This window comes from Eupeodes corollae, chromosome 1, assembly GCF_945859685.1.
Source record: "Eupeodes corollae chromosome 1, idEupCoro1.1, whole genome shotgun sequence".
Classification (NCBI taxonomy): Eukaryota; Metazoa; Arthropoda; class Insecta; order Diptera; family Syrphidae; genus Eupeodes; species Eupeodes corollae.
In genome coordinates this window covers 308598072-308742250 of record NC_079147.1, presented here as the reverse complement: position 1 = coordinate 308742250, position 144179 = coordinate 308598072, and positions in this window count along the sequence as shown.

Genomic DNA, 144179 nt, shown 5'->3' with positions numbered 1-144179 from the left:
CACAAGTCACAACGGCTGAATTATTTTTGTGAAATAGCTTCACTGGCTTCGACCAACGAAGCCAGTTTCTTTTTTTTTTCCTACGAAGAGACTTCTATTTTTTTTTTCTTCGATTTATTTTTTGGAAGTTGAAGTTCATTGCTCGTCTTCATCACTTCTTGCACATCGCCAATAACATCTTCAACATCTTGAGTTTCCGATCCAGAAATGTATTGTTGGAACACATTTGACAAATCCATTTTTTTTTCAATTTTAAATCAAATATAAATCAAAGTAAAAACACCAAAAGTCACGAGTAAACAATTTTTTTTCACTAAAAATATTAAACGTCAAAATTTCGCAAGCAATTAATATGCCGGGCAATTAAATTGAGAACGAAAAGAGTGGAGAATTGTACTAAGAAATCTAGTACAGCTATTCACTCCACTAAAATGACACATTTCGTCGTTCAGCAGCGTACTGAAAATCGAAAAGCAGAGCGAAATTTTTCGTTTATGATTTCGTCATGTCATTTTTGTATGGGAAATTTGGTTTCACTTCACCTGCGTACTAGGCTTAAACGTCACTTTACTATTCCACTAATATTTTTGTTTTATTCATAGAACATTTAAACCCACAGCTTAACGCTTATTCCGTGGTTAAGAAAACTCGCGGAATAAGCGTCTTTTATAAAATCGTTTTTTCTATTCTTTTTTTTATATAAAAATAGAGGTGAATTATTAACAATCGGATCTACATATGAACCTAGATCATTCTGATGGGTACCTGTCGGTGTAAGAAAAGTAATCGAATCTTCTAGAATCTAAACAGGAACCTGTATACCTACGTCTTAAAATTAGTCTCTTACAATAGGGACCAGGGTTAGGTAAATGAAGATATAAAGGTTCATATACCTACCAACATCCGAAAAATATTCTTGATGCAATCCTTTGATTGTTTACTTTTCTTTTATTTTGTTCATACCAACTAAATTATATAATATAAGCATATCTACATATTAAGTACCTAAGTAGCATTAAGAACAAAGAATGTTTTTATGAGCGCGTGGATGAAGGCACAGTGCCAGGGCCGATGCTGTATTCGTTTTGAAGAGTAAAGAAACATTAGGGGAGAGGAAGGGAAGAATTAATTCGTTTGTTCTTTGTGAAAACCAAAAGATTTTCCACTCTGTTTTCATTTTCTTTTTGAGTTTATTATGTTTCTATATAAATACATATCAGCACTACATACGTTACGTATATGGTTATGTTTGTATGTATGAAGCATAATTAAAGCAAAGGTGCTATGTGTCGTTCTTTTATGGTGTGTGTGTGAAATGAAAGTGAAGTGGACTACAAAAAGTATTTCCTTTTGTCAACATATTTACCTAGATTTCTACAGATTTCTATAGATTTCTGGAAAATTCTTATTTGGAAATTAGGAAAATAGAAATAAACAACAAGTTGAGGATAACTGAGCCGATGAAATTTTAAATCTGTTTCCGTTGCGGGTTTTTATTATTAATACACTAGATAGAAATTACTTTTATATATTAATGTATTAGCAGGAAAATGGTTTTTCTATGCTGCTGCTTAACTTCAAGCAAATATGTAGGTAGTTAGATTCAACTCGGAAGTTGAAATTTTAGTTTATTCACGAATTTGTTTCTCAGTTGGGCAGTTGAAAATCTTTACTTGGAAAACTTAATAATACCTATTCAAGTTTTAAAACATAGGTAAGAGATGAAACAAAAAATTGTCATTTTAAACATTGATTTTGTGGCAAATGTCACTGAATTTGTTTAGAAAGGAATATTATACATTTTTGTGTTTTGCAGTTCATCCTAAACCTTAAGACATTTGAATGATTGAAGCTTGAGAGTTAAAAAATACCAAAGAGTTCATGTTTTTTTAATTTTATTTCATAAATTATTGTATAGGTATGGTGTTTTCCAATTAGAGGTCTTATTTTGATATTGAAGAAACGAGTATCTCGAGCCCTTTCTACAATTTTATTTTAAGCTTCATTTTCAATAAAATATCAAAATTTGCTAAAAACATCTGGAGCCTTGATGGCTATTCCCACGTGTTAGCATAATAATATTTCTAATGCTTACTAAGGCCATGTGTGGTTTAATAGACCAGCAACATGCTTCTGATTTGTCATTTACGATACAATTTATTTTGGCGTTTACGATAATTTGGCGGAAACGGCTCGATATTTTAAAAGACACAAATTGAAGCTTATATTATTTTAAAGAATTAGATTATATTAATAACAATCAAAGACGATATCAGTCAAATTCCGTCACGGTAAGGGTTAGAAAATGCAACACCAAATCCTTTGTATAAAGCTTCCACATTTGCGGCTTTGTGTTTGAAATAACTTCCCGAATTTCCATCTTTAAGGTGGTGGAGCATTGTCATAGACGTTATGTTCACGTAGAGTCACAGTGTAGTAAGTTGTAGCGATTTAAATAATGATTGAGGCGTGAATTGTTCCAATTGGTAATAATGGTAGTTCTGACTTGTCAAATGTAAAAAAAAGACAGCTTTATAATAAAGGCTTCGTTATTTAAAAAGCCTATCTAAAAATAGTTTGGGATATAGTCACAAATTCGGAAATAATATATTTTTAGTAAGACTTTTATCTATGGGTACTAACAAAACATCAATCAATTGGATTACAAGAAAATACCAAATCTTACTAGCCATAATTTGGATAAGATTAAACATGTCGGAGATAAAAATATTTCCTTATTCACACATTTAATAATGGGAATTAAACTTTTTGCACTTTTGTATACCTAATTTTTATTTTTGTGAAAGAACTGTGTTAAAATTGTATAATAATTTTTTTGTTGTATACGATTATTTTAAAAATAATGGCGCAAATTTCCAAAAAGTTATCGTTCAAGTAGGTCCCTTACCTACAGTTTTAAGCCGAATCCGAACGGCTAATTTTAGAAAGCACTTTTTCATGACCAGAGTTACTCTTGGCGAATTTGTCAATTCCTCGCAAGAGGCAGAACCCGTGAAAAAAAACTTTAGGTGGCATAGGCAGGGATCGACCTCTGGCACGACAGTCCAACGCAGTAACCATCATGAAACGGGTACTACGAATCTCAAGAGAACTGAAGTGAAAAAAGATTCAGCATATTGTAGTTTGTGAGTGCCACACTAAACATTTTTCCCAACTTTTTTACTTACATTGATTTGTTTTTATTTATTTTTTAGACTATGTGCTTAAATACACCTATTTCCTTAAATTCAAGAACCGACCATTTTCTCTCTACCTTTTGTAAGTTTTGTTGGCTCCTTTAATATTTCCAAAAGATTTACGCAAAATGGTACTTTTTTTATAATTTGGCTTTTAGCATCAGGTCTAATCTTTAAGTAAGCAGACTGATAACAATAGTAATAATAAACTCGAAAAAAATACGTAAAAAAAGGCATAAAATTCATAATATCAGATTCTGTTTTATTTCACGGAAAGAATTCTTAGATCCAGATCCAGATCCAGAAAAATAAGTTACAGATCACGAAAAGTTAATCCAGTTTTGTGACTTTCACTATTTCACTAACTTTCAGTAGCAATAATTCGATCGAGGAAAACAAAAGTTACCAACAGCGAAATCCAATTTGATATTAATTTGTATCAATTTAACGTTTGTTTTTATCGTAAATTTCAGCAGCAGATTGTAGATTGAAATTGTTTACTTGAAGATTATGAATCGTTTTTTTTTTTTAAATCTACGAACAACAGTGGTAAATTTCAACCCTTGTTTTCTTAAACTGCGACCAAATACATTAGTTTGCAATGTAATTTGAAACAGTTTTTTCGGCAATTTGTAGCTTTTTATTGTATTAAACCTGAAATATTCCTTTTGTGCTTCATTCGGGAAAATCAAACAAATATTTAAATGAAGAAAAATTAATTTCTTTTCTGTATAAATTGTTCATATTTTTGTACATTACAAACCACAAACGCAATATAATAACGCACGAGCGACTGTCTTACGAACGTATGATATGGAATTTTCAATTGAAGAAGAATAGGATTGAAAAAGTTTAAATCTTAGTATACATTTCGTAAAACAAGATTAATGAGTAGTCAAATTAAATTATTCCCCTAAAGTAGTAGATTGGGACTCAAAAGTTGCAATTTACTTTGATTTCAACATGCTGGAATTATGACTTCTGATACCAATTACCAAATTATAAAATTTTGTATTTTACGAAGATTTGAATTCTAAATTACAACTTTCGCATTCATTTTATAATAAAATAGTCTTGATTTACTAAAAAAAGGATTAAAATTGCAATCTACGAAAAAAGATCACATTTTTCTGGCACACTATCTCATTGTTTGGGCTCTTAGCATCTATATTTTTATTTTCATGGTAATAGTCCAGACAGCTTTCGTTTTCATTGATTTACAAACTCAAGTCATTTTCTCATCTTCAAAAAACAAATTGAACCACTCCGAAAATCTAAAGTTGTCATACCCAAAAATACTGCAACCAAGACTTTGCTTGTGTAAAGTAGGTACGAAGGAAAACATGCAACTAAAAATTGTCCTATGAGCAAAGATCAGAAAGCAAAATGTGTGAACTGCCAGGGTAATCACCCGGCAAGCTATAGAGGCTGCCCAGTTGGAAAAAAATTCCAAAAGTTCAGAAGCAAAAATACATCTCCTAGAGACAAACCCAGAAACACAGTAAATACCGATTTGACTGCTGAAAACAAGGAACCGTCTAAAAAGGCTGTTCAAAGTATAAGCGATGTAAATAAAGCCTATTCTCAGATTGTTACAAATGTGGGCAAGAATGAAGAGACTTCCATAAAAGAAATGCTACACCTTATTCTTCAAAGAATTGATAAACAGGATTTGAATATCAAACTGCTAAGCGAAAAAGTCGCTCTTAAAAAACAATGATGGACAGAACACTTAAAATCGCTACATGGAATGCAAACGGTCTTATACAACATTCATCCGAATTAAAAATCTTTTTAGATCTAGAACATATCGATATTTGCCTGGTGTCCAAAACTCATTTCTCCAAGTCTAGAGAATGTAATAGAAAACAATTCATGTTAACACGCTCCACATCCAGCTGACAATGCAGAGCTTAAAACATTATGAAGTAACCAAGTTTACTAGTGAAAATATGCAAGTAACAACTATTAGTATTGGTATGAAAAAGAAAGAGTTTAAGATAGCAGCTATATACTGCCCACCAAGGCGCTCATCGACAGAAGATGACTATACAGATCTATTTAATTTTCTTGGGCATAACTTTCTTGTTGGAGGAGACTTCAATGCGGAACACACCCATTGGGGTTCAAGACTATATCAACAAAAGGCAAAAGACATTTCCAAGCAGGCCGTAAATACAATTGCGAATTCTATTCCTCCAGGTCGCCAACTTACTGGCCTTCCGATAATAACAAAATACCAGACCTTATTGACTTTTTCAAATAGATTAATGTCGAAGGTAATTCTGACCTGTCATCAGATCACACTCCAGTGATTCTATCACTAAGTGTATCGGAAGTACTAGAAAAAAGTAATCCAAAGCTTGTAAATAAGAAAACAAACTGGACTGATTTTAGAGAAAGGCTTTTAAGTTTTATAAATTTAAGATCTCCCATGGACACAATCGAACAAATTGACCATGAAGTGGAAAAATTTATTGCTGATGTGCAACAGGCCGCTGAAGAAAGTACTCCTACATTTTCTAATATAGGACAAAATGAAATAAAATGTCCTTAAGAGATAAGAGAGTTGATAATAGAGAAAAAAAGAGCTCGAAGAAAATGGCAGAATACTAGATTTCCAGATGATAAGACAACGATCTTAAAAAAACAAATTTACAAATTAAAAATGATTCACTCAGTACATTCCTAAGGAATTTAACGACTGATGCTTCAACCGATTTTTCGCTATGGAAACCAGCCAAGCGCCTGAAAAGACCGCAGTTACAAAACTCGCCCTTGAAAACTCAAGATGGGAAATGGATCGGTAACCCGAAAGAATGTTGCGAATGTTTTTAAGCCATGCTCATCAAACGCGGCTGAAAATAGCTTACAGTTTGTTGATAAGATAGATGGAAGTGAAATACCAATTATTGTAAGACTTGAAGAAATAAAAAGTATGTGTTTTCATCAACTACCAAAAAAAAATCACCAGGTTACGATCTAATTACTGCTCAGGTTATGAAAGAAATGCCATTGAAAGCCTTAATAAAACTCCAATATATAATAAATGCATGCCTTAATCACCGGTATGTCCCGCACCATTCAAAAATTGCTGAAGTAATTGTCATACCAAAGCACCTACAGAACTGATGGCTTACAGACCAATATCGCTTACACCAATTATCGCACAAGTTTTTGAAAAACTGCTTCTGAAGAGACTTAGCAAAATCATATAAGAAAGAAGGTTAATTCCAAACCATCAATTTAGCTTTAGAAATAAACATTCCATGGTAGACCAAGTTCACAGAATATCGGATGTAATAGAAAAAGCATTAGAAGAAAAACAAGTATCTTCAGTTTTTTTTAGATGTTGTTCATGCTTTTGACAAGGTTTGGCATGAGGGACTTGAGTACAAACTGCAAAAGGCAGTACTTTAAAATATTAAAATCGTTCACCTTAGACCGATTGTTTAGAGTAAGGTACGATCAAGAATACTCGGAACTGAAGAAAATAGAAACCGGTGTACCACAAGGAAGTGTCCTAAGTCCAACCATGTATTTACTATACACAAGGGATATTCCAGTTGGTAATCACACCATAATGGCTACTTTTGCAGATGATACCGCAGTTTTGGTACCCTACAAAAGTGTCTCTAAGGCTGCAGTAAAACAACAAAATGCCGTCGACACAGTGAGAGCTTGGACCGAAAAATGTCTTATCAAACTCAATGAAACAAAATCTTCACGTATAAACTTTATACAAATAAAAAGATAAACAATGTTCCAATATTCATTAATAATCCAGCTGTTCCTTACGCCAATACGGCCAAATACCTTGGAATGACTTTGAATGCAAACCTTAAGTGGAAAGAGCACATCAAAAAGAAAAGGGAAGAACTGAACTTGAAATATAGAAAAATGTACAGGTTGCTTTGTAACAACTCTGATTTATCAAACCAAAACAAAATAATGCTGAATAATTAAGTACTAAAGCCTGTTTGGACCTATGGAATCCAATTATGCGGCTGCCCTTCGTGGAATAGTTAATGCACCTTGGTACATGAGAAATACTGATCTACATCTTGACTTACAAATAGAAATGGTTAAAGAAGTTGTTAAAAAATACGCTGTATCGCACAACCAAAGGCTGCAAAGTCATACTAATTCTGAAATGGAGTCCGTCTTGAATATAAGAAACCATGTTCGAAGATTAAGAAGAACCAAGCCTCATGAGCTTATGGTCTAAAAAAACGTGGGAAAGTATTAAAAGTTTAAACTTCCCCCAAAGTGATTGTACAAAAGTCGATCCTTCAAGATTGGTCCTGATGAAGAGGTGGTTTTAGTGGCTAAGAGTCCCACACTACTTGGTGTCGAATACTGCCTTTTGAAGATTTAATCCTGTCTTTTTCTTGACCTATCACTACTCAATTATGTTATTAGCCAAAGGCATTCCCCTATATTGAGCCCAAGAGCTAAAAACACAGGTCATTATAAATATAAGCTTTAAAACTTATAAATAAAACACAGAATTCCATATTTTACTACTGGCAACCATTTCGTTTGTTTTTTTCTTTAAGCACTATTACAGGATTCCAACAATAAATCACTAAAATGTCACAGTAGGGAAAATTGTGTCATTTGTGAGTTGTGTCATCTCAGCACTCAAAAATCCATTCCGGAACCCGCATTTAATATAAAATTATTTTAAAAAATTGCATATTAAATTTCTAATACTCCGAAATTATTCATTTCAACGACGGAGTTTTCTCTTCGTCTTCTTAAAAAAATTGAAAAATATGAAAAATTCCATTGAGTATGTCAACTGTCAAAAGAAATCATTAATAATTTGCCACAATCTGTCGTTCGTAGTACGTAAATGCAATACATTTGCTTGGCAGATGGAATTCACCCCAGGAACAGAAAATGTACGAGTACCTTACCTACATGCGGCAGCTTTTATATTTTGTTCGTACTCGTATAAAAGGATACGCCACACATTTCTGGCCTAGCAACAGCGCAGCGCAGCGCAAAACGCACCCTGTTTGTGTAAATATATTTGTATATTTTATGTTTTTTCATGTTGTTGTTGTTATATTTTCATTTAAAGTGTAATTTCCATTAACGCAACGTAAGGAAGCAGCAGCAGCGGTGGTGGCTGAAGGCTGAAAGACTGATGGTGGTGTTTTGCAACCCTTATTTCGCCTCATCACCCAGGTGATATTCTATAAAATGGAAGAGATGTTTAAATTGACATCGTCATCAGCGATTGTCCTCATCATCATCTGCTGCCATAGAGTGTGTTGCATTCATCATTTTGTTGTTGTGTGTCGTTGTCGTTGGTATTTTAAGGCATTGTGGGCCGAGGGTTGAGCGAAGAATTGAGATGAGTTACATTTACCTACCTATAGACGCAAAATATTTATCGCGAGCGAGGTTTAGATAAAGGGATCGCATACAATGCGAATAAATAAGGGTTGACACAAAGATGAATTTTGCATTCAAAGAACTCCTGCCCGTCCCATTGCGCAGCAGGAAACGCATACCAAGGGTTGTTTGTATCGTTTGTGGAAGGCTTCTGGCTGCATAAGGGATGTAAGAAACAATTCTTCAGCAATTTTGCGTGTTGCAAGAGGGTCGGAGTCGGCGAGTTGGAGAGTTAGAGATCAGAGTCGTAGCGCATTGCAATTTCTGTGTTTTCGTCTTTGTTTTGAAAAACAGCAGCATCCGGAGTTTTCATTGAATTTTTCTTTTGTGCATGTATTCCATTACCACCCCTCTCTTGTGACCCAATAATTGAATGACACACCACACCACATCACATACTACTTAGCAAAGTGCCAGGGAAGAAACAAGGAGTCGTCGACTTCGACGTCGTCCTCGGCATCCTCATCGTTGTCGGCTGTTCTGATTTCTAGATTGACTTCGGCTTCGGCTAGAATGAGCGTGCTGCTGCGCACACGTTTCCACTCGACAGGAACTCAATGGAATTTTCCTTAAGAGCCCAAGGCTATAGAATAGAACCTATGTGAGGTATACTTCTACGTATGGTTGAATCATATATGATTATGATGACGATGACGAGATGACGACCCCTTGAGAGGACTCAACTTTCGATTTCATTTAGAGGACATAGAGAATGTGCAAATGTTCGTTGATTAGAAACGACACACTCGAGGGTGTCAAATTACAACATCCAGCGGTATAGATGTATGGATTAAGTTGCTGTACCTACGATACACAACGACGACGACGTCGAATTATCAAGGACAAACGGTAACATCATGCAGAATAATAATTATAGAGAATTTCATGTATTTCAGATACTCAATGATTGATAGTGGAATAATTTCGACTGTGATTTTGTTTTGAAGGTCATGACCAAAAATGGTGTTGCATTACATCTGCATTTTGATGAACAATAACGCCTTCATTTAACAATGGAAATATTTGTTGGTTTTTCCTAAGGAAACCCTAAGTTTACCTTCATTATTTGTTTCTCTAATTATTATTTCTTGTCAGATTTGTAAGAGAATGCAATCTTTCGAGAATGCAATCCTTCATGAGTTCTATTTAATAGAATTATAGTTTCATTCATTGAACTTACTTTGAGTTATTAGGAATTTTTGCAAGCAATAATTATTTGAAATAAAAATAGACTGCTGTCGATATTTCTTCCAATATTTGGACTGTTATCATTTGAGCTTTTATGCAGTCATATGCTTTCACTGGAAGTCTCAAATAATTGCAATCTTCTGATTGCAGTCAAACGATTGGAAGAAAAAAATTTGGAAATTTATTTACGGTTGTCAATGATTAATTAATTGACAATTGATACAATTTATTAATCGATTCATGAGATCAATCAATTTTATTAATTACCATTTTGAGTGTCAACTACCAATATTGTTGACCTATTGTGAATATTGTTGGAATATGTTTTTAATGAAAAAAATTAATATTGTGAACAACAGTTTTTTGAATAGCCTTCATTTAATCAAGTTTTACAGTCGATAAGTTGGTTAAAGCTGAAATATAATAACAAATGTGAGTTTTGAATTATTTTGCTTCCAAAGAAATAATAAGGCAGTAACGAACAACGAACCAGCTGTGATGGGTCCAGTAAATAGAAGAGAACTTTGAGCTCACTAAAGGATTTTGTTACTAAATTGTGCTGGTACAAATAGAAAATAGGAAAATAATGCTGAAGAGTATTAAAGGTCAGACCATCCGTTCTAAACCAAATAGAAAAAACCCACTGTTGCTGGCATTAAAAGCCTTCATCAATTCGGCGGTTCCAGCAATTTAATCATTTCCATCATAGTCAACAAAAGTTTAGTTGAACTTATTTTGTTTTTACTCTTATTGATATAAATAATTTTCTTTGCAAATTCATGTTCCTCAAGGAAAGATTCGTATTCACAGTAGAAAAAACTGGAAGTATTCGCAATAGCTTAATATATTTTCAATTCCCTTTCGTAACACCAATTTTATTGATTAATTTTAATAATCTTTAATGGATCTTCGAAATAAAGGTGATTATAAAGCTCAAATGATACATTTTTGATCAATTTTAAATAACAAACGAATATCTATTGTGAATGATACTCTTTGGCGTTAAAATTTCATAAGAAATTTTCCGCCACAAAAAAAAATATTTTGTATACATCAGCCCGCTAAATTGGTAGAGCTGCTGTTGAGCAGACCGACTTTGGCGAAGTATCTGTTGTGCAAAACAAAAGAAGGACCCTGGTTATGACTCTAGCAAACTTCATCAAATCATAATCACAAGAAAAGCGCTATTTGCTGCCTTGAACTGTCAAGTTGCATTGCAGATGAGATCAAAAATGACGTGCAACTTTAAAATCCAAGACAAAAGATCCTAAGAAAGGCAATGGCAATTTTAAGAAAGCTGCAAGTTTTACTAAATTATATTTCGGAATTAACTGATTAAAAACCTAATAACGAAAAATAACTTTGACAGTAATAATACCATTATTGTCAACCTCAATCATTTACAATAGATTCAAAATATAAAGCATGTTCACAATTTATTAAAAACATTGATTGCTGACAACAATAATTTGTAAAAAAACTTGAGGAATTCTTCCTCTTCATCGGTTCCTACGCTCGTTGTCAATGTGTCAATGACACTCCTTTTGTTAGCTCTTTAGAGAAAGCTAATCTCTTTGCTAGACAGATCGCCGCCTATTCTACGCTGCCAGTGAGTGTTATGACTCCGCCTGTACTTGAGCGAGTTAGTGATTCTATCTTGCCAATCTTTTTTCGCACTCGTACTGTGGCAAGAGCCCTTAGAGATCTAAACACCGTAAATCCGCTGGCCCGGATGGTATCCCTGCTATTGTTCTGAAGAGGTGTTCTTCATCTCTGGCAAAACCACTGCGTAAGCTGTTTTCATCTATCCTACTCCTCAAGTCTCGTTTCGAGAGGATGGAAAACCGCATTTGTCCAGCCTATTCCCAAAAAAGGCGAATCTCCTTACCCTCTAATTACCGACCGATTGCACTTACGTCCCTTCTTTCCAAGGTCATGGAAACGCTGATTAATTATCAGCTCATGAAATATCTTTAAGATCGAAATATTCTTAATGACCGGCAGTACGGCTTTCGAAGCAATAGGTCCACTGGTGATCTCATGGTTCATCTCACTGCCAAACCCTATCAAATGCTTTTGAAATGTCAAGTGCAATAATCTTACTCTCGACAGTCGAGCAAATCTTTACAGCGATTTGGAGAAAGTAAGATTATTGCACTTGATGTTTCAAAAGCTTTCATAGGGTTTGGCATCAGGCTCTCTTATCGAAAATGCGTGCTTTCGGTTTTCATGAATTCCTTCTTCATTTTATTAGTAATTACCTTTCGGATCGTTCAATACAAGTAGTATTGGATGGATTCAAGTCTGAAAACCATAAAATAAATGATGGTGTGCCCCAGGGCTCTGTTTTATCTCCAACACTCTTTCTCATTTTTATTAATGATCTCCTGACTGCAACATCTAATCCAATACATTGTTTCGCTGACGATAATACTCTTAGCTTTTCATATTCGTTTTCAGACTCTTATCCCTCTTCTTCGGATGTGGAACTGCATCGACAAAATAATATAAGCTCATTAAATTCCGACCTAAACAGCATTGTTCAGTTTTGGAATGTAGAATTTCAATGTGGATTTTAATGCTTCGAAAACGCAATCCAGTCTTGTATCGTTAAAGCGAGATATACCCCCATTGCTATTATCCATGGATGGCACTTGCATCAATGAGACTGAACATCTCGATGTGTGTCACCAACCACCTCTTGTGGAATGATCACATACGCGATGACGCCAAAAATGCCGCAAGGTGTTTGGGTTTCCTAAGGCGATGCAAGAAATATTTCACCCCTCCTGATCTGGCTGTTATCTACAAGACTTACATACGTCCAAAGCTTGAGTATAACTCCCATCTCTGGGCTGGTTCTCCTGCAACTTACTTAAGCCTCTTGGGTAGTATTGAACGTAGATCATTTAAATAAATAGATGATAATATCATCATAAGGTCATTTACTTCGCTTGAACTTCGTCGTAAGGTCTCTTGTCTGACCCTTTTTTAAAGTTATTTTAACGGCTTAATATCTAGTGAAATAGCCAGGTGCATTTCTCCCCTTAAACAGTTCAACTGTAATACTAGGAATTCTTATCAGTATACCTTTGAGCCCGATTTCGGCCGTACTGTCAAATACAGAGATTCGTTCTCTAGTCGTACTACGCGAATGCCTTAGTACACTCTGTCTTTCCTTCGACATCTCCTTTAAAACCCTCTATCTTCTTTCAAGTGCTCACACTGTGCCTCTGCATAAAAAGGGTAGTAATATCCCCTTGAGTGTGCGCATATTATAAAAAAATTCACTTCAAAATAAAGTATTGATAATTGATAACAGAAATTGGTCTATTTGTGTCTACGTAAATCTTTATCTTTTAGATGTTTGATGTTTGATGTTTGCAGCTTTATTTGTAAACTCTTAAATAACCTTTCACAACTGATTCAATAACGGGGTTTTTCATGGTTAAATTCAGATTCCCTTCAAAAATTATGTTTTTTTTGAGGCGAATGGAACACGATTGGAATTGTTTTTTTTTTTATCATTGTATTAATGTTACTTTGAGTACGTATCCACTATTTCTCTGCCGAGAAGTCCAGATCTGCGGATTTCATCTTAACTCAAAAATCAATCAATTTATTTGCACCCATGGAATGCAAACAAAGGGGAAATTTGTATTTTGACAGATCTAGATCAAGAATAAATTGATTCATTTTACCTATGCAAAACCCCATATGATAACAATGAGTTACCTATCTAATTAAAGTTTCTTATAAATTGAAACAAATTTTCATCATCTAAAGAAACACAAAGAAAATTTCATTATTCTGAAGAAATCAAAATAGTTATTTTACACAATCTTTCACTACATGTCCTTTCTTCAATAAGATAGTTTACAACAACCCACGTCCTTCACACGTCATCAAAAAAGTTAATCCACTTAAATTTGACACTTTTTAAGTATGCAGGAAATCATCGAGTTCAGAATAATTTGTCCCTAATTACAGTTTTTGTATATGCCACCGAAAAAATTAGAACTGGTTGGCTTGAAACTTTATGGAATGAAGTGGCACATATGTAGTTCTTATTATTACTTTCCTTCAACTGCTTGTCCAAACTTTTTCTTACAACCTTCCTTAGTTCCTTTCTTCCCAGATATCATAAACTTTTTCACTAAACCTTTGTCAAGAATTTAATAGAAGCTCAGTGATTAGTGGTGGGGTATAATTTGACATTTGACAAACCCCAAACATTTCTCACTTCTCTTTCTGTTTGTCACTTTCAATTTTACAAGCTTCATTGGTTTAATAATGGAATAACGTGTATAATGAGATGCTCTAGATCTCATCTCACCGTAGAACGCACTACAACCATTAACCACCAATCACAGTGAATCAGTGAATCAGAATATGGAAACGCAAAACGCTTCTTAAAATTCAACCTTCTGTTTAAATAATATGAAAACAGTTAAAACCTCATATCTGCGGTTTCCGTTCTAGACAAAAGTTCCACAAGGTACATTTATATAGTTAACTGTTACTGTCATCATCATCATCATCACCGTCAACATCATCTACATTTCTGACGTTTTATCATTTCGTTTGACTTCCGTAGTTAAGCAAAGAGTTCGTCATGTCACGACGACGACAAACACCGCGCCATGAAGAGACGAACAAATCATCGGCATCGCAATCACAATCGCATCGCAACGTCAAAACGAAACCAAAACGAAACTTTCCAACAATAGCACAAATATATTTTACGTCTAGAAACCTAAGGTACCTTACCTACTTTACGTTTTGCATTGAATTAGGTATAAGGTGAATTGTCAGAGAGAATGAAATGAAAAACGTTGTGCGTGTCAAAGTCAAACTCAAATTCAAACTCGAAATTGGTGAAATGTGTCTTGATGGTTGCTATTGCTAGTTGCTGTTGCTATGCGCGCTTTGGCGAACAAACAACACAATTTTTGCTGCTATAGTTTTGCCTTGCGGTTTAATGTTGTACGACGACGAACGGAACGAGTATAATGGAGCTAATATACGAACGCGGTACGTTTACGTTAAGGTAAAGTAATACAAAACCAGCGAAAGGGGGAAGCGCAAACTGTTTCGCTTGTCAATCAAACGTGAGTGTTGATTTTTTTGCTGTTGTTGTTGTTTTAATTTTTAGTTCGTTTGTTGAGCTATTGTATTGTTATATAGTAACACTTAGAGCTTATATAGCTAAGACAATTAACTACCTAAAACCAACCCCGCATACCATCCGTAAGGCCAAACGCCTTTGGATAAAGTGGAGTTTTGTTTTCCATTTTTCTATATAATCGAAATCGTGTTGCTAGTTAGAGGTTTTGATCAGGATAAGTTTATGGTATTAAGCACTATCGTCCGTCGTCGGTCGGCGGCGGAGGTGAAATCAATTTTATTGGGTTTTGTAGGTGACGAAAAACAAAAATGTGTCATTGACTTTGAGGGCTTGGCAACAAAATAACGGAAATTTTCTCTGTTTTATCAGTTTTGATCAGAAATAATGAATGTTATGTGTTTTTTGTTGTCAATTGATTTTTTGGGAGGTTTTCAGATATCTTCTTCCTATAAGGCAACCCAAATTTGTCAAGTTAATGCTTTGAATCTGATGACTTCAAAAAGAGTGTATTTATCCGAATTCTGTTTAAACATTCCATGCAATTTATTGCAAAGACTTCGAGTAAATGCAAAGGTTGTAAATGAATGCATGAAATATCAAATACATTGGGTGGCGCAACAGTCCATTGAGAACTAGGGCCTAGTCCCTTCCAACTCTTAACCATTCCTGTGTGCTAGTACTGCTGTCAGGGATGGAGGGGACCTACAGTTCAAAGCCTTATCCGAACGGGTTATTTGAGAAAGCACTTTTCATGACAAGAATTAATCTTGGAGAATTTGTCAATTCCTCAAAAGAGGCAGAAACTCATGAAAAAACTTTAGATGGCATAGGCAGCGATCGAACCCAGGACCTCGGGTATGACAGTCCAACGCACCAACCATCATTCCAGGGGTATTACAAACTTATCTGCCAATTAAAAACTTCAAGTTACAAAGTAAAGGGTGGTTTAATTGTTGTCGATGAATGTTCAGAATTTCAAACTGTGTTGACATGTTCAACGATGTTTGGCTACTCATCATGAATCGTTAAGAGACAGAACAATGCTTCGAAATTGTTAAAACTTAATTAAAAAATAATAATTGTGTTTGTCAAGTTCATAGATCACTTCTTTCATTTTTTTTTTTTCGGTTTTTTTCATTACGGTTTACTGATAAAGTTCATTTCTGGTTAAATGTCTTCGTCAATAATCAAAACTAATAAATATGGAGCGACGAAAATTGCTCAAACTTATAGCGAATCACTATTACATCCATAAGAATTGACGGTTGGGTGTGGTTTACTCGCTGACATCATTATCGGTCCTTATTTATTTTGCTAAGAGGAAAAAGCTTCTTTAACAGTGAATGGGGAACGGGAAATTATTAAGCTAAAGATCGATAACGAATCTCTCAGGCGTTCCTTACCATTTGAATATCATTGATAACTTCAACTCCAGACCTTGTCCTTTTATCTGGCTCGCAACCTACTTGTTCGTGGGACTTATGCTTCTCGATTAGTTTATGTATGAGGCTATGTTAAGTCACTGGTTAGCCGACAATCCAGCAAGTCTTGAATCATTGCATGCTAAGCCAAGATTAACTCCATACGGTATGATTCATTGGAAAAAGTTGAACAAAAATTAGACTGATCGAATAAACTTTGTAAATTGTAGTTTCGTGAGATTTATCAACCCCAAGCTTTGATCTTCCTTCTGTTTTAAACTATTTTGTTTTTTTTTTTTCATCCAAAGGAATTTCCAAAAGAAATTCTTTATGAACCAGTAACCAGTAGTATGGGACTCTTACCGCACTAAAACCAACCGTTTATTAGGGTCAATCTACAGTTAGAATTAGTTTAGAATTCATTTTAGGGGAATTTTGCTGTTGTAATACTTTCCCATAGCTCTTAGACCATGAGCTCATGAGTCTTGTTACTCCTTCATCTACGAAAACAGTCTCGTACATTTAGGACGGTACCTCTTCCGAAATGGCAATTGTGTGATTGAGGGTGGTTTTTAACCACGGTTGAGGGTAGAAGAATATGTGTGACACAATAATTGCTAAAAGAAATAAGGTTGGCCCTAGGACACTTCCTTTTGGTACATCAGCTTCAAATTTCTTAAGTTCGGAGTAATTTTTGTTGTACCGTACTTTGAAGAGTCTGTCCGTAAGATGCGGTATACGTATTTTATAATACAGCCTGGGAAGGTATCTTTGTAGTTTGTCCTTAATTTCCAAATGCCGAACCTTTATCAAAGGCTTAAAAAACATCTAAAATTATAGCCAAGAATAGTTATTATTTTTCAAGTGCTTTTTTTTACCAAATCTTTAATCCGATGCATTGAAACTGTTTGTTTAGAATAAGTCTTCCTTCTTTTATTATTTTGCTGAGCCTTTTCAGTAACAGTTTTTCTAAGACTTATCTCTTGATTGTTGAAATTGATTTTGGTCTGTAAGATGTTACAACTTGGTTTTTTGTGCCTTACCTTGTTTATGTACATACAATGAATTTTAAAATCAGTGTAATATTATGATTTAAAAACTGTTGCTGAGCTCAGATGAAACCCCGCATATATGCTTGTTAACTCCTTATTTTGTCAAGTAAGGTTTGCTTCAAGTCTGACAAGTAGAAGTGCCTTTGTAGATTTATTCTACCGCTAAAAGCCTTTTTTAAAAAAAATCATGAAAAAACCCCTCTCAAGTATCCATATCTTATTCTCTTATGGTAAAAATTCAAAATGCACCAATTCTCCTGGGGTTCTTAAGTATATACAAAGAAGGAACATGTAAAAACCTAGCCTCATACAACTGTCTTTTTTTAAACATCATATACGAGTATAGAATGCGCCCAACCCAACGCATGTTACTTCATCACAGAAGAAGAAAAGAAATCCATAACTCATTCATATTAAATCCCTTCAGGGACATGTTTCATATACCTTTCCTAACATTTTGGAATATGTGAGGACAGTGAGAAGTAAGATCCCCTTTAACAGATAGATGTTCATGAAATACTGCTGCCACTTGTTTTTTTGTCTGCATGCATCCACATGCGAGACATGGGACAAGCCATCCATTCCCCAAAGTCTAACAAACCTGATGGGGCGATGGAGTTGGGCCCAAAGTCTAACGATAAGAAATGCAATCCATCCTGGGATTTTGGGTAACGAATGCAAAGTGCACACCAGATATTTTGTTTGTCTCCATCTCTAACTACGTCTCGATCTCGAGTCTCTTCACCAGAAGCCAGAAGAGAGGGTGTACATTTGTACAATAAATAAATAACCACGGGAGGGATATATCTGAACACATCAGGCTTGTCCATGTCGTCCATGCTCAGCTCAGCTCATGTCCATTCACTGTGAAAAGAGACAAACAACTCTTACATCATAAATAAATTTAAGCCTTCTTCTGCAACTGCAACCTGCAACACACTGTATGTCGTAGGTACACAGAGACAGACGGATATTGATTGCAGAGAATGGGCAATGGGCCCCAACAAAACTTAGCATTACAGGACACTTCTTCCTTCTAGAGGACACTCTGATTCTGGAGCTGGCTGAACTAAAGTCCGAAAGCGTAGCCAGCAGCGCTAACTAGGGATTAAAAATGAAAACACTATGAAACTCTGCAGGTGCCCCGAGAATTGTAAATACATTTTCCGCCATGTTGTTAATTCAGCTTTTTTTCTTTCATTCGTCCGTCAGCTAAAATAAAAGTAACGGAATGCAAACAGCCGCTCTCTTAACTAATATCCGTAGTTCCGTCGTCGTCCGTCGTTTGTCGTTTACTTTCGGACTCACAACATTAACACAAAAAAAAGAGGAAAAACACACCAAACGAAAAATTGCTCGTCCTGGATAATGGAAACAATTTGTTTACGAGCAAATCGCATGCATTCCTCTCGCCCGGGGCCAATGGTAGTGGTTAAAAAAATCCTCCAACTTTTCGGACATTCTGCCACAACATTCTCCTGTCCTGCCGTTGCCGTTGCTGTACATCCGCGCAGTAACAATAATGCTAAATGGCCAACACGGTAGCGTAAGCGTAGTGCGAGCAGTAGGTAGGCAGGTATACCTTTACCTTACCTGCTCGAAGTTGATAGTGCTCAATTGAAAGCAAACACAGGACCCAGAGTTAGAGTCAGAGCTAGAGTCGGAGCCAGCAGAGCTCGCCAATGAATGTTTCGGTGGTTCCGTCCGATCGGAATCGTCGTCGTTTCTTGGTTTTTGGTCAGTCATTGTCGTAGTCGTCGTCGTCGTCGTCGCAGTCGCCATCAACATCGCCGTCATCAAATTTTTTTTTTCGAAAAGGAGGAGGAGGTTGTGAGGAAAACACGAAAAACCAACTGACTGACTGACTGACGTCAGTTTGCGTGCTTTGCTGCACTTAGCTGTGGAATGAAATACCCTGCGGACAAACTGGTCGTACCATATTTGGCCTCAGGCAAATGGTGTTCGCGCTTGGTGGGAAAACCTAATTGGAAAATTTAAATTCAGTTTCTGTTTGGAGTCTTTTTTCTCTGTAACCTAAGCTTTGCGTTTGCTTAGTTTTATTTTGTATTTGCTTTTTTTTCTGCTGAGTGTTGGTCGTCGCGCGTAATTGCTTAACAAGGAAGTTGGAAAGTTTTCACTGTGCAACTATGGCACACAGCAACAGTGAACAGTGAGTGGCTGCTCACATAAGGTGGTGTTGTTTTGTTGGCTATAGATATCGCCAGTTTGGATTTGGGTTCGGGGAGCTCCGCTGACGGGTCAATGGATTTTTTTGCTTGTGATTTGCCAAGAAATTTACATTTTAGGTAAATATTGAAGTTTTTAATAAAGAAGGGTGAGGGAGGAAAAGGTTGAGGTAGCCAAGAAGAAATTGGCATGTACTGCTATTGACTTTATCCAGTGCAGGAAGACATTTGCACTCATCTCTCTGCTGTCAAAGTTTTCTACGAGAAGATTCTTAAATGCACAAAACCTTAACTAAAGTGCTTGAAGTTTTGTACTTTGTTGCTCGACTTTTTCAGGACTCAAAGAATTGAAAAGATACAACCCTAATTTTGTCATTAGAAATTCTTAAAAACTTTCGATATTGGTAGGAAGTTAAAGAGCGAGTTTTCAATACTTAAGTAAAATTTCAAGAACCGATTATTAAAATTAATAGATCCTTTTTATTACACATTTCCACAACAGTCTCACAGGCAAGAAAGGTAGAATTTTATTTAAATTTCCATAATGGACAAATATTTGTATTTTCGAGTTGACATTCCTGTTACTTTTTTTTAGGGTCAAATTTCAGGTAAGACTTTATAATAGGCTCTGAAATACACAACTTTTTCCAAATAGTTTTAACTTTTTTTAATTTTTTTCGTCTAAAACTATGAAACAACGCAATGCCATTAAATTGTGTCTGTAGAATGAAATTTTAACTAGTGAACATCAAATATTTTTCAAAATGTATTTGGTTCTATTGAAAACATGAATGGTACAAATGTTTCAAGGTGAATTGAGAAAGCGTTGAAGATAAGACAGAGCCAGGACGACCAATAACATTAATTGACGTCAGCAAAATCAATGAATTGGTGCCCACTTGTTGGAATATTGGAGGGATCAGTGAAAATAAAGGATTTGTAACCATCTATACCCATAAAATTGCGTTTGGTTCACAAAAAGTTTAGCAGCCGTCCTACTTAGCCGTCATATTCCAAATCAATTGGTTAAAAAACTGCCTATCCAAGATGCCATCCTGAAAGAGGAATCTGAAATCTGGAGGATCTGATCGTGCAAGAAAACCTAAGCCCAAATCACCACCTGAAGAATTCAATTGCTACTTCGCCTCTAAACCTGATTCTGTTGAGGATATGGTTCAATGTGATGGCTAGGAAACTGGGTTTCACTGTTTATGTGGTGGCGTTAGCAGTTTTATGGCCGAAACTAATTGGTTTTGTTCTAACTGCACCCAAGGTAAAAATATTTCTTGCGATTCCCATACCAGCTGAGTGTATTGCCATAACCTCAACAAAACACACAACATGTACCAGTGCCGGCTCCTCAAACAGTACAATTATAGGTAAAGTATCGTCTGCAAAACCATCGGAGAAAGACACGTTGTCAGTTGGACAAAAATGCACCCACCCTTAACTTCGTCCGATAATCGTTCACCAAATAGGAGAAAATATAACCGTGGTTCGTCCTTACCACCGACGATTTCACTCACATCATCTGTCAGCCAAGGTGTTCTTACATCACAGCCATCAATCCATATCTCAAACAGTTTCACCTCCAACGTTGTATATCAACCCCGCCGCACCGCTCTACCGTAATGAAATTTGTGCTCCATCGAAGTGTCTGGAAAATTATTTGCCATTGCCCTCCCTGACGACAATTTGTTCAACATCCAGCGCTCCTTCCCCCACTGATGAAAATTTCTAAGGGGCTTTAACGAAATATTTTCCAGTTTCAGGACACCATCAACCAGTTCCAACTGATCAAGACTTAACATCTACAAAGGTACATATCTCAGACGAAACGTCTATCTTTCCATCTAACCGACAATGTCCTAAGAGCTTGAGAGGTTAGAAGAAGCGAAAGAGCTTAAAGACAAACAAGATCAGGAATATTTAACAAAAAATATAAGTTGTTAAGTCAACTCTCAGAGTTCTCATCGGACGATATGAACAAATAGCTAGAATCGCAAAGGCAAAAGCATATGGACGCCCAAGAGACTTTACACATCTACAGTAAAGAGCAAATGTAGTATATGTTGAGTTTAGCCTAGACCTAGACTAATCAGAACTTTAATCTACAAAATGACGTCCCACTTCAACCAACGTTACGTTACATCCAGAATCCCAGACTAGCGTCTGCATTTTTCCGACAGTCTCATTTACAACAAAATACACCAGCAAAATACCCATCGTCAATTTTAGTCTAGTGAGCCTTTTCTTGTATAAGGTGAAAGTTTTAGCTGATGAATCTCGTACATAATTCGTCAATTTGTTTCGTCAAAATGATGCAAGAAGTGCCCATCAAATTTCTCACCAAATGATGAATTAATTCTTCCTATTGACAATTGCGTTTATACACATGATGAATGCATTTTTACAAAAGTGATGAATTCATTATCAATATAATAAAAGATTTCAATTTTATGTTACTTACTTACTTACTTACTTAAGGTGGCTCTACAGTCCGGGGCGGACCTGGGCCTCAACTAACATGCGTCTCGCAGCCAGCTCGGTCCCTAGCTAGCTGTTTCCAGTTTCGCACGCCAAGTTGGTTGAGGTCCTCTTCCACCTAGGCGCGCCACCTGAGTCGCGGTCTACCTATATTGTGCCGCCCGTCCCTCAGGATTGGATTCGAAGACCTTCCGGGCTGGATTGTTGATGTCCATCCGCTCTACATGACCTAGCCATCTAAGCCGTTGGACTATAATTCTGCTAACTAGGTCAGTGTCGCTGTACAGCCCGTACAGTTCGTCGTTATATCTTCTCCTCCATTCTCCATCTATGGGTACGGGAACAAAAATCACCCGAAGAATTTTTCTCTCGAAGCATCCTCATCTTTCTTTGACAGGGTCCAGGCCTCAGTGCCATAAATGAGAACCGGGATGATGAGTGTCTTATAGATGGTGATTTTAGATGCTCGAGAGAGGACTTTACTTCTCAATTGCCTTCTAAGTCGAAAAAAGTAATGATTCCAGTTAGATGCATTAAATGAGATGATGAAAATATTCATAATTATGATTAACGCATTTTTCTCTTTTGATGATCTAAGTCTTATAAAATCATTCATAAATATAATGAACACCTTCGTCAATATGATGAACTAAATTTCAGCAAATAATTCATAAATGTATTGACTTATATATCTAAATCCAAATGTTAAAGAAGATTTCATATATATATGATAACAGCTTTTCATCAGTATTAAAAATGTTAAATAATAAGTCATGAATATGACGTACGCATTCGTTAATTTGATGAATCTTTATGTGAAGAAATCATTCATAAGTATGTTACATGCCCAAAATTTTCATTAATGTGAAGAATTCAGTCGTCAATATGATTAAAAAAAAACGAGGAATTGTTAAATCTTCGACTTTTAGAAATTTCTAGTTGAGTACCGTGGCGTGATGGTTAGTGCGTTAGACTATCATGCCGGAGGGCTTGAGTTCAAACCCTTCCAGTGCCATACAAAAAAACTAGGACCTGTTAAATCTTCCAAGAGCAATTTTTATCATGAAAAGTGTTTTCTCAAATTAGCAGTTCGGAATCGGCTTGAAACTGTAGGTCCCCTCCCTCCCGTTGTTTCCTATAAAGTGATTTCTTATAATTGAAGCAGAAAAGCAAAGCTTATTTTTCTATCACAAAACTGAACATTTTTGTATACCCTTGGGAAAAAAGAACTCTGTTATGAAATTGTTGAAAATGTTCTATGATTATTGTTGACACACGTCAAACTCATGAAGAAAATAGTTTAGCGTGTCTATAGTTGCTCAATACGTGTACTGATGCGTTCTACATTATGAGCAAATAATGGATTTTCAGACATACACCTGGTAAATGATTAATGCATCTTACTTTCTCCCAACAATTTACTGTTATTCAATTCCAAAATGGCTACTTTACTTTTAAAAATTTGCTTAATCCACATGACCTCTCCGTTTCTGACATTTCAAATTAAAAGGTTTTTTTTTACGAACTTTTACAGTAGCAAACGATCGAACAATTGTTATGTCAATAAAACTGCTAGATACTTAAAACTTATAAGATCCTAAACACCTAACGACAGCTTGTTTAAATTTTGCAGCTTTATTTCCAAAGTTGGAAAAACAAACAATTGCGGAACTTAATTCAATACTTAATGCCTTTCAACTACGAGTACATGAATTTCCTATATCAACTTTACTGTCAAGAATTAACGCTTAATCTAATCCTATGCCATCATAAACAATTACATATTGATTTTGCCACTGATAATGCCTCTTTAATGACCATTAGTCAGAACCCTTTTAAATAAAGAATGACAACCAAAGTACAACTTCTTGATTTTCCTTTGTGCTTGGATCTATCTTTAATGTGGTTGCAGTGTGTGTATGTGTGTGTATGTATGTATACTCAAAGATTCATGAATTATAAATCACTCAATCTATTTTCTATAAAAGCTGTGAATTTGACCAGCTGTTGTGGGGGCAATCATTTTATTAAAAGCATGCCTTTACACGTGAGCATATATAGGTACCTACTTGAAGTCTAAAGATCTTAGGTCACTTGCATAAGTGATAGCAAACAACTTGAACAGAATAAAAAAAAAACAATACCAGCAATCAAACTGATTGAGTGTCATGTGTCAACATTTTCCAATGTGGCTTAATCAGAATCGGACTCGACTAAAGTGTATACCTATAGATGATATCTTTTCGAATGACTTATCAATTAAAAATGAGGTGAATATGAAGAAATAGAAATGCACATCACATGAAAATTGCCAGAACAAAAATATAAATCACGTAACATTTTGTGGGCTATTCATAGAGTGGTTTTGGACGTATAACCTATACCAAATTAATCTGTGTTTCGAAATATTGATTATAAAAAAGATTTGACTAGATTTCAGAAGTTCGCACCAATAAGTCAATTAGTCACCATTTAAAATGTGTTATTAATATTCTTTAAAGGAGGCTACACATTTTATCTTGACCTTAAATTTGCACGTTTCAAGGGCTAAGCTGATAACTCTAGTTATTAAATTATCTTAGAACACTGTCTTACTATTTAATTTGAATGACTTCCTACATATGAAAGGATTCCAAGATTCCAACAATGTTAAAGAGCTTTCATATCACTCAAGGGGATATTACTGCCCTTATTATGCAGAGGCACAGAGTGAGCACTAGGAAGAGGAGAGAGGGTTTAAAAGGAGATGTCGGTGTACACTGGTTTTGAATTCCTGAACATTGCAATGACTAGGAAAGACAGAGTGTGTTAAGGCATTCCACATTCGCGTAGTACGGCTAAAGAATGAATATCTGTATTTGACAGTACGACCGAAGTTGAGCTCGAGGGTATAGTGATGAGCGTTCCTATAAGCGGGAGTATTACGGTTAAACAGTTTAAGGGGAGGAATGCAACTGGCTATTTCACTAGAGCATTAGCCATTAAAATAACGATGAAAAAGGGTCAGACAAGAAACCTTACGACGGACTATGAACTTATGATGATATTATCATCTATCAATTTAAATGCTCTACGTTCAATACTATCCAAGAGGCTTAAGTAAGTTGCAGGAGCACCAGCTCAGAGATGGGAGTTATACTCAAGCTTTAGACGTATGTAAGTCTTGTAGATAACAGCCAGATCAGAAGGGGTGAAATATTTCTTGCATTGCCTAGGAAACCCAAATACCTTGCGGCATTTTTGGCGACATCGCGTATCTGATCATTCCACAAGAGGTGGTTGGTGACACACATACCGAGAATATCGAGGTGTTCAGTCTCATTGGTGCAAGTGCCATCCTTGGATAATGGCAATGGGGGTATATCTCGCTTTAACGATACAAGACAGCATTGGGTTTCCGAAGCATTAAATTCTCCACGGGGTTTTTTAATTCCAACTGAACAATGCTGTTTAGGCCGGAAATTATTTTAATTTAAACGACATATTTTGTCGTTGCAGTTCCACCTCCGAAGAAGAGGGACGTGAGTCTGAAAACGAATATGAAAAGGTAAGGGTACTATCCTCAGCGAAACAATGTATTGGATTAGATGTTGCAGACAGCAGATCATTAATAAAAATGAGAAAGAGTGTTGGAGATAAAACAGAGCCCTGGGGCACACCAGCATTTATTTTATGGTTTTCAGACTTGAATTCACCCAATACTACTTGTATTGAACGATCCGAAAGGTAATTACTAATCAAATGAAGCAGGGATTCATGAAAACCAAAAGCACGCATTTTCGATAAGAGAGCAAGATGCCGAACCCTATCAAATGCTTTTGAAATATCAAGTGCAATAATCTTACTTTCTCCAAAACGATGTAAGGATTTGCTATACTGTTCGGAGAGATGAACCATGAGATCACCAGTGGACCTATTGCTACGAAAGCCATATTGTCGGTCATTAAAAAGCTTTCGATCTTCGAGATATTTCCTGAGCTGATAATTAATCAGCGTTTCCATGACCTTGGACGTAAGTGCAAACGGTCGGTAATTAGACGGTGAGGAAGATTCGCCTTTTTTATTCCTCAAAACACCTAGATGAACTTAATTTCTTTTGACCAATTTGATCATTTGATTATCGACAAGAGCTTCCAGAGAAGATTATTGAAATCACTCCATTAGCTCTTGAGAAAACTTGAGCACCCTTAAATCAAAAAACGTTTTTTTTTAAAAAGAATCCAAATTAAGAACAATAAATTCAAAGAATGTTGCAAAAACACATTTCGGTTCATTTTTGACAAAGTTCGCATTTTTAACCAATAAAATTGTTATTTTTCGTATTAAAAAATTAATGAACAAACGCCTTAACGCCTGAAAACTTGTTTAACAATCGGCACAAAGGTTTGAGCTGAAGGGCCCAGGACAAATACACAAATGAAAGAAATCGGAGACCATTTTTAACTTCCCATAGGAAGTTATTGTAATGGGTCCGATTTGTCAAATTGAAAATTTCGACATTTCTCGATGTTTCAAGGTCCGCAGAGTCGAAATAAAAGATATTTAAAAAGATGTCGGTGCTTACGTGTGTACGTATGTACGTTCGGACGTCAGTATGTCCGTGCGCAACGTTTTTCTTCGTCCATAACTCATGAACCAAAAGAGATATCGACTTCAAATAATTTTTGTTATACAGATAGTAAGACAGAGAGATGTAAACAGGGCTCTCAAGAAAATTGCGTCATTGTTTTTTTTTTACCATAACAGTTTCTTTTTACAAAAAATTAAAACTTAAAAGAAAAGTTGGTAAAAATAGATTTTCGGCTCATATAACTTTTCAAAACTTCGAGATATTGGCTTTAAACTTTTTTTATCTGTTAAAAAATTTTGAGAAAAATTTAATGGACAAAAAATAAAATACCAAAACTTTTAAAATTAAAATATTGTCTTCAACTTTTTTATTATATAGAAAATATTGTTTTCGATATTCAGTAGTTTTTTGTTTATGAAAATCCAACAGTCCGTTTGTTTATAAGAAAATAAAATCTACTAGAAAAAGTACGCAAGTTTGGTAAAAATTGATGATCGGTTCTTGATATCTCTCAAATTATTTTCATTCATTTAATTTATAAAAATTAAAGAAACGTTACTAAAATTGGTTAAAATTTGTTTTCGACTAAAAATCTATTTATGAAAACTAGATATTCAAACTGAACTATTTCTTTATATTAAAAATATTGTTGGTTGGTTATTTTAGATTTTTTTAAGAAAAATTCAACTGATTTTTTTTTAACCCAATACAAAATCCTACAAACTTTTAAGCAAGACAAATTGGCAGACGGTGTATGAATATTTCAGTGCCTAGATATGTCTCATTGTCATTCTAGAAGAGGAACTTATCTAACCCCTAATGAACACGCAACCTTGACTGTTAAATGCCTACACGGGCCTTTGTCTCTGCCAGCATTAGTCTATTGTCTGTCCCTAAACATTGGAAATCTGCAAATCCGGCTCGAAGGATTTTATTTTTAACTTGCGGTGATAAATTTCCCCCCACCAGTAGTAAGAAATTTTGAACAGACGGGATGTTAAGTTATCGGTGTGGGTCGCTTTTCAGCCTCTTTTTTGTCAACTTTTCTGCCATCGTAATGTCATGTTTGATTAAAAGCTCAAATTCGAGTTCCTATAAGCAAGCAAAATTCACTTCAATGTTCACTTTTTATATGAGTCAAAAGAAGATATATAAAATTGACGATCTTCTTAAGAACCTGAATATTTGCTTTTTTTCTTGCCAAATACGAACGACTTATTTGAGAAAGCACTTTTCATATCAAGAATTACCTACTCTTTGAGGATTTGTGTATTCCTCGTAAAAGGCAGAACCTCTGAGTAGGTCGAACAAGCTTCAGTTGAATCCAAGAACTAGCATGACGGTCCTATATTCACTTACTATAACGTCACGGGTATTACTGATGACCTTACATTACTCTAAAATGAGTCTCTATCCTTCATTTTGTATAGCGCCGACCAGAAGACGCATTTGCAGTAGCTGCAAGTTAGCCTTCAATAAAAAAAAAACGTTTAAGTCAAAAAATTAAACTTGTGATAATTAAAGCCATTTTAAAATAAACACATAGAAGATGAACATACTTCATATTGAGTTCTACAATCTCATCCCATTTCGGTCAGGTTCTTCCATCGACCTTCGTTAAAACAAATTGTCATTCTGAATGTCAGAATTTGACTTGATTGACGTTTGAGGGAACAACTCAAAAAAATCAAATCTAAAACTCAAACAAAGCACAATAATTTAGAAGTCTTATGGGAGAACTGATACATGGGGGCGAGGGTGGTGTCGGCTCTTAACTCAGGTACCTCCACTTACAACAAATTAAATCGATTATTGTTTTTACCACATTCAAGGTCAAAAGCAAAGCCATAAACAATTTTTCGAACGACAAGCTTATCGTTTCGTTGCTGTTGCTGCTACAGTGCCCCAGTCCCTCTTGTACCTCACTTTTCAAGCCCTCCCCATCGTTAATGTTCTTATTATTGAGACTGAGAATAATATTGTTTTATTTTTGTTTCTATTTTCTTTTGATTCATCGAATAAAATACGGCGATTAGGTAGGTGACTGTTTCATAGGGGAATAAAAGAAAAAAAAATCCATCAGTGCCACTTTGTCTGCGGCGACGGCTTCGCTTGCGTCACCTTTCGAAATAGTCTGCGTTCCTTACCTGCCACCTGCCTGACACTGCCGTTTGCCATAACTCAGTCGAAGTCGGGTGGTTTTTGTCGGCCGAAGAGGGAGGGCTGTAGCTTCGCTCGCTATTCTCTACTAAAACGGTAATTAGAGCTTTATAGAAAACACACGATCGTTCCAATGTGTGCTTTAGCTGAATGGTGCTTCAACCCCCTCGTGTTGACATTGCCCCTTAATCATTTTATACTTTAGAAGACAGTTTGCCGCCATCATGTACATACATAGGTAGGTTCGAGATACAAGTAGGATTAAAGGTATATGAGCTGAGCATGCATAACTACATTATGTAGCTTTTGTGCTGCTATAGAAAGTTTCTCTGGAGGTAAGGTTCGAGTATAATAATTTACTTGAAACTTGTAATTATATCTATCACGCTGTCAATTCAAGAGAATAAAACTTCTAGGTTCATACATATATTCAATTACTTAAATAAGCGTTTTTTGTTTTGTTGTTGTATAGCATCGCATCAGCAGCGTAAGTATCTAAGTATCTATGTTTGTATCTTTTTAGGATAAAAGATAGAAGCAGCAAATTCAAAAATAATTACCCACAAAATATATGTAAGTTGAATTGAAATGTAAGAAAACAATGCCCGTCCCCGTCCCCGTCGTCGTAAATCAGGGTAGTAAATTGCATTAAAATTAACTTAATTACGAGAGAGAAAATTATAAAATTAGCTTCTGGACTTTTTTTTGTTGTTGTTGAAAAGGTTGCATTTTGAGTGGCCTGATTATATACCTATTTGTAGTTTTATAGTGAAGCAAGGTCAATTTCAAATGTACGAGTATTCTCGTAAAGTAAAGTGGTTTAAAGTGGGAATTTTTGATTACCTAATAGGTTATGAACAGAATTAGAGATTGCTATCAGTGAAATTGTAGGGAGGTGTTTGCAGTTCGCTTTGAGACACAAAGAGGTAATTAATCATCAACAAAAACAGATTCGGAGTCACTGTGACTTGCTTTAAATAATACATTGTTAGGTATTAGTCATTTAGTCAGAATTAAGTCATTTTGGATAATTTAGCTTGTAATACAATATTTGCTTATTATGGGTCAATTTGTTTTAGGGACAAAATTGAGAATATTAAACGTTCAAGTTCAAATTAGGGTGTCTATTCTTCTATTTCTCAAGCTTACAAGCAACAAAGTAATGCCTTGAAAATAACTCTTACAAACAAGTTGTTACGGTCCGTAAAATAACCTTTTCTTAATAAAATTCTTGCTTTTCTACTAATATCTCAGGAAATACCAAAAGATTGATATTTTAGGAAATATAAGTGCATACATTTTACATAGCATTGAGTTTCCATTAGTATTCGAACCAATTTAAATGGTTTTATATAGGGCCAAGGCCAATCTTTTTTGCACCCGTCCAGTTGATAGAGTCCTAAAAATATCTCAACATACACAAATCCTTTGGCCCTGATGGCCTTCCAATTTATTTTTTAACGGTGCCAAAACTGCTGAAGCTTTTTTAGCTATCGTACTTTTTAAGGTCTCGTTTTAAATGGATGGAAAACGGCATTTATGCAGCTTATACCCCAAAAAAGCAAATCCCCCTCCCCTTGAGCTGCAGCACTTAGGTTCCTTCTTTCTAAGACCATGGAAACGCTTACTCAGCATTTGATAGCCTTTGCCATCAGACTCTCTTATCGAAAAAGCGTACCTTTGGTTTTGAAGAATCCCTCCTTCCTTGATTTAGAAATTACCTTTTAACCCGTTCAATACAAGAAAATGATTATTAAATACTGATTTAGACAACACTGTTAAATAAGGTATCAAAAAATTGAGTAGAATTAATGCTGCTTAATGTCGTTGAAACACGATTTACGATATTTGCTACTTTCCTACAGGGATCGAACCCAAGACCTCCGGCATAACAGTCCAACGCACTTTTTTTTTTAAATTTGTTCTTAAAACTATCTTAAAGCTAGAAAAAAAAATTATTAAACTAGCCTAACTAACCATTACTTATAACTGACTTACTGGTTCCATACGGACACTGTAAGTAAAAAAATAATACTTAATTCTAATAGATTTCGGCTTCGTTGGAATAGTAATGCACATAAGAAGATTCGGCTGTTCAATTTAAGCCGATACAGCGTCGTAAACACTGCCGCTCGAACACCCGAAAATTCTACATCTGGGAAGGGGCAATGTTGAACCACACAGGACAACCATAAACGATCATCGGCGGTATGAGGGCTATGTAGCAAATTACCTTCACTCTGGGGTTAAGCCGACTGCTGTAAAACAGTCGTTTCGTCAGAGCGAAGGCTCCTCTGGCCCTGGTCAGAGCAGCGTTTATATGTCTGTCGAAATATAAATACTGATCTAACCCGATACCGAGGTACTTCATTACTCTTTCGCTCGCTAATCGCTGTCCCTGAATATTAACCATGACCATCGTGCTCCAATTCTTACACTTAACCCTTCGTGGCCGTAGCCAAAGGAGTCCGTAAAAGAATTGTCTATGACTTCTGGACATTTATTTTCAGTTTCCAGTCGTCGCAATATCGCTAAATCTTGTCGAAATCACGCTGCAAGTGAATTCTAATAACCTCAACCTTTCGGGCCGTTCTGTACGCAATTAGATCGTCGCGTCGGCGTACGTAATTGCCTTTGTAAGACTACCTATCAGATCGCTGGTGTAAATGCTGTAGAGAATCGGCAATTTCACCAATCCCTGTTGAAGACCATTTTTAATTAAGAATGTTGTGGTAGAAGTTACATTGCCACTTTTGACAACAAACTTTCTACAGTCCAATGCACTAACCATCATGCCACGGGTGATACTGATCTGACCGTTATAGACTTATATATGTCCCAGCTTGAGCATAATTCCCGTCTTTTCGACAGTGATGAACTTAGAGCATTTAAATTGATTGGTGATGATATCATCGTCGAATCATTAAATTTGCTTGAAAACCATGGTAAGGTTCCAGGTCTCACAATTATTAACCATTATTTAATCGGTTTTCGCTTAAAAGAAATAGCCTCTTTAGCAATTCAACAGCAAAACTCGCACCTCCAAGAATGCTCATCAGTACCACGATAATTCTGTTAAGTAGAGAGATAAGATCCTAAGCCGTACTACGTGAATGTGGAATGCTCTTGACACACTCTGATTTTCCAGTCATTACAATATGAAGGAGTTAAAAAACAATGTTCACCGACATCTTTTTTAAAACCCTTTTTATTTTCTTATTGCTCAAACTGTGTTTTGGCAATAATGGTAACAAAAAGTTGTGTGCTGGGATCCGACCCACACTGACAACTTCCTATCCCGTCTGTCGATTTGTCTTGCTTAAAAAATTGTATAGGTTTTCGTGTTGTGTTAAAAAACCTTTCAGTTGAATTGTTCTTACAAATTTAAAAACTACCAACAATATTTTGCATATGATGAAATAGGTTGATTTCAAAATCTATTTTTGTTAACGAGATTTTTAGTCGAAAATCAATTTTTATCAATTTTAGCAGCATTTCTTAAGAGTTTGAATTGCTTATATAAACAAATAAAAATTGAATGAAACTAATTTGAAGTATCGAGAACCGAACATCAATTTTTACCGAATTTGCGTACTATTTTTGAAGATTTTATTTTTCATGAAAAAACGGACTGTTGATTTTTTATAAAAAAAACTTATTGAATCTCGAAAAAAATTGTGTGAGATAAAATGTGTAGTTTGAAAATAATATTTTTAAGTTTTGAAAAGATATTTAAGTGGAAGGTTAATTTTTCCAAGTTTTAGTATTTGTTTTTTTTTTCTAAGAAAACTGTCAATTCGATTTTTTTCAAAGTTTTACAGAATGTTAAAAACAATATTTCTTATAAGACAAAATTAGTTTAAAGCCCTAATCTCTTATTTTTAAAAAGATATTTGAGTCGAAAATCAATTTTTACCAACTTTGAGTAATATTTTTTGTAGGGTTTTATTTTTTTTATTAAAAAAATTGTCAATTAGATTTTTCTCAAAATTTTACCAGATGTTGAAAACGTCATTTTTCGTTGCACAAAATTGTTTTGGAGATAAAATTATTTCTTTTCGTAAAATTTCTGAGGTGAAAAATTTTTGTTTCAGCTTTTTTGATTAATAAAAAAACAGTTCATTAAATTTAATTTAAGCCCCTAGCATTAATGGTTCGTGAGATATTTAGGACTAACCAACATTTGTTACCTTTTTTAAAGTGCTATAAGCTATGGGGCTATGGACGATGAAAAAACTTCGCGAACGTAAGTGCACACTCACGCACAAACATCTTTCTAAAAATCAAATATCAAATTTTAAATGCGACAAATCGGACCGATTGCAGTATTTTCCTATGGGAAGTTAAAAATAATAAGAAGAAACCCAAGTTTTGGAATCAATAAATGCAAACGTTTGGGAATGGCATAATTATGCTCAAGAAAAGCCTTTTATTGTTTGGCGCAAATTCTCATAAAACAATGCCTTTAATTTAGCTTTAAATGTTTTTAGCTATAGTCAACATCGAAAACACCAGCTTCGAAGCAGCATAACTTATCATGCCACGTAGATTCACTTAGAATATCATCTCCGTAATCTTTTTGGAGCCCTCGATGCATAACAGCTGCTGTTTATAGTAGGTAAAATTGCTTTTTTTCAAAGCGTTTAACTATTTCTTTACAGCTTATGCCTGCCGTAACTCCTTATATACTCACAGATTCCATTAATTGCACAAAGAATTTCCAGTTTTTTGAGAATCAAACACTTTACATTAGTTTATCTACCTATACTTGAGTAAACATTCCCACATTTCATTACTCAAAAAGGATAACATCAGCCATTAATATGTACGAGTGTATCCCATCGAAAACAGGGACGATCTATTTTCTGCCTCATGAGCAGTTTAACAACTTTTCAAGTGGTAATTTTTAAATAATTTTATGTTCATTGGTATCACTTCAGTAGTTCTTTTTTCTTTCATTTAAAATGGGAACGTAGTCCAGAGCCCATTCTACCAAAGTAAAGCTGTATAATAAATCACGTTAAGTCATTCAAACAACGCATTCAGTCTCTCCCCTTATTTTTAAGTCCCTGCAACGCAGCGTTGACCAAATCGTTCTTTTTATTTCAGTTTCTGTTTTAAACGACCAGTTGACACCATCAATCAAATGTCATTACCCAAAACCACGCCTATGACCTATTTATTCAAATGCAAATTTAAGGAAATAAAAATAAAAATAAGAAAAGAAACCAACACTCGTAGTCTTAATTGATGACTCAATCTAAAAACTTAATAACCAACCCATATTCCTGCTCTCGAATTTCCATAAGTAAGCAATTTTCTATTTTTCATTTTTATTTTTAATTTCTTCCGGCTGCTCAGACTTTTAACCGAGTGTGACGTGATTCAATGAATTACTGCGCCTCTTCGGCGCATAATATCATCTCGTATAGGAGGGCATAGTATTTTAGGCAGGGTTGTAAAAGAGCCACCGTATTAAAAAAGGCAAAATATGATGGAGGAATAAAAAAAAAAAACGTTTTTGCACACCCCCAAATGTCAAGAAAATACCAAAGTGTGTCCATCATCTTCAGCTACAGGATCAATTCGACAAGCAACGGAACAAACAAAAAGAAGGACCAAAGAAGAAGAAGAAGAAGAAAAAAAGAAACATCTAAATTGCCACGGAAATAATACCATTAGACTTTGGAAGGACTTTTTCGTCTACATGAAGAAAAAAGACTGCACCCCCAACCCCAAATATTTATATCAGCTATCCTGTGTGAGGCGCTTGAAGAAATGAACTTCGATAAATTATACCCAAAATATAATGCCACAACGAGAAAAGACCATAATTCCCAATCATAAATTAAGCAACGTAGAAACACATAGAAGCAAGAAGCCCATCAGGGCCCCTTTCTCCCATAAGATGTAATCTAATCAAGTTTCTTAGAAAACGATAGCATAGAGTTTATTGCTGGATTATCGGGAAAAACAAAGCAAACGGAAAAATTTCCATACTTTCATTTCCGAAATTCTCTTCATCCCCTAGAATGAGGTGAGTCGAGTCGTCCCTTCTTATCCCGTCCCAAGATTGAAGTGGGAATTGGGAAGAAATAAAGAAAAGTAAGCCTAACGTACAATTCTGTATTTGTATATGTCGTGTGCTGTATAGTGAAGCTGATAAGGTTTTAACTTCTGCGTCTTAGCGAACATTTTGTTGTTATTTTTGTTTCAGGAATTCATTAGCTACAATTCGATGGTTCAGGCTGGCTTCATTTTCCCAAACAAATCGATAATTTTAAATTCTGTGTTCTTGTGATGTAGGAATTTGAATGTGTTGAATTTCAGGTAATTTTAACTTTGAAACTACAGCAAAATCAGATCACGAAATGTATGCAGGAAAATATTTAACATTCTTGATGTGCGGCTGAAAAAAGAATATAAATACTTTTAGTGCTTTTGACCCTGGTTAAGTATTTCAATCTCAGTACGTTATTGTTTATATGTCACAAATTGGTGTCAAGAGTTGACTGATGGACATTCATAGAAATATTGGAATTTTGGTTGAATTGATTGATGTGAGGAATGCAAATGGCTATTTCCTTAGACCATTGTATTTGGAAGTGTATTGACAGGCATAAAATACTGCGGCGGTGGTACTAAAGACTTGCAACATGATTCAGTTAGACAACTCGTGTCTGTTTATTTCTGGTAATTGTTATGCGCTGCCGTTGGTAATATACATGTTAAGGACTACAATTAAGTGCTATAGAAATTTCAGATACTAGGAAAGGTATCGAAGACAAAACGCAACCCTTGTCAAACCAACAATTATTTTGTGTTCTCCAGACTTAAACCGATCTAATACTTCTTGTAAATTTTATTTTGTATATATATTTAATTGAAGACGGTATTGATTAAACCCCTAAAAATCCACAAATCTATCTGGAATACTTTATATGTTGCACACATTCGAAGTCCAGCATAGGACTTTAGAATGTCCCCAAAGATCCGGTTCGAAGGGCCAAAAATTTAGCGGTGGTTATTTTCTTTTTATAAAAATAAAAATGGATTTCTTGTCGAACATTACAATACTCTTTTTCGGTTTTGGAAATATATGAGTAGTTGCAGAACATTTTTGAAACAATGAGATTTTTAATGTATATCAATGTCAGAGGATGACTCGCAGAATTTTATGGCAGAATATTTCTTGACCACATATCATGAATTAAAAACAATTCTTTTAAAGGGTTCAAACAAATTTTCTTCATAATAAGCGCACGCTGAAGGGGATATTATTATCCTTATTATGTAAACACACAGTGTGAGCACTAGGAAAGGGAGAAAGTTCTTGATTCGCGTAGTACGGCTAGAGAACGAATCTTTGAACTTGACAGTACAACCGAAGTAGGGCTCGAGGGTATACTAATGACCATTCCTAGAAGCGGGAGTATTACGGTGGAACTGTTTAAGGGGAAGAACGCAGCTGGTTCTTTTAATACAGCATAAACCGTTAAAAAACTTTAAAAGATTGTGGGATAAGAAACCTTCCGACCATGTTCGAGCGATGTAAATAATCCTTTGATGGTGTTATCACCAATTAATCTTAATATTCCATGTTCAATACTGTCCAAGAGGCTTAAGTAAGTTGAAGGAGCACCAGCCCAGATATGAGAATTCTACTCAAGGATTGGACGCATATTAGTCTTGTAGATAACAGTCAGAACAGAGAAAACCCAAACATCTTCCCGTATTTTTGGCGACATCGCGTGATCATTCCATAAAACGTAGTTGGTGATATCGAGAATATCAAGATGTTCAGTCTTCTCGATCCAAGTGCCATCCATGGATAATAACAAGGGGGTATATCTTACTTTAACGATACAAAACAGAATTGGGTTTTTAGAAGCATTGTACAATGCAATTTAGGTCGAAATTTAATGACCTTATCATATTTTGTCGTTGCAGTTCCACATCTGAAGAAGATGGATGTGAGTCTGAAAAAAACTAAAAGTACTATTTTCAGCGAAACAATGTATTGGATTAGAAGTTGCCGAAACGAGATCAGCAATAAAAATGAGAAAGAGTGTTGGTGATAGAACAGAGCCCTAAGGTACACCAGCATTTATTTTGTAGTTTTTAGATTTGAAACCATCCAATATTACTTGTTTTGAACCATTCGACAGGTAATTACCAATGAAATGAAGGAGGAATTAATGAAAGCACGCATTTTCGACAAGAGAGCTAAATGCCAGACTTTATCAAATACTTTTGAAAGATCAAGTGCAATAATTTTACTCTCACCAAAATGATGTAATTTTTGCTCCATTGCTCGGTGAGATGAACCATGAGATCAACAGTAAACCTATTGCTTCGAAAGCTGTATTGACGGTCATTAAAAAGCTTTTGATCTCCAAGATATTTCTTGAGCTAATAATTAATAATTAATCAGCGTTTCCATGATCTTGGAAATAAGGGACACAAGTGCAATCGGTCGGTAATTAAATAGTGAGGAAGATTTGCCTATTTTGGAGATAGGGTGGACAAAAGCAGTTTTCCATCTGCTTGGAATGAGACCTGAAAAGGAATAAATCTAATTTGGGCCCTAAGTCCCACTCAAGTAAGACCAAAGCCCCATATAAAAATGTTGGGGCTAATGTCCCACTTAATAAGAATCACCAAATGACAAAACTTGGGGCACTTCAATACCAAAAGACTTTGTTACCTTTGGTCTTTATTACCTCATTTAATTTAGAAGTGCTTTACATTTTAATGACCAGGAGAATCCGCTCCTAATGTGTACAACTGGCTTTGAGCAGAGCCTTCGAAATGTGTAAGGTGTATCCAAATGCTGAAGTTAAAGGCTGCTGGTTCCATTACATAAGAACTCTAAAGAGGAAGGCAACGAAAACTAAAAATTTCTTGTCTCACATAAGAAAGGATAAAGAAATCCGTGAAATTTTTAACAAGTTTCTTGTTCTCCCTTTGCCAAAACCATCTTTGATCCTAATGTGTACAACTGGCTTTGAGCAGAGCCTTCGAAATGTGTAAGGTGTATCCAAATGCCGAAGTTAAAGGCTGCTGGTTCCATTACATAAGAACTCTAAAGAGGAAGGCAACGAAAACTAAAAATTTCTTGTCTCACATAAGAAAGGATAAAGAAATCCGTGAAATTTTTAACAAGTTTCTTGTTCTCCCTTTGCCAAAACCATCTTTGATTGGAGAGGCGTTAAATATATTGGAAATTTCAACTTTGAAAAATAAGTATTTTGAAGATTTTGTCAAGAGCTTTAATAGACAATGGGTATCTAAGGTTCCTTACCTTATACAAAATTTTATAAGAATTTTTAAAATCAATTTTATTTTGTTTAGGATCCATCAAATCAGTTCTTGGTCTGTAAGAGAACTACAAGTTTGCTGGAGTCATACAACCAAAAATTGACTCAAGTTTTACCGAAACATGGCATTTTTTTTTACATTTTGCGACAATTTATTAGACGAAGAATTCAAAACCACTGTTGACCTTGCTTCGTCTCTAGATGGCGACACATGGAATATGTTTGAGTGCCCCAAAGCGAAATTTGAGAAAAGGAACAAGTTCATCGATTGTTTAACGAATAAACTCGACAATAACTATTTCCGAATCTATCATATATATGGTTTTTCTAACCGTAATGTTGGTATATCTTCCGACCTCTCAGATTTATCAATCGACAATGAAGAGGATGTTATGAACGTTGCTGGACAACGTCATCACACTGAAACATTAGCATTTGTTTCGAAAATCTTTGAAATATTTTGCTCTGACCGTGTAACCATTTTAAAATGTGCAATAGCTGTTCTTGAAACTACACGAAGAATCAATTGCACAACATAATGAATTATTATGTCCGTTTTGCAGACAGATAATACAAAATACCTCGTTAAAATTCAAAAACTTTTTATTCTTTTTTCGCTCTACAAAAATGTGGGACAATGTCCTATTTTTAACAAACAAATTTGATTTTTAGGTCATATTTGAGTAGGACTTAAGGCCCAAATTCAATTTCGGTTTTATGTCCCACCGAAGTGAAACATAAGCCTTAAAATAAGTTAGGCGTTATGTTCCTGGGCCCTATGTCCCTGCGCCTTGAAAAAAAACACCTCTTTACAACAATAGCGGGGATACCATCCGGAACATCGGATTTATGTTTGTTAATATCGTTTAGGACTCTCGCCACAGTATGATTGCGAATAAGAATTGGACCCATAGAATAACTAATGTGCTCGATGGCAGGCGGAGTCATAACACTCACTGGCATCGTGAATTGGCGGCTTTGCTGTAAATAGCTAGCAAATGGAGTGTCACTAACAACGAGCCTTGGAAGCAAGGAAGAGGAAGAATTCCTTATATTTTGTACAAATGACCAACAATTTGTACTTTGCAGTATTTTTTGCCGTCATTTTTTGGCCCTGTGTAAATTTGTTCCCTCGAATATGGGCGTTGCAGGCCTTCCTGGCTTGCTTGATACAACGGTAACTGACCCTAATAACCTCTTTACAGCTTTCATCGAACCATGATTTTTCCTTAGGTTTGATGCTTTTAACCCTATTCGGTTTAAAAGTTCTCATTTCCAAGAGAATCAAACTTGTGATCATATCAGCGCCGCCGGTGTCAGCGTCACTATCGAGGAAGATTAATAAATATTATAATATATTCAATTTACAAAAATTTTAAACAATTCAAAAATAGTGCCTTCCTGTGGAAAATTGTATTCTGTTTGTTCCTTCGTATAAAAAGGCAATTAACAAAAAATTTGCAACTTTGTATAGGAACATGATGCAGATACATACATTTTTCTAAGAATGTCCTTTATAAAGCAGCAGGAAATACCCGCAATGCCACGTTGTCCGCTAAATTGCCTTCATTTCTTTCTGTTCCTGCGAAATTAACTTGGTACTCTTGGAATAAAAATAAGACGTGCCGTGTCTCAGATTTCAGTTCATAATCTTCATTTTTATTCCATCTCTAAGTCGATGGATGAATTTCTTATCTTATTTTTTTATTATTGTTGAGAGTCCTTGTGTTGTTGTGTTCTGTTGTAATTTTATGGCAACCTGCTTGTCAATTGGTCCTTAGAGTATTGTATACAAAATAGAGTACTATGAAGGAAAATGCAGTTTTCATATTAAATTTTCATTTACTTTCCCGGTCCTCGTTCACTCACGAAACGATTTTCCATCAAAGTTTATCTTGTCCTTTTTTTTTGGTTTTCTTTATTCGCTTTCACATCCTTGAGGAATCAAACTTTAAGGGATCCCTGCTGTACACTTTGCAGTGTTTGTTTGTTATTAGATCCATCAAAAAGAAGTCGATGTGTTAGAATTGTGTCCACTGTATGTTCATGCATTGGCGACAGGATACTGCTTTGAAAGTAGTTTGATCGATGAGGACGACGATGGCGGCGGAGATGGTGAAGTAGGAGTGTGAGAGTTTAGCCAAAACCTTCAAAAAATTTATCGAAACAAGATTGATGACTCCCAGGGTAGGGTGCAGCTACCGAAGGACCGCTGCTGCTATAGGTCCTGGAAAATGTATTGGTCTGTACTTGTTCCTAGTCTTGTAATCCTTTTTAGCATTTGATTTTCTTGTTTTTCGATTTTAAGTCCTTAGGGATCAATTGGAGATGACATGGGTCCTGTTCGCAGGTAAAGGTGAGTGATTATTTGATGAGAGAGTGTGTCCTGAGTCCTGATAGACAAAAAGGTAATACACTGTTCTTGGAATGCACTCCCAAAGTGTCGATGTCGGTTGGAGGAGGTCCGAGGGGTTGAACTTTGTGTAAACCATATAACTCTATTCTCTCCTATAGTACACCTGTCGTTCTTCCCATAGGTGAAAGAAGTACATATAAAATGTAAATTAAGTGCAACAGGATATGAGTTTTTGATTTGAATTTCCGTGTTGGAAAAAGGGTCATGCATGGTGAAGTTTCGTGATGTATATGGTCGTTCATTTCGAAGTTATGCTGTTTTGAATAATTTAAGGTTGAGGCAATTATAAGGGTCGTATTATCTAGTTTATTGTTTAAAAAGATCTTTTTTTTGTTGTTGTTTTTATTTTAAATGGTTTGTTAATTCGTTAGAAAAATGCAAAGTTTGGTTTTGTGTAATGTGTGGTGTGATGTACGGTTTATCCCACATCACCAACGCCAGTCGAAAACAGAAACGCCTTTTCTTTTCGTAGGTATATGAGTATGCCTGACTGAATTTACGTCGAGTTTTTCACATTAACTGTGAGGTGATGTGATGTGATGCGAGTGCGTGTTGGATTTTCACGCCTAGCCAGTTCGACAATACAATCCATTAGAAGTATAAGACCTATCTTTTCTACTGCCTTAACAATAATAATTTTTCACGCCATTCATCAGTTGGCTGGAAAAGGTTTTCACATACAATCCGGTATGTAATGCGCTGCGCAGTAGCCTTGTACATTTCTACAATTATTTTTATTTTATTTGTCGGATGCGGACATTCACTGTTCTGTCAGAGTCAGACATCAGCTCTGGCAGCTTCGGCATCGGTCTGTCAGTTTGACGGATGGAACTAATTTATGTCAAAAGTGTGCTTTTACGAGTATTTTGACTTCTCAGAATGTGATGGTATTTCTCAGGGAGTATACATTTTAATTAAATAGGTAAAACTAAGTGGCAATAATCTTTTGTGGTTTTTAGTTTGTTTGAATTTTCTATCATTTAAAGTGTTTGCGTGCTAATTACTTCAAATGTCTGAAGGAAGGAAAAGAGTTTAAAGCACGTGAAGATGAATTGAACGTGGCAAGACAATGTTGCACTTTTTTGATGTCCTTAACTTAAAAGTATTAAAACAGACATGTTTTTATTAAGACCGTAACGCTCATGTGGGCATGACACTATTATTTTATGTCATTAGAAAGAGGAGATATTATTGGTATTCTGAATAATTTAAATTAAGTTGAAAAAAAAGTGGCACATTTGAGAAGTTTGCTAAGTAAATGAATGTTGCATTATTTACTTTTAAGTACGTTATTAAATCAAATCATGGAAGAATAGTTTTATATGAGTTCGTATTTTCAAGAGTGCTGCAGTGGCGGTTTCTAAGCTGTGATATAATGTGCGCTTATACTGTGTTACATTAGAATCTAATTTATAAGCTGTATTCGGGAGTTTTTTGATGGTAATCATAAAATTTCATCCGTTGAATTGAAATTCAATGCATTTTATATTCCCTTATATTTGATCAAGTTCTTCTACATATGTACATACAACAAAAACCTTAGTAATACATTTTTGTCTGCAAGGAAGAGCAGTGAGATTTAGAAATATGACAAGTTCAAAATATCAAAGTTTTAATCTTACTTTATTTAGCAGTGCTACATCGAAGCACTTCTAATAATAATAGCTCGCTGGCAAATCCCAATTAATTTTGGATAATAAGTCAGTACAGTTTGCTAAATAAACTAACAACATTTAAGCAAATTTGATTTTTCCACCAAAATCCAAAAATTCCCTAAGAACTGAAACAATTGTACAGAAAGTAAGTACAAACGATACCAAATTCATGAAAAATAGGTGGGTACCACGCCTCCATGCATACACAATTAAAGTGTCTAGACATTTGTTGCTGTGTGCAAACGTTTACCACTTTAATAAATTTCGATAACTGTACAACACATTGAAGTGGCCCTTAATTGATAATTTTATTAAATATCATTCCAAATTTCACGATTTTACGAATAAGCGATGTTTCGTCATTTTGATGATTGGTTTAATTTTTAATTATTACTAATTTACGGTTTTGGTCCCAGATGGCTACCTTGAGGAACTCCTAATGAAGCTTGTAAGATATTAGGGAAGAATTTCCTCAATTTTACACATTGTGTTCTTTTATAAGGGTAGCTGGAAATCCATTTCAGAAGCAATCCGTGAATGCCAAAAGCTTGATGTTTAGCTAGAAGAATTTCATTACAAATAGAATCAAATGCTTTTATAAAGTCTGTGTAGATAGTATCTACCTGATAAGCAGATTCTAATGAATCGACGACATATTTACAATACAGCATGAGATTTGTTGAAGTATACTTGCCTGACATAAACCCATGTTGTTCAACGTAAATATGCTCTTTTATACTAAAATACAAACGGTTTTTTACTATAAGCTCAAATAATTTAGGTATTGCAGAGAGCTTAGTTATAGCGCGGTAATTTGTTACAAGATTTTTTGGACCAGCTTTGTAAATAGGACTTATATATGAGCACTTCCACTCATCAAGAAATTCGCCAGTACAGAGAGATTTAAATTATAAGTAGTGGGAACACTATTGTGAATTGACATTGCATCAGAACCAGTGATGGAATTCTATCTGGACCAGGATTTGAGCTAGATTTTAATTTTGAGATACCATTAAGAATGTCAAATTCAAAGAGATGAAGTTTTGAGATATTTGAATTGTTAATGTATACATTTTCTGTTTGATGAAGCTTTAATTTTGAGAAAAGTTCACATGAACTCTGTAAATCAGAAGAAATATTACCATCAAATTCCATATTTTCTTGAACAGCTAAAGAATGTTTCTTTAGGCTTTGGAATCCGAATAAATACGGCTTTGGATGTTCAATATGTATTGCTTGTGCAAATACTTGTTTAGAAAATCATATTCTTTACGAAATTGGCAGAAAAGCTTTCTGTCAGCTTCGGAATTTGATTTTCTAAATTTGTTAAAAGCTTTATTTTTAACATTTTTTAAATTGTTTTAAATTGACTAAACGTTTATTAGACCAAGATGTTTTAAATGATTGCAAACCTTTCCTTTTTGAAATACATTGTCTAAAGCCAACCGAAAAAAATATCTATAAACTTTTAAAACGCACCTTGAAGTGATAAACCGGAAAGATCAGGCGTCCAGTCAATGGACTGAAGGTAAATTAATGCTAAATGCAATGAAATCTTCTTTGTTGAAATCAAAAAAATCATCATTTGACAAAATATACAGAGTTTTTAACACAGAAATTACATTTCGGACCGTTCAATTCAAGTAGTCTTGGATGGGTTCAAATCTGATATCCACAAAATAAACGCTGGTGTGCCCCAGGGCTCCATTTTGTCTCCGACACTTTTCCTTATTTTTATAAATGATCTTTTGTCTGAAACTTCTAACCCACTTAATTGTTTCGCTGATGACAGTACCCTCAGCTTTTCATATTCGTTTCTAGATTCTCATCCTTGTTCTTCGGATGTGTACTACCAATGGCAGCGTATGATGAGCTCATTAAATTCTGATCTTGACAACATTGTCCAATGGGGAATCAAAAACGATGTAGAATTTAATGCTTCGAAAACTCAATGCTGTCTACTGTCACAAAAGCGTAACTTTTCCCCCATGCCATTATCCATGTGTGGTACTTGCATCGAGGAGACCGAACAGCTTTCAGTCTTAGGTATGTGCATTACAAACCACTTGTTGTGGAGTGATCACATATTTGACATCGCCAAAAATGCTGCTAAGTGTTTAGGCTTTCTTCGAAGGTGCAAGAAGTTCTTTACTCCTACTGATCTGGCTATAATCTATAAAGCCTATATTCGTCCGAAACTCGAGTAAATTCCCATATCTGGGCAGGTGCTCCTATAACCTACTTGAGTCTCCTAGACAGAATTCAAAAGAGAGCTCTAAAGATGATAGGTGACCGTTGTCTAACTGAAACTTTTGTATCTCTCGAGCACCGTGCGTCGTAAGGTTTCATGCCTTTCATTATTTTATTCCTACTTTCATAAACAATGCTCTAATGAAATAGCCAGTTGCATTCCTCCCCTCAAACAATTCAACTGTGATACCCGTTCCTCTAGGAATGCTCGTCAGTTAACCCTTGAGCCCGATTTCGGACGTATTGTAAAGTACAGAGATTCTATCTTCAGTCGCATCACACGAATGTGGAATGCTTTACCAGACTCAATACAAAATGCAGACATTCAAAACCAATGTGCATCGGTGTCTCCTTTCTAATACTTAATCTAATCTAATCTTAATTGCTCACACTTTGATTTATCATGATAAGGGTATTCATATCCCCTTGAGTGCACGTATAATATAAAAAGAAAAGAAAAAAAAGATACCTACCTAACTACACAACCAATAGGCGATCGCTTTACAATTTAATCATACATGTTCTGCCTCTTTCTTATCTTCTGATAATTTATTTCCATCCTGGTTCTTCTTACATGAAATTAAAATAAAGCTATCCAAAGGAAAAAGCTTTGAACGAACTAGTTGAATACACGAACAATTGTTTTCCTTAAGTATGCCTCCAAGTATTTTTCATTTCAGGGATGAGTTGTATTAGCATGCGTTGTGTCTTGGGATGAAACTAGTTTACCGTCAAAAAATGGTGTGTATTCGATAAGTTTATACACAAACCATTTTCCTTAACATATTATTTTCCGAGTATTTCATATTTTTATTATAATAAAAAGTTAAGTTTCTCTTTCCATAAAGAAGCAAGTTACCGCGATCCAGTCGTGTACTTTATTTGATTCAATTTTATGAGTATTTTTTTTGGAAATTTGTTTTAAAAACTGTGCAACCGAATATTTAAGCAATTTAATCACTTATCAATTTCATTACCAATTATCAAAGAAAAACAAAAATCCGCAAGTATCAAAAAACACTTTCTCCCCCAAAAACGTATGACTTAATCCTGATAAAAAGATTATTCATGCCTTTGCTTACTTATTAAACAAAGTGAAATCCGCCATAAGAAAAGATTTGATTAGAAAACTTGTTACGATACATATGGACAAAAAGTTTTTGTTCTTCTGATTTCCACAAAAGAACCTCATAAATTTCTAACCGCACGATTCTTATCTTAAACACTAACGAGCAAAGATACTAATCATACTCTCGGTAAATCTTTAAAACCGACACAAACCGGTGTAACATATGCTTAAAACCCACCATCATTTCATATTCCAGAACCGAAATCTATAAATTTCAGCAGAATTAAAAAAAAAATGTATTTGTCTTCGAATTGCGCAACAAAACTTGTCCTGGAAATATTTAGTGAATAGTTTTTCTGTCATTGTATATGCAAAGTCCCATAAGTTGTCTTATTTTATAACCCCCCAAACAATCAAAATGCAAATGAAAGGATTAGAGCTTCATGATATCCATCCACCCATTTTTTCTTCCTTCAAACTGAAACAAAGTACAAAGGAAGACTTTTCAGAAGTCATGTCCACCGCACCGATGCTAACAAAGACACAAAACAAGACGTAGAAAAAAAAAATCATAATCTACCGGAACCGGAATCTACCAGATTACCCTTACTTGCTCGCGAGGGGGAAGTTCACTTCGTTATCTACGCAGTGTTTCAAAACCCAATATGTCCTTTTTTTTTCTTTACAATATTTTCAAGCAATTGACATTTTGGCTTTATAGCTTGCGATATGATAGTGTGGCATTATGATAAATACAAAATCCACACAGGATAAAGTGATGGGAAAACAAAGGGAGGCGGTACGGTACGGTACGGTAACCCTTTTTTCGGTGTTGCTATTGTTGCCCGATCATCATCAGAGTTAATAGTTTGTTGTAATTACTTGAAAGGCGCCATAGCGTCAAGCCGATTTCTTGTTATTTATGATCTTGTTTTCTTCTTCTATTCTATTCTATCCATTCCAGCACAGCCCTTTGTATCCTTTTTTGGATAGAAATATATACTCGTACAATAAAGGACACTGTTGGGTGTTTGCTGTTCGGGGAGACCCAAACGCACTTACTCGCATTAATGTCCAGGACGACAGCAAAACAACTACGAACGTCGTCGTCGACGACAATGATGGCAAATGGGACACGAGAGGAGATGTTATTTGTCCAAGGATTTAGTAACGCTATTAAGTGATTTCCTTTCACTTTAATTTGCTGAGTTATCAGCAATATATACGAGAGTATACGGATAATACGAAAAGAGTCCTTTTTTGTTTCGTTGTTGTTTGTTTTGTTAATGAAGTTTAGCTTGCAAATATACCCTTCATCGACATTGCTAATTTTTGCCATTTATGAATCTTTAGTTTTGTTTTTCGAAAAAGGACACGAGAAGTTCTGAATAAATATTTAATTTTTTTTGCTGTTTCCAGTTCCAGCTATAAAAAGGTAACATTTCAAATTAAAGGATTATTTTCTAAATGAAGCTTTAAATGATATCTGTTTACATCTTTACCAATGTAAAATATATATACACCTATGGATGGGGTTTTGTTATTCTTAAGGAATAAAGAAGAAAATAAAAGCAAAACAAGTTGTTTTCGTCGTCGTCGTCGTTGGAATACTAGGAATTTGTTTATCTCGCTAGAATGTCCTTTTTGCCTTTTATCGTGCCACACCGTAACATGTGCCATTTTGGCTTAAAGTCACACAGACCCGCATAACTTGGCTTACCTAATCTGTGTCGTCTTATAAAAGGAATCAAAGGATATAGCGAGCATCAGTTTCTTCTTCTTCCTAATCGGACATAATTTACAAAGAGATTTAGAAACAGCGATACAAAACACACACACAAATAGAATCTTATACTTATACATCGGACATTAAAAGTAATAGGAATAATAATAATTCATTTGATAGAACATTCAAAGTGATATCGACCACAAATAAAAGAAATATACAAATAAAGCAAACAAACAGGTCTCATCTTTAATTAGATGCATCAAGCAACAGCTATCCCTTGGGACTCCCTCTCTTTCGGTTTGGATGGATATAATCCTATCTAAATTCCTTTGAAACCATTCGTTTTATTTTATTGTGGGATCGGGATCGGTTTCGGGAGTGGGAGTGGGAGCGGGAGCGGGAGGATGAAACACACAAAATACCAAAATGTACAACTGGGAAGCCTGAGTTATTTATTGCCATTTGGGGAGAAGACGATACTTTTTGTGATTGTTTTGGGCTTTCTTTGAATGTACAGTACGATATATTGATGGCTGGGAGTTATCATTTTTCTTCTAGGATTTTTGTTGTTGTTGGTGGTTGTTTGTTTGTGATGAAAAATAGCAGAAGATGTATTCTTAGTCATTTGTTTTGGTTTGATTTAAGGAGAGTCGTTTTGTTTTTTAAAGGAAGAATATACCTACCTTCTTAAAATCTGTGGTCTTGTATTAAAATGTTGTGTAATTAAAGACTTTGAAGTTGACTATGAGCCTAGGGGGCTTAAGGACTTTACTAACAATGAAATCCAGCAATTTAATAATGAGAAATACTTTTTCATTTGAAATGTTTTATTGTTTAAATACATACGACGAACCTATTTCACTTCTCAAAAGGTGTGAAAATCTGTTTTTAGTTTTGAAACTTGGAGAAATTAATTTAAGGGATCTTATTAAGTAGAATGTCAACCATTATAAGGCGTCAACAAAATCCTGAACTAAAGTGACAAGGAAGATTACCCTAGGACCTATTTTTATGTTATCTAACTTTGGGTGTGTTATGGATAACCTGCCAACGATTATACTGACTTTTGAATATCTGATTTTCGCAGTAAGTACAATATTTGGACCAGGTTAAGGAATTCTACATTCGTTAGGTGCGGTTAAGGAATGAATCTCTTTACCTTATGTATAAACACACATTCGAAATCGGTACTGTCTACAGCACTGTTTGAGTGGATAAATGCAAATGGGTTTATAAACTGTCACTGGATTTGTGAATAATAAATAAAATAATAAATAAATACAGATACCAATAGAGAGCTGGGCTCCAATTTGTGAGGCTTGGGCCTTTCTTTCTTCTTTCAGGAGTACTGGTGTTCAGGTTAATCATTTCATTAATATGCTTAAAATGAGTATTAATGGCTAGAAAAGATTATTCAATTTCAACTGGCTTACTTACTTACTTAAGGTGGCGCCAGTCAACTCGGTCCCTAGCTAGCTGTCCCCAGTTCACACGCCAATTTGGTTGAGGTCCTCTCCCACCTGGGTGCGCCACCTGAGTCGCGGTCTTCCTCTACTGCGCTGCCGTCCCTCGGGATTAGATTCGAAAACCTTCCGGGCTGGAGCGTTTATGTCCATCCGCTCTACATGACCTAGCCATCTAAGCCGTTGGACTTTAATTCTGCTAACTAGGTCAGTGTCGCTGTACAGCCCGTACAGTTCGTTGTTATATCTTCTCCTCCATTCTCCATCTATGCGTACGGGACCAAAAATCACCCGAAGAATTTTTCTCTCGAAGCATCCTAAGACGCTCTCATCTTTCTTTGACAGGGTCCAGGCCTCAGCGCCATAAATGAGAACCGGGATTATGAGTGTCTTATAGATGGTGGTTTTAGATGCTTGAGAGGACCTAACTTCTGAATTGGCTTCTAAGTCCAAAGAAGTAGCGATTTTCAAGAGTTATTCTTCATTTGATTTCAGCGCTGGTGTCGTTGTCTGCATTAATAGCGGTGCCGGTGGTGACGTTTTGTCCAAGACGTCGTCGTTCAGTGTCCTTTTTTGATGACAGCATATACTTGGTCTTGCCCTCATTGACCACTAAACCCATCTTCTTCGCTTCCGTCGCAATGCTCAAAAACGCTCCAATGACATCACGCTTTGATCTTCCAATTATGTCAATATCATCTGCGTATCCGAGTGATTGGATGGACCTTTGGAAGATTGTGGCTGTGGTGTTGACGGTTGAGTTTTGCACAATTCTTTCCAGAACGATGTTGAGGAAATCGCATGACAGTGCATCGCCTTGTCTAAAACCTTTTTTGACATCAAATGCATCGGTAAGATCTTTTCCGACCTTGATAGAGCAGCGTGCATTCTCCATCGTCATTCTGCACAAACGGATAAGTTTGACAGGGAAAAAAAGTAGACATTGCTCGGTAGAGCTCTTCCCTATAGATGCTGTCATACGCGGCTTTAAAATCGATAAAGAGATGGTGGGTATTGATTTGAAGCTCCTGGGCTTTTTCCAAGATCTGCCGTAGTGTGAATATTTGGTCGATAGTGGACTTTCCTGGTCTGAAGCCACACTGATAAGGACCAATCAGGTTGTTGACGAATGGCTTCAGGCATTCACATAATACGGCAGAGAGGATCTTATACGCAATGTTAAGGAGACTGATGCCTCTGTAGTTGGCGCAGTTTAGAGGGTCTCCTTTCTTATGTATCGGGCACACTATGCTGAGATTCCACTCATCGGGCATGCTTTCTTCTGACCATATTTTGCAGATGAGTTGGTGCATGCTCCGTACCAAGTCATCGCCTGCTGCTTTGAATAGTTTGGCAGCGATGCCGTCAGCTCCAGCAGCTTTGTTTGACTTAAGTTAAGATATAGCTATCTTCACTTCGTCAAGGTCGGGTAGGCGGAATTGTTGATCTGCGTCGCCGAGGTTGAGTTGTTCTATCTCCCTTGCATCGGAATTCGGTTCGTTATCGCCGTTATATGATTTGGAGAAGTGATCTTTCCATATTCTCAGCGTCGGCTGCGGTTCTACTACAATGTTCCCCTGATCGTTTTTACAGGCTTCGGTTCGTGGCTGGCACCTTTGGGAGGTTTTTTTTACTTTTTGGTAAAATTTACGGACCTCATTCCTGTTGTGACATCCCTCTATCTCCTCAATCGCGAGCTTCTCATGCTCTCTTTTTTCCATCTAAGAAGCCGGTGTTCCTCTCTCCTCTTTGCTTGTAGAGCTCGCGAGCAGCTCTAGTCCTTTTGTGCAGCGCCGTTTTGTATGCCTCTTGTTTCGCTGCGTGTGCTTGCTGGCATTCGTCGTCAAACCAGGGGTTTCGCTGTGGTGGCCGTGTGAAACCTTACACCTCAGAGGCGGCATATTTAATGGCTGCAAGGCGATGTTGCCACTGCTTTTCAATGATTAATGCAGGCAGCATAGGACTCTTTAAGTTTTGTTAGAGACTCGATCGGAAAAGGACATGGCAGTCTCTTGCTATTGTAGCCGCATAACGTCAAACCTTCTCACAGTACTTCCTTGTTTTGGCTTGGATTAGGATATCCGAAGACGTACCTTGGCTACAATTAGGTAGTGGTCCGAGTCAATTTTGACCTCTCGGCATGTTCGGATATCCTGTATACTAGAGAAGTGTCGTGCGTCGTTCGCAATGTGGTCAATCTGGTTGTCGGTTGATTGATCAGGAGATTTCCCTTGTGGATATTGAGATGTGTGAACTGCGTACTAGCTACCAGAACGTCTGGCCCGCAGCGAAATTGAAACTGAATCCGTTGTCGGAGGTGGTGTCGTGCAGGCTGTATCTCCCGATTATGCCACCAAAGATGTCTTCTCTTCCTAGCTTGTCATTAAAATCTCCTAAGACAATTTTAATGTCAAAAACATATGAGCATTGTTGGCGAATTTAGCCTTGATGCGGATTGTCGTGATGCGCTCGGTCACACTGTTGAAACTCAAGACTTTTTGTCTGAGTCTACTTCCAAAAACAAATCCACACCCAAATAGACGCTGTCTTTGTTCTCGGTAGCAGTCGCCGTAGTATATATCGCAGTCCTTAAGTTTGCGTTTGCCCTGTCCATCCCATCGCACTTCTTGGATGGCGGTTATATTTGCCCTGCAGCAGTTTAGGGCTTTCGCTAATTGTTCGGCTGCACGTGGTCTGTTAAGGGACCTAACATTCCACGTACATATCCGAAGTTCGTTGTCCTTATTTCGTTTGCGTGGGTTGTCAACAGTGAATCCGTCCGTATCCGAGGCTTGTTGGTGCTTCGAAACTTAAGGTATTTTTTGCGTGGCCAGGAAGTCACCCCGACGGCACAACCCCCAAACTGGAGGGCCAGATCCTTAGTATAACTCCAAGGAAGGGGAGCCGGATAAACCGCTCCTTACATCTCTGGGCTCCGAATATGTCGAAGAAGCCCTATAAGGTGTTCACTAAGTAGTTCAACCTTACTGGAACTGTAGACGCCACTGTTGATTTCATCTCGAGAATTCGTCCGCTGCCGTCTGGATAAGGAGAGGTGCCTTAGTGGAAATACCTCTCCCCCCTCTCTCGTTTAAAGCCCCCAACAACTTTCCACTGGGGTTGGAACCCAATCTCCAGTTGAGGTACTAGGCACCCGATGTTCACCGCGGGGAGGTGATTGCAGGAGTTGATAGACAGAGGTGGATATTGAGAAAAACCTGTGGACGCTTGTGTCCTCTTGAATGCACATGTCTACCATTTGAACATCTTTTAACTGGCTTACTAACGATTTTAATCAGTCTTTTACGGGCTTAATACCGATTTATTTCGTCATTTTGCAAAGAAATCATGAGTATCAATGCCACGAGTCAAAAAATTAGATAAGTTTGCCATTTAGGTAGGTTTTTCTTTTGTTAAAGTAGCTGTCATATATTGTAGGAAAATGGTTAATTTAAATTCTATAAAATCATCCAAGGGTGAAAATTGTGGGATTAATATTAATATAAATTTATTGAAGTTTGAGTGTCTTTTAGGGCTGAGCATGTTCAGAAATATGATGTTTTAGTGAACTTTAAGAACTCTGAACATGTCCTGTAACTATCTTAAGAATGTAAAAAATTAATGCGAGAAGCCATAGAGATATGCTCTCCAATTCTGACTAAAAAACAAACTGAATATAAAAATGAAGATTCAAATACTTCATGAGAGCTCATATTAAGCTTCTATAAAACCTACAATGTCTTGGCTTTACTTGCCTCATATTAAGCTTCTATAAAACCTACAATGTCTTGGCTTTACTTGCCTCCTTAGTATCCTGTAGAAAATCCATGTACATATCTCCATTTAAAAGAGTATATGTTGGACCTTATACCATAAACTGTTCCGTTTTCCTTGTTATCAACTTTTGCAACAGTACAAAAATCTTCTTTTTCGAATAAAAAAATTATTTCAAGCTCATTTCCCGGGTGCTAAAGTAAAAGTCCTTTTTCTTCTTTGCAAAATAACTTATAAGAATCAAGGTTTAAGTGGTATTCGTCCCCGTACTGTTTCGATAAGCGTTCAAATGTGGTCAAATTATGAATTACTACTTTCTGGGCTGTCATCTACTCTCAAAGAAACCAATTCGACATTAATTTATTGCCTACTAAATTAAAGACTTGGAAAATTAAGGTAACGGTTTTACATAAAACTTCCATGAGGTGCCTTGGTACACTTTTCATTATTTTCAAAAGCTCGTGTGTGTTCTATCACTTCCCTGAGCAAGACTTATCTACGCTTAAAATTCAAATATTGTGATCCTGTGTTTGTGTCAGAAAGTTCTTCATTTCAAAATAACTCCGAAATTTGAACACGTCTAATTTTTCCTTTGAGAAAGTTCTGAATTTAATTTGTAATTAAACAAATATGTAGCTTACTCTGCATGAGTCCCCTTACTGCTATTTATTTAGTTGGCAAGAAATTCAAGCATCTACTCTTACAATATCTGTTTATTTAAATTTAAGTTAATTGTTAGCTGTGCCCCGCTGCGTTACTCGCATGACTTATTTTTAGCCTAAAAAAGGTTATAGTGATTCAACTTTAAAAGATAAACACATGTCTATTAATTCTGTCCTACATTATTTTAGAAAAACTTTAACTGTTACCACATAACGTATTAGTTTTAGTGTGATGTTTTATAGCAAATTGTTTCTCTCAACAAATGTGTATCCGTTACTGAAAGAATTTTTCAAATATCATATGTAGTTTCTGAGATTATGGCGTTCAAACAAACAAGCACACAAACAAACAAACAAACAAATTCTTCCGAAGTATAGATATGCAACTTTTTATCTATTTAACTAACCTACTAAAATATATTTTCTGCCTTCTTTAAAGTTATTTTTGATGAACAAACAGAGCACCTTTAAAAATGTTACACTGTGCCGAAGAAAGAATCTACGGGGACTTTCCCTACAATGTTTTCCTTCAAACTAAAAATTTCAAAACTCACATGAATGCTATATCCACGAAAAATCAATAGACATTACATATTAAGGATTTAATGTCAGTTCCATGTCCTCTCGCAATCGCTTAAAAATCTTGATCTTTTGCAAAATGTATGAATAAATTCACTCACCCCTCACCCTTCGTCCTCCGTCACCAAAGCGCGTCGCAAGGAGCTTCCATAAAGAAATGAAAATCAATGTTTTTATGATGAACTTCTAAAAAAAAATGAAACACAATTTTCGTTCAGAAACCATCATCTCCATCAAAAATGTCAGTGGCATGCATTGTTCACAATTACCAGATAAGACATTCGTCTCCATTCCATCGTAAAACTCACAAGGAAATAAAAAGAAATGCTACAAAATATTGAGAAGAATCATTTTGAAATTTAGAGGACAAACGACAACGACTACGAAGACGACGACGTCGACAACGTAAACGTAAACGACAACTTAAACGCGCAGAGATACGTACGTTATAATGGTGGAATGTGGAAAAAGATACTTTCAAACAAACATCTCTCCGGGGGCAAAGAAGCAACCAAATCAACTATGAACGAGAACGACGACTCGACTTGAAGCAAGGAAAACGTTGATGATGAGGATGAGGGGGAGGAAGACGATAAGATCCAAGAATGAGGATGTGAAGACCCTCTCTGAGGAATTGCTGAACACTTAAGGAGACCAAATAACTATAACATGTGGCATAAGATTGAGATCGAGCATCAAGCATCAAGCATCAAAAATCGAGATGATACAAGGAGGGGAGTCTTTGTTCCATGCACAAAGATACATTCTACAAAATACGTAAATAAATCAAAATTCGGCACCACATCTCTCGATAAAAACGAGATACAGATATAAATTGAGTCGGGTTCGGGAATCGGGTGTGCCACAGGGACAAAGTAGTGTTTTTTTTTAAAGACTTTTTATCTCCTCTTCAACTCAGCTTAGAGCGGGGTCGTCTTGCGAGCTGATAAGCGGGTACCCTCTCGATTTAAAGAAGAACACTTTGTATCTAAGTCAGGTCAAACTGGAAACGAATTTCAGTTCGATCTTTGGCTAGAGAAGACAAAAAACTCAAAGTTAAGAGTTTCAGAGTCGCCCAAAGAAGAAACAAGAAAAAAAAAGAAGAAAAATCGAACATCAAAACCAGGGCATAAAAAGTAACAAACTCGAAGCCGGTTTCTAGTGCTTCTATTATTTTTTTGTTGTCTTTTTCCTATTCTTCAGGATTTTCTCCATTTAACTTTGGGTCATTTCCTAGAGGAGATGATTGCTCCCGCTCCAAGTCAACCAACCCTGGGGTGTATTACTTCACATTTTATGGGTTTAACTTGCACCTTCCAGATGCCAAGTAACACCACACCACCAAGCTGACAAGATTTATTGGCCAAGAAAACTTAAGAAGAAGAAAAGAAGAAGAACAACACAAAAAAATAAAGAAGAAGCTATTCTATCCAGTTTCTTATCCAATGTTCCTATAACCAAAGCAGCCACTTTGTTTTTTCTTCCCTTCACAAATTTTGCCTTAGAATTTCCAATCCCATCCTCTTCGATTTTGCTGAGTCTAGGAGACACATGAACACCTTCTATTTTACATTCCATACTTTTTGTACGTATATTCCAAAACTGACGACAAGAAGTCAACTATATCCCCAGATAGTTGCGCCTCGCCGACGTTTATTTTTTTCGGTCCTTCGCCAGAAATATTGTAGGTAAGCTATAAGTACCTATACCTACTATTAAAGGCAGCCTCCTTTTATCATCCTGTAATGACATAATAAAGTACTTGGCGCACATAAGAAGCAAGAAGCCGTAGGAGCAAAAAAAAATTCATCCCAGACCCATCTGCCAGGGAAGTTGCTATGACAGCAGCCTTTGACTTAGCGTCTGCCTCGCGCTTTGGAAAATTTTACCAGAGCAAACAAAAAAAATCAGAGAGCCAAGCAAAAGAAAAACAACATCAAAACTTTTTCTTTTCACAAGCCGCGCTAAAGAAAAATGCATCCATGGATCACCACCATGCCCCCTATATGGCTAGGCTAGGCTAGGCTATTTCTGGGACATTTTTTACTCCACACAGCACAGCACAGACAAAAAGGTAGGTAGTATAGTATAGTCTTGAAAGCTTCCACAAGAAAAGTTTTGTCCATAGTATTTTATTCTATTCTTGGGATGTGTCCGCCACCGCTGCCGCTGGCCACCACCCGTCACTACCCGATCCACACGATTTTGTAAGTCGAAGTAATACGAGCTGCCAACTTGGTGTCCGAAAAGTTTTGAATTATGTAAATAATTTATAATGGCCATTGGGATAAGTTTTTTTTTTTTTTTTGCTGAAGAAACGAGGACTGTAGTTTTGGGGAGGCCGGATTTTGCTGAATAGGCTGACAGTTGAACGATCCCTTAGAGGAGTTTGTTGCAGGACCATTATTAGTTTTCGTGTAATAAACAAGCGAAGAAGGCATGAATTGAAATTATTGAAACTGGAAAGCAGGTTTTGACGTTGATTGAATAATGGGTCATTAGGGCTTGAGTTATGTTACGATTGTTGGTTGGTTTAAAACATACAACTTATAGGAATAACCTACCTTCTTTTATTTGTTTCTATGTACGTCTTAGTACTATTATAATAAACTTCTTTACAGAACTAACTAAGTGATGTACCGATTCCGAAAACATACCTATTCGTAAGCTTGACAATGAAATGACTTCATTAGATTTTTTGGAACCATAAAACTTACAAAAAATTAAATCGTGTTTTTTTAAAGTCTTAGAACTTTGAAAATGAATTAACATGAAATTTAGTTTGATTAAAATATGATTTTTGGAATATGAGCGCCATGGCTGATTCACACGTAGGTAGTCTAAGCTCTGCAGGTCCAATTATCGATGACTTTTTCTAACATTTATGGCCGCATTTATCGCAATGACGTGTCGAATGTTGTCCTCGAAATGTTTCATCGTCTCGTGTTTACAGAAAAAAGTCAAGCAGCTTTGAATTACACCATCAAGTGTCCGTAAAGTAAAACTATGCATTTACCATACGTGTGTGCACGAGCTGTGTGGTATGTTTCGTCATCTGCGTATTTTTAAAACCATAACTAGTGCACATTATAGCTGTTCAGTTGATGAACGAAAAAGTCTGAAGTCAAGGATCTATACCGTAGCATTAATTGTATCTTTCTAGTTTCCATCGTTTTTAAAGAAATACGGATCAATTATTCCACCAATCTGTAAAGCTCACGAAAAAGTCAGTTTTTGTGGATTTAAAGGTTTCTCAACATCCACTTGACGATTGACATAACTTCGAAAATGGCAGTTTGGTTTATTGGTTCCACCAAAAGTTCACAATTTAGAAACGTTGTTCAGTCGTGAGACTATTCACGGTGAAATGCCAAAAAAGAGGCTGGGATGCGACCTACACTGATAACTTCCCATCCCGTCTTACTTACTTACTTACTTACTTACTTAAGGTGGCGCTACAGTCCGGGGCGGACCTGGGCCTCAACCAACAAGCGTCTCCAGCCAGCTCGGTCCCTAGCTAGCTGTCTCCAGTTTCGCACGCCAAGTTGGTTGAGGTCCTCTCCCACCTGGGTGCGCCACCTGAGTCGCGGTCTTCCTCTACTGCGCCGTCCCTCGGGATTGGATTCGAAGACCTTCCGGGCTGGAGCGTTGATGTCCATCCGCTCTACATGACCTAGCCATCTAAGCCGTTGGACTTTGATTCTGCTAACTAGGTCAGTGTCGCTGTACAGCCCGTACAGCTCGTCGTTATATCTTCTCCTCCATTCTCCATCTATGCGTACGGGACCAAAAAACGCCCGAAGAATTTTTCTCTCGAAGCATCCTAAGACGCTCTCATCTTTCTTTGACAGGGTCCAGGCCTCAGCGCCATAAATGAGAACCGGGATGATGAGTGTCTTATAGATGGTGATTTTACATGCTCGAGAGAGGACTTTACTTCTCAATTGCCTTCTAAGTCCAAAGAAGCAGCGATTTGCAAGAGTTATTCTTCGTTTGATTTCAGCGCTGGTGTCGTTGTCTGCATTAATAGCGGTGCCTAGGTAGACAAAGTCCTTAACTACCTCAAAGTTATAGCTGTCCATGGTGACGTTTTGTCCAAGACGTCGTCGTTCAGTGTCCTTTTTTGATGACAGCATATACTTGGTCTTGCCCTCATTGACCACTAAACCCATCTTCTTCGCTTCCTTCGCAATGCTCAAAAACGCTCCACTGACATCACGCTTTGATCTTCCAATTATGTCAATATCATCTGCGTATCCGAGTAATTGGATGGATCTTTGGGAGATTGTGCCTCTAGTGTTTACGGTTGAGTTTTGCACAATTCTTTCCAGAACGATGTTGAAGAAGTCGCATGACAGTGCATCGCCTTGTCTAAAACCTTTTTTGACATCAAATGCATCGGTAAGATCTTTTCCGACCTTGATAGAGCAGCGTGCATTCTCCATCGTCATTCTGCACAAACGGATAAGTTTGACAGGGATGCCAAAACTAGACATTGCTCGGTAGAGCTCTTCCCTATAGATGCTGTCATACGCGGCTTTAAAATCGATAAAGAGATGGTAGGTATCGATTTGAAGCTCCTGGGTTTTTTCCAAGATCTGCCGTAGTGTGAATATTTGGTCGATAGTGGACTTTCCTGGTCTGAAGCCACACTGATAAGGACCAATCAGGTTGTTGTCGAATGGCTTCAGACGTTCACATAATACGGCAGAGAGGATCTTATACGCAATGTTAAGGAGACTGATGCCTCTGTAGTTGGCGCAGTTTAGAGGGTCTCCTTTCTTATGTATCGGGCACACTATGCTGAGATTCCACTCATCGGGCATGCTTTCTTCCGACCAAATTTTGCAGATGAGTTGGTGCATGCTCCCTACCAAGTCATCGCCTGCTGCTTTGAATAGTTCGGCGGTGATGCCGTCAGCTCCAGCAGCTTTGTTTGACTTAAGTTTAGATATAGCTATCTTCACTTCGTCAAGGTCGGGTAGGCGGAATTGTTGATCTGCGTCGCCGAGGTTGAGTGGTTCTATCTCCCTTACAGCGGAATTCGGTTCGTCATCGCCGTTATATAATTTGGAGAAGTGATCTTTCCATATTCTCAGCATCGACTGTGGTTCTACTACGATGTTCCCTTGATCGTCTTTACAGGCTTCGGTTCGTGTCTTGCTTAAAGCTTGTAGGGTTTCATGATTTGTTTCAGTTGAATTATTCTTACAAATTTAAAAACTACCAACAATACTTTGCATATAATGAAATAGTTTGATTTCGAAATCTATTTTTGCTAACGAGAAAACCAATTTTTACCAATTTTAGGAGCATTTTTTTAAAATATTTTATTTCTTATGTAAACAAATACAATTTAGATGAATGAAATTAATTTGAAGTCAATATCTTTTATTGTTCACGAGATATCAAGAACCAAACATCAATTTTTACCAAATTTTGCGTACTAATTTTTGTAGATTTTATTTTTTTACGAAAAAACAGACAGTTTGATTTTTATAAAAAGTTTACGGAATATCGAAAACAATATTTTCTGCGAGATAAAATAAGTTTGAAGTCGAAGTTTGAAGATGATATTTCATTTAAAATGAAAATAGCTTGAAGCAAATATTTTTTTAATAAAAATATTTTAGTCGAAAGTAAACTTTTACAAACTTTTAATAATTTTTGATTAGGTTTTTATTTTTTGTAAAAAAAATTGTCAATTCGATTTTTCTCAAAAATTTACTGAATGTTGACAACAATATTTTTTGAAAGATAAAATTAGTTAAAGCTAAGGTTAGGTTAGGTTAAAGTGGCTGTTGGTTGGGAAGTCCAACACATTTAGACCAAAGTATGGTACGTTGTGATACCACATGGATCAGTTGATCAGCTTAACTCGTCGAACCAATTGGAGCTACAAATGAAGCGTAGGAGACAAATATTGCCAGAATTTTTCAGATCGCTGGTATCGTTGAAGTAGTAGTCTCCAAGGTGGATTCTAAGTCTTTGTGATGAGGCAGGAGATGTGGACAAAAGATGAGAGATTGTCTCCTCCCACTCCATGTAACTCCTACAAAAATCATTTGCAGGGGCTCCAAGTCGAATAGCATGCTTTCCTATCAAGCAGTGCCCAGGCAGGACACCAATAACGTAGCTAATGTGCTAATTGTTTTGAGCGCCTGGCTTTGAGATTAGCCCAAATTAGTTTAGTCCTGTTTAGCGACTAAACTAATTTGGCCTTGTGTGTTATTCCACCTGAAGTTTGTTTTCTCTATGGTATCTTGCTTTAGTTTACATGTAGCTAAGGGGATACCTATGCTAGCATTGTGAGCCAGCAAAAGGTAAAGTTGTTCCGCTTTTTACAAGTTCGTCAGCTTTGCAATTTCCTGGATTATTTCTAAGGCCCAGAACCCAGAATGTTGAACTGTGAAGCCATTTCCGTAAGAGATGATCGACAATTTAGGGCTGTTAGTGAGTTAGTGGAGACAGATGCTAGGGACTTTAACGCAGCTTGGCTATCCGAGAAGATGTGTATATCATTAGTTGATATAACGTTTTCTCTAAGCCATGGTAGGACTTATTTTATAGCCAGGATTTCAGCTTGGAACACGCTACAATGATCGAGTAGACGAAAGTAGAGTCTTCAATTTAGTCGATCTGAGTATACGCCTCCATCAACCCCATCCTTCTTGTTTGATCCGTCTGTATAAATGTTTATAGCATCATCGTTCGCTGTATCAGGAGCCGTTTGCTTGCTGAAAATGTCCAGCGGTATTAGATGGAAGAGAACATCAAGTGAGGCGGAGGGGGTAGAGCGAAGTGCTCCCCCCATACACAGTGTGTAAGGCGGGGCTGTAGGCCCCATTTATTACCAATGGCCTTTTTACAGGAGAACAGGGCTACTGTGGTCTTGTTTATTCTCTCTTGAATATTAGGTTCCCAACTTAATTTCTTATCCAAAAAGAGACCCAAGTATTTTGCTTGCTCAGAGAATTTAAGTGGTACACCGTTTATGAGGGGAGGGTCAATGAGTGGTGGTTTGTATTTTCTTGTGAAGAGAACAACGTCGGATTTTTGTGGGTTCACGCCTAGTCCACACCGATTTTCCCATAATAATAATAAGCTCTATTTAAAGCGTTTTGTAAGAGTTCTTTTAGTATATTGGGATGTTTACCCTTTACTGCAATAGCAGCATCGTCCGGAGAGGGGAAAGGACACCACCTTGTGGCTTACCTCTGCTTGCATCCCTTTGTGCAGTAATATCGCCCAAATTTGAATTGATAATCCTGCTTATAAGCATCTGATAAATTAATTCGCTGATCGACTTACTCGTATCTACCTTTAGAGATGTCAATACACTTGCAATTGCAGATGTTTCGACATTGTTAAATGCACCTTCTATGTCTAAGAAGGCAACTAAGGTGTACTCTTTGTGATGGAGGGAATATTCGGTTGTACGTACTATACTGTGTAGAGCCGTTTCAACTGATTTCCTTTTGTTTTAGGCGTGTTGAGCCTATATAAGCTGATAGGTCTTTTCCAGCTTTTGGAATAAAAACGACTTTAACTTGTCTCCAAGACATCGGGATGTATGCCAATTTAAGGCTTCCCTTGAAGATGTTTTCTAGGATGGGTATTAGAAAACATGCATTTTCTTGCAGTTCAGCTGGAATTATACCATCCAGACCTGCAGATTTATATGGCTTAAAGCTGTTAATATCCGATTGGAGTTTTTCCCTAGTCACTTGACCTTGTGGGGGATATAATGTATTGTCACAACTATTTGGTACAATGTTATTAATAATATTAGAGCTACCAGGAAAGTGAACGTCTAGTAGCAAGTTGAGCGATTCTTCGCTTGAATTGGTCCATAGGCCAGAGCCGTTTTTCAAGCAGCTCGGCATGATTGGATTTTTGGAGAGGATTTTGCGCAGCCTGGATGCTTCAGGGCAATCTTCCACGTTGCTACAGAAGTTTCTCCAGGACGATCGTTTGGTTTTCCTCAGTTCTTTTTTATAGATCTTCAGTGGTTCTTTATATGAATCCCAGTCAGACATGTCTCTAGAAGCTTTCGCTCTGTTAAAGAGTTTTCTGCATTCTTTTCGAAGTAAATCTAGCCCTGAGTTCCACCAGAGTGGTTTCTTTTTACCTCTTACTTGTATAAGAGGACATGCAGTATATAGAGCTATATTTAGGGCTAATGTCAGATTATTGACATTGTCGTCAAGATCTTCAGTGTTGGAGGGGATATTAAAGAGTTCAGGTTTTACTAAACTATTTAACGTTCTCTTGTATATGGGCCATATATATAGTTAAAGCTAATATCTTAAAGTTTTGAAAAGATATTTGAGTCGAAAAACAATTTTTACCAACTTTAAGTATTGTTTTCTTAGGTTTTTATTTTTTTATAAAAAAAGTGGCAATTCGATTTTTCTCAAAAATTTACCAGATATTAAAAACGTTTTGTTTTGGAGATAAAATAATAAGTTCAAATATTTTTTTTAGTTTTTTGATTCATAAAGTTATGAACATAGCCACCAATTTAAGTAAAGTTGCCAGCTTTAAGTTATGTACCGCCAAAAACTACGCGTTGCATGACAGCAATATTTAGCAGGTTCAGACTATTTAAGGGACTTGAAACCAAGTCAATTTTCTAATATCTAATTGGCCAACTGCCAATAATTGCGTTAAAGATAAGCCAACTGTATTGGAAATTTGACTGAAAAGTTAGCCAAGAAAATTCTCTCAAGTCTACTTATGTCAAAATGTCAGCTGATCATGTTCTTTCATTCATCTGAAAGCTGAACTTTCTAGCTCTATGATTTATTAATTTTTTGCAAAATTTTATTAAAAGTTTAGTTTTAAAAAGTTGCTTGTCATCTTTTAAATGCAATAAGGACTTTGTTGCAATACTAAACACAACTTATTAAGAACTTTTACCCTTGTAGGAAGATTTTTTTTTGTAATAAGGCAAATGTCAGAGAAGTAAGGTTTCAAGTTTGACACGTAAGAGAGCTGTCAAACTAACAAGCTGCCTTGGTTAAAATTAACGTTTAAAGAATGAAGTTGACAGCAAGTGAAGCTCCTTATGTTGTAGGAACATATGAATAAAGGATCTTATTGGCTTCAATATTGAATTCTTATGCTTCAAAATTCGGAAATGACAAATCGAATTTCCATCAAAAGTATTTGATAGATTTCAAATCACGTGAACAAAGTTGCCATTTGAAGTTGTCATAATCATCAAACAGATTTTGGAACAAAGTGATGGTTAAGCACGGTATGACAATTTGCCCGGCTTTGTTAAGGCCACATATTATCGGTGTTAAATCAGTCAACATGGGTCCATAGCCTGCGTCTAAACCAGACCAAAAATGTTAATCAGTATACTGATCTGTAAATGGCTTGAGTATTGTCTCCGTAAATTAAATTAGCAACGGTCCGTTGAGAATTAATCCGTAGTTATTTACAACTCTCAACCATTTCTGTGTGCGAGTAATGTTGCCAGGGATGTAGGGGACCTACAGTTTTTAAGCCAAATCCGAACGGCTAATTTGAGAAAGCACTTTTCATGACAAGAATTACTCTGGGAGAAATTGTTAATTCCTCGTAAGTGGCAGTATCAGTGAAAAAACTCTAGATGGCGTAGGCAGGGATTGAACCCAAGACCTCTGACATGACAGTCCAATGCACTAACCATCATGCCACGGGTGCTACTATTTTCTATAAAAATATTGCAATTCGAAAGCGTTGTTATTTTGGCATTTAGTATTCCATGAAGATTTGCCAAACAGAAATGTTAACACAGTTTGATATTTTCAATTGTCAAAAATTAGACAATAACCATCGTGACACCCTTTATGTATATGAACAAATAATTGACAAAAAGACTTTTCCACTATAGAAATGCATACCTTCAAGAATGTTCGTACGTCCAGTTTTTCGTTGCATTTTAGAAATTCTGTTTATAGTTGGACATTCCCACGCCTTTCTGCACGTCTTGTGCGTCACGAAATATACAAATGTCAAATGAATGTCATTTTGCCATGTAATTACAAAATAACATTTAACCCTTTAAATCGTTTGCTGTTTAAATGCGAATTCGACAATTGAAGCTCTTATGCTACAATATATTAAATTTTTCGAAGAAAACATAAATACTTAGTAAAACAAATTCTCACACCCGTGTTCTTAGAGAATTTTGAATCCAGAAACGACAGCATATTATTGTGTCCTTTGACACTGCAAAGTAACACACTCCATGAGACGATAGCTCCCTAAATTTTGAACCCTCTCACATGGTGTGTAGTGTAGTGTAGTGTATACGAAAATGTAGTGTGTTAAAGTAGAGTTTCTAAATTCCTGCTTGTACCCACTATATATCCTTTCAGTGGTCCTGGTCATGGTCATAGAGAATTCGTAACAGGAGAACCAGAACATAATTAAAGCAGGCAAAGGCAAGCCCAACAGCTGCCAGAAAGAGTGTGTACGGTACAGTACAATGTTGTGTATATACAATATACGAGTAGTTAAGGTTGCAAAAGCAATTTCCTGCAGAAAAATAATCACAAAATGTTTATATACATAAATCTATGTATACATATTTAGATATGATTTAACTTAGAACCATATAAGCATTTCTATATGAGTGTATATGGAAGTGCAAAAGGGTATACAGTGAGTGTAAATAAAAACAATATCACAAATAATTTGGTTTCTCAAGGCAGCTGTGTGTGATGTTGTTGCGTCTATAATTTTGAAAGTTTTTTTTTTTATTTTTTGTGGATAGACATTTTGTGCTTTCAAAGGGGACCCTGCTGGGTTTTTTGATAAAATATCTCCTCTTTTAATTAAAAATTGTTGATGACCAATTTAAGTCAACCCTGTAGCTATTCTCGTATACTCGTATATATTGAGGGTTTTAACCCCTTGATGCTGTGTAAATTTGATTTTAACCAAAGGAAGCAAAGAGTAGCAAAGTGTGTAAAATGTATACGAGGATACATTTTGTTTTTGAATTTGATGTGAAGAATAAATATTTGAGATCAAAGAACAAATAAATTAAGTGTTGAATAGTTTTATAGTTACTTTTTTATGGTTTCGACAATAATGAGGTCGGTTTCTTGAACAGAAATTAGATTTTTTAAAAGAAATATTCAATGAATATTTCGAGTGAAGTCATCTAAATTTTTCCCTTTCAAAATAATTTCAAACCTTTTCTAAGAAATTTGCAGCTGAACAAAATATCAAGCACTTTCGTTGTTAGAAACTTAAAACTCATTGCATTTAGCAAATTACTAAAAGTCAAAGTGGAACGTTTTTTGAATTTGACTAAGCTTGACTAAAATTATCAAAATTTTTCATCTTCTTAACTTATAAATTTTATAAAAAATGTTTTTATTATTATTTTATTACTAGGATCTTTCAGCATACCAAATTACACATTTACAAAGTGTTTTGGTGACCCGGTTGGATAAGGTATGAGAACACGTTGACGAGTTTTGGCTATTGTACCCGTACAAATATTGGTTTCTGGAATGTAAGGACCCTCTTGGATAAAAGAAGAGTGGCCCATAAATCACCATGTTCTTATAATTGGGGAGAGAGTTCATGCGGTATAGATATCTTAGAGCTAAGTGAAAGACGATAGTTGGGATCGGGCAAATATAAGTCTCTAACGGGTATCACAGTACTTCCCCCTCCGAAAAGAAACTTGGGATCACTTGGAGAGCTGCTAACTAAAACATCTATTAGAAATCTGATTAATAGGAACCACTAGAAAAAAAGGTTTAGAAGGACGGATTCCAAAGTACGTTACGTCTACAAAGCAAATGTGTTCAGCCTCGGAACCTCCCAATCATCATTTCTAGTAAACATTGCTTAACAGTCAGTAGAATAAGTAGGAAGTTTTTAGTGTCTTGAAAGAATTGTCTCTACTGGAGGTGGAACCGAACAAGATATCGCTAGACGTATCAGGAAATTAAAGGCTGTGTTTTTGACGTTGTTTGCGGGAACAACACTGTCAGCTTGATAACAAAACTACAAATGATCCGCTTAAACGTCTTGGATCAGTACTGTCACTCCTACCAGGAAACTGCAGATCTTCGTCAATAGGTGTTAATGGAACATCATACGTGCTGGCCGAATCGTATATTTAATGGAAAACGGTGTACGATAATGGGTTATGGACACTTTGACACTATTATACACAGAACGAAAAAAGTCATCCTATTGACTATTTTGGTAGTCAATATGACTACCAATAGAAAAATGTTCGGTTGTATATTTTGGAATCCGACATTTTTTTACAATTTGGTAGTCAATATGACAACTTTAGTAGTCAATATGAAAACTTTGGTTGAAGGAAATTGAAACTACGGTTGTCATATTGACTAATGTGGTATTCAATAACACAACTGCGGTAGTCAATATGACAACTGCGGTAGTCAATATGACAATTTTTGTTGAAAACCGAAATCTAATTTGACTACGGGGTAGTCAATATAACAATCATTGAAAGTCAATTTTGGGTAGTCAATATGACAATCAAATTGTCAAAGTTAGTCTTCAACTGATCGTCAAGGTTTCAATTTCCTCCACTCCTATTGTTATCACATATACGAAAATATTGACTATTTTGGTAGTCAATGCGACAATTTGGCCAAATTTCAGGTCGACTATCGACGATTGTTAATATAACTTTATCTGTGTATAAAACCGCAAAGAAACAGTGGATTGGACACCCAAGAAAAGATCATGACTACATTGCAAAATAGGCAATACAATCGAATCCACTCACTCAAGAATGCAGAAGAGTCGGTAGAACAGGAATCGTCGAGATGGTGGAAGAGCAGGAGAAAGCTCCAACACATCGCCGGAAACCGCTCAGGGATCAGTCATGGACTTTATATGTCTGATCGTCTAAGTTAGTAAGTATAGTGTTTTGATAGACCGAATGCAATAATATAATATGCCGTTAAAATGTGTTCAAATATTCTCCAATTTCATATAAGCCTTTAAGAAATAATGAACCATATACTAACTGTTGAAATTTTAATAAATCTGCCATGGTTACCAAAATTCAAACAGCTTAAAACGCAGTTTGGATTTAAAATCAGCATAACAACATTTTCAAAACCATTAAAGCATTCGATGTAGAAGGAATTCAAAATTTCTTTGCATGATTACATGTAATCAAAGAGAAAAATCCTAAAGTCAAGATTGCCCTCATAAAGCGCTCAGTCCTAGCCGAAACTCTTGAAGTATAAGGGGTTATTATTGAAAAAAAAAATATATTGAAAATTGTCTTTCATAATTATTTAAAGCTCTCAAGCTCTTTAAAAACCACACGTTAACTCTTGGCGGATGTATTGAAAGCAGGTTATAAACCTAAGCAACACTTTCAACAATGAGAACATTTTTAAAGACTAAAGCCACACATTTTGGAACAGAAATAAAATATATTGAGTTTTGCGAATTCTCTAGAAAAAAATTAAAAATGAAATAAAACATTTTATGTAGAACATCTTTAAGTTCCTGAAGGAAAATAAAGATCCTTGATTTTCATTTAACTTTAATGGAATACGAGTGCCATACAATCGGTTATTCTTTTTGCAAAATTCATGTGTGTATATCAAAAAAGGACCTGTATGATGATGTAAATGCTCCATCTCTATGTCATATAATGTACAAATATAATGTTCAAAAGTTAATTCTTAGCTGAACATTCGAATAGATATACGACTTTATATACGATTATATTTTATCCACTCGTACTTTCATAATGGTTCTTGAAAACGCTCGAAAATCCCACAGGAAAACGTCCTTCTCGAATCTGTTCTCATTAAAAATAAAAAAAAATAAAAACAAAAACGAGCAAACGTACATTCAAAAATATAATACAGTTCCACTTTAGTGAAAACCCAAATTGACTGGGTTTATGTACATTGCTTAAGGGAAAGGGTTAAGCACTCCCAAAATACAAATCTCCTTAAAACATCGTTGCTTCTTTTTATATACTCGTAGCTAGGTACATGAATATGTTCATATTTTGATGTTTGCATGTACGTAGGAAGGAATAGCAACCCAAAAGTGAGTTTGAAGTCCTTATAGGATAAACAAAAGGACTTGATGGTAAAAAATTACGAAAATCATAATTTTTTTTTGTGAATTCTCAAGGAGAAAGTACTTTTCGAGTCATGTGGAATTTTTTGAGTGACGTTGATCTTAATACGTATAATACAAAAATAAAAATATAAAATTTGAAAGCATTACGTAAATAATCTTTTAAGGACGATTTTTGTTTTACTTTTACTTGCAATGAATAAGTGGTATTTTTTTAAAAGTAAGGACACACACACACATAAAATATTGAAGTAGAATAATTTTGTATTTAAGACAAATACCAACAGTTATTTTTGAAACAGTGATTAATGTCGAAAATACTGCACAATTCTAGTGGAATTTTTGACAAGACTATACTTCAGAAAGTTTTGTTTTTTGCTATACTATGTCCCTATTTACTTATTTACTTAGGCCCTTATAGACCTTAGGAGTGCTCTAGATACGTCAAGTCAGTGTGCAGGGTTATTTACTTAAACAAGAAAACTTATAAAAATATGGCATTTCATGTACTTTTTTAACATTAAAAATGTATGTAACAATTGTTCAGTAAACAATCAGGCAACACCCGTAAGTTCAAGAAACTCAAGATTGGCGGCCGAGAACATCGCCGTGGACCGTGAAAGTGTACAGCAGAAGCCGAGGCAGTTTTTTTTTATTTTATCAAAATCTTAAAGCTATCTTAAAGCTAGACGAAAATTCTTAAAAACCTAGCGTACATTCCAAAAACTTATAAAAAATGACTTACTGTCCGTATGCGGACACTTAATCTAAAACCAAGAAAATTAAAAAAATACTTGGTATGTTTATCATTATTTTTTATTGTATATAAAACTTAAATAAAAAATAACCGAAACCCATCCTTAAAACCAACCAAAACTAATAATACTACTTAAAAATACTTAAAACTACTTAAAAGCTAGAACAGCTACATTAACCTTTTTTTTTGTTTTCTTTGTGTTTTTTTATGTTTTTATAGTTTATCGCTTTTTTGGTGCCATAATGACTTTCCCTAACCTAATCCTTAAACCTATGTTAGCCGGCCAAGACTAAACGCGCTAGACAACATTAAATTACATTCTCTCAGTCCTACTGAATCGAAGGCGAGGACGTCTCGACTGTAAAGGAGTCGCCTAACTACAGTTTTACGGCTGACGTGGTAGATTAGCGGAACCGCCTCCCTATCCTGTTTCAGCCCTCGATTGTCTTAATAGAGAAAAGCTTCGGGCGGAATGTTGCCTCTTAAACGTGCACTTTCGTAGTTCTCATTGCAGGAGTATTAAGCCCGAAATATTAAGCTGTTAGTCGACGACATCGCTCTCACAATGTGACCCCTACCAATCGTCATCAAGAAATTATCTAATCTGTTGATGTTGGCTCTGTTGCATAGAACCTGGTTGGAAAAGTAATGTTTGTCCTCGACTCTGGTGTTCTGTGTAGTCCAAAGCAACGTCGCAGAAATTGTCTCTCAAACACCCGAGTCAACTTCCAGTCATCGCAATATTGCTGAATCTTGTTGAAGTCTCCCTGCAAAAGTGTCCTCAATTTTTGGGGCCGCTCTGTACACAATTAGCTCGTCGGCGTACGCTATTCAGTGAGTCAGACTTGCTATCAGATCACTGGTGTAAATGCTGAACAAGATCGGCGAGTTACGCCGCTCCCTGTTGACGCCCATTTTTAATATTAAAGATTTTGATAGATGTTACATTCCCAATTTTGACAAAAAACCGTCTACCATTAGGCATATACAACAGTGGTTTACTTATGCCAATTCTATTTTACTTTAGATACAGACTCTCTAATCATACGGTGTCGAAGACCTTTTTCAAATCAACCAGACAAGCATCAGAAACAGAACCTGAGGCAGTCTATTCCTCGCCGTGCACAAGAACTCTGCCTTTCGCAGATTTCAACTACGCGAATTTTGCATCGAGACTTAGGTCTACACCCGTACAAGATCCAACTGAACCAGGAGCTCAAAGTTCATGACCAAAGACAACGCCAGTTGATCCCTGACTAGGATTCGAATCATTTAGGGGAGGACCTTTGGGATTTTGGGCGAAAAATCATCTTAAGTGACGAGGCGCATTTTTGGATGAATGCCTGTGTTAAGAAGCAAAATTGCCATACATGGGATGTGGCCAACCCACGCGTGGTTTACCAGGCGATAATGCATCCTCAAAAAGTAACCGTTTGGTGTGGATTTTAGGTAGGCGGCCGGCGCGGCGGTGGCGTAATTGGTCCGTACTTTTTTTAAAACGACGTTAGTGAGCCGGTCACCGTCAACAGCGGGAGCTACATAACGATGATAACTGATTTCATTTGGCCCAAATTGAACCATATGGACTTAAACGACATGTGGTTCCAGCAGGACGGTGGGGGCGCTATGTAACACACAGCAATAGCAACGATTGACATTTTGCATGAACGATTTGAAGGTTAGGTTATCTCTCGCAGGGGTTATGTGGATTGGCCACCACTCCGCTAGACTTTTTCCTGGGAGGTTTCTAGAAGTCTCAGGTCTATGCAAACACACCACAATCGACGATGCCTTAAAATAATGTTGTTTATATCTAAAACACAACTTGTTTTATTCCATTTCAACATCTTTCCGATCTTATTGATAAACCCATTAGAAGAGAGGTAAAGTGTTTCGTTACAAGTTACAAGAACCCTTAACTTACTTCCCGAGTATTTTTCCTTTAAATGTAGCTCTTTCCAAACCTTTCCTAGATATACTAACCCATTTTCGCCGAGAAATTCTATGTTCGCCTATTTTCCTGCAGCCCATTTGAAGGGATTCTTCTGCCTGAAATTCACAAGTTCACCTTAATTTCGTGTAATAGATTCTATATGTTTCTGAACTGCTTTCACATGAAACTCAGCTTAGGATAGACGATTGGGTCAGATATTTCGCAAGAAGTTAACTATTAACGAACGTAAGCAGCTATTTCTTAATATTTTGGACAATATTCCGAAAGTACCCTTAAATTTTCTGATTCGGATATTTACATCCAGTTCAGTTCCTCCAACCGTATAAACAATACTCCTAAGTTTTTGGAAATTTTCTACTACCTCTATCGGTTTCCCCGAAATGTTTACTTGAATTGATGGGGAAGTTCTAAGGCGGATTTTTTAGTATTTGCCGAGTTGATTCTTAACTCTTATAGTCATCTAATGAAAATCCTTGAACCATAAAAAAAAGTAAGCATAAGACGTCCACACAATCAAGCTATTTGAAATGAAATTTCGGAATCCACTGAATTCCTTCATTCTCTTTTGACGTTTGACGTGAGAGTGTACAGTCTTGCTCTTTAGATTTAAAACTACCAAGACAAGATCACTTTATTCAAAACATCAAATTGAGTTCAAACATATGTAGCCTTCAAAATAGCAGTCAATTCAATTGGAATGTCCCTCCTGCGAAGTAAGCCAGAACAATATTCTCCATTGACACTTTCAAAATCATATTTGAAGCTTGAGAAGAAATGTCCCTGGAAAGAAAAAACAAATAGGCTGTCTTAAAGTAACCTATGTCTATACAAAATATCAGAAGTGGAATTTGAAAAAAAAAATAGATCTTTTCTCAAGGTTTAATTGAGCACTGTCAAAACTGCTTAAAATGAAAAGCTCAAAATGTCTAACTGACTGTCGTTCTTAGCTTAGCCTATGTTTGAATTATCAAATTCTCCACTTAAACACCCGTGGCATGATGGTTAGTGCGTTGGACTGTCATGCCAGTGGTCTAGGGTTCGATCCCTGCCTATGCCATCTAAAGTCTTTTCACTAGTAATGCCTCTTGCGAGGAATTGACAAATTCTCCAAGAGTAACTCTTGTCATGAAAAAGTGCTTTCTCAAATAAGCCGTTCGGATTCGGCGTATAAACTGTAGGTCCTCTCCATTCCTGACAAAATTACTCGAACAGCGAAGCCTACACATATCTCATTTTATGCTCAAAGAGGTTTTTTTTAAGTTCTTACAAACCTTCTTTTCTATATTATTTCGCTATACAAGTACAATATCGTGTTATGTTATGTTATGTTACGTTCAACTTGTGTTTTTCTATCCCTTCAATATCTTTATTGCCTTAGAAAACAAGTTACATATTTTTTTAAAAATACGATAACCATCATTGCCATTTGTCGTTTTAGAGAGACTTAGGTACTTAGGACTTATTTATAAGTCATAAGAAAAACAACATGCACCTGCATTTTACGTACAAAAATAAAAAAATAAAAATGATGTCCCTTTATAGGAACATAATACCCAGTAAGTGGCATTTTATAGTGTGGTAATTTTTAAACTGTCATGTCTCCTATTTCTCAAGTTTCCAATAAATCATTTTGCGTTCTTCTTCAACTATATTCATATACCTACCAAACCATGTTCTTTATACATCCCATGTGTGTAACGAATTCCTCAGGGACTGACTTTGGGAAACAAAAAGAACCAAGAAAAAAAAAAACACAATATAGGGACAACGTGAAGGACAATGTGGGGAAGTATATTTTTATTCTTAAGCTATGTGAACCTTGATGTTAGAAAGGATTTAAGTCCGTACCGATTTTGTCAGAAGATGCAATCTTCATTACGCATCCGAAATCAGTCAATTCTGTTGAATTAATTGCCCATACCATTTTTAGTTATTTATGTTTCCATAACCGATCCACGGCGGCGGCGGAGAAATTAAAAATTAGTCCCGGATTATGTAGCTACTCATCCTAATAAATATAGATACGATGTCGATAGCGTTCGCAGGCGTTCCATTATTAGTTCGCCCTTCAACCATCAACCATCGACCATCGACGACGACGGCAAAGAAGGAATCAAAATTAATGCCGAGCAATATAAACGCCTTAATTGGAAATCAGTCTTCCATTCAAGATAATGCCAATGGAATGGTATGGTTACTATAGCTCGCAGTCGTCATTTCATTACCAACATCATAATTGACATTCAGATAGACCGCATCACTAGGCAGACATCATCGTCGTCATCGTCCGCGGTCGCAGTCGTAGGAAGGACGAGGGCGAAAGTTCCTGAATTATGATTGACGGCATAATTAGTTGGCCGGATACGAAATAGAATGCTTTTAGCTGATGTTAAAAGCATTAAGGAGGAGGAGGACATTTATATAGGTACACAAAAAACTGATAGAAGAATAAAACCGAAATAAAAGTCATTAAATGATGACGAGTATATGCGATCGTAAATAAGGCAATAAGACGCTTGAGTTGAGTTGAGTTGTGTTTTGTGTATTATTTCCTTAAAAATGTCATTGCAATTTCCAGTGTGCAATGCATCCGACCAACCGACCGACCAAGGATGTCGACGAACCAACCATATATCCTTCTTATCGCCCAAATAAATGATTCATTCTTACAGACACCTCGATGCACTATATATCTTTTTGAACGTCCTTATTACAAACTACAGCATACATTACATAGCAACGTAGAAGCAGCGCAGCTCAACGAGGCCAGGAAAATAAAAATCGACCATACCCTACAAAAATTTCAACAACAAAACAACTTTAAGGATAATAAATGGCAAGCAAACAGCGGACATGAACACACCACTTGCAAGAGATAGTATTATGGACGAATCTGCTTAGTGTTCTCACACCCTCAAGTTAGTGAAGCAGCAGCTTTATATACCTATAGTCCTATCTAGAGTCTTCTTCCTGAATCAAGCATTCAATCATATCCTTTAACAGGTTCAGTATATAGCTACACATAAAGCCCAACTATACTACATTACCAAAATGGAATATCGTAACGTTCGCGTCGTCGTCGGTAGGTCGGTCGGTGCAGCAGAGGTGACTACTTGAAATTGCATCTAACACATTCTATTTTATATCATACAGAGTCGGAGTGGAAATATAGGGGAAGCGGTGTGGCGGCGGCGTGACTTCCTTGCCACATGATGGAAGATGGTCCATAAAATTTATCTCGTTGTGTAGATAAGGTAGTATAGAGTTTGCCCTGCTTATATCACCCCTGAGAGAGAGAGTGCAAGTCCAACTGAATATAACATTTTTACGCTTGAAGTCGAGCAGTAGGAAGCTGATAAATCGATGGACATTACAACGAAAGACTGTTAAGTATCGCTAACAGAGCAACAAACCATCAGCTAACCACAGGCAGGACCATATTCTGTATGCAGGTCCAGTTCTAGCTCCGGCTTCAGGTACTGCTCGTAGGTATATATCACGATGACGAAGAGTTTGTTGAAGATGAGGGCGAGAGGAAGGTACTTTTGAATTGAGGATATTTATATTCTCCCCGTGCAACCCTTATATACGAGTACGTACCTACGAGTATATGCGGGTATAGCAGGTCTGTGTCGTCTGATGGTTAACTAAACCAACTGACCTTGAATAAGCAATGGCCACACGAAAGGACATAAATAAATTCTGTATCTGCTCTGGGGCATGCATAAAATACCAACAAACACACCTACTTTCATGTATACGTATGTATATATTTGAAGGATGTTTGTATTAGGATGACAACCACAACGCAAGGACAACAGGGACTATCGCGGCAAAGGCAACCTGCAACTTCAGAGCCGGGGCAAGTGATACACTAATACCCCGAGTTTCAACTGTCGCGTCGTCCTCGTCCGGCCTGCCATACCGACTGCTGAATGTTGAGTGCTGGTTCTAGCCGACTTACAGTCCCAAGTGAGCGGGTAGGGTATTTCTATTCGTATTCGTATTCGTATTCGTATTATATAGATACGTGAATTTGAACGTGAGATGCGGGCTCTGATAAATGTGTGGACATTTGTTAAACCTTTAACAAGAGCGAGAGTGAAGCAAGTGGAAAACTATACCACCAGCACAGCGCAGAGCAACGCAGCAGTGACATTTAGAATTCACAAGATTGTTGTGGCAATTAATCCTTTAGTCCGGAGGGAGAGAACAGAGAACGCACCGTCACCGGCACCAGCACCATCACCAGCACCGCGAACCATTCAGTTACGTTACGACTCGATGATGACTGTGGCTGGGGCAGCGGCGGCGGCGCGGAGTGGTGTGGTGCGGTGGTGAAGTGGGTAGATTATGGTGGTTTGAATATATATCTTTTTGAGTATGATTAAGCTTTTGAATAAAATGTATTGTTGAAACTGGTTTGAATATAGGTATGTTTAAAGTGCTGACTTTATCTAAATCGATTCGTTTTGTCATTTCGTTGCACATTTCAAAAGCAGTTCATGATGGTGGAGTTTTATGTTGTTTTTGTGGCTGGAGGGTTACTTTAATATATTTACATGGAAGTTTAAAAAAGTCATACATTTCGATGAGTTTGTGTTGATTTCTTTGAAAGTTTCTTGGAAGAACTTTGTGAAAGGAAAATATTTTATTTTTTGGGATTATGGTTTTTAATGTCGTATTCATAAAAGTTGGGTAGGATGTAGAGGCGGTGTACAAATCAAAGCCATTTTTGAAATTTAATTAATGCTGAACAGAAGAATTTTAAGCTAAACCTCATTTTGAAGTTGTTCAGAATCTTCATGAAAAGTACTTTTACAGCCACAGAAGCATTGTATGTACATACATAGGAAACTAGTCAACAGGGTTTCGTTTCTGGGAATTAAAATGAACTTTTCTGATGAGTTTCGATACCTTAATTTAAATTCTATTCCAAAAATACTCTATTACGTCAGGTTTTTTGGAATTTTTTTTTTATTTGAAAAAATACAGGCTTTTATAAATTCATCTAGTATTTTTTCCATAAAATGCGTGGTTAATTTAAAAAGCTAGTTTTTATAAAATTTTCGAAAAATTTTCATAAGTTGTTTGATTTCATCTGTCTTAAATAAAACTTAACGAGAAGATGAACCATTCGATGGTAAGAAAATGTTTAAAACGGGCATTTTTAAAAGCCAAGCAGATTATTAAAAAATAATCATGTTTAAGATTTTTTGAAATTCTACATTGACAGAGAGTCTTTTCAAAATGATTTTACAATTTATACTTTTAAAAACAATATAAGGTCTAACCTTGCCTGAAAACATTGTTTTTAGTTGCCTTAATCATTTTTAAAAACCTAATTATATTGAAAACTTATAAGGCAATATCCCAATTAAGGAATGGATCGGAAAATATTGTTCAAATAAGAGATTGCATAAGCCTTAATATAATTTAGTACTTTTGTACTGTTCATCATGTGAGAGGTGTTTTAGAGAATACTAATTCATAGGATCGTAAGGAATTATTGAAATCTTACTTACTTACTTAAGTTGGCCCTACAGTCCTGTCCTAGGGCCTCATCCAACAAACTTCTGGATAAGGCTTGGTCCCTAGCTAATTTCGCACTACAAGTTGGGTGAGTTCACTTTCCACTTGTGCGCACCACCAGATCCGCGGTCTTCCTCTACCGCGCTGTCCTGTAGGTGTGGATTCGAAGACTTTCCGGGCCGGAGCATTGGTTTCCATGCGCTCTACGTGAACCAGCCATCTTAGTCGTTGGAATTTTACCCTTCTGGATGTACAGCCCGTACAGCTCGTCGTTCCATCTTCTACACCACTCCCCTTCGATGCATACGGGACCGTAGATCACATGAAGAACTTTTCTCTCGAAGCGACCCAAGGTGCTTTCATCCGCTTTTGTCATAGTCTATGCTTCTGCACCGTAAAGCAGGACGGAAATGATAAGGGTCTTATATAGCAACACTTTGGTCGCACTTTACTAGTCAATTGATTTCTTAGCCCAAGGAAACAGCGGTTATCAAGAGTTATTCTTCGTTTGATCTCAGCTCTGACGCTGGTGTTGTTTTCTGCGTTAAAAGCGGAGAATAGGTAGACGAAGTCCTTAACTACCTCAAAGTTACGTGTCGGTTTGACAGAGACGTCTACTCTTGACGACAGCATGTTCTTTGTTTTGCCCTCATTAACCGTTTAACCTTATTTTTGCCGCCTCTGCCTCAATACTCACAAAAGCCCCATTGACATCAAGCTAAATTCTTCCGATTATGTCAATGTCATCAGCATATGCTAGTAAATGGACAGACTTTTGAAAGGTAGTGCCTCTAGTGTTGACGTGTGAGCTCCGCACTATTCTTTCAAGCACGATGTTAAAAAAATCATATTACAGCGCATCACCTCGTCTAAAACCTTTTAAGTTAAGTTGTTTCCAACCTTTATGGAGCAGCGTGATTTCTCCATGGTAATCTTGCACAAACGGACAAGTTTGCTCGTCCCTGTAGATGCTGTCATATGCGGCCTTGAAATCGATGAAAAGATGGTGGGTGTCGATTTAGTGGTCTTGGGTTTTTCTGCCGTTATGTGAATATTTGATCGACTGTGGACTTTCCTGGTCTAAAACCACATAGATAAGGGCCTGTCAGGTTGTTGACGATGGGCTTTAGACGTTCACATATTACGGCATAGAAGATTGTGTAGGCGATGTTAAGTAGACTGATTCCTCTATAGTTGGTGCAGTTTATAGAGGGTCTCCTTTTTTCAGGATCGGGCAAACAATACTGAGGTTCTATATCTCGCTTTCTTTTGGACCATATCTTACAGATAAGTTGGTGCATGCTTCTAACCAACTTATCTCCAGCTGCTTTACAAAGCTCGGCATTTAAGCCAGCCGCTCCAGCGACATTATTAGACTTCAGCTTAGATATGGAAATCTTTACTTCGTCTAAGTCGGGAGGACGGGATTGATGGCTTTCGTCGTCTATGTTGAATGGATCATCCTGCCTGAAAGCGGAATTCCGTTCGTCTTCGCCGTTATACAGTCTGCAGAAGTGGTCCTTCCATATCCTCAGCATTGACTGCGGTTCCACTATGATGTTTCCACTTTCGTCTTTTCAGGACCCCAACAAATTTCCACTGGGGTTGAAATCTCCAGTTGAGGTACTAGGCACCCGATGTTCACGACGGGAAGGTGAGAGTAGGAGTTGATAGACAGATGTGGGTTTTGATAAAAACCTGGAGACGCTTGTGCCCTCTTGAATGCACACGTCTACCAATTGAAAATTATTTAAATCATTAAATATAAATTAATACAAAAAAAATGAGGCTGGGATGCGACCCACACTGAAAACTTCCCATCCCGTCTGTCGATTTGTCTTGCTTGAAAGGCTTGTAGGATTATGTGTTTTTTTAAAAAAGTTGTCAGTTGAATTAGTCTAAAAAGTTTAAAAATTACAACAATATTTTGATAATTATGAATTTTATTTTATATGAAAAAATGGACTGTTGGATTTTTATAAAAAAATAAGTAAATGTCGAAAACAATATTTTGTGTCAGATAAAATTATTTTGAAGCCAAAATTTTTAATTAACTTTTAGTAAAGTTTTTTTTAGCTTTTGCTCAAAATTTTACCAAATGTTGAAAGCAATATTTCTTATAAGATAAAATTGGTTTGAAGCCATAATCTCAAATTTTTGAAAAGATATTTGAGTCCAAACCAGTTTCTAAAAACTTTTAGAAATGTTTTTTTTTTTGGTTTTTATTTTTATAAAAAACTGTCTATTCTAGTTTTCTCAAAATTTTACCAGATGTTAGATGAAATCATGTTTTTTTCGTAAAATATTCAAGTTTACAAATATTTTTTTTCTTTTTTTTTTTTATTTATAGCAAAACCGTTAATTGGATTTTTTTCAAATAATTTATTTGTTTGATATCACGTTACAATAGTAATAAAGCATTTATTTCAAGTCTCTAGCGATTTCAGTTCGTGAGATAGTTTGGTTTTTAAAAAAAACCACCCACACAATCTCTTTAAAAATCTTTTATTTCCACTCTAGGGACCTTGAAACGTAGAGAAATGTCAACATTTTCAATTCGAAAGATCGGACCCATTACAATAACTTCCTATGGGAAGTTAAAAAAACTGATGCAATAATGAAACATAATAGTCTTTTGAACTTTAAGCTATTTTAGATTAAGCAAAAAATATCTATTTTCAATGTAAAATCTATCTATTCTCAAAAACTGCATCCTTTTCTGAAAAAATTAACGTATTACAAAACCATTAGAAAGGTCATCTTTTTGAGTTTGGAACTCTGCATTTATAAATTAATAAGAATCATTTTCCAGGAAATTAGTCAAAGTATGAAATGAGCTGCTAGACGAGGTTTCACCCTATTTATCGCTAAGGATTATTTTTCGACCAAAGTTGGAAGCAACTTCTAACTGCTCTTGTTTCAGCTCCTGAGTCAGTTCGGTTTTGTATGGTTCCAGGCCCAAATCACGTCAAAAAATTTGCCATATTGTGGTCTGAGATAGGCCAAGTTCTTGTGAATGTCTTGAAATTCACTGCCCCGGATTCTGCTGCCCACTTTTATACGAAAGTCTCGATGTTTTCGGCAGATCTTACGTTTCGTTGACTTACAAGTAATGGCTGATTGTTCACTGTGCTGGTGGCGATGGTCTTAAATTGTACCACCAAACTTTGATTGATCGACTTCGAAGGAAGTCCATGAACCCCATAAAAAGGGCTAACATAAGGGCTACAGAACAATAATTGCTAGAGAACAATCATTTTGATGACAAAGGTTCATTACTTACACGTGTAGCTCGACACTGTTACAAGTGTACTTGCCATGTTGTTTTGTCTTTAGTCAATGATTAAAATAAAATATTTTGACAGAAGGTGAAGAAATAATATGGCCGCATGAGCTGTCACAATATATTGCCATACTATGATTTTATTGCTCCTTTGACTTTAGCAACATTCCAGTTTTTCTTTAATATCCATGCAACATGTAGGTACATATACTTTACCCTAAATGTTAGGTTCTCAATTTGAAGCAGTTATTGAATTTCGACATTTATCCCGAAGTATTCAACCTTCGAGGAATAAAATTTCCTAGACTTTTAGAAACTTTTAACATTTAGATGTCAGAAATATTGCTTTTCACACAAAATTTAATACACCAAACATATTTCCCGCAGTCCTGTTATAATACGATGATGAAAAAGTATGACCTTTTTACAATTTCTTATATCACACTTGGGAAATGCCATAATACCAATCATCGTGGTTTTTTGTTGACCTTTTTTCTGCACAAAATCGATGTAAAAAAAGAAATGAAAAGAAAAAAGAATAACTCACCATAATTTTTTAGGTTAGGTAAGGTACCAGGAATAAAACGATTTTATGAGCCAAAACTCATTTCAGTGGTATAATTTAAGGGCATGTTAAGCATGCTCTCCAAGGCACTCTAAGAAAAATACAGAATAAAACAAAAGTAATAATTTAAACAACCCTCGCGCACCCCATCCCCATCTATACATAGAACTTTTCTATAGGTACACCCTCCATAGAAAAAAAGTAATACTGGATGTTTATGTTGTTTTTATATTTTTCACATAACTCATAATTACCTTCCGCTTAATAAATAGGCTGTTAACATTTTGTCAGAAAAAAAAATAATATACCAACGAAAAATTACAAGCCGCATAGAAAAAGTTTATGGAGGTATGTTTGTTGGTTTGTTTGGTAGGAAGAAGTCTGGTCAAACTTTTATTGCTGGAACTGCTTCAGAGAGCATAAATTGAAACAAATTGAACGAAATAAAGGACCTCTAAAGCCCAAATGCCAATTAGCTGTACCTATACAACCAATAAAAGTTTTAGTCTATATCTTGTTGTTATGAATAAAGGACATAAGCAAATATAGCAGCATAAAGGTGTACTTAGGATCGACTTTACCTTCGTCCTGGAAGAAAAAAAGTAATATTCGGTATTGAATAAAATAAATTGTCCTATTGTGGACCTAAAGGCAGGTAAGGCAGTCCTTGCTGCCTCAAGGAGTTGGTATGATGGCTAAACAACACAAAGGATAACATAAATTATTCCTTTAACTACGGTCATGACGAATGAACATTCCATTTATTCGTCCAAATAAAAAACAAACTCACAAAAAGGTTTTGCATTTGTTGTTTCTGTTATAATAAAATAATGACAAGCGAAAAGGATAAACCGGAAAACTGGACGACAAACAAACAGCAGTTGCGATTGCGATTGCGATTGTGACCAAAAAAGAAAAGAAACAAAAATATCCTGATGAAAAGAATAAGAAAAATAATGGAGGGCATCATCAACCCATCAACCCAAAGAGAAAAGGATGACAAACACTTAAGCACGCATCCTTCCACTTGCCGGGTCGGGCGGTGGGTAAGTTGGGCCATATCAGGGTATTACTTGGGATTGGGTTCGGTCTCAAGGAACTTGGGCTGTTTTCCCTTTCACAAAATTAATGAAAACGAAAGTCCTTGCGCACTCGACTCGAGTGTCCACTTGGTACAGGATTTTGATTCGGTTCTTTTGCTTCTTTTCGAGATCAAGGCGATTTTCTTTATATTTTTTTTTATTGTATTCTGCGTCACATCATAAGAGTGTCGTCTTCATACCTAAATCCTTTCTTGAGCTTCACAATCAGCATTCAGAAAAAACAATGAAGTAAAATTGTATTTGAAGTGACGTTTCTTCACACCGTTATGACGCGTATTGAGTACATCATTTTATTGAAATACCAGCGGCGCGGTGCGAAGTGCCTGGAGGACGTTGCTGTTAGTGCGGTGTGGTGGTGATGGGTGATAGGACATACTTTTCTACCTAATATGAATTTTGTATATAAGTATTCATCCTTTGCTTCTTCTTCTTTTTTATTTCTATTTTCTTTTTGTTCGTTTTTTTGACGCGAAATTGACATTGAACACGCAACGAAATTAAATGAATTGATGGCAAGGGAGCTGTAGGATTTAATTTGTTCCTTCCTTTGAGAAATTAATGGCAGTGGTAATAAATGACAAAAGGACACTTTAGTGTGCTAGTAACATGATAACAATGAGCATATGGGGAATATTCAGCATATACACTCGTACTATACACATCCACATCACTCGTACAAATAGTCCTTTATATTGTCCTGGAATGAGAGACGCAAAAGGATATCGCCGCGAAGCTTCATATAAATACATATACATAGAAAGATATAGCACAGAGTACTACATTACAGAGGAGAGATACAAACTGCGTCACAAATTACATTTAATTTTATTTCATTTGGGGTTTGTTCGTTTTGTAGTTACTCGTATAAAAGAATTGCTATTGATCGCTCACTAAAGCAGAGTGATGGTTATTGCAGGACGAAATTTATTGAATTCGATTCGAAGCTATTGTCATCTTTGAATCGCAGTGAATTTGGTAGGAATGTTGTTTCATTCATAAAATGAAATCAATCGTAATGGGATTTGGATATATGTACGAGTTTTGTTATGAATTCGGGGATTGGGATTTCGAAGAGCTTTTGTATGGGATACATTTTTATTAATTTTTATTACGACCTTGCGATCTTGTTCTTGGCTTACACCACAGATGGCACAACTATTTCCATGGAAAACATTTATAAATTTAAAAGGTGAAGAAAAAATATTCCCAGGTGATGTTTTTGTTCAACAAGTCGATACAAGAGTTTACAATTTCTAAAGAGTTGAATAGATACATGTGTTTCTAGGCTCTCTTTCCTTTTGAATATGTTTTTCGACAATTGTATTTGTCCTAAAAACACATTTTTCATAAGCTCTCGCAGATGTTTCAGGAATACATAGTTTCACCTCATTATAATTAAGGCACATTTAAATCCATGGTTTTCCAGTAAGAGGTTTCATTTTGATATTTAAAAAACGAATATTTTTTTGAAAAAAATATAATGGTAATTGAAGATTTTATTGCACACGTAAGAGAGGAACAGATTGAAAGTGATACGATGGTTTCTGATGAGCACTTTATAGTGACCAAATGACAAAATAGTGAAGGGAAACAGAAACAAAAATATTAGATCTTTTTCAAAGTTTCGATATTTATATATCAAATGGTTGAATTCAAGGTGACATGGCGGGGGATTTGACATTTATAGGAGGGCTATTGCAGAATGAGTGGTAATTGGTTTCAAAGATATTTGATTTTAATGTGGATATAATGGAAGTAAGACCAAAAAACGATATCATTCTTCTGCCTAAGCTCTTATGGAAAGAACGGGATAAGCTCAATTATCACGCAAGACTGAATAAAATAATTCAACAAATCGATTATAGTCTTAATGATCATATTGATCTTTTCAGCAATGCTTTGAAATATTCGGTTACCTTAACTGATAAAATGTGTGTTGTCAGAGGAAAACAAAAATGGTTCGATTTTGATTGCAAGAAAGCCGGAGTTTAGTCTTTTAAAATACTAAAGCTTGCAAAAACTCGATTTGTTCCGGAAATCTTATGTTCGAGTGAACAGTTACTACAAAGAGCTTTGTAAAAGAAAGAACAAGAATACTTAAAGAAAATTGCAACGAATTTAAGTAATGTAAGAGATTCCTCCCATTTCAGGAAAATTGTTAGGGAACTGAATGGAAGAAAGTTTAAGATTGGTAAAATTTGAATTGCCAATATACTAGCTGATTATTTTAAGACTCTACTTAACCTTATTTTCACTTCAAATCCTGTGCAGTACACTGAAAATCTCGTAGAAGTAAACTCGTAAGACGAAGATATAAGTTCAGAAGAGATACGCATTGGTTTAAACAAAGCGAAGGACAATGCGTTTTTCAAAAATGCTCCTCATACCTTTACAGAGAAATTAGCGAAGCCATATATTTAAATATTACATATGGTAGAAGTACTTGAAAGTTTTGAAAAATCAATATTCTTTCCGATACATAGGACAGGTGATATAAATAGGGTTGAGAATTATAGGAGCATTTCTTTTGTGGATAGTATTTCTGAAAAGTTTGTTTAGAGGAAAACAGATTACTCAACGCGTTTCAAGCAGGCTTTCGTGCATTCAACCATAGGTCACCTCTTTACTCTTCATAATATAGATGATTTTTATGTCGAAAGCAAAAAAAAAATTGTATGCTATATTTTTTGATTTTAAAGCGGCTTTTGAAAGTATAGATCCGAGATCACTTTTTTAGAAATAGAATAGGAATTTCATCGAAAGTTCTGAATGTTTTGAAGATTTGAATAAAAATACTTTTTCAGCAGTTTGGGGTGACGAGAAAATGTCAGAATGGTTCCGAACTGTAAGTGGGGTTCGGCAAAGATGCTTATTGTTTTATTGTGGGACTGACAATAAAATGATTGCCGACGACTTATTATTGTTTGCTGACGCACCAGAAAGCCTACAGCTCATGATAAACAAACGAAGTACATACTGTGACAGGTGGTAAGGTAATGATTTTCAAACTAAGCAGAGGCAGGCATTGTAGGAATGAGAGATAGGTCTTAAATGGAGAAAACTTAGAATTTGTTGATGAATATAACTATAACTTGGCATGAAACAACCTAAACGCAAATAAGCACCTTGAATTCAAATTTAAACAATCAATGGCTGTTATAAATTCAAAATGGAAATTCATTCTTAAAAACAGAAAAGTTGGACATAGCATTAAATTCAAAGTATTTGAAGCTGCTCTAAATTCAATAATAACTTATGGCTCTCAAGTATGGGGATATCAACTGGTGGAAAAATTGCAACGGTTTCTAATTACTACAGAAAATTCCCAATTATATGATTCTTCTTGGCACCGAACTGTTACCAGTATATCGCTTCATATCATTACTTCTACCTGAGCGTCAAACTTGTCGAGTTGTAGAAGCTGAGTAAAGTCAATTATTCTCGGGAATTATTTCTCCAGAAGAGTAATGAAACCAAAGGTCGGTCACCCCTCTCCTTCCTGGCTGATGGCTCTTTATTTCCTGACTGTATAGTGTATCACTGTCTGTGAATACCTTGTTTCCTTCCTGAGACGCTTATGGCTTAATTGCAGTTCGTCCCTCCTTTTGCAAAACATAACATTCCCTTCAACTTCTCAATTGGGCTATATCTAATTTCCTATATGACCCGTGCCGATGATCAGCCGACATCTTTAGCAAACAAGTGGCAGCGAGTACAGCTATAAGCAGAGCCGGATTAACCATGTCATGGGCCCCTAGGCAGAGTAATTCTTGGGCCCTTTTCCGATGGTGAAGGTGTAGGTAACCTCCTGAGGAATAATCAGCTATAATCTGTCATTTTATAAATCTTAACTAAAACATTTGAAACATCTTAGACAACAGTCTGCAGTTGATATATAAATTAATAACTGTAGTAAATATATGCATTGATATCTCAATAAAGCATATATGTATAACAACTTCATGGTTCTCAGACAATTTCGATTAACTACAAGTTATTAGAAATTATCTTGCATTCATAAGGTATAAGTATACTTACGGTTTCATTATGAAACTGGAGAGTTAAATCATACGCAAAAGTTTCAATTTTGGTTTTATTATTATGTAATAAAAGAAAGAAAAATGTTTTTTCCAAGTTAAGTTTTAATATTGACTTTTCTAATTTTTTTTGAAACAAAATCGCTTATTATGTCTTGAAAATTGACCTAATCCAGAACATCGTTTTCTATCGCCATTATTGCTACGAATTCAATCGCTTTTGGGACATTGATGAACGCAGACAGTTTTTTATAAGTTTTAGTCTTGAAAAATGAAGTTCACCAGTCGCGTTAGAAATCATCAAACTTCTATATATTTTTAAGGCTATCATAACATTTGGGAACGTTGATTGGACCATTTTATCTGAAATTATTTTGAGTAACTTCTCGGCATCCACAATTTTAGATTTTTCTGGTGCATCCTCTGATTGCAACATAAAAAACTTGAATTGCACCATCTCATTAGTAAACTGTGGCTCGATGTCGTCAGAATAATATTCAATGAATTTTATATATGCGTCTTTGATGACTTGACGGATGTGTTTATTTTAACGGATGCAACACGAGTTCTATACTCTATAGTTTGCAGCGTTGCCAGACTTCGCAAGTCGAATCCTTTTATTTTCCATCAAAAAAGTTTGTTTTCACTTTTTGTTTTAGTTTTTTTCCATTTTATTTCTTAGATATTTTTGTTAAATTAATGGTTTTTAAGTTTGTTTTCAATTAGTATACCTTCACCAACAAAAATATAAAAATATTTTTGAAGATAAAATACATGTATACATAGATATGTATGTATGTAAATAATGTATTTAAAACAAAATAAAACTTAAAATAACTACAGTAGTTGGTTTATCTATTTGAACACAATAGAAGAGTTAAAAAAAATTGCTTAATCTAACAGCCCTGTTCTGGCAAACCTCACAAGTTATGACGACCTCATAAATTGAGCTGAATTTGAGTTTGTGAGGTTTTGGCATCACAAAAACTTTCGAATTTGTGATCTGCTCTGAAGGAGGTCACAACTCACAAGTGGGATTTTTCTTAGTAAGAAGTTTGTGAGAAATAAATCCTCACAAAATCAAGTTATGATCACCTTGTGAGGTTTTTGTGAATTGTGAGGTTTGCCAGAATAGGGGTGTAAATTATGTACATAACATCCATTCTTATTTTCATTTCATTTTAGTTCGTCTCCCAAAATGTATTATCCAACTGCACTTCGACCCTGTGCTAATGCGTTTGTATTTGTAACATTTGAAAATATTGTTTTTTTCTGGGGCCCTGCTATGTTACTTTGTGCTACTTTCGAATCTGTTCGAAAGTTAATTTTAGTTGTACTTCCTACTAACTTTTATTAAATATTAAAACGTGGTAAAAATCTCTCATTCTGGCATCGCTGGGTTGTGCCCATTAGGATGGAATGGGGCATGGGAGTCATAATTCATTATAAACACGTATACACTGTTTCTTTTTTTGTTGTTCTTTTTTCTTATATATTTATGGCAAGTATAAAAAATGTAATGCTGTTTTTTATTGAAGGTGCATCTCCAAACAAATTTTTTGTTCGTAGTCAGAGCGAGGGGCCCCTAGCTCAAGCGGGGCCCCTAGGCAGCTGCCTAGTTTGCCTTGAGGCTAATCCGGCACTGGCTATAAGACTCAACGCCTCATTTCAATGGGCCAACAACAATATGGGGCACTTTATCATTTTGAACCTCCTTGGTTCTATACCTAAGTACACAGACTACACTATTCCTAAACCCCAATTTGGAAAAAAACTTCCAGGTATCCATTCCATTCCATCCAGAGATGAATGTGAAGACAACAAACTCCTGGATAACAAAAGTATTCATTTTTATTTAGGTGGATCCAAGACAAATGAAAAGCTTAATCTTAGCATGTCATTCCTTCCTAATCATTGTAGCGTTTCCAAGCAGAAATTTTAGCGATCAAAAAGGTTCTCTCCTGGATAAGAGAAAACGTGATGTCAACTTCTGATATCCGCATCTTCTCTGACAGTCAGCCTGCTATTAAATCTCTTGACGGTGTCTCAACCAAATCTCAAACGGCCCTCGATTGTCGATCGTCTCTTATGGAGATGGCGCAGCAATTTAACATTCACATATGTTTGGTGCCGGGCCACAGAAACATCACGGGAAATTATGGCTTTCACTGGACCTAAAGCGCTGTAAAGACTTGTTATCTCAAAGCAGACTTCATATTAACTCCCTAATAGGTGTCCTTACGGGACAATGTCTTATAGGCAGGCACAAAATACTGAGCCCATTTATCTGTGTGGCCCATTTTAAAAGAACTGAGATTTTATTGAATTTTTTTCCGCAGATTTATTCTTATTTCGACTAAATTTGTATGATTTTTAGACCGAATTGATATTTCAAAGTTCTGTGTTAGTGAAAAATCCTCGTACCGGAGTTTAAAATAAGTCAAGGGAGAAAGTGAGGCTTTAAGGTTTTAAGTAGATTTCCTATAGTTGTTTCTTCCATATATTTAAATTTTTAAAATGAACATTTTAACTATGCATCTTCAACCTGCAGGAAACATTGGAAACCATAAAGGTAAGTGAAGACGAGTTCAAAATGTTCTAATATTTTACGAATAACTTGGGTCAATATAGTTGCAGCAGAAGAAATACGCGGGCGTCTGCTTAAAGCCAACAGAACTTACCAAAGCTATTAATTGGGTGATCGGTCAAAGATGCCTTAACCTCTTATCTGCATTCGAGATAAAAGTATTAAGGAGAATAGTTAGTCCCACTTTCGGAGAAGGACAATTCCGGAGGAGGTATAACAATGGGTAATACGAAATATATCGTGATGATGATTTATCCAAAAGCATAAAATTTGTAAGATTTTGGCGGGCTGGGTACGTAAGACACCTAAACGAAGCAGATACAGCTTTGAAACTCTTTTGTTGTACAAATAATTTCAAAAGACAATAGCGAAGACCACATCTCTGCTGAAAGAATGGCGTAGACCTGGGAACGGTGAAGAAGCATTTCAAACAAAACCGTAAAAGGTGAAGAAGCATGCTGAAAGAGGCTGGATTCCCGATGAATGAAAATAGGATCTACCAAAAATTCTATAGTGTGTCCAATTAATAGGTTACATGAAGCACAACTTCCCTCCATACTTAGTCACTGTATTTTAATTTTCGTGAAATTTTGGACTTATTTTACTTGGATGAAGTGACATAAGACCAATTTCTCACATCATTTAAAAACAATAAACCAACTGCTAAAAATTTACTTAGCATCTCACCTGATGGAAATCTTTGAATGGAACGTCCTATTGCATCTACCGTGTTCCCCGAATATTATGACGACACATTATTGTTTGTTCTCATGGTATATTTTAGCAGTTTCTTTCATATGAAGACATAAAACATGGCTTGATAGCTTAAACACTTTTACGTCTCCCGGAAGTAACTTTGGTATTTTATACTTTTGAAAGGTGTAAAACAAGTTTCAAAATTGCCATTTATAAATTATTATTTAACGGTTTGCTAAGGCAAACATGTATTGCATATTTTAATTCGTAGACACCTTAGACTTACCCATCTTCCTGAAAGTACTTGAATTAAATTAAAAGATTTGATAACATAATTTCATACCACTTGTTCCTACTTCTTTTTTTTATTACATTCTCTGAAGTTGCTTGTAAAAGTTTTATGTCTAAAGTTTACTCATTCGTGCATCAAAAACCAAGCCAACCAAAACTCGCCGCCTCGCCTTTCTTTAAAAATGACGGTCTTTCAAAAATGTCTGTCTGTAATTAAATTCTAATCCTTTTAACCCCATAATTTTAACAAAAGTCAGCAGAAGAACAAAATTAAAAAAAAATGAAAGAAATAAAAAACATAACAAAAATATATTAAAAAAATAAAATAAAACATTACCGCAACTCCAACACACCCTCGAGCGAAATTATGATGAGAATCCTTTGTGACAGAAAGTGCGCGATAGAAAAAGAAAAGGGAAAATTAAAAGAAAATAGCTCAAACGCATTTCCTTACAGTTTCCCGCCCATTAATTCATTTCTGAATTTAATTTTTTTCTACCACTTTCTCTTCGTCTACTTAAACATACATATATCAGTGTTGTATGCGGTTGATGGTTTTTTTTCCGTTCTAACTGTGATCTTCTGTAGGTGAAGAAGAAAAAGTTTGGTATACTATTTTTTTCTCTGCCCCCGCGGCCAGACGATTAAAATATACGAACATTTATTTATCTTAAGTGAAACTTAATTATAAGCTTCGCTCGGCGGAGAGGAGCGGTGTGTGGCAGAAGGAAAGCGGTCGTGAGCGGCACCACCACCACCTCTTTAATGCCGCACTATAACCGTCTGTTTTTAATGGCTTCACGATTTCGTGGATGATTTCCCCCTTTTTAACGTTAATGGGGTTCATTCGGTCGTCCTTTGCATCCTTCAAACGAAATCCCGAGCAGCATACATATATTTACCATAATGGCACTTTTTTTTGTTGATGTCCTTGTTTTTCTTTGTCGTTGTTTTATTTTCTGTGTGTCATCGCCAGTTCGTCCTTTGACCACCAAAATGCTAATAGGTATGTATATATCTAAGTGAGGTGGAAAATGGAAAGCCTCGTATAGCTTCCATCATCAAGGACAAACGAAAAGGACCAAAATAAATTCAGCAAAAATATGCTATTAAATGCACAAGCTCCATAACATTTGTTGCAATTATTTTTATTCGGAACTTACAAAAGGACATTTTTTTATTTTTCGTTTGGACTGTTTTACTTTGTACGGAATGGAATGGAAGAAAATCAAATGCATACCTTTGTCTTTACTCAAGAAAATGGGAAAATCTTAGCTTAATTAATGGCTCGGAATGATGAAGCTAATTACATAAAAGGTCTTAGTCTGCGAGACGTATTTATCCGAATTTTGCCGAAGGATCGTAAGTTTCACCAATGGCAATTTCGGCTCTATGATGTGTTTTCTGACTCACGTCGTTGCCGCTCCGACTCTATGTACTCAAACACAACAAAGAGGGCAAGGCACATTATAGTTGATTCAATTATACCCAAAGATTGTTGCAATTTAGTGTTCATTAAGTTTTTGATTTAGGACCGTTGGTAGAGCATATAACTACATCTCACAGTTAGCGGTGATTGCATTTGATATTAAATTACACCCATACTCGTCGTACATCAGAGACTTTCGATAATGCAATTTCTCTTGGGACGAAATATACTACTCCGGAGTTGTCGTCACCGCGTCGGTCGGCCGCCACCCGACCGTTCATTGCGTTTTCTTGCAATAATGCTTTACCTTCCAATTCCAGCTTCAGATCCAGCTCCATTCATTCTCCAAACCCGATCCAACTAAGTATAACACAACTCGCATGTCGTTCAATTAACAGTCGTAAGCGTGTAATCATAATTTATCTTCCATAATTGACTTTTATCGCTTTCATAAATTTTATTTGCGAAACGATGATGACGCCGACAAACTACTTTGTGCAGCGCGGCATATTGGCTTTGCGATGACTTAGTGTCCTTGTCCTCGCCAAATTTTGTTGTCTCTTTTAACTCTTTTTTTTTTTCTTTTAATAATTTATTGGGCGAGAAGAAGTTAAATGCCAACAATGTATCAAAAAATTGCACGTTTCCGTCGCCCATCGTCGCTCGTCGTTTGGTGTCGGTATGTTTTACTATTTTCAAACGGGACGGAGATGTAGAAAAGTGCAATTTTATTAAATTACAAAAGTATAATCCTTTTATGTCCTTATCTAATATTAAATGAAATTAGGTTCCACATTAACATGCGATAGGAGGATAAAATTCGATAAGGATTTTATGAAAGTGTCCTTTAAGGATGTAAATATATGGTCAACCTGGTTTTATGGAAAGGATATCTTATGCATATGACCTAATGATGCGCTAACACGAATATTCAAAATATGTGGGTGTAATTTTGAAATAACTTCTGGTGTAGTATAAGTTTCTGCTTGAAGAACAAGGGACTAATAGAAAAAATAAGCTTATGAATATTTTATTACTTTGGTCATTCGTTTTTAACTGTTTGAATATCTGGAAGATATTTTTGTGTGTTTGGATCGACCATCTGATAAACTAAATAAGGCAAGTTATTAAGTCCTTGGAACTTAATGGACACACAGAGTTCTTTTTCTTTAAATATAATATAAAATTCATACAATTTTTCATCTGATGTTATCATGATATGTGAAGAAAAACATATGAAAATATAAAAAATCTGATCAAAATTTAGTATTTATGATTTTAAAAACTTTAAAAGCTACAAAACTTTATGAAATGAAGCATATTTTCAAATCAAAAAGGCAAGTTTGATCACAAGTGTATTAAAAATTAATAAATAACCTTAATATGCATAATTACAAACTTAATATAATTTGTTTGTTTTTGTAGAAATGAATTTATTAAAAGGGCACTTCGACACACCCCATTGGTATGAAACTCTGTTTTTACTGTAATAAAGGGCATCATTTGATTTTCAGAAAGTATTTTTTAAATATTGTTTACTTTGATCTTTATAATTTATGTGATATCCTTTCAGGAAATGTGGTTTGTGAATTGATTAAAAGCGTGTGGATACGGCAAAGTGAACATTTTTGTGTTTTCATTGAATATAAAACTACAGCCAGTTTTACGATATATTCGATTATTTTTGGGTTTTGTTATTAAATAGAGCGATAGAAAAGTTTTCTTTTTAAATAAAACAAAAACGGTTTTGGATATCAATGAAATTCCTTATTCTTGTGAAAGTACGTTCGATGGCATTATGTATGGAACTCGATTTCTTTGCATGGCCACACTTGCAGAAGTCCAGACGCTGAACCCAATTTTCGACGTTGCCTCAGAAGAACTGTATCAAATTGCACGACCAGGCGGCCAAGCGACTGGAACATTTCGTGAGATAACACGTTAGCCAAACTTGGTTTCCAAGAAATTGATTATGACATTCGCTGTGTACCTTCAAGTCCATATCATCCAATTGGGAGCTAAAATATTCTGTTATCATTGAACGGTAGCTATCCCCATTGACTGTAAAGTGCCGGTCTTGATCATCACGGAAGAAGTACTGCCCAATGATTGCCGCCTGACCAATATTGTACATTTTATTTATTGACGAAGCCATTCAGCCAGAAATGAGCCTAATAGCTGAAGATGGTTTTTCGATGAAGATCTGAATCATTTTGCTCAGCCCAAGCGGCTTCAGTTCTTGCGTCAATTTAATCTTGTAAGGATGCAGACCAAGACCAGAGATGCCCAATGACGTGTGAGAGACACATTTGGCAGCAATATTCTCGAGATTACTATGGCACTTCTTTGTCTCAATGTCACGTTAATATTTTGTACTGTACCTGTGGATTCAAATTTTTCCACTAGCCGCTAAATTGTTGATCTGCTAAGACGATTATGACGACCATAAATTGGACGTAGCGCCCTTAACGTTAAAGCTGACTCCTAATTTCGGTAGTAAATTTTAATAATTTTGACTCGTTTTTGGCTCATATATCTTTCCATCATTAATTGGCAAACCTTTCTGAACAGAAATGTCAAAAGAGCGGCAAATATTGTTCAATATTGTGATTATGTTACTTATTTTGTTTCATATGAGACAAAAATTAATTTTGCTAATTTACCTTTTTACTTTCAATTATTACACCCTTAAAAAAATTAAGCATACAAAAAAAGTCGTTCCTTTAAGCGATTATTTAAAATTCTGTATCATTTTAAAAAAACTGTCGTAATAAGGCAACATATAAAATTTCAAATAACTACTTTATTTTTATTTGAAAAAAGATTAGAACGTAATATTTAACGTAATTTGTCGAAGCAGTATGAGGAACAAATTTCGGATATTGGTTTTCATAACTTCGTCGTAGATACGTCGAACGTGCTTGAACAACACGCGGTGAACGACGATTTTTCGAACAAAATTTACTTCGAAAACGACTATGGAACGACTATTGTCGTCTATTCGGAGCGTTGTGGTCGTATGATAACCGACTTTTTTTGCCTGGTATTGAAAAATACGACTTGGAGAATATGTGATTTCAGCAAGACGGTGCCACATCCCACAGAACTCGAGCGAATATGGCTTTGTTGCAAGATACCTTTCCTGGCCACATTATTTCTCGACGTGGTGATATCAACTGGCCAAGAAGATCATGCGATGTGATACCTTACTTACTTATTTTATTTAATGCTACAGTGCATTGTGCCTCATCTTATAACTTTCGCCAGCTACTCGATCTCTAGCTTGCTGTTTTCAGTTTGGAACACCAAGTTGACGTGCGTCGGCCTCAACTTGATCACTCCAGCGGAGTTGAGGCCTGCCTCTGATTCTTGTTCCCTCAGGCTTGGCGTTGAATACCTTACCCTAGCCATCTTAAGCGTTGAACACGCAATTTTTTGATCAGTGGCAGGTTACTGTACAACTCGTATTACTCATGATAATATCTTCTCCGCCAGATGTTACTTTGCCTTTCGACACAAGCCGGACCATAGATCGTACGCAGAACCTTCCTCTCGAAGATACCAAGAGGTCCTTCATCCTCACTGGGAGAGGGTACATGCTTCTGCACCATACAGCAAGACTATAGGATGATTAAGGTTTTATACATAGTGTCTCTTTGGTACTTCGCGATAGGGCCTTTAGAAACAGCGATGAGCAAGGGTAATTCTACGTTTGATCTCCGCGCTAATGTCATTTGCAGAATCAACAGCGGTGCCCAGATAAACAAACTCGTTTACCACCTCGAAGTTATACCTGTCAATTGTCACGTTTTGACCAAGTTTACGGTGTTAATCGACTCTATTTGACGACAGTAAATACTTCGTTTTGTCAAGACCCATTCTTCGCCTCAGACTCGATTTTTGAAAAATGGTGCCGCTTGTATTGGCGTTGGTGTTGCGCATCACCCTTTCAAGAACGATATTGAAGCAGCTATCGCCTGTCGAAGTCCTGTGGTGGTTTCGAAGGTTTAGATAAACCTTTAACTCTTGAGCATTTAAAAACCGACATTCGTCTAGTTATGGCTCAAAATGTGTCAAAAAGTTGTCTAAAATTACCTCAAAAGAATCGATGCTTGCAACAATTCGAGTGGTGGTCTTTTAATTAGTGTTTTAAACATAATGACAACGTTCAAATATCATTAACAAAACATTAAATATGTGTTTTATTTACGTTTACTTTTAAGACGCATAATAGATAAGCCGTTATTTAGGAATTAATTTTTCGGAAAACCTAGGGTTTTTGAAACCCTTAAAGCATTTTTTTAAAATTAATTTTGTATATTGTTGTAAATATTTTTCGTATTCAGTTAATCAATGTTCGTTTTTCAATTGAATTTCGTTATAAAATGTTGACCAGTTTTTGAGATATCGAATTTTCAAAAAAAAGACAATTTTGATTATCCATTAGCTCCTTAATAATAATTCAATAACTATATTATTTGAGGTACTCTTCTGGAGCAATAAATAAATATGTATTTGAGAAAACATAATTTGAACAAAATTTCATAAAAATCAATTACACCGTTTTTGAGAAAATTCTAATTTTTAACTTTTAAAACTTCTAATTTCCAAATAGAAGCTCTATACTTGAGCCGAGGATAGACAGATAAACAGACCGACGAAGGCACAGGATCCACTTTTTTTTAAAATGTCATAATTTATTAAAAAATCGAGTTCAAATTTCCTACGAATGCAATAAATAGGTCCTATATTTTGCAACTAGAAATTACTTATGGTTCAAAACTTCCTTGCTTGGTTCGTATTGTTTTATAGGTATGTGGGAACCAACCAGCACTTTCTAGCTTAATTCTTTTTAGAATCAATTTTACGAAATTCTAGATTTCTCAAAACTTATGAGTTCAAACGAAAAATAGAAGGTGTTAATTTTTAACCCCGAGTTTTTCTTTTGTTGGTATGATTGGCAATTAACCTTTAAGCTAAGATTGAAATTTTGAAACAAAAAAAAACATTTTCTTTACACACTCTGCTTTTGTTTTGTTGAGATCCTGTGACTTAATTTTAAACCCAACATGAACACCCATAGATAGTTTTCCCAGACGTCATTGGTATAGACTTCCGCTTCAGAACCAATAACTGTGGTGACTAGTGCTTTCAACCTTAAACGATATGTGTCCTTCTGATGGTGCTCAAACATCTTTTTAAAAAATAAATAAACAAACGAAATTTCAAAAATTGTTCTGCAACCAATTCTCTTTTGTTTATCCTGTCAGTTCCGCGTTCTAGTTTCATTGCAAAAATTTCATATTTATTTTAGTCCTTTCGAGAGTTTCTTCTGCTGCATTACTTTTGCCAAAGCTGAATTTTCACCGAACGACTTTTGCTATGGCAACAACGAAGACGAAAACGACGACGACGACGACGACGACGCCGACATGGAGACCGACCAGGAGACCTCCTGATGTGAATAGCCTTGAGTTTATATGTTGGTATATGGAGAGTATGCTCTTCTGATAGACATGTTTGCACACGAATTAAGCACGCGGGGTAATTACATAAAGTAGGTTTTGTGTACATACTTACGAACACTTATCGCTTGGCTCCTCGTTTCCTTCCTTCTTCCTTTGGACTTGTCATAGCAATTGCATTTTTGAAAAGTGGACACGCCGCCATGCCGGCAGGACCAAGACCAAAAATAAGGACGATAAAGATGAGGATGAGAATGAGGACGTGGACTAGGACGAGGACGAGGACGACACACGACATAACAACAACAATAACAGCCAAAGAAAAGAGAGTGCATTTTGGGTAAAACAAAAAGGATTTCATTTTCTTTCGTTTGGAGCTGTCAGGAGCGTTCCAACTTCCTTTTTGCGTCTCAGGACATGCGAGTGAGCTGAATCCGTTTACCAGAAATGTCCACACACCAAGTAAAGTTGTTTTTGTTTGTTTTTTGATTCTTGTATTTTTTTTTTACACCACCGAACCTCCAATGTAAAACGAATCCTTCCTTGCGTCTCCGTTCGGATAGGGTCTGTCGGTGGTGCTGGTGCTTTAGCTCTTTGCTGGTGCTGCTGCTGCTGTTGGCTGCAAATTTATTGTTGTAATGATAAATTCGTTTGTCACAGGACTTAACGCATTCCTGAGTTATTTATCATCGCCGCCGGCAGGACTTGCTTGATTTTCTTTTCTTCGTCCTTTTTGTGTTTTTATATATGAATATTTTCTTCTTTTCTGTTTTGATTCAGCTGAACGTCCTGTTTGTTTGTGGATGAGCAGCAGAAGAAAAAAAATCCAGAACACAGAAATTATGACAGCGCTCCAAAATGGATTACTTAAGGAAAGTGGAAGACTTTAGCCAGTAATAAAAGGACATGCAAGACAAAAACAGAAAATTCTGGTTTGTGTTTTTGGTTGTTGTTTTTTTTTTTGTTTCCTTCAAAGAAACAAAAAAAAGAAAATGGTAATGTTAAGTAAGATAATGTCAAACTTTGGTTGGTGGTATGCTGGGCGATTGGAGAATATTATATGAGTCCTTGGGAGAATTCGGAACGGTAACGGGACGGGTAAACAGACAAAACCTCATCCTCGGACCCAAAAACCAGTCTGTTATGTTATGGTCTTGGTCTATGGGGATTCCCTGATGGTTTTGAATCAATTTTTAGTAAATCGGAAAATTTCTTGCTCGTATTCGTTTACTATATTTATTCGTAGTTTCTGGTTTTTGTTCTTGCTGTCTTCTCGTTTTCGGGGATTGTAAAACATTTTTGCCGCATGCAGTAATGGTAGGTATAGTAATGCTACATTTTCAGCAGGCAGGATGTCAACACCACAATCTACTGCAATGCCAATATCGGGAGAATCCATTGTCTTTGTGGTAAGGATTTCAAGGATTCTAAGTGGGGTATACGTTTTCCTATACAACTATATAGAAATTCGAGCAGAAGTAAATTGCCTAATGGGTGGTACGCTGGGACTGCTGGTGCGGTGCTGTGGACTGGTGGTTTGTGTAATGTGTATTTTGTTGAGTTTTGTAAAATTACTGTCGTCATACTCGCAGTCTTCTGCTTATTGCAAACTAAGTTTCTTTAACGTATGTAAACTGAACTGAGAATAGGAAGGGGAAATTCAATTATTGGTGAGTGAGAAATGGTATTTGTAATAAAGTGCCCTAAGTGGCCAAAAGGGATAAATTCATTTTATCTTCGATTAAGGCAAACAAAAAATGAGATAAGTGTCCTATGAGACACAGGAATATAAAAGAGGTTATTGTTTTTACATTACATTAAAGTAATGAAACGCATTGCATCCATTAGGGAAAAAGTTACATCGATTATGTAATGGAATAGACGTAAAAATTGTGATTTGTAACCCTACAAAAAATATACTTCATCACTATTTCCAAGACGCAAGATTAACCCTAAGCACGGTGATTCTTACTAAATTATAAAAATTGAAAATACTTATAAATTGCCACGTGCACGAGAAAATGAATGATTATGTTGACATTTTTGTGGGAATGTAATGAGAAACTGTCATCAATATAAATAGGTAAATTAATATTAGGGTGTATTTTCTATTTCTTTTCAAAGCCAACTAATCCCCCTGAGGGATATACGTTGTGCAATTTGGAAGACTTTGAAGTATCTAAGTGTGTTACTAAAATGATGTTTGCAAATTGGTTAAAAGAAATACACAAGGACGGGTAGCTTAAGATAAAATGCGTCTTTTTGACTGGAATTTGATTTTAACTTGTTATTTTTAGGAATAATTTCAAAGTTAACTTACCTTTATTAGGTATTTAAAAACATGGCATACAATTTTAAACTAATTTCTTAATAATTTACTAAAAAAAATTTAAAAGCGGCTACTTTACCTTTAAATTCCATAAGACGTAGTTTAGAAGCTTACACATTTTCGTTGCCGAAAAGCGAGTTATGGATTTTGTTTGATAAAATCTATTTACTGATATTGTAAACTAGCGCTACCCAGCGCTCGTTGCTTCAAGAACAACTAAAATAGGTAAATTTAAGAAAAAATATTTTAAAGAAAAATCAGTACACACATATTCAATTCATTTTGAGCCATTTTATTGAATTTGTTCATTTACAAAAATTGTGACGTTACAAATTTTAATTAAAGGGCTGTGGGAAACATAAAACTCGTGTTTTGTTGGAAAATCTATTAATAGTTAAGTAGGATTTTACATGAATAACAAACACAATATCCGCAGTATTAATAAACAGTGATTTTTTAAGAGCTTGAGAACTTTAAAAAAAAAACGCATACAATTTGCAAAATCTCATCGATTCTTTATTTGAAACGTTAGATTGGTCCATGACATTTATTTTTTGAAGATAATTTCATTTAAATGTTGACCGCGGCTGCGTCTTAGGTGGTCCATTCGGAAAGTCCAATTTTGGGTAACTTTTTCAAGCATTTCGGCCGGAATAGCCCGAATTTCTTCGGAAATGTTGTCTTCCAAAGCTGGAATATTTGCTGGCTTATTTGTGTAGACTTTAGACTTGACGTAGCCCCACAAAAAATAGTCTAAAGGCGTCAAATCGCATGATCTTGGTGGCCAACTTACCGGTCCATTCCTTGAGATGAATTGTTCTCCGAAGTTTTCCCTCAAAATGGCCATAGAATCGCGAGCTGTGTGGCATGTTTAGCCATCTTGTTGAAACCACATGTCAACCAAGTTCAGTTCTTCCATTTTTGGCAACAAAAAGTTTGTTAGCATTGAACGATAGCGATCGCCATTCACCGTAACGTTGCGTCCAACAGCATCTTTGAAAAAATACGGTCCAATGATTCCACCAGCGTACAAACCACACCAAACATTGCATTTTTCGGGATGCATGGGCAGTTCTTGAACGGCTTCTGGTTGCTCTTCACTCCAAATGCGGCAATTTTGCTTATTTACGTAGCCATTCAACCAGAAATGAGCCTCATCGCTGAACAAAATTTGTCGATAAAAAAGCGGATTTCGGATTTCGAACCGAAATTTTTATTTGGGTAACAAAATTCAATGATTTGCAAGCGTTGCTCGTTAGTAAGTCTATTCATGATGAAATGTCAAAGCATACTGAGCATCTTTCTCTTTGACACCATGTCTGAAATCCCGCGTGATCTGTCAAATACTAATGCATGAAAATCCTAACCTCAAAAAAATCACCCTTTACTACCGATAAAAGTTAAAGAACAATCTTACTACGGATGGGTTTTTGACATTTATACGAGTCTCGAATGGATCATATTAGTTGGTACGATTGACAGCATTTGTATCAGGATCGCAGTGTTCGTTGAAGTTGTGCATTTGGAATCATGTATTTTCCATTGGGGAAAAAAAATCAATCTATTACTGTTGATATTATTTAGGTTTTTTGAAGAAAATGGACTAACTGGGCTTATTTTGTTACAGAAAACAATAGAAAAGGTAGGTAATTATGTTTTGCTAAGTTTCCAACAAAGGCTTATCTCAGTTTAGATCAAATAAATATTTTGGTGATTTCATCGCACAAGAATATTTAAAAATGAATAAGTTTGACAGCACTTTCTAAAATACGAATAGTGTTTCGATGTTTCTTATGAAGTGCTTGTGAGATAGTTTGATTCGTGTTAAACAATTAAAAACTGAAAAGTTTTGCACCGTATATGAATATGCTGCCTACTACATGTGCAACATTTTTTGTTTTAAATTTGATTAAACCAAAACTATATATTTTTTGTACACAAACATGCAAATAAACAGGCTAAAACGCATTATCTGTAAAACCAACTCTTCTAAACAGGTTTTTCTACGCAAACCGGAATCGAGACGAATTAAGCTTATTTTAACTCGATTACGGTATATAAATAATTTAGGCGAGCTTCAAGCTGGCTTCAACATCACATGTTAATCTAGTAGTCTACGAACAAACTCTCTTCTAGAAGTGTTTTATTGTATGTCAAATTGTTTGGTTAAAACTTTGAACTTCGACTATCACATTACCCTGACTGATTTTCTTGATTTTGATAGTCAACTGTCAAAAATCAGCTTACACGATTTCACCCCTAGCCTCAATTTCGCTATTTTTTTTTTGGAATTTTGATAAATTATTCTGGCAAATATTCAATTGTGTCAACTTTCGAATATAAAAACCGGATTACTGCGGATCGTTTTTATTGGAAATTTCTCACTGTACTATATATGAACTACCAAAAAAACACGACGTAAATATCTTATTTTTTCATCTGGTGCCTAGATAAATAAATCAGAAGGTTTTCAGCAAGCCACAGAGAGCTGTTCATGTGAGAAGCATCGATTCTCCAAATTTAATCTGCACACTTGTAACGATTGCCCTTGCGCTATGTTAGTACCAGGAACTGTAAACGTTTAAATTCGAATGGCATATCTTTTGGGATCATTGGGATACGTGGCTACAGTACGTCTTTACCTTTAAGCTTTCCAGTCAAAATTGATACCTCGGTTACAGTAATCATCACTTTCTGGATTAAGAGTCTAGTTCTTTCGAAAAGTCGTCGTGGATTTTTGTTTCGAAGAAGAATAATGGGTACGCCAACTTTCAGTGTAAGAACTTGCGATGTGATGCCTGGCAAGCCTAACGAACTAAAGAATTCTGTTGCATAGTTGACAATCTCGTCTTGACTCTCCACATTATCGATTGACTTGTATGTTGTCGTTTCACTGGTAATTCCATGCTGAACGGTGAAGTTAATGGTATTGATATCGATGTTTTTGGGCTGGTAATATAGCACGTGTAGTGTATTGAGTGTAATGGTTTTTGTAGTTTTGTGCAATGTTTGGAAAAACTTTTTGCACTAATTCGTTGATGCTTTCTGTGATCTTACAGAAGTTTGCTTGCAGGGTACATACATTGTGTAGATTCATAAAATTACATTGTCCTATTTCCAATATCCACTAATTGTTTTCCAATTTGATGGTGAATCTAAAAAATAAAAACCAATCAGTATTAACTGATTAACACTTTTTTCGGTGTAAGAGTAGAGTTCAGAATTAGCAATTTCTATTACGTAAGAATGAGTAATGTAAGTAACTCTTTAAATTTATTCTATGTAAGTAAAAATAAATACATTAAATGTCGGACTAAATCCTTTTTCCTTAATAATATCTGCCCCAAATGAAGTCATTTGGAAACAACCATTGATTTTTTGAGTGTTTGCAAGAAAGTGGCGTGATTAATTTGTTTCGCCACAAAGTTCGTCTTGGTCGCGGCATTGTTAATTTAACTTCGTTCATTTAACCTTAAAATTATTCCATAACGCAAATTTTCAACCATCCATTCATAGGCAAAATTACTTAGCTGTTCGAGATGCTCGTTTTGCTATTCCAAGTCTGATGCGTTTTTGGTTTACCATCTTTTATAGTTCACTTCACTTTTTATTTAAATAGCTAATGGCTTCATCATTACATTATTATTGTTAATTATTTATTAAATAGCAATTTAGAGCAATTATAAAAACACAACTTTTGAGGTTTTTGTCAAAAAATTCAAAAATGAAAATGAAGCTTTAAAGTTCTTAAATTGGTTTTTTTTTGACTTATTCATGTGACACAAGGTATTCATTTCTCTCTCTTGGATTATTACCTTCTATTTCGCGTAATTGTTTTTGTGGTAGTTGTCCGTCTTGACCTGGCTAAGATTGTCACGATATATGTCATTTAAATATTTTCACAAATTTTAAAGCACAAAGCTACAAATGTCAAGAACGAGAACCATACTCGCTGCAATATTAATTTTGTATTGCAGACACAAAAACCTCTGCTTAAATTGGCCAAATCATTTCCCTGTTGTTAGATTACTTCATTCAATTGTTAGTCTGCATGTGTTTGAGCATTTCTGTAAGGAAAAAATATATTTTTATATTGTTAAGAAGTTAGGGATGTTTCATAAAAATCTATATCGGGCAGGCTTGCAAAAATGTTGAAAGTCAGTTTTTGACCAAAACCATTTTGTTAAAAAGAGGCTGTGATGCGACCCACACTTATGACTTCCCATCCCGTCTGTCGATTTGTCTTACTTAAAAGTTTGTGGGTTTTCGTGTTATGTCAAAAAAGTTTTCAATTGGATTATTCTTAAAAATTTTAAAATTACCAACAATATTTTTCATATCAAGAAATAGTTTAGTTTAAAAATCTAGTTTTGTTTAATAGATTTTTATTCGAAAACAAATTGGATGAATGAAATTAATTTGAGAGAAATCAAAATCCGAACATCAATTTTTATCAAATTTGCGCACTATTTTTTGTAGGTTTTATGAAAAAACCGACTGTTGGATTAAAAAAAAAACAGCTAAATATAGAAAACAATATTTTCTGTGAAATAAAAAAAAGTTTCGAGACAACATTTTTAATTTTTGAAAAGCTATTTTAGTCGAAATTAAATTTTTACCAAGTTTTAGTATTGTTTTTTGCAAAAAAATTGTCCATGTGATTATTCTCAAAATTTTACTGAATGTTGACAACAATATTTTTTAAAAGATTAATGTAGTTTAAAGCCCAATTAAATTTTTGAAATCATATTTGAGTCAAAAATCAATTTTAAGTTTTTATTTTTTGTAAAAAAACTGTCAATTTATTTTTTTTCAACATTTTACCGAATGTTAGAAACAATATTTCTTCTAAGATAAAATAAGTTTAAAGCCACAATTTCAAGTTTTTGATCTCAAAATTATACCAGATGTTAAAAACGTTTGGAGATGAAATCATTTTTTATTCGTAAAATTTTCGAGGTAAAACGTTTTTTTTCAGTTTTTTTCGATTAACAAAAAATACCGTTGATTGCATTGTTTCCAAAAATATATTGGTTTGGTATCATTTTACAATTTAAAATAGAAAATTTAATTCAAGTCTCCAGCGTCATTGGTTCGTGAGATATTTAGGGTTAACCAAAATGTTCCCCTTTTTTTTAAACTGCTATGGTAAAAGACCAATAACGCAATTTTCTTAACACAATTTATTTGAAATCGATATCTCTTCTGGTTCTTGAGCTATTGACGTACACACGCACGCACAGACATCTTTCTAAAAATCTTTTATTTCGACTCTATAGGGACCTTGAAACGTTGAGAAATGTCAAAATTTTCAGTTTGGCAAATCGGACCCATTACAATAAAGTTAGTTAGGGAAGTTAAACAAAACTCCGAAAGCGAATCTGCTTTAAACCTTAATTTGCAAGTTAAAACTTAATCTACCCCAGAGTTTAAGCTGATGTTAGGAAGAAGACAGACAGACAAACGGACAAACTTCTCCACCCTTGTAATGCCATGTTTGCTTAAAATCTCGTGTCAGAAGTTTCTTACGAATGCAAAACTCACCATATAGTTCCTATGTGTCGCAATATGAAGGGAGCATTTAGAAAGGAGAAGTCAGTATATTGCAATGAAGACGAAAGACAGAGTGTGGTAAGGTTCACATTCTCAAAGTACAGCTTTAGAACAATCCCCTGTACTCTACAGCGTGCTCGAAGTTGGGCTATGGTTGAACTGTTTAAGGAGAGCAATTCAACTGGATATTTTACTAGATCATAGTCCTTGCTTGTATTTTTTCACTAATTTTGTTTAGAGACAACTTTAAACACCTGGTAGATTTTTGAATGTTCATAGAAAGTTGCTAAATGGTAAAATGCTTCTTGACAACAAAGTTATTGAACTTTTTCCACCAGTAAGTTTTTTTATTATTTGATAGTTAAGGATCATGAAAAATTAATCACTCGTGACATTATTAAAAAGAATATGTACTAAATATGTACACAATTGAAATTTAATACAAGGTCATGGAAACATAAAAGAAGATACAACTTTGTATTACATTAATTCCAACGTGTATGTACCATAATTTCATTATAAGGTACTTAAAGACTTTTAAAAATCTCCTGCTCCAACCCTATAATTATTCTCTGCTCATCTGCGATGCGATGCGATTGAATTATTTCAAAAATTGAAGATTTACTTTCTGGCACATCAGTTCAAAGAATATATATGTACTTAAATACATGGCAATTCGCAATCGTTATAAATTACAAAATTCTTATCCAAGGCAATAACAAGCCTCATCAGGACCCATCAAAGCAAGTTAATTTCCTTTCAAAAATCTCGAAATTATTTCCAAATTAAAGACCACCCAAATGAGCACGCGATCCGCCGATTCGCCTCGCCTGCCCGCTCCGACTCTGGCTACGGCTCCATCAACACCATTTCATTTCAAAACATCCTGCTCCTTATTTTCTTTATGTTACGAGTATATTGAAGAAAATCACACGCACTTTAAGAGTTCCATAGAATTTTCTGGCTTACTTTGTATGTGCGTTTGTATGGTTGTGAGTTGCCGCATGCAAAAATTTTGTAAAAATACCTAAAATTAGCTCCGGCAGCTTCTTGTTAGTCATGTTTAGGATTCTCTTGGGCGGATGAGGCACATCGCAGCTTTGTGTAAACATATCGAGGGGTATGGCCCACCCAACTCCATAGACATCCATCAAAAAATTGTTGTTCACTGTCATGGTTTTGGCATTTCTCACGAATTAAACATAATAAGACAAAAGTCACGTCCCTTGAACAGCAACAACAACAACACGACCAAAAATGGAAACTTACACCTTCTTGCCTCGCACTAACTCACAACTTGCAACACAGTGGAATATTGAACATTTTAATCAAAAAAATTGCTGGCGACCTTCTTCAACGGCCCGCACTTTCAGAAACAGCAACAGACAAAGAAACAGACCGACAAACCATGGCAAAGAAAAAGACACCAGAACAAACCCATCGGGCAGACAGACAAACAGGCTACATAAACACACATCAAAGAAGCCCGCTCCGCCGCCGTCCGCCCGTGCCGTGCCACGTCACAGCTCAAAACGCTTGCAGATGAAAAATTTATTTTAATTTCAAAGATGGCAGAGGATGTATAAGGATGCTGTTACTGCTGCAGAGGAGGAGGAGGAGAAGGCGTGTTGTATAGCGCTGTAGCTGTAGTTAAACTCAGCTGCGGCATAAATCATTTTTCCAACATTTCCTTCGGGAAATGCCAAGTGTTTGTGGATGTTGTTTTTTTGTCTGTTTCGTTATTTCTTTTTTCCTTCTTATCACTTCATATATTGGTTCCTCGATATAACTGCAGGGTTTTTTGGGTGGAAAATTATTGTTGGAATCGCAGTTGGCAAGGCAGTGCGTTCATTACACAACCATGTTTACTCAGAATCAGAATAGAAGACTGTCCCGGCCACACTGAGCACCAAATTGCCACTATCCCAGATACACTATCTCCTACTGTAGCTGGTATACCTGCTCTGCCCTGGCCAGGTCCAAGGACAAGTTAATTTTGTTTTAAGTCCGAAAATGTTTTTTTGTTGCTTTGCTCCAGTTATGTAGTTTCGCAAACAAATAGGGAAAGCTTAACACTATAGCACTGCTCTTTATATGACACAGAGAGTGTAATCCTTTGAAAGGACATGCATTTCAGGGAGCCAGCTGTTGTTGCCATGGGCGGTTGGGGACTTTGGAGTAGGGTATCTTAACTTCGCTTCGCAAATGAAATGTGGTTACTGTATGCAGAGACGTAATCGTATATTTTGACAACCTAGGGCGCTAAATACAATCGATGAAGTTCTTCAAACGAAATGTGTTTAAAAAGTTGTATCAGGAAAATACCTTGACATTCCTTGTTTTTCATCAAGTTTAAGCTTCTGTAAAGGAAAGGATACGTTGTCACAATGGCGTGAAGATGAATATTGAAGTGAATTGTATTACAACGAGACAGCTAGTAAGAAAGTTCAATGATTCAGAAGGTTTCTGAAGCAGCTTACTTGGATAACCCAGTTGGTTTAAACTAAGTTTCTCAAAAAATCAGTTATTAAATTATAACACATCTTCCACTCCCCTTGGAAGTGTGGACTAGGGAGTTTAAAAACATTGAATTCTAAAGTAACTTTCCTTAAATGGCGCCCAACAATTAGAGGCTCAATGTCCAATGCAAAGATTTTACCATAATTACGTTGTTTAAAGAAAAACTCGACTACTTAATTATAACCTCAAAAGAATTTCCTGCGTTCCCTTTAAAAATTGGATATGTAAAGTTTAAAAAGTGTTCAATAAATGGCGCCCAACGATTTTATTTTCAAGGTCGATTTTGGCTTGGTAACTTATTTTCTCATTAAATGAGTTAATTCATTGTAGTCTAAGAAAAACTTCAATACCAGTTTAAAGTTGAGACTACAGAATTTAAAAAGATCAAATTCTGAATTAACTTTTGATAAATGATGGCTAACAACTTTCATTTGTCCCATTTTGCCTCAATGAGCTAGTTTCTCAAAAAACAGTTGCTTGATTATGACCTAAGAAAAGCATTATTAATTCTTATTAGAAAAATTAACCACAAAATTATTATTATTAACTCAAATTTAACAACAGCTTCCACTAAAGGGCCCCTGTGTTCATAAGCTCGATTTTTGTTAGTTTTGTATTTGTTGTTTCTCAGCCACTTATTAATTACTTACAAAATCATACTCATATTTTCTATTTCCATTATTCTGAATTTACTTTCAATAAATGGCGCCCAACAATTTGGATCTGTATTTTTAATAGTTCCATTTTGGCCCAATGACCTAGTTTCTTTAAAATCAGTTGCTCAATTACAACCATGAGAAACTCTCTTGCATTCCCAATGTTTTTGGATCACAGGAAACAAATTATTCTAAACCTAAAACAGTTTTCGCTAAATGGCGCCCAAAACTCGCTCTTGGGTCAGTGACTGATCCGTTAGTAAATATCAAACCTTAAATAACATCTTCCATTCCCATTTAAAGTTGGAACTATAGATCTGAAAATCAAAGATTTTCAAACCAACTTTAACAAAATGGCGCCCAACAATTCGACTCGATATATTCAATTACTTATTTGTAAGGTACTAAATTCATCCCTGGAACGCTTCTTATGTCATATTAATATAATATATCTTTGAGTTGTGTCACAGGGGCCTTATTTCGCAATATAATTGCCAGTGTCTTTGCTGACATTTTGTATGGCATATCCAATGTGTGGGGTTAATGGGGTCATTCTGGGCGATGTGGCATGTCAAGTGTTAAAGTCAAATTATATATACATATACTCGTACACATCTTCATACACACAGACACAAAAATGACATATTCACAAAAGGAAAATGTTTCTAATTAAAACGGTCAAAGCTTTCTTAATAGCCAAGAAGGATTTTCTCTCTGCTGTCTTTTATATGAGACATTTTGAGTCAGAAAAGACGACCCAAGGGATGGTGTATTAACTGTCCTTGTACGGTACGAAGAGACACAGACATGTACAATAACGTAACGATTCACCCACAAAGCCTTGAATCAAGTACAACGACTAATTATTATTTTGCTTCTCATCTGCTTTGCCTTGCCTGGCCTGGCCTGGCCCAGCCTTGCCTGGTCTGGTTTGGCTTGGCAGGGGCTGTTATAGTTGTGTCATAAAAGCATGCAGATCACGTGTCAGTTTATTAAAATAATTATTACCCAGGATGAGCTGATGGTAGTGGGATATACAATATACATTTACATACATGTGTTTATATTTTCATATATGATTATGTAACGGAAAATGCCACCTCTTTTAACAATTTCACCAGTTTTACCTCAAGTTTTATCCGTGGTGAGCGGTGGTAGTGACGAAAACGGTAGTGGCGGCGGCGGTAGCGTTTGGATAAACGTTTCCATGTGACTTCAAAGGATTTAATTTATTTTGCTTCACTCTCTCCAGTTTGTCGGTCCATTTGCTATATCTACGTTTAACTGTCGAAAAGGAGAGTGAAACGAGAAGGGTGTGTATCATATAATGAATATGATATAATGAAGAAATGGGGAAAACAAAAGAAACACTTAAGCTCAGGTTTATTTAGGCAAAGAATGAGTCTTTCTTAAGGTATACTCAACGTTTACATATACGAATATTATGAAAAGGAGGCAGAAGCAAATACAATAAGATCCTTGCGGTCGCCAGAGTATATGTAATTAGAAGGATTTGCTCGATTGATTTACGTTGGCGTTATACTTTTGTGATGGTATTGGTGTTGGTTTGCTGTTATAAATATGGAACATTTGCGATGTTAATCAATTCTTAGTGGCATATGATGGAAGTACACATCCGGCTCCGTTTGTTTTTATGTTTTTAGTTAAATTTAGGTACATACACACACATATGGATAACTACACAAGAGATTATTCACTCACAGACAAAATAAGTTAAGTTAAGCAGAGTTAAGTAAGTTCATTACATAATTAAAACCCTACGAAGTCCTAAGTGCTTCACTATAAATTATTATTGTTTATCATTTCTCTTTGAGAGAATTCAATAGGGAAATATATTGCATTAATGAATTGGAAGTATTTTAGCCATCCTGGTAAAACAAATTCTAAGCTTCAAAACTAAAAGTTTAATAAAAACGTCTTTATTGCATTCTTACATGCAACATAGTTATTAAATGGGAAGTATTGCACTTGTAAAAAAATTTCAACTCGAGTTTTTAAGCCAACATGACATTACGGTGTTAGGGAAGACGATAGCTTTGTTAGCGAAGAATTTTTTCCATGAAATACATGATGCAACTTTGGCTTCATGAAGTTAAGCTTTTAAATATTTATTCATACAAGGGTTACTTGTTATAGTTTCTTCAAGGTATTTACTTTAATGCTTCTGAAGAGCATCTGGCATGTCTTTTTCTTTCTAAAAATCGGTATATTTGATTTCCGGAAACTAACCGATAACTTCCACGCGTCATAATATTCTTCCAGTTTCACTATCATTTTTTGAAATCGTGTAGATGATACTGCAAAAAGGACAATGTAATCAGCGGATAGTAGGCCCGGCATCGTTTCATCCGAAATCTTTATCCCTACCTCCAACAATCTCCACAAAGTCATCAATAAATAAAATGAACAGGAGAGTACTCAAAGCACTGTCTTGTTTAAGATCCATTGATAAACTGAAGTTATGTGACAAACTGTGGTCGTTTCAAATAGATATTAAATCCTTAGCGTAGCGGGCTCATAATATTGTGCTTAATTTGGGAAAATGTTTAACAGCTTATAAAATGGAACATACAAACCGCATACAAATGCTTAGTTTCTTATTTTGACAAAGATGTAATTCCGCAATATTCGTAAGTAAAAGTACTTGGTCTATAGCTGAGTATTCAGTTCTAAATCTAGCTTGAAGATCACAAAGTTTTTGCTTACCAGCAACCCAATCTAATAGTCTGGAAAGAGCGTACTTGTAAACAACTTTATTGCTGAGTTCAAAAGTTGTTTGCAACAGAAGAGTCTTATTTTTTAAACATTGGAAAGACAAAAACGTTGGTGGTATGGCTAAGGATAGTGGATAGTCATTAGTCGAAGCGTATTTGAAGAACTCAATAGGTATTCTATCTATTTCTGCTGCTTTGTCTTGTCCAGTGATTTATCGTTAACTAGTGGTTCTGCACATTGAAACTTTGTGCCCCTGCATTCCGTATTGAGAAGTGAAGAAAATTATTTATTTAAAACTGACAACTTAAGCTAGCAAGCAATATGCAATAATTTTACCGTCATTTACTGGATCAATTGCGATCCAGAAATCGGCAGAAGATCTAGCGGATAATAAAAAGTCCACTATCCTAAGGATGCAGATTTCTTTCTTTCTGTAAGCACAAAGTTTATAAAAACATACATTTAATAGCTGCGTACCAAAAATATAATAATAATTTCAAGACCATACAAGAATCTGCCATAAGAACTGGAAGGAGATCAACTTTCAAACTCTAACTCCTGAGTTAAAAACTACGTTGTAAGATAAGAAAGGAAATTCTTGATTTCACTTTCCACTTAACGTTTTATAAAGATCTTTTTAATAACGGCGGATGGATGATGAAAATATCAATCGTGACGGTTGCTGTGTGCCACGTATAACCGCGCCCGTCCTGTTGGAACCACATGTCGTCTAGGTCCATATAGCTATCATCGTTATGTAAAGCTCGCTGTTAACGGTGACCGACTCACTAATGTCGTATTCAAAAAAAGTCACGCCGCTGGCCCTAAATCTACAACAAACGGTAACTTTTGAAGATGCATTTTCCCCTGTTTAACCTCGCGTGGGTTGGTGTCGTCCCATATACGGCAATTTTAACACAGCAATTAATCCAAAAATGCGCCTCGTCACTAAAGATGATTTTTCGGGTCGTCTTCCACATGATTCTAAACCCAGGCAGCGAACAAACGGCTGTCTAAGGCCGTGAACTTTGAGCTCCTGGGTAAGTTGGATCTTGTACGGGAGTAGGCCCGAGTTTCGACTCAAAATTTGCCAAGTCGAAGTCGAAGGCGAAGGCCGAGTTTTGGCGCGGTGAGGAAAAGAATGCCTCGGCTTCTGCTGCACACTTTCTTGGACCGCGTCGATATTCTCGGCTGACCTTGGGTTCCTTGAACGTAGGGGTAGGGTGTAGGCTGATTGTTTACTGAACCGTTGTTTACACCACGTCTGTCGTAATATGGGCGCAATGCCGAAACGTTTGTTAACGAACACTCATTTAAACAAACAAAAGATCTGACAGATGTATCCAAAAAAATATGGCCGCCTTAATCTACCCGCGCCAATTGGTCAACTGAAGATTTGGAGACATTTTTAAAAAGAGTGAATCACGCATTGTTATAGCAATGAAATGGTTTTCATAAAAGCTGGTCAAAATGTTAATTTTTCAACTGATTTTTTTAAATAAGCTTTTTCTGCCCTTTAGTACCTATAACTAAAGCTAAAGCACATAAAGCTTAACCATCTGTCTTATTTTTCATAAAAAAGGGTTTTAAATGCATACAAACAATTTTGAAACAATAATTGACATTTGACACTTTTTTTTAATTTATTCAAACAAGAATTTTATTAGTGAACATGATTGATGAAGCAAGTATTCTCGTATATTGACAAAACCTTCGTCTTTTAACCTTCTCATGATACTTCCAACTATGAAACAACTTTGACAACGACATTTCAATTCTAAATCTATCGCAATCGAAGATATTTTTTACGTCTTCCCTGCTGTCAAAGTAAATTACTTTGCTTCCAATTTATATAATGACAGAATAGTTGGTAACATGACAGCAAACAAAAATTAAACAGAAATAGTTGAAGGGCTAGAAGAAGGTATACGTAACGTATACGTACGTAGGTACACACATCAAATATTATAGAATATAGAAACGTTTGAAGAATATCTTCTTTTGAATCATTGTAAACGTTTATAGGGCTTCTTTTCGAATCACTTCACAATGCTGCTGACAGTTCATTGATAAATCAAAGCAACACGCAATGTCAGCCGCGTCGAACATTGTCATTTCACTCAAAGCTAAAGCAAAAAACAAACGCAAACGAAAACGTAACAGCAAAAGGGGTTTGAATTTCATCAAAAGCAAGTCAAAATCAAAGCGATCCATTTAAGGGAAACAAAAAACAAGTTCAATATTAAACTATTGAGCGACATTTAAGTAAATACTCTGACATTACCCATTTAGACATTTATTATGTGGTTGACATACGGTTGCGTTGCGTTGTTTGGCATTTACCTTCGCTATCCGTACCGTACCCGTATATAGTTCGGTTATTGGATGGTGTAGCTTTAGCTTTAGGTTTTAGACAAAGGTAAAGGGTTGTGTTGTGGTGGCAAAGCAAAGTAAACAAACAGAACCAAAGCCATCAGAAGAGGAGAGCGTAGCTCTATGCTGATGAAAGTGTTTGGCAAACATTTGATCACATCAGAAAATTCACAGCTGTCCACGAAAACTGATTAAAATTTGATTGCATTTTGTATTTACACAAAATGTGGGCATATAAAACTTACATATCTATCCACCTGGGCGTTTATACATAGGTATCCGAGTTTTGAAGGTATACTGACAAAAAAAAAACTGATAATAAAAGGGAGAAGAATGTGTCCCTTTGTGTTGCAGATATGAGGTTTTGTTGGTGTTGACGTTGGCGGTTCCCTTTCAGCTATCACCATTTGCCCATCAATCATTAATTCGAATTGACCTACATATTTGTATATTTTTTTGTTTGTTCTTATCTATGGAAAAGGGCAGGGCTCGGTAGGTATATCAAATATAAATATATATATACCACTCGCAATTGTGCGCATAATTAACAACAACAGACGGGGTTGAAGGTTCCTTCCCAATTTGTTCATTCTTCCCAAGCATTCATCCATAAATAACCGAACAAAATAAAAGCGAATAAAATAAAACAGCAATTTCCCTTTGGAATTCAACAGCAGCAACAACAAATATTTTGAACAAAAAAGGAGGAAGAATTTCGTAGCATGTGCTGCCACTGCAGCCGCAGTCTCTGCTGGAGACCGACCAACCAACCAACGAACCAACCCAAGTACCAGACACCCACCCACCTACTCGCCTGCCCACTCAACTCAGCCGGCTAAATTGATTTTGTGGCCAAATTAAATACCAAAGAGAAAACTGACAACCGGCCGACCGACCGACGAAACATGCCAGCCTTCCCGCCAGCCTGCCAGCCGGTCAGATTGCTAGACAAATGAACAACGACGACCGACGGCCGGCCGTCAGGACCAAACATTCGGAGACAGGACATTCATGTTATTTTCATGCATATGCCACAATGATACAGAAATCATTTGAATTGTATACAAGAATGATGCGCCGCCAACCGTTCAAGGATATTTGATTTTTGCGGATATATTGGACAATACCAACATATCCATCGGTTCATTCATACCAGCTTCAGATACTCATACTCGTATGGCTATCTATATGTGCGGACTGTGTATATAGTTGTCGAAAAACCAAAGGACATTGTCAAAAGGCCATAGTAGGCTGGCTTGTATATGCACATCGTACAGAGGTTTGAGTAATTGGGGGAGGTTGTGGTGGTGGCTAGCGCTGCTTTATTTCGTATTTGAGATTCAACTGAATTACTTCCGTCCATTTAAATTTGAATCAGAAATTAATTCCGGTTCTATGATTGCGAAAAATTGTGTCCAATGTCCTCGAGCACAGCCCCAATCACTAGAATCAGCTTCAGCATCGGCATCAGGAACCTCCGCATAAGATATCCTTTATTTTGTTTCATTCACTGTATGCATAAAAAGGATGTGAGTTGATGTCACACAGAGCCCTTTTGAGTTGATCATTAATTTGTCATTATTTGCGTGTATAGGTTTTCAGAACTAATAAAAAAGGGTTTTACTATAAATATTTGCCACCGATGCTTGTACAAGATTTTAAGGAATCATCGACTTGACTGGTTTTAAATTTAATTTAATTTAATAAAGGAAATAACCAACTCAAAAAAATGTGTTAAGAACTTGGTCCTTGTTATTAATTGATAACTGTGTTCAACAAAATTAAGTTCGCTTTTTCTTTTTTTCCGCACAAATCAAAAAATACTATCGAGCTGTTTGTAAAATATCTGCAATTCTGAAACTACTTGAACTTATAGTCAGAGACTATTTGTATTTTAATATTAAAGAAATAATTTGTGTTGAACAATATGAATGAACATTCCTGGAAGGTCAACTGCTATTAATCTAATACTTTATTCTAAATTTATTACCGATGATTTTGAGTAAAAATGTACGGATTTTACCAAATTTTAATTTTTAAACTTAAATCTATTGGCATTCATGGTATGCTCCTTAAATTCTTATGCTGCTATCTTAGAGATAGAACACAATTCGTTAAGCTCGAAAGAAATTGTTCTAGAAATATAAGAGTTATTTCTGGTGTGCCAGAAGGAAGTCATCTTGGACCACTTTTGTTTAATATTGTTATTAATGAAATTCCTCTTTTTATTAAAAAATTGCATCTTGTCTAATTTATGCTGACGATATAAACTTATTCATGGGTATAAAAAAAATTCATATGATTGTTTTAATCGTACAAATTATTTAAACGTTTTAGCCAACTGGTGTCAAACTTATAAGCTTTCAGTTAACATAAGGAAATGTTTCGTTTATCACTTCTCATCGTGTTCTAATGACAATATTTCACAACTATGATATTAATGATCAAGGTCTTGAGCGTTAGTCTGGGAAAATTGACATTTTCATTACATTTAGATTAAGTTGTCGTGAAAGCAAACTGTATGCTTGTTTTTTTTTTTTTAAAGAAACTGTAATAAATTTACAAATCCATATGCTTTGAAATCTGTTTTCTAGAGTACTGTTCAATTATTTCAAGTCCATCTACTTCTGTTAGCATTAATCGAATTGAAAGAGTTCAGAAAGCTTTTACCAGGTTCGTTAAGACAGTTACGATGGAATATTGATACTCCATTGTATTTTTCAAGATGCACCTTAATCGGTCTTGATTTCCTACAAAAAAGACGATCTGTTCAGTTCTTATTGTTCAGGGGCGGATTTAGGGGAGGGCAACCGGTATTCGATTCTGTGTCTCGTACATTTTGTTTTCTTATATTTATATGAACATATAAATTAATTGTTGTATATGAAGAAACGGTTTTCTTCAATTCTTGGAAAAATCAATTATTATTGACTAATTGGTAATTTGGCTGTTGATTTCGGGTAGAATTTGCACACGTTTTTCACAGCCAGTACAGAGCGGCACCGAATTCTGATTGAGAAATCCAGAGAAGAAAAGCGGTCAGTTTTTAGTCTTGAAAAAAGTTTAGCGAGCTGAAGCTACGAAAGCCTAAGTCAACGGCTATTTGGAAATCGAAGAAGTTTTAACCAGCATATCTTCCAATAAACAGCAAAAATGCATCGTGAGAAGATGAGTGGTCTGGAAATTGCTTTGTTTGCAACATTTTGGAACGATATCTAGTAGCGATTCAACGCTGCACACAAGATGTTGCAAGACCCGAAAATGATTCTTGAATCGGCAATGCGTGCACTAGAATCATTGAAATCATTCGTGGAATATGTACAATCACGCACCCGCAACAGAACGAGTAATGTGAGGTTGAATCCGATGGATTACTGGAAAGCACAAGACGCAAATCTGTCACACCAGGAAAAATACAAAGTGTCCGCCTAAATCCCAGTGATTGGCCAGCCATCCATTTCTTTTACTGAAAGATTGCATGCCTGTAAAGCTGTACTTTCGAGATTTGGATTCCTGAATCACATCGAGAAGATGGATGCTGAAAGTGTATCCGGATGATTTAGAGCCCAGTCTTGGTAATGAGGATGATTAAGAGCCTAGTCTTGGTAATGAGTTTATTCAATTTTTGTCTTTGATTGACTCATACAAAAAGGACTATGGAACAAATCAATCGCCGGTACTGTTTTACTACCAAATTCTCGAAAATCAAAAGCATTGGAAATGTATTAGGTTTTGATGGTTACAAATTGCTCATATTCCAAAATGAAAAGTATAAAAATATGCTTCGAACCACGATGCGACAAAACCGTCTATCGAAGCTTTCTTTCCTGAGCATTGAAAGCGATTTACTCCGAGAACTGGATTTCAAAGAAATCATCAACGATTTTTCGGCGAAAAAAGCTCAAAAGGTTCCGTTCGTTAACCCTAAAATTTAATTTTAGATAATTTTGTTTCCGTTTATATACATGTATTTGTTTCAATACTAAAAGAATCTTTTTGGTTTCACAATAAATTATTTATTGAAAAACTCGAGTCAAAAAAATGGTTTACTATATTTAAAGAAAAATAATTTTGGGCGAGAGGGCCTCCGCTTCTATATTGCCCCGAGGCCTCTGGATCTCTAAATCCAGTTATTGTTTGTGTATGATGATTTTTTGTACAGAATCAAAAGCCCTGTAATAGTAAATATATTTCAAATATATGTTCCAGAAATAAAAATGCGCCAGCGAGATTTTTTAAACTGCCCAAGGCATAGGTCTAATTATGGTTGCAATAAACTTTTCACTATCACTGAAATATATTTATCACTTTATAGAATGGATTATAAATCTAAAATCCCTTATTTGTTAAGTAAACTTTTAAGTCCTAATAAATACATTTTGTAAATATTGTTACTAGTCTGTTAAACTCAATAGTCTGTAGACGAATAAATAAATTAATTTTTTGTTTTTACTGAATTGGAATTTCTAAAGTTTCACTTAGTTTAAGTAATTTTACTGAATTTAATTACCAAAATGTCGATTAATTGAGATGTTGAAATAAAACTTTTTTTCGGTTTTTCTTAGGGTCTTTTAGGAGCTGAAGTTTTGATATGCATTTGAAAGTAGAATTTTTACCTCCGAACTAAACTAAATTTCGGCCTTTTTATTAAGGTTTTTGTATAAACGATGAAAATTCATTTAAGAAAATAAAAATTATCAGTTCTTAAAGGCGCAATTTTGTGCAACTAAAACGTATGGCCATTTAAACATCACTGTGAAATAGAGTTTAATGGGATATTTGAAGCGGATCCAAGTACCCTTTCTTAGCAGCTTTCGTGTAATTAAAGTATGTCAAAAACAGAGAATTACATACTTTATTAAACTATTGGGAATCCTTGTTTAAAAATGTGGCCAGTTAGTCTTGTGCGTGCACCATTTTCTCAATCATTGATATTTTTCAAAAACTTTAGGTCATCTCACTTCCACTTTTAAGACATTTTTTTTATTTCAGCAACTCAATCATCCGAAATAAAGGCCACATTGGAGAAGATTTAGCTCTTCTGAACACAGCAAGGATTGCCAACAAGACGAGACTAGTTTCGATCTCGTCTCGGTTTTCCCTCGCGGAACCGAGTCAAGAAAACACGATATTACTTTTTAAGCTTCAAAAAGAGGCTGTATATTAGGACTGAAATTAGGTATCATCAATTTTGTCGGTTTTATAATCTTCTTCTCGATAAAAAAATACAAATTAAATATGCGTTTATTCGATTAGTGAAATGGAAACAAGTAACACCCCTAAGAACGCGCACAAGCTTTGAATTTGAATGTCATATCATAAAGCTTATCTTTTTTCGTGAGTCTTCCTGGTAGTACAGGAATGAAAATTAAACCTCCCTGGATATTCTCGATAATAATGACGTCCGATATATCCCTTTGCTTTAAAAATCATTAAGCAACGGTTATAATGCCTGATAAGAAAAAAAACCGAGACCGAGACGCGACTGAAATTTTTCGATTTGTGGCCAGCCATAAGTCAAATATACATAACATTTTCAGAAAATTAATTGGTAAGACATTTATTTCAAAACATTTACAACAATTATTGAAATTTCCAGCATTCCCACTGGTATAGTTTTAGGTACCAAATACATGGGGTTATCCATTTTGCGGTTTCAATAGTAAACGTAAATAAAACTTATGTTAAATATTTGTTTTCATAATATTTCTTTTCTGTAATAAAGTTTGAATGTTGACATTATGTGCGAAAGACACCATTTAAATGACCATGGGAATCGATTCAAGCATCGATTATTTTAAGTAATTTTCGACCACTTTTTGACACATATTGGGCGGTATCTCAGCCAAAACAGCAGTGTCAAATGGCATGATCTTGGTGGTCAGTTGATATCGCCACGACGAGAATTTAAGCTGCCTGGAAATGTGTCTTGCCATAATGCCATGGTCGCTCGAGCTGTGTTGCATATGGCACTGTCTTGTTGAAACCACACATTCTTCAAGTCGTATTCTTCAATAGCAGGCAAAAATAGTCGTTTATAATAACACTCAGAATTGACGGTGACAGTCGTTTCATTGTCTTTTTCGAAGAAGTAAGGTCTAAGCACACCTCCTGACCAAAGGGTGCGCAAAATACTGAGGTTTTGTGGATGCAATGGCCTATCTTCAACTCCTCCATTATTCTCAAAATCCTAAATACGATAATTTTGTTTATTAACATACCCACCGAGTGAAAAATGTACTTCGGCGCCGTAGAAAATTTTGTTCGAAAAATAGCCGACCCGGCATGTTGTCCAAGCACCCATTTGACGTATCTACGACGATGTTCTGAATGGTCAGTTGCCTTCAATTGTTGTACGATCTGGACTTTGTACAGATGTAGGTGTAGATCCAAATGCAAAATACGGCATAATGTGCCGTAAGACAGTCCAAATTCCTGACAACGACAAGGAATCGAGACATTGGGATCTTCGGCAAAACTTTCACTTACAGCGGTAATATTTTCAGTGGTACGAGCGAAACGATGATACACAGACCTTGAAATATTTGTAACAAATCCAGTTGCTTCAATCAATCAATCTCAACAATCTCTTTTTAAGACATTTTGTATCTACCCAGAAAAATAGCGCTGATTTTATATCTTTTTGGCAACACTGGTTAAATAACAGCTGACGCACGTTTTATATTTTGTGTCACTGTCAAATAACTTCAGTTTGGTCCATAATTTAACCATGAATCGTCTTACAAACGAACAACGCCTGAAAATTATTGAATTTTATTATTAAAATGCGTGCTCTGTTAAGAAAGTTCATCGCACGCTTCTTCCATTTTATGGTAAGTTTAATCGTCCCACTGAAGCGGCTATATCCAGAAAAAGTCACAGTTTGGTACTGTTTATGGGCTGGTGGCATCATTGGACCGTACTTCTTCAAAGATTATGCGAATCGTAACGTAACTGTGAATGGTGAGCGCTACCGTAAGATGATATCTAACTTGCCAAAATGCAAGAGCTTGACTTGCATGACATTTGCTTTCAACAAGCCGGTGCCACATGCCACATAGCAAACAACGGACTTATTGAGAAGCGATTTCGGTGAACATTTTATTTCACGTTCGGGAACGGTCAATTGGCCGCCTAGATCGTGCGAATTAACGCCTGTAGACTATTGTTTGTGGGGCTATGTTAAAGCTCATATTCAGACAAGCTCGCTTCAATTGACGCATTGGAAGACAACGTTGAAGCATTTATTCGTGAGATACTGGCCGAAATGTTGGAAAGAGTTTGCGAAAATTAGACTAAGCGAATGAACCAGTTGAGGCGCAATCAACATTTGAATGAAATAATCTCCAAATATGAACTTTACTATCGCTTCAAATAAAGATTTCATGAAGCTTTTTAAATTTAATGTGTTTTTTTATAACTTTCCTATAGCTTTTAAAAATCGCCCTTTAAAGCATGTAGCTCGTTGATGTATCTTCTCCGGAATCTCCCTTCCCGATAAATACGGCCAATTATTCTCCGAGACACTGTTCTCTCAAATGTGGATAAGAGGTTAAGGTTTCTTTGACTGACCCAAGTCTCCGATTCATAAAGTGAGTACTGGTAGGACCATAGTCTTATACAGCCGCAGTTTGGACTTTATGGTGAGATTTTTGTATTTAAAGAGTTCTGATAAGCTATATTAGGTTCTGATAGCTTTAAGAAGACGCCCGCGTAATTCTTCTAAAAAGGGTTAAACAAAACATAGAGTGTTAAATTACATTAGACATTGCTCATTATGTGCAAGTTGGACTCATATTCTATAACAATAATTATTGTTACCTATTAAAGTCAATAATTTTCGTCTTTCAGTTTGAACGTGTTATCACACTTTTATAAAGAGATAATGATAATTTTAATCAAAATCACTTACAGGAATATACGCTTGTTGAGTTTTGCATCTAAGGAATATTAAGAACCTCAATGATTTTTTCTTGGCAACAATTCAATATTAACATGACAATATTAAAATTCTATTTAAGTCCCTTTTACTCTGACTTACCAAAAAAAAAACATCGAACACTTTGATTTCCAGAGGCGCTTATAGGACTACTAATTACATATCTTAAACACAAATTGCTTAGTTGTATAAATATAACTGCATAAGAAAGAAAAATAAAAGCAACAAAGAATCAAAAACAAATTAATATTCAGTCCTGTGCGTCAGTAAAAGAATAGTTATAATGAAGGTGGCCTTTGACGGTTTTGTCGACAAAAAGTAATTAACCTATGCAGCGATAAACTATGCCACGTAAACCACACACAAAAGGGTTTAATTATGAAAATTGATGACAATCGAGCGGCGAGACTAGGTAAATGACAAAGGCTGCAGCTCTCAACCACCGCCAAGCCGACCGCCGCGCCGCCGTTAGTTGCTGCCGCCACTGCCATTGGTCACGGACAACTCGCCTAGTGATGTTTGTTGGTTTTTGATTCTTTTGACTTCAAATTTAAAAAAAAAATTCTCCCATACAATGAAAAATACAAATAAAATAAGGACATTATGTCATCCTCACCTTATAGCCACTTAAAGTTCAGTAATAATATTCGAATACACCCTGGGGGAATCAACTTCAATTCAATGGCAATTTTTCTGCACCGAAATGTTTTCATGTCAATCAATAATATTTTTTCTCCATTTTGTATTTTCTTTTCATTTGTATTTTTTTGTAATACCTATAACGTTGAGGAAAACAAAATGTGATTGGAAAAATGAAAAGAATACAAAACAAAAATTGCTAAAACGAATTTGAAATATCCAACCAAGCATGAAACTAGATATTCGCTATAGATGCGTTTCGCGGTTTCTCTTGGAGTTTTATTATTTATTTACTTTTTTTTTATTTTGAAAAAGCAGCCATAGTAGAATTTACAAATATACGAATATGAAAGTAGAAGGTATACCTACCAACACTGAAGCGATAAGGTTTTCAATCGGCAACAAACTTTGGTGAATTTATACTTAATACTTTTCAAATTTAAAGAATTAATTACTGGAATTTAAACAGAAAAATTGTTATATATTTTGAGACATTTTTAACTTTCAAAAACAACTTTTATTGATTTTTCAACTTTGTTTCACGTTGGGCGCCATTTATTAAATACAAGTCTCTTAATACCTATGAAATAAAAAAAATGTGTGTAACACTCAACGTTCATGTACCTATACTGGTCGACAAAGACCTGTGGATTACAGAAGACACCAACCCACACATTTTCCATACAGACCCCACGTTGGGCGCCAATGGTGACAGTTGCTATGATGTATGCTTCCTTACTTAAAAATTAATACTCAGCAATGAAGCTTACATTTATTATTCTTTACAATTCCAAACAATGCTTCACACATGAATAACCAATGTACTTGTTCAGGTATAGGCCCCACGTTGGGCGCCAACTGTGGCAATATTATGAGTACCTTAAAAAATATTTATACAATACTACGCGATGAAGCTTATATTCATATAATTTCAATGTCTTACACCTGGATAAACTTAAAATCTCTTCAGCTTACGGAAGAGTTTCTGTTTCTGTTTCAGTTTCTGTTTGGAAAACCGTTCAACTCTACTGTAAATATGTGCTGAGTGTGCACACGCAATTTTGATTGTATCCTGTTTTTTCTCTATTTATTTGCTTTTGGTTTTTTGTTTTTTGTTGTTTTTTTCCCCAGAAACAGAAACTCTTGGAGAGAGAAGTGTAGAAGAAGCAGTAGCAGTAGCAGTAGCAATATAGTGAAAATTTCAATCTTCGATACGTTTTCCCTTGCGGTTTTATCGACGACGATGGTTTGATGATGATGATTTTGTTTGGTTATTCGGTTCGTTTTAGGTCGACCGCATCAACGAAATCGAACACGTGATTTCGTTAACCCTCCAATGGATGGATGATGATGCGGTGCTGTACGGTGTACGGTATAAGGAGCGTTGCGCTGTGTAGCGCAGTGGTATGTTTGCATTTGAAATCCTCTGTGTTGTTTATTTTGATTTAAGATAAAAGTTTGCTTTTCCACGGGATAATTTTAATCCTCTTCTGCCGTTGCAAAGGGCATACGGTACTCATACCTACTTATACTCGTATCTATACACTTTAATGTTTTCTTTTATTTTTTTGATAATATTTTACATGCGCAAAATATATAGGGACTCACAAAAGCTCATTTTGCTTTTGTAACAATTGTTTTTGTCCCTAAACAATAATTTTCGTTTTCCAGTGAAAAATTGAGCGCTTGATGGCACATGCGATGTTAATTGTTTTTGAAATACGATAAGAATGTTTGTTTATCTTTTTCTACAAAATAGAATGTATAATGAAACATTTCAAAGACAAAAAGTATCGTATTTTTCATATCTTCATGTATACAGATACATTTGAACAGAGCAAAGTAGATAGACCCGTTTTTAGATACATTTTGAAAATAAAGCGATACAAAAGATTATTTTGTGCACTCCTGGGAAAAGTAAGGAACCGCGAGACGATATGGAATAAAAAGTAATTTGAATAAGCTGACGGGTTTTTTGTTTTTAAAATAAACCAACCATCATCAGAGAAGAAAACAACCATTCAGTTTGATAATCCTTTATTTAAATGATTGTTTTTGTTATTCCAAACTGAGCTGTTCTATTAGAGAGTCCTTTTAGTAATGTCAATAGTGTACAATACAAAAGGTACACTATGCTCACTTTTGATATGTACATTGTTCAAATCCATTTTGTTAATGTTTTTATTTATAAACTAGTTAATGATGCGTCATGCCTTCTAGTTGCCAGCTGTTTCGTCCTTTATGGTTACAGTAAATTCGTATTGAGTGCACTTTTGGTGAAAAGATATAATAGATCAATAATATACTATTTCTAAACAAATGTTGTTGAATTGAAAAATTCGGAAAAAGAAGAAAATTTCGTTAAAAGTTTCACTATGGTTAGAGTACTAATGGTTAGAGTACACACGTGTAGGGTAGAGTGCATTTTTGTTAATAAATCATAATTCATCGATTAATACTGATTTCATTTCTAACAAAACGTTATTCGATTTGAAATATTCGATAAAAAAGATGATTCGCTATGGTGAGAGTCCTTTAGGGTTAGAGTACACACGTTTAGAGTATATTTTATTCATAAGATATAATAGATCAAATAAATTTGACTCTTTTCCGTCTTTTTAACCTTAATGTAATTATTTGACTAGAAATATTCGAACACAAAATATGATTACGTTAAATGTTCCACTTACAAAATGACTGCATGAGTTCAGTCTTATGTACTTTATGGTTAGAGTTCACACGTGTAGAATGCATTCTGGTTAATAAGGTATAATGGCTCAATTAATATTGATTTTATTTCTAACCAAATATAATTATTGAACTCGTAATAATCGAAAAAAAAATAGATAATTCCATTAAACCTTCTATTACAGCTTTTAAAATGACTACATGAATATACGGCCTAAGGTTTTTTATGTAACCACAGCATTTATACGTTTCGTTTCATTATTAAATTATAAAATACTGCATTTCAAATCATTTAAACAAAAAAATTGCTTTATTTCTTCGTCAAAAAGTAATGTCATAATAAATTATGAAACAGATACCTTAGATATCTACAAAATAAAGACTTCACATATTTTCCCCCTTTGCGTTATTACCATCAATACTTCAATAATTGAGTAACAGCGGCCGGCGGCGGCGTAGCGATACAAAAAACACAGGTACGAGCAGATAAGTACCCTTCGTGATTTCCCTTTTTGTATTTATGGATTTAAAATTCAACAACTTGGATACTAACTTTAATATGAGTCGAGTATGAGTACATAATGTGCTTCTTCTTTTGCTACCGCTTCAGGTTTATTTACGCATGAGGTGAGGTCATTAATGATGATTGCCAAGTAATGGACCGAACCGTAATTTATGTCTGCCAGCCATTGTCTTCTGATTTCATTTTCTCTGCATGTGTCATATAAATCTATGTGCTCGATTCCGTCCGTTACCCGTTAGCCGTTGCCAGTCCCAGGTCCCACGAACTCAATGAGAGCAATAAGAGGTGATGATGTTGGGTCAGCTTTTCTCCATATCTCTCAGCACTTTGCTGCCGCTTCCGTCAACCCATCAGCAGTTACCACCCCTTCGCTTTGTGAATTATAGAGCAGCTCCTGACAATAATTGTTGCAATGAAATTGATTTTTTCACCCCAGTCCTTATTCACCACGCTGCCCGTTACAATTTTGTCTTATGCCATTGTTGGTGCTGTTGTAAAGCTTCTTTTACGAAGTGTTGGTATAATGCTGATGTGTGTATACTCGAATGAGGATATTATATGTTTTGTCCTTTTATTACCGTGATAAATGCGATTTTCGTTTATTTATGTTCGTGACATCCTTTTGTTTGGCTCATGGTCCTTGGTCCTATGGAGTGGTGGTGGTCAGTTCTCAGTGTATTGTAAAAGTCCCCTGGGTAATCACTTACTCACTGAGGCTGCAACCGAAATCGTCTGATTACGGTAAGAAACTTTTTACGCAATCAGTATCGTTTTGGATTTTAATTAAATTGTTCGAGCTTACAAGTGGATTGGAAGTGGATCGCTTGTGAAGGCTTCTTCCTGTGACTCGACGACTGTTCAAGTGTTCGATTGAACTACGAGTATAATGGCATGGAAACAAATTTGATCGGCGTTAAATATTTCTTTGGAATTGGCATCCCTCAGGGCTGACATTTGACTCCTATTAACTTCCGAAAATAAATAATGAAAACATCTCTTTCTTATTCTTCTCTGTTTTGCTCCGTTCTGCTGACTGCTGACAAACCCCTGAGGTCCTGTTTCATTTCATTCATTCATTCATTAAAAATACAAAAAAAAATTAAGTCGTTGTTCGTGTTCCCCCTTTTGCCAAAGGCATAGCATGTGTTCCCACACTCTCTTGCAGCACAAACCAAAAAACCATACAAAAAAGAATTCAAAGAATTTTATCCCTCTGCATAGCAACAACTGTAAAATTTATAATTTAGTCCTTCAGCTTGATTGTCGCTGAGTGTTTATATGTATTATTTAAGTGTTTTTGTGTTTGCATGCGCCTCGTCCTCGTTCTCGTCCTCGTCTTACTTTGTATTCGTTAAAGGTGTCCTATATAAATTCCTTTCATTATGAAGGTCGTGGGATTTTTCAATGGCACAGTTAGTGCGAGCAGCTGACCTTACCAAGATAATGGTTTATGAAAATTTATCCTGCAGGAGGTGCACAAGGAACACGGGTGGCGCGGCGGCCGGCGTAGGTAGTTTAGTTCTGTGTCCTGACACTGGCATATGGCAATGGCAATGGCAACGGATGACAGACGACACGGCACGATCATCAACATATCGGCTGAGGAAAGGATTGCACGCAAAACAGAAGAAGAATAGACAGAATTTGAATGGTGGGAACCACAGGCATCGTGCCAATGCCAACCTTGGTCTCTTATAGTCAATATAGGCTATCATTCAGGACATCCTGTTTGTGTGTTGGTTTTTTGGGAATTTTTAGCAATAAAACGGAATTGCACTTGGAACTTGTTGTTTTGTGAATTTCTGCTTTGTCGTGTGTGTTTTGTTCCGGTATTTTAGTTTTTTTTTATTTCGGAACCTTTATATTTATATACGAGTATATTGCCTATTAAGTGTCATTAAGGATTTCCTGTGAGTGGTTGGGTCTTTGTGTTTGACTGAGAGGCGAAACAGATGCCTTTATGGGCCATTACCACGGTGTATGATGTAATGCTGGCGACAGAGACGTTGTTCCTTTTTTTGGGATTCTTTTCGTATACGTCATATATATTCTCGGTTTATTTTCGGTTTTGATGATAAGAAGTGAGGTCCTTGCGCATAGTTGGAATGGAGAATTCTAAGAACCCAAAACAGCTGGTTTTGTTTTATTGGGAATTGTTTGGAAATATGCATTCTGCAAACTTTCCGTGTTCGTTTTTGATAATATAGCAACAGAACAATCCACGAAGACACTTGCTGTCGTGGATCATCTTCCTGGAGTTCCACAAACCAACTGTGGATGTACCATTGTCATCTGGTTGCATTCCTTAAATATATTTGAATTCAGAATTTCCATACCGTATTAGAAGACTCAAATTTGTGTTATTTTTAGTCTACTCGAATGTTTTGCCTGTTGTCAGTCCAATTTTCAACAGATTCGACCCCATACCATATGGTTAATGTGTCACTATTGCTTCTGGAAGGAGCACCACCATCATCAGAGAGAAAAATTGAAGCCGAAAACAGAGGCAGGTTCTTTGACATGCCACGGTCCAGAGATGTTTTCTGTCGTATATATATGTAGCAAGCTGTTGTACCGCTCCCACAGAACACATATAAAGTCGAACGGAACACATGATGTTTGTCGTGATTAATTGATGTATTTTCGGTCTTTCTAAATTTGGCAGAAGGAAAGTTTTTTGGTTTTAGTATATTTTGTAGTTGAACAACAACGACGCACGATCGTTGGCAACAATTCAAAAAAACATTTTTTTTTATTTTTGAAAATGTGTCTTTTTCAAGACTTGACATGGATGAAATTTAACAAATCGCATTTGGTTTTTATTTTCTTAAATTGGACTCATTAGTTTGAGGAGGTCTTTTCTGTTGCTACGAGTATTCTACATATTTTAATACAGTTGGTGTGTGAGCTGACTTTGCTTCAAAGTGTGACGCAGATGATTTTTTGATGAAATGATGATGTTTCCCGCAGCATGTGGATGGATGAATTTTTTTCTTTTTAAATTTAAATGGGAAACTGTTAACAGTTTTGTTAATTGTTCCAAAAAAATGTCTTTTATGTTAATTAATGGGAATGATCTTGTTACCTCAAACCCTGGAATCATAAATACACTTTTGATGGGCTCTCTAAGGACATTTAATTTTTAAAATCTCAACTTGTAGTACGAGAAGTTTTATTGATGTCCGCTAAATATGTTCAAATGTTATTTATTGTAGCAAGTCAATTTTGTATTCAAAGGAATAGAAAGAGTATGCAGTTAAAAATTTAAGCTTTAGCTGTTCTTTGTCATGATACATCCCAGGAGTTAAATCTATTCAGAAGTTTTTTGTTAGGACTTTGATTTTTTGATTTGATTGAAATACACAGTTTTTAAGTGTAATAAAATATAAGCAGTAATATTTCTAATGAATTAATCAATTTCGAAATCAGGATGTTTAATTTTCTTGCAACGTCTTACAAAATATAATTTACAATATTTTGTAAAAGATAACAAAAGTTTTAAGTCAATATCTTTCTTTATTTTCAAGATATTTGTTTCGAAAATCAATTTTTACTTGTTTTTGGAACATTTTTTATTTACGTTAAACAATTGTCTGAATTTTATTTTTGTAAACAATTACCTAAATTTTGGCTTCAATATTTTGTATGAGATATACACAATAGGTTGTTTTTAATTTTTTTTGTTACCAGGATATTAAAGCCGGAAATCATTTTATACCAATTAAGTTGGATTTTTTTAAGAGAAACTCTTGCTTCGATTTTAATACATTTTTTTTTCCAAATGCCAAAAACTTTATTTTTCGATGCATTTAATTATTTTTTATTTTTTATTTTTTAAAAATTTAATAAAAGGATAATTTTTGTTTAATATTTTTAATTTGTGAAAAAAAAACCTTTCAATGTTTTTTTTCGAACTCATCCAATTTGGTTCGTGAGATACTTGGGGCAAGTAAATTGTTTTCTTTTGTTTAAATGCTTTAGCAAGAAAATCAAAATTTGTTAGAAGTCAATATCTCAGGGAGTTCTAGCGATATGAAGTTCGAAAAAAAGGATCCCGAACTTACGGATATACAAATTAAGAGACATCTCTTTAAAAAAAATTATTTGGATTCTAGGGAACTTGTCAACATTTCAATTTGACTAATCGGGCTAAACATATTTATTTTCTAAAATAAAGTTTATACAAACCAATGATGACGCTAGCGTGTAAATCATTGATTGATTGAGGATTTTCTTCGCTTCATTTAACTCACCATTTGCCCAGAGTCAAGTTTCATCACCAAAAACTGTAAAACGGAAGCTCTAGGAACTTCTAGATAGATTGGATTTGTTTTTGTTTTTTTTTTATCAAATTAAACTGTTCAAAATATATATTGCCAAACCTTATTAAAAAAAATGTCAACACAACTTGACTTTCTCATCTGTCAAACCATAGAACACAATCATTGAAACTTTTAATGCAGCTTATAAAAATACCCTTTCCCAATGTGTGCTAAGTTTAAATCAGATCGCTTTCAACCTCTTTTAGCAATTCGATCAATTCTTCTTTCTAAGCGAAATCAAAACTACATATACTCGTATCAGTTACAAGTTTTGACTCAATAAATATTAGTTTCATTTGACAAAAATGAAGAAACCGACATAACTAGAATACTAAGTGATGGTTTTGTATTCTCTAAGTCTACTTCGTGTCTGTAACTTCTTCTTCTTAAGTTGGGACTACAGTGCTGTGTGAACTAGGGACCTCACCCAACAAACTTTCACATCTAGCTCGGTCCCTAGATAAATGTCTCCAAACAGCGGTTAGCAAGAGTTATTTTGCGTTTGTTCTCAGAGCTGGTGTCGTTTTCTGCGTTTTCAGCGGAGCCTAGGTAAACGAAGTCCTTGACTACCTCAAAGTTACGTTTGTCGATTGTGACGTTTTGACCAAGACGTCCGTGTTGTAGGTCGTTTCTTGACGACAGCATGTACTTTATTTGGCCTTCATTAACAGTTAAACCCATTTTTGCTCTTAAATTTATTCAAACCTTAAAACGCAAATTGTGCTTAAGACACAATTTCTATTAAAAATGTTAGCGTTCTGAGACATTTGGCTTTGATTTTGCTTTGGTTTGGGAGAGGTTCTTTATTAAAATATATGTATGTATATCTTTAAAATCAGATCAAATCTTTTCTGTCACACCTAATGGGTTAAAAAGTAAATAACAGTTTATTCAATTACAAAGCATTTGATGAGTTTAATTTTAAATTCTTTTATTTTTTTCCCTTTTTTGTAAAAATGTGTTAGGAATCAGAAAGCCTTTTCTGGAACGATACCGATGGAAGTATTTAGCTCAGATTAAGAAGAACTAGATATTTTCTATATTTATGAACTTAAAAAGTAAATCATTCTCCAAAAATAGTATTCCACTTTTACGTTTTATTAAAAACATCTATTGTGCAAATCAAAGTAGCCACTTTCAGAACTCGAGTATTCCAATGACATTTAGCAAACATTTTACTTCGAAAACAAAATAAAAATGGATGATCCTCCAGTTCTGACAGTACGAAGCAATTTCGAAGTTTTCAAAACCGATCGAATTGAAGAACATGCTATTTCATTTCACGTTAAATTGAAAAGTGATAACAATTCACTTACGATCGAAATTCGGAACAGGGGAGTCTGTGTTAGTTTGAGAGTTTGCATGGGTTATGGTATTAAGCTTTAATTCTCGTGATGAAAACTCTTTATTTTTGAAACTCTTCTTTTGGAAATTATTTTTGTTAACTTAACTTAACGACGGAAGCTATTGTAATCGGTATGATTTTTCGAATTGAAAATTTTGACATTTCTGACGTTTCAAGATCCCTAGAATCTAAATAAATTTTTTTTGAGAGATGTGTGTCCGTTTGGGAACCTTTTTTTCTTCTAAATCTCAAGAACCAGGAGAGATATCTACTTCTAATAAATGCAGTTATACAAGTAATACTGCAGAATGGACTTAGAAATATTCAACTATTTTTTATAATAAATTGAGGATGCAAAAACTACTATTTTCTTTTTATTTATATATATTAGCTCTGTAAATATTTCTATTACGGTTATAATACTTCTTTGTAAACAATATTTTGTGATTTTTGGTGAGGTGCGTATACCCTACACATATAGATTTTTTGTCGAGCTGACACGGGAGCAAGCAACATTAAATTGTCCGTGGGTAAAACAGGGGTTTGCGGTGTCAAGGCCTGTAACCTTCAGTTTCTGTCCCTGTGCATTATTGATGGACAAAGCAAAACAAAGCTTTATATGAAATTGTACTCGTTTAAATTCGAACGGGTATTCGTTGATAATAATTAGCCTGCGAATGACCTTGGGCTGAGCCGGAAAGAATTTAAGCTTCAATCACGTTCCTCCGCATAGTTACTATCCGTAATCTAGTACCATTGCATAATTTCTGTAAATTTAAATTAATTATAAGTATTATTGGAGCCCCAAATTTCAAGTCCACCTTATGTGGAGGAAGTCTTGATATATTCAAAGAGTTCAAGAATTCAATTGGAATATCAATAGCATCACCTTGAACAGCCAGATTATCAATAGGAAGATAAGTTTGTTGATGAAACATTAAAAGAATTGTATTATTTATGCTTGTAGGAGAATTGTGTTAAGGTGCCAAACTCGCTCGTAAAAAATATTGTTGTCGATATTCAGTAAAATTTTTATTAAAATGGAACAGTCAGTTTTTTCATAAAAATTAAAATTAACAAAAACAACACGCAAAATGGGTAAAAATTGATGTTCAATTCTCGATATCTCGTCAATATATGAAGGTATTGACCTTAAGACGATTCCATTCTGTGCTTAATTTTGTTCTTAACGTAAGATATTGTTTGTAGAAAAATCCAACCCGTATTTGTTTATATAAGAAATATATTCTTAAAATTGGTAAAAATTGGTTTTTGACTAAAGATCACGTTAAAAAATTAATTTTTAAATCAAACCATTTCATAATATTAGTCCACTTAATATGGGTTTCCAACTCAAAAAAAAAATCACACCTACTAAGGGATGTCTGGTGATGACCAAAAAAAAAGTGCCTATCGATACTACTCCCTATTGACATGATTTCATTTGTAACTGGAAATGGAGGATGACCTTGAAACTAATTTGACAGCTTTGCAATGTCTGTATAATCTCCAATTTTACGTGCCTCCCCAAAATCTACATGTTGCTCGCTAGTAGAAAAAATAACGCCAGTGAATTTTTTGAGTGATAAGAAAATTTGTTGAGTAGCAGTCAGCCCTAGAACACATTTGCTAAGTACACTATCAGTGATTCCGCGCTCTGTTGTCAAGCCATCCATACTCTTTATTCCACGCATTAGAGTTTGTTCTATCGTCTGGTCCAACCGCACCAATGTCAAAAATCGGTCGATTCATATATCATAGCAAAAGTAACCCCTTTGCACAAAAGTTTTTAAATTCATTTGGGGTAATCACAAAAGGCAGTTTTATCATGTCCTGCTAATTGGTCTATTACATTTAAGTTTGTTAAGTTTTGTTTGTAGTTTATCATATATTGATTCAAATGAAGGTTTTGTTTTAGTGCACATAACAAAAGATTTGGATTTCCTCTAATTCATTTTGACTTATGTCGATTTCTTCCATTAATACATTAGCTAAAGATGTTTGTATTAGTATTAAAACACGAACTGCTCTAGCGAAAGCTTTTCTTTGCAGTATCTTTTCAACAGAAACAGGAGCGTTTATAGTTCTCATTAACTCTTGCAGGACACTTCCACGCATCAGAAAATCTATTAGAACAATAAAGGACATCAACAGGTGAAATCCACTCAATCCGATTACGCATTTTGGTGGACGGGACTCAGATGAAGCTGAGGCAACGATGTCTTTACTAATTGGTTGATTGAACCGCTGGAATCCAGTCACGTGTGGAAAATAGCTGATATCTCCAACAATTGAGTTTCGTACTATGAAGAACAAAACCATAAGCTTGATATAAGATTTGCCAACTTCTTAGAACCAAGCTTTCTGTATATAAATAAGGCAAGGCTTCTTAGTATTGGAGAGATGAATGACCTGGGACGCACAACCGATATACTGCTATGTCCTATTGCGATGCACTTCCTTGTTCTATTTTCAATGTTCGTTTTCTTTAGCAGACCGACCGATTGCACTTACATCCCTTCTTTCCAAGGTCATGGAAACGCTGATTAATTATCAGCTCAAGAAATATCTTGAAGATCGAATCTTCTTAATGACCGGCAATACAACTTTCGTAGCATTAGGTCCACTGGTGATCTCGTGGTTCATGTCACCGAACAGTGGAGCAAAGTAAGATTATTGCATTAGATATTTCAAAAGCATTTGATAGGGTTTGGCATCAGGCTCTCTTATCGAAAATGCGTGCTTTCGGTTTTCATAAATCCCTGCTTCATTGGATTAGTAATTACCTTTTCGGATCGTTCAATACAAGTAGTATTGGATAGATTCAAGTCTTAAGTCCATACAATAAATGCTGGTGTGCCACAGGGCTCTGTTTTATCTTCAACACTCTTTCTCATTTTTATTAATGATCTTCTGTATGCAACATCTAATCCAATACATTGTTTCGCCTAAGATAGTACTCTTAGCTTTCCATATTCGTTTCAGACTCACATCCCTCTTCTTCGGATGTGGAACTGCAACGACAAAATATGATAAGTTTATTAAATTCTGACCTAAACATCATTGTTCAATGGGGATTAAAAAACCAGATATACCATCATTGCCATTATCCATGGATGGGACTGATCACCTCTATATTCTCGGTATGTGTGTCACCAACCACCTCTTGTGGAACGATCACATATTTGATGTCGGCAAAAATGCCGCAAGGTGTTTGGGTTTCGTTAGGCGATGCAAGAAATATTTTACACCTTCTGATCTGGCTGTTATCTACAAGACTTACATACGTCCAGAGCTTGGGTATAAATCCCATCTTTGGGCTGGTGCTCCTGCAACTTACTTAAGCCTCTTGGATAGTATTGAACGTAGAGCATTTATAAATTGATGGATGATAATATCATTATAAGTTCATTTACTTCGCTTGAACATCGTCGTAAGGTTTCTTGTCTGTCCTTTTTTTACCGTTATTTTAACGGCTTATGCTCTAGTGAAATTGCCAGTTGCATTCCTTCCCTTAAACAGTTCAACCGTAATACTCGCGCTTCTAGGAAAGCTTATCAGTATACCCTCGAGCCCAACTTCGGTCGTACTGTCAAATACAGAGATTCGTTCTTTAGCCGTACTACGCGAATGTTGAATGCCTTACCACAGTCTGTCTTTCCTAGTCATTGTAGTATTCAGGAATTCAAAACCAATGTGCACCGACATCTCCTTTCAAACCCTCTCTCCTCTTCCTAGTGCTCACACTGTGCCTCTCCATAATAAGGGTAGTAATATCCCCTTGAGTGTGTGTTTATTATAAAAAAAAACTAGAGTTGCCAGAAACGTTTTAAAGTTTTTATAGGTACACAATCGTCATCAACATGTTTGAAAGAATTATTGCATGGCTATAGAGTTATTTAACAAACTAACACAAGTACAAACAAATTAATATCATATTTCTTTAGAAAATTTAATAAGCTTTAATTTTGTAGAAGATTATTTTTTGATACTACAAATAACTTCTTCACTGCCGCTAGAGTTAGTTTATAAACTATAACAGATACGAAAAAAATCGTCGGATTCTTGGGGACTTTTTTTTGGGTCATCACCATTAGGAGAAAAAAGAAATATATTAACTTCAAATTATTTATCTTACAAAAAATATTGTTATGAATATTTTGTTTAAATTTGAAGCATGACAAATCGACAGACGGGATGGGAAGTTATCAGTCACAGCCTCTTTTTAATTTTTAGTCCTATCTTGAAGGTTTAAAATCATAGGAAATAGGAAAAGATTAGATAAAAAGTTATAATTTAGTCTACAAACCAAAAGCCAGCTTCTGAGAGTTTTTTTTTTCATCTTACTTGAAATTCTAAAAAGTGGAAGAAAAATTTTGATACTATGCCCCTCATTTATCCAAATGAATAAAAAGTGTTAATTTCAAGCAAACTTTTACACTATTTTTCAACTTTTGATATTAAGTAAAAATCCTTAGCTTTCTATAAAAATAGAAAAAGAGGATGTAATTATGACTTAGGTCAAAATAAACTTTCAATGACGGTAAATGGAATTTGTCAATATCTCACAAAAGGCGTTTATAACCTTTTGTATTGACATTATAACATGCACATTAGGCATAACTGTCTAACGCACTTACCATAATAAACCATCTACCACCACACCTACTTTAATGGGTTACAAGCCCATAAATCAATATTTATAACCTTTGATCGAGGTCCAAATATAGACACCAGCAAAAGGGTTGTCGAATAACTCACCAACAAAACACTATTCATACATTTTGACACATAACCTTTTTGTGGTTTGTAATCCTTTGCGTTTAAAAAAGTGTTTTACTTAAAATCTGCCTCGGGATTCATCTCACCTCACCGAATATTATGATAAAAATTTAACATGTCTTCAACATGGCTCTGCTCCCTACCTGCTTCTTTTCATGATACACTTCACCATCAATTCGAATAAAAAAAATATTTAAATTAAATAAAAGAGTGGCTCCCCAATTGTTGTATGCAGCTTGTTCGGTGCAACCCTCAGACCAGCCCAGCCCTTTCGAGGGTGCATGCATAACTCTTCTGATGCTGAAACTGAAAACTGAAAACCGAAATGTAAGACGAGCAGGCCCTAGAGATTACGGATGACAAAAGCCAAATGTGGCCAAGTGATGAATGCCTGCCACTGGAACAATCGCCCAATTTTCCATTGTTTTCCGTGACGCTTCCAACAAAATAAAACATGAGAACAAAAATAAAAATATAAAAACTCAAAAAAATGTTAAAATATAATTCTGTAAAGCCATCAACTGTGTTAAGCCCCCCCTGGTGTTCGGTTGGTTCGGCCCCCTCCCGCCCCAGGACTATTGAATAGTACATCAGGCTCAGTCGGTTTTATCTTTGGTGCTTTTTGTTGGATTTTGTAGGTAAGGTAGTAGGTACGAGTAGGTATTATATTCTTATGTTGATTCTGGTTTTGGGTCACGTAGCACCACTCATGCACGCACCTCTGGTCCGTTGTTGAATTTTATTTCCATTTTGTTTACAGTTTTTTGTTGCATTCACAATTTTATTTAAATTATTGTTTTATTTCTTTTTGTGTTTTATTTTTTTCGCCTTTTATATTTAAAATTTAATTTTATTTCGCTATATCGTAAAGTGTGTATGTGTTGTGTATGGTGTATGGTTATTGTTGGATGCCAGTCTACCGTGAGGACGCGGAGGCTGTTTCGGGTTTCCTTTTTTTTTTGGATTTTTTATTTTATTTTTTTATTGTTAAAAAATATTGTAAAGTGCATTCAGTCGACGACGACGACGACGTCGACGATGCGATGATGATGGCCGCCCGGTCGCTATTGTTGCGGCTGCACTTGTTCTTTATTATTATGTTGATTTCGAAAATAATCATCGGACAAACTTCTCGAGAGTCGGAGTCGGTGTTGCAGTTCGAGTCGAAAAGTTGGAGAGTGGCATTGTAATTAACACGAATTTAATTATTTTTTATGTGATGCAAGTAATTTACTTTTGTGAACAAGCAAGAATTTGCGGATGTATATTTATGTCTTTTTTTATGTGCATGTGCATAGTTAACAGGGAAACAATTTAAGATAATGTAATTCATGGGCATAAATGCGATCGGGTTTAACTATAATTTACAACAACAACACAAAAAAGCTTTGAAACCTTTAACCTGTGATGTCAGAGAGTACTTGGTGTTTGGTATTGATGGGTATAACTTTTGTAACTGATTTTTTTTAATGATTGCGGAACTATAAGGGATAAATTGTGGCATGAAGCAACTTAATAAGTTTGCTCGTATTTTCAACATATTATTTACTTATTGAAATTCGTTAAATGTTCAGGTTAATTAATCACATACAGATCTCTCTTTTAAGGTGAAAATTCAAACTTTTCATGATGGTAGACAAAGACTTACAACATTCAGAGAACAAGGTATACATTTCAAAAAGGGTGCATAAATGATATTTACATAACGTATTATTTTTTAAAGTTGATAATAATTAATGAAAGTTTAATATTCTAACGAAAAAGCTGGGTAGTGTCCAGCCAAATTTCAACTTTTTAATACATGGTTCGGGAATGATTTCTTAAATTGAACTTTAAAAATAATTAATTTATGATATTTATTGATCGAAATCGAAGAAAAGCGGAATTAACCCTCAGTGACGTGTTTAAACTCCCAAAAAATATCTTTATTGGCTTTCCGTGCAGGTGCATTTGAAGAAAGTGCGAGTTATTAGAAGGAGGGGCAGGTGTGATCCAATATCCTATCTACGTATCATTCTAGATTGTTTAAAAGTTTGTATGATTTCGAAAAAACAAGAACCGAAAGAAAAACATACAACATTGAAGGTTGAAATTAGTGTTTTCAGGAAAACACTACTAAGAATATTGTTATATTTGTCTTACACTTCTTTTGCCTGCTTTTATCATACTACAATGTCCCAAAGGTAGTAAAAATTTCTGGTCATTTGTAAAAAACGTACGAAACACCACGTCATCCTCGGTTCCAACGCTCGTCCACAATGACACTCCCTACGTAAGCTCGATTGATAAAGCCAATTTGCTTGCAGCACATTTTGCTGTTAATTCGACGCTACCGGATAGTGTCATGAGTCCTCCTGTTCTTGAGAGCGTAAATGATTCTATGGGACGAATCTTCTTTCGCACTAGTGCAGTCGAAAGAGTACTGAAAGACCTTAACATACACAAATCCGCTGGCCCGGATAGTATTCCCCCTGTTGTTCTGAAGAGGTGTTCTTCAACGCTGGGAAAACCATTGCTAAAGCTTTTCCATCTGTCCTATTCTACAGGTCTCTTCAACTGCATTTGTCCAGCCTGTCCCTAAAACAGCGAATCCTCCTCTTCCTCAAACTATCGTCCAATTGCACTAACGTCCCTTCTTTCTAAGGTCATGAAAACGGTGATTAATTTTCAGCTCAAGAAACTTGAAGAGCGGGAGCTTCTTAATGACCGACAGTATGGCTTTCGAAGCAATAGGTTCACTGGTGATCTCATGGTTCATCTCACCGAACAGTGGAACAAATCCTAACATCGTTTTGGAGAAAATAAGATTATTGCACTTGCTATTTCAAAAACAATTCATAGAGTTTGGCACCAAGCTCTCTTATCGAAAATGCGTGCTTTTGGTATTGATGAATCTTTTCTTCATTGGATTAGAAATAACCTTTCTAACCGTTCAACACAAGTTGTATTTTATGGTTTTAAATCTGAAATTCATAAAATAAATGCTGGTGTCCCCCAGGGCTCCGTTTTGTCTTCGACTCTCTTTCTTTTATTCATAAACGATCTTTTGTCTGTCACTTCTAATCCACTAAACTGTTTCGCCAGCGACAGTACCCTCAGCTTTTCATATTCGTTTCAAGATTCATATCCTTGTTCTTTGGATGTGGAATTTCAACGGCAGCGTATGATAAGCTCATTAAATTCTGATCTTGACAGCATTGTCCAATGGGGAATAAAAAACCGTGTAGAATTTAATGCTTCGAAAACTCAATACTGTCTCCTGTCGTTAAAGCGTAATCCACCCCCGATGCCGCTATCCATGAGCGGCACTTGCATCTAGGAAACTAATCAATTTTCAGTACTCGGTATGAATATCACAGATCACCTCTTATGGAATGGTCACATATTCGATATCGCCAAAAATGCTGCCAGCTTAGGATTTCTCCGACGATGAAAGAAATTTGTCTACATCTATAAAGCTTTTATCCATCCATAGCTTGAATATAATGCGCATATCTGGGCAGGTGCCCCCAAAACAAGTTTAAATCTCTTGGATAGAATTCAAAACAGGGCTTTAAAAATGATAGGCGACAGAACTATTATCGAAACTTTTACATCGCAAGAACACAGTCGCAATGTTTCATGCCTTTTGCTGTTTTAGAGATATTTTTACAAACAATGTTCTGTCGAATTAGCCAGTTGCATTCCACCCCTTAAACAATTCAGCTGTAATACTCGCACTTCTAGGAATGCTCATCAGTTTACCCTTGAGCTCAATTTCGGGCGTACTGTCAAGTACAGATATTCTTTCTTAAATCGCACATCGAGAATGTAAAATGGTTTGGCCAACTCTGTTTTTTCCTCCCATTTTGATGCTCAGAACTTTAAGACCAATATGCACCGGTATCTCCTTTTAAATCCTTCCCTATTTTCCTTACGCTCGCACTGTGTTTAAATATAAACATATAAAGGGTGCTAATAATCCCTTGAGTGCTTGTGAATTAAAAAAAAAAATTAAATATGATTAGATTCCAAAAATAAAATTTAATTAAATAATTTTGGGACCCTTTCACTATAATTCAAGCTGCGGCTTCGATGCACCCACATTACGGGTGCTTTGTTGGAAAATCTATAAAAAGTGTAGTAGGATTTTACACGAATAACAAAAACAGTATCGGCAGTATGGATAATACCGATAAAAGTCAAAGTAGAATCTTACTACGGATGGGTTTTTGACATTTGTAGGAGTCTCGAATGGGACTTATGTGATTTCGTTCTCAAATGTTGGTACGATTGATATTGCATTTGTATCTCGATGGCTGTGTTCGTTGAGTATTGTGCAAGTGTTTTCTATTGGTCAAAAAAATCAATCTGTTACTGTTATTATTGATGATATTATTTTGGGTTTTTTAATGAAAATGGACTAACTTAGCTCATTTGCTAGAGGAAACAATAGGAAAGATAATTAAGTCTTGCTATGTTTATTTCAGTTTAGTTTTAATAAGTCTATTTGGTGTTTCTAGCAAACAAGAAGATTTAAAAATGATTATGTTTGACAGCCTTTCTAAAATGCAAATGTTGTTTTGTTGTTTCTTATGAAGTGCAAGTGAGATAGTTTGAGTCGTGTTCAACAATGAATAACTGAATAGTTCAGCACCAAATAAGAATGTGCTACCAACTCCATGTGAATTTTTTTTTTAATTTGTAATAGTCTACGAACAAACCCCCTTCTTTTTTTTGGATTCTCAATTTCCAGATGTTTTCATACCATTTATTGAATATTGTCTATTTTATTAGTTTTAGTTTTTTTTTGTTTGTTGAAGTTAATTTTAACTTTGGATTTTCACAAAACTTTCTTCTATTTGTGTTTTGTTATTATTATTCTGACAGGCCTTCTTTACGTTGTACCAATTTTTTAATACAAAAATCTCGCTCCTGCCGATGCGTTTTCTTAGGAATTTTCTACTATACTCTTTATAGAATACCAAAAAAACATTGGTATTGATAACTTCCCATCCATGTCAGCTAAAAATGTTTGAACTTTGTATTTTGTAACAAGTGCTTTTGTTTTGTTTCAAAAATGCAATGGAAATTTAAGTTAAAGCTTTTTCTTTCGAAACATTTTTAATAATTAAATCTATAAAAATAGTATTTTTGCTAAAACTTTCCTAGTAACACAGTCTTTTTATGTATTAATTAATTATTATAATTATTAATAGAAATATTTATTTTTAGTACCCGTGGCATGATGGTTAGTGCGTTGGACTGTCATGCAAGAGGTCTTGGGTTCAATCAATGCCTGTGCCACCTTAATTTAAAAAAAATAATTTTCGCGGGTACTGCCTCTTGCGAGGAATTGACAATTCCTTCAAAAGTAATTCTTGTCAAGAAAAAGTGCTTTCTCAAATTAGCCGTTCGGATTCGGCCTAAAATTGTAGGTCCCTTCCATTCCTGACAACAATACTCGCACACAGAAATGGTTGAGAGTTGTAAGTCACTAGGCACTGGTTCACAACGGACTTTTGCGCCACCCAATTTATTTTATTTATTTTTATAGAAATATTTCTATTTTATGAAACAACTTTAAAGTCTTCTGTCTTCTTTCTCACGATTTTTAAATCAAAATCAAATTTTGGAGTACTTTTTGTTATTTTATTGTCCTAGTCTTTAAATTTAAAGTTAACAAAAATATTTTGTATAAAATAAAATAATTTAAACCTGTTGGTTTTTTTTTTTTATTTATCAAAAGTCAGAAACCTTATTCCTTGAAGGTTTTTTTTTGTGCGTACAATAATTGAAGTGAACAACATTTTTAAAGTTATAGAACAATTTCTCATTGGGTTTTACTTGACATTGAGTGTTACGTCACAATAACATAAGAAAGCAATATATAGAACTTAATTCAGGCCACTATAGCTATAGTAAGGTATGTGGAATCAACCAACATTTTTAATTTTTAAATTGCTGAAACTCTTTATGTTTTTATCAGTGAAACAACATTTTTTTTGAGTCGATCTTTAACTTCGACAATAACACATCGATATTTTCACTTCGACAATTTTGACATTGAAACACTTATGAGCGTATTGACGTTGACAGTGATGTGTTAATTGATTTCTCTTTCCCGGAATCATACTTCGACACTTATAGCTGGAGCATGACATTTGCACTCTACTTTTCCTGTAGGTCCTCACAAATAGATCAGAGGAATGTCCAACTTTGATGCATGTTACCATATTAACCAGTTTCCGGGACAATTCAAAAAGATTCTTCTATTCATAGTTATTAATACCGCAACTGAGACAGTACTTTTCGGGCTGATTTTTCACTTCATTCAGTTCCTCAATTGACTTCGAACCGAATAAGAATGACCTGCAGGTAAATTTTCAAACATGACACAATTACCGCGCTTACAAGGAGAATTGAATCCGAATTGAATCAGGATTTAGCGCCGTATAGACCTGGATCGGATCGAAATAGGATTACTCGATCCGATCCCACTGAAAGAGGTGAAACGAATCGAAAATTTGTTTGTAAACCTGAATCAGGGAATCGAGTTATTGGTGTGTGAGGTCTTGCTTGTGTGCGTGCGATAAGTTTTTTCCATCTTGTTTGTTCTAAGCAAAAATACTCCATTTAAATGGAGTATTTTTGGTTCTAAGCTGAATTTAATTTGGCGCTCGTCTTTGTGTTGTGAGTGTTATAAAATGTGAAAGTTATTCACGTAGCAGTACGCACACAAATACAACCCAAATGTCATTTCGATTCCATTTGAATTCGATTCCTGGATTCAGTGCCATCATATACCTGGATCGAAATCTCAATTCGATTCGATTCGAATCCTCGATCACCTCTTGTAACCAGGGGAAATAAGACCAGTAGTTTAATTTTTTAAGTATCTTTGCATGCGTTAATAATCGCTCTAAGATAAGATTAGAAAATGCATTGGCAAAGGCATGCAACCAAAAACTTAGAAAATGAATTGTTACAAAATTCTTAGCCCGATTCCCCACCTACTCTTTGAAAATAAATGGCTAATAACCATAAAGATCAGGATTTCTCCTCTAAACTAGTAAACAATTTCCCTTGGGCGTTCTTAGAATTGGCAAAGGACTTAACCAATTTTAAAAACACCAATAAGAAGGTATGTCTACTTGGCTCATAATATTGAAAGCTTAATATTGAACTTTAAAAAAGGTTATGGCATTATAAGGGCAACATAACTATAAGACTGCCAGGCAGATCGACATTGAAAGCTTTAACCACTATAAAATTCTCACAAGAGTTAGGCGAGTTTCATTGCTCTCAAATTTTTGTGAAGTTTTCAATATTCGATTCGATTCAATTAGCTCTTCTTAAAAAAACAAATTGGAGTCCGCATAGAAGCTATGTCTTTCAAGTCCGTCGACTAAAAACGCAACATTTTTTTTAATATTTTGCGTCTCAAAACTAGACACTTAAAGTGAAAATTTTACTTAATTACTGTACGACCATTCTTCTTCAAATAACAGTTTTTTAAAAAGACGCGAAAAGATTTGCATTATTTTCTCGCCTTTCTAAATTTTTGTGAGAAGTATTGTAAAAATTCTTTTCACTGATTCTATCGGTTATTGAGACTAAGATCACTTCGTATTGAATAAGTAACCAGTTGGCTTCAAGTGGTTTTTATTCTTATGTAAGTTTTGACCGTTGCAAATTTTTCTCAAGTTAGTCAAGTGGGTCAAAAAAAATGTTCCAATTAATCAATTTCCAGGTACCGATACCAATACCAGCTCTAATCACATACCTCGCCGGCCGCCGGATCTATCCACTCAAAGTTGCCAATCAAACACTATTCTCGTATAAAACCTCCATCTGCCGACATTTTTCCATTGAATTACCAAAAAATATATAATAAATAAATAAAATATCACGATTCACGAAATCCCAATCATCCCTGATTGAGCACTGAACAAGCCTCTCTAGAAATCACTTGAACAAAGGATATTTTGCAAAAAAAAAAGACCAACAAAAAAATGAATGTAGAGCATACACTCCTTTTTTTCTTACTCTCTCGAGAAGTCCTTTTTGAGAGTTTATGTACGGTCGAGTGGGTAAAAATGTATGTGTGTATTTTATTATGGAGGCCATCATCATGTTTCGCATGTATATCAGGATCAGTAGAAGTAGAAGCAAGCCCGTTCCGTTAACCGTAATATGCATGAAAGGACATTCATTCTCCTTCCGCAGCAAAATCCACTTCAGCTTCACATCATTCGCAAAATAGGGAGAAATTTGCGGCTGATTTTAGCATTAATTGAACTTGAACGTGTTTCACAATAGATGAATGGTCCTGGGGACCAGCATCAGCTTTAGCATCAGTATCAGCATCAGAACCAGCATATTGCATAAGGATCCTGCCATTTGTCATTTGCCAGCATGAGTATGAGTGGCGATGGCGATGGCGATTTTCTGAAGCGTCATTTATATTTAATGCACACGCACCCCTTTAATATTTATGATTTTTTTGTCTTCAATTTTTTCTTTTCAAGTGTCCTTTGTGCTTTTGGCCTGATGGTGGATGTGGAAAGTTGTTTATGGGTCAAATACTTGTGCGAAGGAAAATCTGAAAATTTATTCGAAATGATAAATTGTTAATATACGGCACGGCACAAAAGGTCCTTCGTCTTCTTCTTCTTCTTCTTTGCAATGCGCACTGAAAGAAATTCAGTATAAATTTATTGTCTCGGGAATTTCTTTTCACTTTTCGTCTTATCGAAAATGGTGTGTTAAAGGGAAAGGATGGGAAGAGGTTTTGATTTGGTCCTGGCTGGACCTGGACCTGGACGGTGAAAATTATGAAGAAAGTTCATATTTTAGAAGATTCGAATACCTGCAAAGGACTTTTCCTCTCTCAATCACAGAACGAGTAACTTTCTTCTAGAAGACTATTTCGCTTTGGGTGCTCTTCTCCTGTAAGGAATATATTTTTTTGCATCTACTCTTTGTGTGAATAGCCTTTAGAAAGTAACCTAGCTGTAGGTTAGGAAGGTTGGTATGTCAAAGTTAATTACGTGTCGTAATTTCTCGAACCCAGCGCACATGGCATCCTTTATGGTCTGTTTCGGTTTCAGTTCTGTGTTTGCAAACACTTTACGCATTTTGGGATACAAATGTGGTCCCGTGTCCATTAGTCCTACAGAGGTATATTGTGTGTGGCAGAATTTGATATTTTTCTATATGTGATGCTTCCAACTCAAACCATATGTTCCTGATGCCAGAAAAGATTACCACCATGCGGTACTTTGTTTCCTGATGGTCTATGGACGGACGGACTTTACTTCGATGACTCTTCTAAATGAAATGAATTGTAAAAAAAAACATTGCTAATGGATTTGTAGGTTAGGAACATGAGCAGTAGCTACCTGAGAGAAACAAATTTCATACACTCGTGACTAAGCGATTATTTTATTGTTTGTTGGTTTTTCGCTTTAATGGCCGAAGCAATTTCAGGAAAAAGGTTTTTAAATTATAGGATTTTAGAAATTCACCGTTTTTATAATGAATTAAGCATATGGTTTTAGTTGTGTTGAAGCGGAAAAAAGTGTGCATATTAATTGAAACAGAAGGGGAAGTAAGGTATAATGTATCCTTACCCCAGGGGGATTTCCACATGCATTGAAAACTTAACAAGAGATAGTATTAAAAACTACAGCCTCATTGCTAAGTCGTCCGCCTTTCCAAAGATATTGAACGCACCTTCTTTCTACGATACTTTGATATCTCACTGCAAATCTCATTTCTGCTAGTTTTTCAGAAAAACAAATTAACAACTAATCTTGTGTGATTTGTGTCTTTTAAGCTTTTGGCTCTTGAAAACGGAAACAAAGTTGATTTTATCTTTTTATGATTTTAGCAAGGCCAATGAAAAAATATTATCCCATAAATATTAGCGTTAAAATGGGTTTTTTCTTACTCAGAAAAACGAATGCGAAATTTCCGAACTAGATGCCGACCTCTTCTTTTTATAATAAAAAGACAAATGTAAAATATCCCAAAAAAATTCACCTTCTTCTATAATTTTCTTGATATTTGTGGTGTACCTCAACATAGCCACTTAGGTCCTCTTCTTTTTATCCTCACAATTAATAATAATTTACTATATGCTATCATACATCACTATAATCTGATTACACCAAGTTTTTAAGGACCATTGTGGTTTTACCTTGTTCAACAAAACCTTGAGAGCTTAAAGAAGATTTATGGTGTAAGACCCCAGCTGTTAACTTCTACGTCAAA